The 144,179-nt window shown below is 32.6% G+C and overlaps 1 protein-coding gene across 1 annotated transcript; it reads left to right on the forward strand.

Moving 5' to 3' along the window:
- Positions 1-562: 562 nt before the first annotated feature.
- Positions 563-117,019, forward strand: LOC118199428 (uncharacterized). The gene is made up of 5 exons (XM_085808593.1): positions 563-803; positions 58,059-58,307; positions 76,428-76,638; positions 108,258-108,655; positions 112,513-117,019. Exons 1-5 carry the CDS (start codon positions 621-623, stop codon positions 113,284-113,286), a joined length of 1,815 nt encoding a protein of 604 aa, XP_085664719.1. The 5' UTR covers positions 563-620; the 3' UTR covers positions 113,287-117,019.
- The last annotated feature ends 27,160 nt before the right edge of the window (positions 117,020-144,179 follow it).

The following is a 144,179-nucleotide window of genomic DNA, read 5'->3' on the forward strand; positions in this document are numbered from 1 at the left end:
TGAGATTAGTAATTTAAACTGAAAATCACGATCATATATTTCTCATGGAATGTCAAAGTTCATTTGTATTAAAAAAAGTGCATGAGCAATGAAAATAAATAGAATAATACTTTTTGATTATGTTTTTGCCATGGTCTTAGCAGTTATGCCATCATGCGTTCTGTTCAACAAGATTTATTTAGTGCAAACAATACTACGAAAATATATTGAAAAATACCTTGTTTTACAATATTTATTTCCCTTAATTAACTTAAATAACGTTTTTCATTTTCTAATGCTTTCCTTTACGAAAAGAATTTAATGTTTACAATTATTTTCAGCATTCGTACGAATTCTGTGCATAAAATAAACATTTTCTTTAACAAAATACTTAATCGGAAAGTATTAACCCGGTATTTCCGGTGTATCTACCACATATAAAATGATCACTTTGCTTTAGTTTACATTTTTTCCATTACCAAAATCATGTAGCAGACGCGTCGGCCGATGCGTCTTGTCTCCCGGGTGACGTCACTACCAGCAACCAATGGCACGCTTTTTCCGTTCCTGGCCTAACCTTAGTATATTAAAGAACCTTGGATGGTGAGGAAGTCGATCTATCTGACAAGTTGACGGTCGAAATGGAGAGTAAAACAATGGACGCTGACGTCGTTTGCAACACCATCTGCGTTTCTAAGGATGAAAAAGTTGAAGCTGCCGAGGATGACAGTGAGGAAATAAATCACTTTGACAAGTTACCAAACGAAGTGATTGAGAACATATTTTCATTTATAACATATCATGAAGTCAGTGTATGCAGAGAAGTAAGTTTTTTGTTTTTTTTGTTTTTTCAAAAAATTTGATTAAGAAATGTTTAAAAGCTTCGTATAATCGTTAATATATATACTATATTGTATTGAATTATCAAGTAAAATCTCATTTTATGAAAAAAGTTTAGTAATGTATTTAAATGAAGTTAAGTAAAAAAATTTTAGATATTAAAAAAAAATTTGGCATACTTGATTTTGTATGATCTATTTTTAAAAATATTCCGTTTGTAGAAAAGAGACCCAGAGTGATATTTAATACCTTGTAAATGCGTAATCATGAAAACTTATGCAGATTTGGAAATGTACAACATCAGAAATATCATAAATAGTATTTAAATGAAATTAAGTAAAAAAATTTTAGATATTAAAAAAAAATTCGGCATACTTGATTTTGTATGATCTGTTTTTTAAAAATATTCCGTTTGTAGAAAAGGGATCCAGAGTGATATTTAATACCTTGTAAATGCGTAATCATGAAAACTTATGCAGATTTGGAAATGTACAACATCAGAAATATCATAAATAGTATTTGTAAATTATATTCACAAAGTTAATATTTCACTGTAGAGTAAGGCTGCAAATCCATTTCTAATGTTCTGCATTAAGCATTACTGTTTTATCTTTAGAAGTTTATGTAAGCAGAGTTTTTTGTACAAAAAATACTGCCGCTGAAATTTTGTATTGTACATTTTCTCTCTATTTCAGTTTGCATATTTAGTGCACTAATATAATAATATATATTGTAAAAATTGCATCAAAATATTTTCTGTTTTAAATATAGTGTGGGAAAATCTCGTCTACTTTTTTTAAAGATTAACTTCCCAACCACGTATTATTTAACAAATTTAATTTTTCATGTATGTTCATTAAAAATTTCTTTGAAGCATTCTTTCAATTCAGCAGTGGATTTTAACACATTAAAGTCTGAATTGTGAGCATGCATTATAAAATGTTAAATGAAGCCTAAATGGATTCATTTAACATTTTATAATGCTATAGTTATGCATGTGCTTAACTCGCACATTTAACATGTGTGCTTTAACTACAGTATAATACCTATACTGCAATTAAAGCACATATGTTCATTCCTATTCTATATACAGAACACCTTTATATGTCTATAGTAGACATACAAAAGTGTCTTTTATTTGTGTTTAATTATAGTATGCATTAAGTGTTATTGATTCATTAAGCATGTTTTAACATAAAACTGTTCTTGCAAAACAGTCAAAGTTTAGAAAAGAGTGAATACCTTAGAAACAAATGCAGACTTCTGTCATTAATGGGGAATGTGATCTATCCTTATTTAAATACAGGCATTACAGCGTTATTCTGTATTATTGATAAGTTTGTTAGAGGAAGTATGTTCCACTTCTTAATCAGTATAGTCATCAAGGCATTCATATACCTAACTGTAGAATTTCTTTACTCAGCAGCAAATCCTCTAGAGGTGTTCCGTAAGTTCTCAATGAAATCGTGAAATCTGGTTGGCCAGATTATTTCTTTATATATCATTTTAAGAAATTCATCAAACAAGTTTCATTATAGACACATCTTATCATTCATAAATAAATAAATAAAAATAACAAAGAGGAAAAAGTTGTCTCTTATCTTCGTTAGAATTTCTGGTACAACTCTGATATACGCCCTAATTTCACCAAATGTCGCGATATGTGTTCTGAGCTGGTTTTCGGCGCGATTGTGTGTTGTATGGCAACCCTGTTGATGCTGAAAAATCTTTCGCTGGAGTTCGTTGGTTCACGTCATGGTCTGTGTCTGAGAAGATGGGGGGGGGGCAGATAAAATGGTGGAAGTTGTTTAAGTTCAGCAAAAGGAAATATCGTGGCCAATCCTGTTGAGAGGCAGTGGGTATTTGGAGGTGTAGAAAGAGGGTCTGGGAGATTATTTTTTAGTGGTTGTGCATGATAGAAGTAGGAATTTGTGATTTTATTTATTTGTGAACCATAGTACGAATTTTCTACCTGTCATATAAATACGATAGTGATTACTACGTGGCGGCATGTTAAAGGCGGTATGAAATTGGTATTCCTGCTGTTCGAAAAAGCATTAATTCATGGTAAGTGCATTTTATTTTATTCTTGTTCTTATTTTATAGAATGTTATGTTCTCGTAGATGTTTTTTAAAGTTGAAACAGAATGCTGTGTACATGGTATTCTTTGAAATTTATTGTTGTTATGTTAATTTATTAAAGCGAGGTGTGTTAGTTCGTAGGTTCGTTTGTTGCCTAGATTCTGCCCTTCGTAGATGTTTTTTAAGTTAAAACATATCACTGTGTACTTGGATTCTTGTCAAATATTTTTGGTTAGAAACTTTACGTTTTTGCTATCTAAATTTTTTGTTTTTGTTTCGGATTTTTAGCTTAAATTCTGTGTTCAAAACATGGTTTTTGCATGTGCGAAAACCGCATTTTTGGAGACATTTTAGGCTTAAAGATTGAAATGTAGACAAAAAATTTAAATAGTAATATGGCAGTGTGTTTGGCGAGAAATTTGGCAACATGAGGGCACGTATCAGAGTAGTTCCAAATTTCTTTTATAGGAATGAAGATTTATAGGCAGAAACATATCCTTTGTCAAGTGGGAGAATATATGCCAGTCATTATTTCTTTCCATCCTGTCATGTATGCATTGAATTGTATGATTGACAAATGATGGATACATGACTGGATATTACATGTATGATGGAGTCAGTATAAATAAAGTCATTTTTAGCTGGTGGAAAGACTTGGATTAAAATTATGAAAGTAATTCATGTTCCTGGCACCTCCAGATATAAACTGTTTTATATCAGGTGGAAAACTGAACTTCAACTAGTCGCTGCAGAGGACAAAGGCCCACATTTGTTGACTGCAACTCTGTTGCTCCCTGCATTGATTCAGGAAGGCCCATGAAAAATCTTGGTTGATCTTTACATTATGGTAACTTGGCGAATTTTTGGCAAAAATTTGGCGACCAACTCTCCTACAGCAACCCTCTATTTTGTTTTTCCCACCGCCATTTTGTCTTCACGAAGTAAAGACATGTTTCTTTTCTTTTTATCTACTGAACACTTCTTCCAACAATCTACTAGCCGAATTACACTTATGCTAGAAATTTTATCTAACAAAACTGCTTAATCATGACAAATATTCACTGCAAAATTGGGAAAAAGTGCACAATACCATACTCCTAACGCGTTTTTCAAAATAACACATACACATAAACCATGTACACGCCGACTTATTTTTACTTAAACATCCCAGAATTACACAAAAATGGCATTGCGCACACTCTTCACTATATCCATGTACACTGCTTTTTTCTCATAAATTAGAAAAATTTCACGAAAATACATGACAATTTTCTGAATCTTTAAACCCGGTAAAAAGAACATATATGAAATTACCTGATCGGGAAAAAGTTTATACCCTTTCCAAATATTAACATTTCCACATATAAAATAAATAAAATATCCAAAAACTTTTACCTCTAAATCATCTATTATATTATACAGGTCACCAACGAATTCATACCGCAAGCATTACAAATACTTAGTGTCAAATATTTAAATTATTTCCATGCACGTTTACTTCAACTTAAACGTATACCAAATTCCTACAAACATAAAATTCACAAAATAACTATCATTTAATTAAAATATCACTAAACCATGTACACGTCGACTTATTTTTACTTAAAAAAACATCCCAGAATTGCACAAAAATGGCATTGCGCACACTCTTCACTATATCCATGTACACTGCTTTTTTTCTCATAAATTAGAAAAATTTCACGAAAATGCATAACAATTTTCTGAATCTTTAAACCCGGTAAAAAGAACATATATGAAATTACCTGATCGCGAAAAAGTACATACCCTTTCCAAATATGAACATTTCCCCGTATAAAATAAATAAAATATCCAAAAACTTTTACCTCTACATTATCTATTATATTACAAACGTCACTAACTAATTCATACCTTTACTTCATTACAAATGCTTACAAATACTTAGTGTCAAATATTTAAATTATTTCCATGCACGTTTACGCAAATTACTTTACTTCCACCTTACATTTAGAACAATGCATAAAAATAATATCCTCAAATAATTAAAAATACTAACTTACCTATTCTTCTTCAGAACCTTCATTACGTGTCCAATAAACTTTTCTTATTTCTTTTTCAGGATCTTTAAAATCATACTTATAGTTCACACCAAGGTACCAGGTAAAATAAATAATTTAATAAAACATCTTTACTTCTATCTTGCACAACCTTAAAGAAACACTTATTACTACGCCTTTCAATCCCACTAAATACCCATTTCGAATTCACTTTAGTTAGGGCCATGGGATCCAAAAATTAACGAACACTGTTTCACACAACACAGAATAAAGGCAAATACAAAATTTCCAGATTTTTTCCCGATTTTCCCCCTTTCCCGATTAAAGAACCGTAATTCGTCCATTAATATCACATGCCATATCCCATGATCTCTCATTTCCCTCACATAAAATAATGCGTAATCGGAACTGAGTACTGCTCACATTATTACCAAAGTCCCAGGTAGTAACCTTTATCGCCTCCAAAATGTCGCCAAACTACCAGTTACCATATTGTAAAGATCAGCCAAAATCTTTTGACAGTTTATATCCAATTCTTGTTGCATTTTTGGATGATATGCCATTATTTTCACTTCAGAAATGACTATATTGGATTACATTATGATAAGGAGGTTTGCTTTTTACTCATTCTATGCATCAAATTGATTGGTTGTTTTATGAAATACAATTATGTTTGTGTATATTTCATACCTGCCAACTTTTACGAATTTTTCGTAATTTTTACGAAAATGCGTTTGTCTTTACGATTTTACGATCGTAATCCATTTTTTACGATTTTTTTCCTTTTTCAAGTGTTTTTAGTGATTTTTGTTGAAATTTTATAATTTTTCGCCAATTCAGCAATTTTTGCCAATTGCATTGTGTTTTACCGCCAACTACCGACTACTTCGAATCCAGTAACCTGCGGTTTCTCCCAACTCGCCGCTTAACCAGCCAATCCAATGCGCTGAACTTGTTTCTCCCACTCTTTTCTTTGTGAGCGCCAGATTATTTTTTCTGCGTTCGCTTCAGCAGCAAGGGAATTACTCAGCTCGGACTCAGCGAGCGTGGTTATCCTTAAACAGAGCGCTAGGAAAATTTATTGAACAGTGGGATGCATTGTTAAAATATTTCCACGAAGAGACCAAAACGAAACCACAGATCCCATCAAATTTGTCGGCATATAAGATTCCGAAAACCAACTTTGCTTCTAATCAAAATGCTTTAAAAGGGAAAAGCCAACACACAGAATCAAACCCTTTAAAAAGAAAATGCTTAGAAGACTCCTCAAAGGTCAACTTTGTTAAAGAAGTTGAAGGGAAGAAGAAACAGTCTTCTATTAGCCGGGAGGAAAGGATTTTTATCTTCTTTCTTCAGATTTGAACAAAGCATATTGTAGTTTTGTGTTAAGTACCATTAAGATTTTTGAAAGTGTAAATACCCTTCTACAATCAGCTTCGCCAAAATCTCCCCTGCTTATCCAAATTCTTAATGATCTTTTGAAAGAACTTTATACTAAGTTTGTAAAACCGTCTGTTGTGAAAAACAGTGTTGCCTATAATAGTTTGGCAAATCGAAAGGATGACAATGATCTTATACAGTCAAAAGTCGTTAATCCGGACTCGTTGGTACTTCGGCGATTCCGGATTATAGATCATCAGTTTAAATCTGGTAAGATGGCATGCAGAAATTATAAAATTAAAAATATGAAACCGTAATTTATGAAGTAAAGAACAATTATGATCTAAAGAGTATCAAAATTTACAAAAAAAAAGCTTAATATTTATTTGTTTACTTTATTAAACATTTTTTTCAATGTAAGATGTTTAGGCTGCTTCGTTTTTTATGTGATAATACTTTCTCTTTAATTCTATAAACAGACATAATTTATTGTTCGGTTGCAAAGTTCCATTGTTCAAGTCCTATAATTGCTGTGTCGAGAATACCGACTAATTTGTCAATCGAAATTTTTTCGTTTTCAATAACCTCTGTGTCACTTTCTTCGCTATCGGAAGCGAATTATAATGACGAGGAATTTGATTTAAATCATATCAAAGACGGAGTACATCGAGATGAAATACTACATTTAGTAAAGTATTATAAGCCAAGTAAAATGAAAACATCTGCCCTGAAGATAAGGATGGTGCTGACAGATCAACGTCCAATTCATTGCGCGCCGTGGTGTCCCCCCCCCACCGCAAAGCAGCGTGAAATTGATAAAAAGATTTCGGAATGGTTAGAGAAACAAAGGATATGCCTATATCCATTTTTTGCAGCAATTCCACTTTTTGTTTAATGGACTTCGAAACATACTTTTGCTTTGTAGATCCTTTACATATTAGTAAATATGTATCAGAAATTCTATTTGACATAATCGAAAGTTCAAGCTTACTTTTATAAAATTGCTCTAACAGTGTGCAAAAAATAATAAGCCGGATCCAATTCGAAGATTAAGGAACAACGCAATCTGCAACATTAACTGAATTAGATAATTTTTGCTTAGCTTACTCCGTCCGTTATACATTAAACACGTATTCGTAAACGTATTTTGTGCATGCGCAGAAAGTTTGTAGCTTTGAGGTCCGGATTATGGGTGTCCGAATTAACGACTTTTGACTGTAATTGGAAATCAAACCAGGGAACTTGTAAATTCTTTGAAAGATCATGAGAAAAAAGAATTTTTTTTTTTTAATGTGTTAGAAAGTACTTTTCCTCAGCCTGTGTTACATTGTAAGGAAGTTTCCTTTGCAAAATGAAATGTTAAAGTGGCAAATTTGAAACAAATTGAAAATTTATCTTTTGTTTGAAAAGATTCGTTTTTTTTTTATTAATAAATTTCCATTTTTGTTAACAATTAAAGAAAATGAATGCCATAATGATGCTTTAGATGAACTACAGAACCAATTTTCTGCTGCACAGTTTGAAGACTTTCCCAGTTCTGGAGAAGATAGACTTGATGTCCTCGTTGGTACCTTAAAAAGAATAAAAAGAGCTGATGGAACATCAAAATATGATAGACTAGCAAGAGTTTTATGTGCTATTCTCGTAATTCCACACAATAATGCTGAGTGCGAGAGAGTCTTCAGTGTTGTGAAGAAAAACAAAACTATGTTTCGTTCTTCAATTTCACCAAAAACTCTAGAAAATATTTTAATTGCTATGTAAATGTTATGTCGAAACTAATTGTTATGACAGGAAATTTTCCAAAGAATTTTTGGCTAAAGCCAAAAAATGCACTCAAAATTCATTGCAATAATTTTTTTTGTGTAACATTAAGTTCTTGTTTTATGTTTCCTAATAAATTTTTTAGTTACTACTTAATTGCGATTTACTAATTTAAGTACAGTTTTCTTTTTCTATTTGTATAAATTGTTATTTTTTTAATATCAAAGCATGATATTAATTCTTCGTGTTCTTCTGAATTTTTATCTTTAGAGGTTGGCAGGTATGATATTTACTTTTTTGTGATTTAGTAAAATTCCTAAACTATGCTTTAAGAATTTTCAAGGAATTGTAAATTTTTCAGAACCATTTTAAAACTATATGTTGTTAAAATTGCAGTCATAAGCAGCTCTAATTCTTATTTAAATTATTATCTTATCTTAATTTAAAACTATTTTTTACAGTTTTAGAAATATAAGATAAATCAGGTGTACACGTGATGCCTGATTGATTACTTATTTAATTATTTTAATATATGTTCAGGCAGAAATTCTAAGATATAAGTAAATTTTAAGTGAAGTATATTCTATATCTGGCCTATAACATACCACTCACAAACTACAGTGTGGTCATCGAACTTTCCCATCACAGTATGGCCATTGAAGAAGCCCACCTAATGCTGCGTGGACAAAAAGAAAAAAAAAAAAATTCAGAGAGCCAAGAGTATATTTAATATATGCTTGATATAAAATCAAACAAATATCCCCCAAAATTGAAAGCAGTTAAGGACCTCACAGTAACCATAAGGTTTCTTTCTAACCAGTAAGGGGTCAGCTATTTACTGAAGTCATATAGAGTTCCAATTTCAGAACAGTGCCCGAAGCCTTCCATTAGGAATTTGGGTATTTATGTATTTTCCCATCTACAATTTATGATGAACAAAATGTGTTGCTAAACCGTGCGATATATAGCCAGTAATGGATAAGTTTGGTGTCACGACACAATCGTAAGAACATCTTGGTTTATGTAATCCTGATTAGTCCTTGACAAACCAGTTTACTGTTTGTAAAGAATAATACAAGTTTACTGCTGTACATTATCAGTATGCATCTATGGTTAAATAAATAGAAACTACTCTTATATATGCCCTCGCTTGGCGACAAATTTCTCCATGGTGCCATATTACTATCAAAATTTTTTGTCTACATTTCAAACTTTAAGCCTAAAATGTCTCCAAAAATGCGGTTTTCACATTACATTTTTGCTATCTAAATTTTTTGTTTCAGATTTTTAGCTTAAATTGTGTTCAAAACGTGGTTTTCGTGTAAGCAAAAACCACGTTTTGATTTCAATTTAAGCTAAAAATCCGAAACAAAAACAAAAAATTTAGATAGCAAAGACGTGAATTTTCTAACCAAAAATATTTGACAAGAACCCATGTACACAGTGATATGTTTTAACTTAAAAAAAAATCTACGAATTGCACATCTAGGCAGCAAAAGAATCTACGAACTATGCACACCTCGCTTTAATAAATTAACATAACAATAAGTTTCGAAGAATACCATGTACACAGCATTCTGTTTAAACTTTAAAAAAATCATCTACTAATTGCATAATCCAAGCATTGTGCACAAATCAACAAAATAAACTAAAATAAATTACAAATAATTCAAAAAAAAAAACAATAACAACAGAAATTCATAGAAAAAAAAATGAACATACCATTGTACAAAATAAAAACAATAAAATAAAATGCACTTACCATAATGGATGCTTCTTCGGACAGCAGAACGTAGCTTTAACATGCCACCACATACTCTCTGTGGTATTTATTTGACAGCCAGACTCGCTATCCAGAAAATTCATACTATGGTTCACAAATAAATGTTCAAAACCTTCTTTTCCTAAATCCTTGTAAGATTTCCAGCCATCCGAAAAAATAGTTGTACAAGGCTCAATCCACTCTTTAATGCACTGCATCAGCGTTTTCTTACTTCTATCATCCACAGCCACTAAAAATAATCACCCAAGCCCTCTTGCAACCATGTCTCTCATTGCAACATAGGCCATTTCAAAACACAAACCAACGAACAATTAAACCACTCCAGCAAAAGAGTTTTCAACGTCAAAATGGTTGCCATACAACACGCAATCGTGCCAAAAGCCAGCACAGAAAACATATCGCCACATTTGGTGGCGATATGTTTTCTGTGCTGATATGATTTCCTCATCTTAGGGTGCATATAAGAGTAAGAGCCAATAAATATTTTTGCACCTACCAAATAAAAGCACAAACAGTGTTCTTGCAATGTAAACCTTTTTATTATACATAGTTTTAGAAATCTTCTTAGTATAATTCTCTTTTAAAGTTTTTATCACTTGCAGCTAAGCTCAAAAGAAAAAAAAGAATACTTTAGCTTTTTCTTGTTTAAACATGGAAATTAGAAAATGTTGCAGAGATAATATAATTTTTCACATAACTATTTTTGCACATTTTTTAAAGTATTATTGTAATGTTTTGTTTCAAATGTATTTAACAGTATAAAATAAAATTAAAAAAAAGCCTGCTTAAATATTACTTTAAACCGTACATTAAACATTCTTTAAAATAGTAAAATGACTCTAACACAGTGCTTCATCCACAGCAGTAAAACATCTAAATTTCTTGTTAGAAGTGGGAAAAAAATACGTTAAAGAAGTTATTTTTTAAGGAGAGAAAATTTACATATTATTGACTTTTGCTTTCACCAAGATAAGCCATGATTTCTAAAAGTGTTCCAGAAAAAAATTTTCAACCTGGTCAGGATATAAATACCACAAAATGACCCTTATATTAAGCTGTTTTTTTCTGACTTGGTGTCATCACAAAGCATTTTTTTTTTTAGCTTCCAAGGTTTAGTTAATTTGGAGCAATATTTTGTAATGTAAAAATTCCAAAATAGCAAATACAGTTATTTTTTGAGGGAAAATATTAATTAATCCAAAAGGATTTAAAACCATAGTGGGTCAGAGGCATATAGAAATCATTGCTACATAATAGAAAGGCACTGACAATGGCTAGATTAAAGTAGACAAGTGTGTCTTCAAAAGGATACCGACGTTCTGAGAGAGTTGAAAATAAGTGTATAGTCATATTTTATGTGCTATATACTAATAAGTACAACTTTTCTTTATTTTAGTTACCTCACAAACAAATTGAATTTTTAAAATTTACTGGCATTTTTTCTTACTTGAAGTTTGCAGAACTTCAGCATTTTTTCAAATTGATCAAAGTTTCAATTTATCCAATTATGAATAAGTGAGATTTCATGACATCTTCTAGTGTTTGTGGACAAGAGTATAAATTTAGCTGGAGCTCAGTAGGATCAGACTGTGATGCTTTCAGAATTTGAGTAAATTAGTACACCTATCCCTTAATTTCGGTTTTACATGGTTTAAAAATTAATAGATTTCAAAAACTTGTTAAAAATGTATATTGAATTGCATATATGCAAATACATATATTTTAAGTCATTTTTTGAATCTCATTCCTTTGGTAACACTGGTGGCAACAACAAGGATGGGGATTCCCTGTATTCTAAAAGGGGAATCCCCACAGTATGTATGTGTATTTCACAACAGTTAAAGCTATTTGGTTCATGTGAACTAGTGCATTATCAGTATTTTAGCAGCAAACCTTACATCATTTTTATCAACATATTTGAATGTTTACTGGTAAGTTTTCAACATTTATATTTTGTGGCATTTTTATAAATACTTTTTTTACAATTTTATAATGCCAAAAAATTTGAAAAAAAAAATGAAATAAAAAGAAAAGTTATTTCTTTTGAAACAAAAATTAAAATATTAGATTGTCTACATAATACAGAAAGAGTAACACATAAATTTTACTCCATGAATAAAGCTACAATAAGGACAATTAGAAAAAAATGAAGACTATTAGAAAAAGTGTAGCAGCTGGAACTTGCGTCAGTAAGAGCACAATTTCATATGTAAGAGTACATATGAAATTGTATGTATGTACACTGCTAAAAAAAAATGGGACAGTTCTATATCTCCCGTTCTACTGGGCCGATTGACAAAATTCAAATTGCGTTCTTCATGTCTCGAAAGCGCGACTTAGGATATATATTAGATTTATACATAGCACTATTCTAACATAGGTATTTTGACACAAAATCGAACTTTTTATGAAATAACATACCAATTTTTTTACATATTTCGATTCTACGACTCAAATTACGCCTAAATATGAAATTTTGTAAAATTTGGAGCGAAATTTACGGAGAAATGCACAAATTTATGTTGGCACTTTTTTTTCAGTTTGCACCAAGAATAGTTCACTTGGCAAACTTCTTAATATATGGCAACATACTTTCCTGTGAGAGGAAAAAAAGTCACGGTTGTTTCTTTTTTCCAAATAATATTCTTTATATCATATTTTTAATTATAACTGTTATTATTTTAAGTAATTTTTTCTTTTTCAAATTTCATTTTAATTGCTTAAGTTGCATGGTTTTTTTCGAATAACTGTTTTAAAAATTTCTATTTACCTATTCAAACTGCATAAATAAAGGTGCAGCGTTTATTTTTTTTCAAATAGTTTTCTTTATATATATTTTTGGTCACAGTTATTATTTTAAGTAATTTTTATACTTTTATGTTAATTGTTTACGTTGCATTGTCTCTTCAGATAATTGCTTTAAAATTTTCTATTTATTCCTTTGAACTGAGCATTTTGAATATATTTATTAATATAAATTTTCCAGAATTTGATTTTATTTATTTGAATTGCGTTTCTTTCGGAAGAATACTTTGTAACCCAGACTACCATGCGTTTGAAAACTGCATATATTAAAAGAGAAAATACTGTAAAGCACAGTTAACACGCCTTTGAATGTTCCCTTCAGAAAAGACATATATAAATAAGAGAGATGTATAGCCGACATTTTAACTTAGGATGACTTGCATACACTGCATTAAACAGTTTTATCATTGTGCCCATTGCTTTACACAATTTTATCCTACATTTAGTTTCTTAAAATGTTATTCACATTTTAGTCAAATATTTTATTTATGAAATTGCAGGAATCAAATATCATAAGATTAAAAAGTTTTAAATTAAAAAAAATACAAATACTAAATTTTATGCAAAAAATTATTTTTTCTTCTCTTTTCCTTCAGGCATTGTGCTCCATTTTTGCTCTTTTTCTTTAGGCATTCTGCAAGTATATTAAAAAGTATCCAACTTTTCGAAATATCTTGGTATTTTTGACAAACATTTTAAATAAAGTTATCGCCTTCCATTTCATAAAAGCCCACAAACTGCCGAGCGGTAAAGTCGCTGAACACTGGTAGTTCACTCCGGGCTTCGAATCCCAATAAACAGGCTGGTTGCATGGGCAATTTTGTGGATTTTCCCATGTGTACCGTGTATGCTAGCTGGTTTCCCTTAGAAATTTCTTCACGAAGGCATCCTTCCTTTTAGGCAGATAGCCCTGCTTTGCCGTAATTTAATAATCCAATTCAATCCATTGCATCAGTATTTGGTCAGAGCCTTTATCAGTCTTTAGAGACTAAACATTTTGAAGGTATGAGATGAAAGGAAAGACTGGTTTCATCAAGAGGTTTTGGTTTATTTAATTATGACAAAGCACACTAGGGATATCTGCCTAAGGGATGCCTTCATGGAGGACTTTCTAAGGGAAACTGGCTCGCATACACGTTACACATGGCGAAAACCACGAAAAGGCCCATGCAGCCAGCCCGTTCGCGGAATTCGAACCTCGGACCGAACTACCAGTGTTCAGTGACGGAAAAAAAAAAAATAAGAACACTAGATAAACATCACTAGATAAACTCCTGAATCTTCAAATAATTCGACTGAGAAAATCATGGGATTCTCCATTTATGATACGATATGATGTTCTATAACGTAATTTAAATTTATACAAGCATATAGTCTTAAACCAGTCGCTCTTTAATCTGCAATGATATCGTTTTTGTCTTTTCTGTTAACACAAGCTTAATTGATGGCATTTGCTGGTGTACATGTCCAAGTGTTTTCTCTTTAAACACCTAAATTCTTTGAAGTATCCTGAAAGTATATTCAAATGCGTCCGACTTTTTTAAACATCTTGGTATATCTGACTGCCAAATTCCCTGCAAATTTTTGCTTACTTTTCTCCTTAATTTTCCTCTTTCCTTCTACAGTTATTTTCAGTGCTCACACGAGAAATTAAGATTTTTCGATGGCTAGCCTTCCATAAATTTTGCATTCTTGTCAATTTTTTAAAATATCAATTACATGAATTGCGTTTCAGCTGAAGACGCTTTTCATTTTCTAGTCATTTTAACCATAAATAAAGTTTAAAGCAAAATCTAAAGGATAAATATTTTAATTAAAAGATTTTTGCTAAATGACAAAGAAATAAAACAATCCAGCAGGGTTTATTCTGTACCACTGAGTAACCCGATTCTTATACACCGGCTGAAACAATCTAAATCATATTAAAGATGATGTCTTTTTATACAATCTGTAACGCGAGAGAAAAATTAGCTTCCTAAAACATTCTTTCTAAGAAGATTAATATAAAAGATTATACAGTCAAAAGTCGGACACCCATAATCCGGAATGATCTATAATCCGAACCTCAAAGCTAAAAACTTTCTGCGCATGCGCCGCGTCGGCACATGCGCACAGGCATTTTACGCGTGCGCGTAAGACCTTGACTACTGCGCATATGCGTGTGCGCAAGTGCAGAATACGTTTTTGCCTGCGCGTTTAATGTATAACGGACGGTGTAAGCTAAAATTATCTAATTATCTATTTCAGTTAATGTTAATGATTGCGTTGTTCCTTAATCTTCGAAATGGATCCCGCTTATTATTTTTTGCAGACTGTAAGAGCAATTTTATAAAAGTAAACTTGAACTTTCGATTATGTCAAATAGAATTTCCGATGCTGGAACTTCCAAAGGATCTACAAAACGAAAGTATGTTTCGATGTCCAACAAACAAAAAGTGAAATTGCTGCAAAACATGGATAAAGAAATGACGAAAAAATTTCGATTGACAAATTAGTCGGTATTCTCGGCACAGCAATTAACGGGACTTGAACAGCGGAACTTTGTAACTGAACAAGAAATTATGTCTTTTTATAGAATTAAAGAGAAAGTATTATCACATAAAATGAAGCAACTTAAACAACTTACATTGAGAGAAATGTTTAATAAAGTAAACAAATAAATATTAAGGTTTTTTTTTTTTTTTTTTTTTTTTTTTTTTTTTTTTTTTTTGTAAATTTTGATACTTTTTAGATCATAATTGTTCTTTATTTCATAAATTACGGTTTCATATTTTTAATTTTAGAATTTCTGCATGCCATCTTACGAGATTTAAACTGATGATCTATAATCCGGAATCGCCGAAGTCCCGACGAGTCCGGATTAACGACTTTTGACTGTATATATATTTTTAAAACTGGGACTTGAATCAAACTATCAAACTTTTAAAGTTTTAATTCACATGGTGGTTATAAGTAAAGTTACACTTCAAAATGGTCATAAAAGGAAAACTACCGGACCAAATGTTATCAAACTTGGGAATTGTGTAAAGGAGGTTTTGGGAATTTATTTTCCGCGGGAAAAAAAAAAAAAAAAAAAAAAAAAAGAGTTCAAAAACTCACCACCAGGGGAAAAATGGTGCTGTATGCAGTATTGTTAAATGAAATAAGACATGAAAACATCTGTTTAAAATGTGTTTAATAGTTTCCGAAGCGTGTTACAAAGCATGTTCAGTGTAGCGTCCAGCATTTTCCGAAAGCAAGTTAAATCCTGTTGCTGCATTCTCAACAGCAGCTCTTAGCATATCAGGAGGAATGTTACGGACATGTCAGTGTATCACATTTTTCATTTCTGCCAAATTGTTTAGATTATCACCATAAACAGTGCTTTTGAGATAACCCCATAGCCAAAAGTCACAGAGGTTGAGGTCTGCTGGGAAGAGGGGAAGTGTTGGCCTATAAGACGTTCATTCGTGAAATGTTGCCTAAGTAACTGTGCGACAGACGTGAGGTGGGGCGCAGTGCTGCATAAAAATGGTAGTATCTAAAATGCCATGTTACTGCAGTTCATGTATCACGAAACATTTTAACATTGACTTTAAGTGAGCTGCAATCACAGTGGTCCAGCTGTCGACTGCTCTTCACAGAAAATGGTTCAGTTATAAAACTAGCTGTCATTCGACACCAGACGGTGTGGAACGACTGCTATGCAATTGAATGCAGTGGAACTAGATAGATAACATGAGGGATTTCTTTGGCGCAAATCGATTAAAAGCGTTTTGAATCAATATCTTCATGTTTTAGGGCCGAATTGTAAGAAAACGATTTCCAGATTGTACGCACTTGTGCGAGTGATTTGCGATCTCCCATTTTCTAATCGCTAATTCATGGTTTTTCACTGACGAATTTCTTCCTTACACGGATGGCGCACTCGACTTTTATCGAATTTAACGCCTTTAAATGGTAATTTGCTTATTTCAAAGTTTCTTAATGGTATACAACATATTAAGCCCATGTAACAAAAGTTTAACTTAGATTCTGACCCATATTTCGTTTAACAATATTGCATACATCACCATTTTCCCCCTTGTGGTGAGGTTTCGAACTTCCTTTTTTTCACAGAAAATAAATTCCCATGACCTCCTTTACACGATTACCAAGTTTGATAACAGTTGATCCAGTAGTTTCCTTTTATGATGGTTTCAAAGTGGAACTTTAATTATAACCACTCTGTATATTATTAAATTTTAATTTGAAGCTATGCATTATATGTATACCATGCGTAAAATTTTCGCTTTTACGAAAAAATAAACAATCGAAGCAAATATACTTAGGATAATGGACCAAAACTGAAAAAATTTCCCCTCCCTCCGAAAATAAAATATTGAAACTTCGACCTTGAATTTATTGGGTTATAGAATTATTTAATTTGATTTATCTTCTAAGTCCTAGTTCCGACGACAATTCCGTCAAAAATTCCGAATTACTTAAGCTGAAGTAAAAGATTTAGTAAATATTCACTGTATGTTAATAAAGTAATCAGAGTGTAATAAAAATAGATTATAGAATTTACGCTGATGCAACTTTTTGTTTGAATGCACAACATGTAATGGAAGAGATGGCTTGTAGAGATCTGTTTTTGACATGCCTCTAAAAGTAGATGTCATACTCCTTTTGTCTCTTCAATGTCAAAAAACTTTCCTTTGAAAGGCAACTTTAGTTTTTGGGAAAGGAAAAAAAAATCACAAGAAGACAACTTTGAAGAACATGCAGGACGATTTGAGTACACATACTTATTTTCGGAACACAAGCGGTTCTCCGACTGGTTATTGAATAATGAAAAGATGCATTGTCATGATATACAAAACATTTGTAATACGTTTTTTCTGACTGAAAACGTAAGATTGAAAGTCATCTGCTTAATTCACAGCCATTTATAAGTCAGCTACTGGGGCAATTGCAGAATCGTTTTTATCCTGAGCTTGTAAGACAAACCTAATATCACTGGATTTAAACACTTCTTTAATCTTCCGAGAACTTTCCTTCTTTAGCTCATATGCAAGAATATTATGTGAATACAATTATTGCAAAAAAAAATTGAATATTCATTTGCACTACGGCTTAGTAGTTTACTAACGAATTAACAAAACTTAAATTCTGCTTGTGTCTAAGAATACAACAATATTTTAAATATTTACAAATAAAATATTAAATTAGAGATTTAATTGGAGCCTCACCAGTTGCCTAGCATTTGAAGATTGTTAAATACTAATTGTTTGTTGCGAACTCTAACCCAGGCTGCATAGTTGGTTTTCATAGTTTTCTAGGTTCTCTATGAAAGCATCTTAATCAAATAGCTCCCATGTTCTTTCTACGTTCAAATAACCAACTAACCTAGTTTAAGCGCGATTTCCAAGTGAAGTTACTAGCAAAACCCAAATACTCATTAAAAATCATGTAGCTTGCTAATCAGGAGTAACATGAAAGATACGGCGCCAATAATTGAATTGCTGTTACGGTATGCTGTTTCTAAACTTAGATGGGTTGTAACTTCTACTAGAGCTGACGGTAAGAATTGAAGTGTAAATAAATAATATCATGTGCAATTTTGATTAATATAAATTAAAAATATTTGCATTCAGACAGGCCCACCAGCGGCCGAGCGGTAAAGCCGCTGAACACCGGTAGTTCGGTCTGAAGTTCGAATCCGTTCGAACGGGCTGGCTGCATGGGCGTTTTCGTGGTTTTCCCCATGTGTAACGTGTATACGAGCCAGTTTCCCTTATAAAGTCCTCCACGAAAGGCATCCCTCCCCTTAGGCAGATAGCCCTAGTGTGCTTTGCCATAATTAAATACACCAACACCACCATTCAGACAGAAAGTTTTTTGAAGTATCTGCAATTACTTTATAAGAAGGATTTATTAATAACCGTAATAATTACTTATTATATTACTGATGATTAGGATTCAGTTCTTGACAATTACATTCTAAATTAGAATTTTAAGGATATAATGAAAATACGCTATGCACAAAAATACATTTTAGGATAAAAAATTAGTTGATATTTTATGTTTTAAATATTTACAAATAAAATATTAAATTAGAGATTTAATTGGAGCCTCACCAGTTGCCTAGCATTTGAAGATTGTTAAATACTAATTGTTTGTTGCGAACTCTAACCCAGGCTGCATAGTTGGTTTTCATAGTTTTCTAGGTTCTCTATGAAAGCATCTTAATCAAATAGCTCCCATGTTCTTTCTACGTTCAAATAACCAACTAACCTAGTTTAAGCGCGATTTCCAAGTGAAGTTACTAGCAAAACCCAAATACTCATTAAAAATCATGTAGCTTGCTAATCAGGAGTAACATGAAAGATACGGCGCCAATAATTGAATTGCTGTTACGGTATGCTGTTTCTAAACTTAGATGGGTTGTAACTTCTACTAGAGCTGACGGTAAGAATTGAAGTGTAAATAAATAATATCATGTGCAATTTTGATTAATATAAATTAAAAATATTTGCATTCAGACAGGCCCACCAGCGGCCGAGCGGTAAAGCCGCTGAACACCGGTAGTTCGGTCTGAAGTTCGAATCCGTTCGAACGGGCTGGCTGCATGGGCGTTTTCGTGGTTTTCCCCATGTGTAACGTGTATACGAGCCAGTTTCCCTTATAAAGTCCTCCACGAAAGGCATCCCTCCCCTTAGGCAGATAGCCCTAGTGTGCTTTGCCATAATTAAATACACCAACACCACCATTCAGACAGAAAGTTTTTTGAAGTATCTGCAATTACTTTATAAGAAGGATTTATTAATAACCGTAATAATTACTTATTATATTACTGATGATTAGGATTCAGTTCTTGACAATTACATTCTAAATTAGAATTTTAAGGATATAATGAAAATACGCTATGCACAAAAATACATTTTAGGATAAAAAATTAGTTGATATTTTATGTTTTAAAACTTCTTAAATTCATTTAATAAACATTGTATCCTCGTTGTTAATTGAATCCAGAATGTTGGGTGTCGTTTAAATAATTATTCCTACTTGTCCACAGAACCTGCTGACTTATCTAGCCATTAAGTAGCTGCAGATCATTTCTACGTAACCATTGAACTTCCATTAATTCAGTCTCTAGAGGGTTGTATCTTTATATCATAATTTGACTGTTATAAAAATGATTAATCTAAATCTTATGGTTCTATAAAAATATACTGTGCTTTAAAAATATGGATGATAGTATCAGCCGCTCTTTCAGCCACTTCATAAGCAACAGTTTGTTTAGAAATAAATTATGCAGTTAATGTCATAAAATATTTCCATAAAATTCAAATAAACATCAAACGAAAATTCTCAGTTTTAGACAATTCAATTTAAACGAAGTAAAGTAGCAGACGATAAAACGCCAAAGGTAAATATTTACTTTTACAAAAATTTACTCTTATTTTTTTAAAAAAAGGAAGAAAGAGAGAAATTAAAAAAAAAAAAAAAAAAAAAAAAGTTAAAAATTTGAATAATATCATCTATAATTTTAAAAAAATAGCTTTTCATATAGTATTAATAAATATTTATTACACATCATTGAGGGAAAAAATTTCATTTAATTAATTCTCCATAAAATATTACTTGAAATTTAAGGTTAAAAATAGCTGTGGCAATTCACTGTAATAAAAATCCATAAACCACATTTGGCATTATTATCGCCCAAAAAAAAGATGCCAAATTTCAAAACACTAAAATATGTAAATTTTTGTGTATCTTAGAAAATTTTGAATAAAAAGTCTAATTTTTTGCAGATATGCTTAAAAATACACCTACTTTAAGATGATGGTAAAAATTTTATAGGTTATAATTCAAAATTTATAAAAATTATTTAAAAATAGAAATTTAAAAAATAAAACACAAAAAATGGGTAAATTTTATTTGGAATGAACCTAAATTTTGAAATGTGAAAAGAAAAATAATAAAATTTTAATAAAAAAAAGAGATATTAATAAATATTTACCAAATTCAATCAACATTGAGAAGCTAAAATTTTGAGAGCTAATATTTTAAAAACTACTCGTACGATTTTTACAAAACTGGGTATTCTGGCATAATTTTAGTCGTAGAATCGAAATATGGAAAAAAATTGGTATGTTATTTCAGAAAAAGTCCGTTTTTGTGTCAAAATACCTATGTTAGAATAGTGCTATATATAAATCTAATATATATTCTAAGTCGTGCCTTCGAGACATGAAAAACCCAGTTTGAATTTTGTCAATCGGCCCAGTAGAACAGGAGATATAGCACTATCCCATTTTTTTTTAGCACTGTACAATGGAAAATATGGAAAAGGCATTAGTGATATGGGTAGAAGACAAAAATCAAAAAACGAATTCCAATTGATACTAATGCTATGACAAATAAGGCTTTAAAGATTTATAAAGCACTTAAGAATCAGTCACCGCCGATTTCGTCAGATAAAAAAAAAGGTATCACTTTCCACAAGTTATGATTAGTTTGAGAGATTCAAACAAATTCATTCTTACATAATCTAAGATTGAAAATGCATCTGCTGATTTGGATGCAGCACAACAATATTCAGTAAAATTTGCTGAAATCATTGTTGCCAACTCCTACATTTTTTTATCAGATCTTTAATGCTGATGAGTCCGAGTTGTTCTGGAAAAAAATGTCTGAAAGAATCTATTTGGCTAAAGCTTGCTAATCAACTAGTGGTCATAAGGTAGTGAAAAGTCGTATAACAATCCTTTTCTGTTACAATGCTTCAGGAGATTATATTATGAAACCATTGGTTATTAACAAGTCAAAAAACACCATGCTTATGCATAGGAATAAACATAAATAACCTTCCCATTTATTGGATAGCTAATAAGAAAGCATTGGTCACTGCCATATCTTTCAATGAATGATTTTATAACATGTTCGTCCCAGATGTCAAAAATTATTTAAGGAAAAAGGGGATTGCCTTTTAAGGCTCTTCTATTAATTGATAGTGCACCTGGTCATCCTCAAGATTTGTAACACGAAAATGTAGAGGTTGTCATTTTATCAAAGGATACAACTTCCTTATTACAGCCATTAGATCAAGGAATAATTTTGACATTTAAGGCATTGTATATCAAACAAACCTTCAGGTATACTTTAGAACAAATGGAGAATGATGAATCTTTTACTCTTGTGAATGCTTGGAAGAAACTTACAATCTTAGATTGTGTTAAGCATGTTGGACTGTCATGTACTCGGATTAAACAATCAATGTTCAGTGCATGCTGGAAAGCAATATGGCCAGTTGCTGCTAAAGTTGAGAATGATAGATTACTGCTAGCATAAATATTCTCAGATCACTAAATTGGCCCAAACTATAGGAGGAGAAAGTTTTGAGGATTTAATTTAGGAAGCTATTGAAGAAATAACGGCTGATGAAGACCTAAATGAGGATGAGTGAGTTAACGTGATTCATGAAACAAATAAACATGATGATGATTCTGATGAAGAGCAATCTGAACCAGTTGCATTCACAGCACGAGTCATCAGCATAAGACTTGACTTGGGAAGAAAATTAGGTAACCATTTTTTATAATGTAACACGAATGTTGAACAAGCTCTCAGATTCCAATGGGAGCTTATTAGTAAGTGCTTAAATCCAATATACAAAGTTTACAAAGGTTTAGGGAATAAAAACCTAGGCAATTGTTAATTACGAATTTCACTAAAAAGTCTTTTCTATCTGAATCTTCCCTAATTCGTCAACCATTGAAGTAGAGTCTTATCAAGAATGCTCAAGTGATGAAAGTGACATCATACCAATCAAGAAGAAACGAATGAAAATGATGATAGTGATTAAACTTGCAATAATTTTTTTAATGATCTTATATTTTCCTAATGTAAAACAAATTAAATATGTACTTCTATAACCTACATATATTTGTTATTTTATGAACGAAGTATAACTTTATTTATTTTAAGATATCTTACTTTTGTTTTATGTAAGTAAACAACTAAATTATGCACATTTAGTGTGTTTTTGTTTTACACAGCAAAATCTAAGATTTCAATTTACACGGTTTTGTGAACCTATCTTCCGTGTAAATAGAGGGATAGCTACAGTTTTAGCCAGCGTGTGTTGGTGCCCCATGTAAGGAGATGTCCAGTATTTTGTTGTGCTACAGAACCACGTCCAGTATTTTGTTGTGCTACAGAACCACAGTATTAATGCTACAGTTTATTTACATTTAACTAAGCTGATGTTGATAGTTCATCTGAGAAGAGCAAAATTTTATGGAAACACTTCAGCAGCTGAGGATAAAAACCCCATCTAATCACATTCAACTTCAGGAACAGAAATTACATGTTCAGGAAGGCTAAGCCAAAATAAATGTGCAGTTTTATTTGACTGTGAGGAATGATATTTAAAATATTTACATTTCTTTTATCCTCAGTATGTTATCTAGTTATCATTAACTATAATAAAATAAGTAAATTATTTTTATTATTTCATTAATTTTTATGGTACTATATTTCATTAGGTAAGTCAATTTCAATCCTACAGAACATGCGAGTTGCTCTTAATTTACTCACTTTTTATTTTGATGTTTTAAATTATTATTTAACTACTTATGATTAGTTTCACTGATTAATTAATATTTTTATGTTTTTATACTGTATATAATTATATTATTTGTAGTTTTGTTTATCATAGTTTTATATATTAACTGTATTCATCACTCTTATGCCCACTACAAGGCTCCAGCTCTTTGATTTCAGAAATTCAGCCCTGCCTTGTGAACTTTGAAGAAAATAAGTACAGAAGTACTTCATTCTGTGAAATGTAAAGCATACAAACAAAAGGAAGGTGTAATTCTTTTGATATGCAAAGTTGGAAAACTACATTAAGAGCATGATGTAGCAGGTCATCAGAAAGAATAGAACAATAAAAAGTATGTCTACCCTGCACAACCATAAAAGATTCACAAGAAATCTTTGTCATTGACAAGATTGTTGAGAAATATCTTTTGTGGTATATTTTACTTTTTCACAAGATCAGAGCTTAGCACTTGGAGGAGACTGATATTGTGAAAAAACAGTGCCTAGAAACTAGTTTCATTGCTGTAATTTCGGACCAAGGTTTCTTAAGAGATGTGCTGAAACTAATTTCATGGTGCAGCAGACAACAGATAGGCAGCCCTCTCTTGGCCACATTACTGCTTGCAAAATGATGGAAGTAAAGTAAATTGTGTTTAATGTCTGATGACCAGCAATGTGTATCAGTTTCTTCTCTGTTTCAAAGTGTTGTATACATCTGTCAAGGGTACATTAAAAGTGTTCAGGTTTTTTATGAGTTAAGGTGCAGTATAGAAAATGACTCTCCGAGGGGGAATAGGAATTGAGGAGATTAGGAAATAAAGCTAAACAAACAAAAACAAAAGTAAGCTCTGTCACTGATGTAGTATGGTAATGTTAGGCAGTACATCTGGATGGGCTGCTAGCTACTTCCTAACTTTTAGGAAGTGTCCAAATAAAAGCATTTTAGGAGGCAGTTCTACTAAATCCATGCAAACCGTCTTTTAAAGGATTCAAAAATAACTATGAATTTAATATGGAAAAACACTTTAATTGCAGATATTTACAAAATTTAGAAGCAGTTATTCTTACGAACAACGTAGAGCTTAATTTAAAACATAAAACTTAAACAGAATTGAGTTGTAGCTGGTATTACTCAAACACCATCATAATCCCATTATTGGTAAACATCCTTGCTACTTATTTAACTTGTTTTCTAAGATGGCATTGGATCCGAGTTCATTTTCATGGATGGCAACATTACAACATATTTCTTTTAACTGGTTCATAATTTCTTCTCTTCATGTAATGGCTAGCTAGATCACTAGATTTCATTCCTACATAACATTTAAGTTGTTCTTAGGAAAAACAGTTGGCTGGGGTGGAGTGCAGTGGTAAATAATGCCCCCAAAACTCAACAAGGCTATAGGGCCACTATAAAAGAAATGTACCCAATTTTATGTTGTATGCTGCTGCATAGTGACATAAATTTCTGACCAGAACTCCAAAAGTTAATGCTTGTTGTCAAGTTTCAGCATGAAGGTTTTACATCATATACTGAAAGCATTAACAAGAATATTTTTCTGATGTTCCCCAGCCATCTGATTCCATATTTGTGAGATTATTTTTAATGACCATCTCAATTTACTACCCTAATAGTCAAACTTCTTTCTTTGAGAACATGTCAAATCCAAACTGTATAACACCAGACCCTGCTACATTCAAAAGCTTATATATCATATTGTGAGAGAAATTTACCAAACTGCTATAACACTACAAAGTCCAAAATCTGGACATCTAATATTCAGAATGATCTATTATGTGGACCATCAGTCAATAAATAAATAAAATAATCCAAAAGATTCCTCCTTTCGTGAAATTTAGGAATGAAGAATATAATAGCAGAAAGAAGCAAATGTGCCACAAATGCAGTCTCTTCGCTGTCTAACTGATATGCCTGCATATTACTTTCAAACACCTGTTGGTTAGGAAGTCTCACTGTAGCCAATAACAATGTATTCATTCAGATAGTCTTTGATGTTGTCCATGATCACACTTTGCCTTTGAGTTGTTATGGGAAGGGGCAGGGCTGGCAGTATGCTTTTTGCTGCCAGTGTGACCTTTGCAGGGCCTTAATTCTACTTTTTGGTCCCTCCCTAAATTCTAAAAATTTTCCTTTCCTACATTATGCCAATGCCTTTCCTAAATTCTAAAAATTTGCCATTCCGATTTTGCTCCTTGCTATTCCTCTCAATTCTAAAATTTTCATCATGTACCAGCCCTGTTAGGGGGTTAGCATCCTTTTAGCTGATCTAAGCAAAAAGCGAAGCTCCAGTGTTGCCACGTCTACATGTCATTAACATTAATCTAAAATTACAATGATGTAACATTGAAATGTTTACCAGAATTCTGTACGGAACTGTAACTTCAAAATAGTAGCCGTAAATTTTGTAATTTGTGCAATTAGGGAAAAACATGCTTAGTTCATCACAACCATTGTAGTTTCTGTGTAATGTAAGAATAACGAACAATGTTTAAAGAACATGTATATTTTTGTACACTAGCTACAATTAACATGTAAAATATAAATATTATTATTGGCCACCATAAATCACTGGAAAACAACTAGTTATTGATAATAACTACATACATACCTTATCCATGAAATAACATTCAGAAATATTGTAATATATACCACAAGATAGAGCACTGAATAATAAAGAGCTCATAGACACTAATAGTGTTATTTTAATTGTTTTCATTATTTTAAAAAATAGTCTAAATTCATTACAGTTAATGTAAATAAATTTAACTTAAGTTACTAAGTTGTATAAAAATGACAGATCTACGTTAAAAGAGTTCATATAATATTACATATGTCTTAATCCAAAGAAATACATATTGTTGCGTGCGTACGGGTTCGTTATGAATTGAATGCACAAGTCTGATGAAAAAGGCATAAGATTTATTATTATCTTAAATAAATAAAACAAAATGCTTAAATTTTCTCAGATATTCGTACAGTATTACAGTATCTCATAGTAGTTATATTTTAACTAATCAAACGTTCAACAGAACTTAATTCAAAACAGCTAAAGAAAGCTAATCCGCGAATACGCTACAGTCAAGAGCAGTTTTCTAAACAAATTCTTAAAACAACAACTAACTAAATAACTAACAAATTGAGAGGTTTTCATGCCACTTATATAAGCTTTTTAAATGCACAAGAATTTTCTGGTATTTTCTCGAAATCCAAAAGAGATATTTATTTATTAAACATTAAATGCATGTGCTCTTGTATTTTTAATTTTCCGGCTTAGCATTCTTTTAATATTCGTCACGCGCTGCACTGCACAGGGAATAAAACAATTTTATTTATAATTATACTAACATTAACTAATTAAATACCAAATCCGTAACACTGCCCCCTTCCCCAAGGACTGCACATCCCGGGCGTATATAAGTATTCTATGCCAAGCCACGCTCATAGAGAAAAATCCGTGGTTATGACTGGACATACTTTCCTATGATATCATTTTCTCTTGACGTATTGAGATTTAGGAGGGATTCTTACGGTTTTGTTTTTGTTGAATGTCGCACATGAGTGACACGGAAATGCTAAAATTATCGTTTGTTTTCTTTTAACAATATTGCCAGATGAAAAGATTTATTTGCAGCGTTCTGCAGATGGCTTCCTGTTTTATGGAAAAATAAAATTATAAAATCCATTAAAGATGCAGTTAACAGCAGACACAAACTTAAGCACTTAGAATATATAAGTATCAAGTTCTAGAATTTAGTACAAAAACCAAACAGAAAATATTTCCTTTGCAAATACATATGTTATTTCGATGTTAGTATCCATGTCTTTCCCATTTGTAATATTCTATTGCCTTAAATGAAAGAAAAAAGTGCATTCAGTATTGTTGCTGAATTTAATACACATGTATAAGGAAAGGAACTTCCTTTTCTGATAAACATTATTTTTACAGAAATGTACAAAAGATGTTACACATTAAAAATAGGCAATATTCATAAAGTAATATTATTCAGTAATAAATTTCGCTTATCCTGACTAACTACAAGTATAGTGAATTTAATGTGTAGTTTTAACTCGCAACATTTTTGCCATCTCACAACATTTTTGCGAAAACTGACTTGTTTCATAGTTTCAGAGATTACATCTGCAGGGAATGGATATATAATGAACACAAAATAACGAATTAATAATCACCACACCTTTACTATGAATAGTTTTAAATTAAGAATACATTAATTAAAAAAACTCTGCACCGAATATTAATATACATTTATGGATTTAGCACACTGAAAGAAATAACTTTTTCTCTCTAGGGGAAAAATTCGCTATAATTTTTTAATTTAATTCACTACACTACAATGCCGTAAGAAGTGTAATCACATGGCACCAAAAATACAGCGCACATCATTAACCGTAATAATGTTTTTCATACTGCTATCAAAATATAAACAATTGGTATGGAGGTGTACTCTTGTGCCTAAGCAAAGGCTTCCTTAACCCCTTCGCGCCGACTGTCACGTATACGTGCCAACAACGAACACACTTACCTACCGGCCGACACGCAGGCGTGCCAGAGGATTGTTCCGTTCTCTACCGACTGTCACGTATTTGTGCCAGTACTTTGGAACGTTTTTCAAACTATAATATCTGCCACAAGATGGCACTGTATGTGTATATGGTTTCAGATACATGTACATTAGACCTTCTACTCGAAATGAGAGAAGCATGACTCACATACACGTGTTTTTGATTATATAAACAAACGGGGAAATAAATGTTTCCGAATGGCGTGATTTATGACGTCTCTTTAAATCGCACTTTATTCGCACGTGGTAGTTGTTTACTGTAAGTAGAGAAGTTTTATTTGCTCTAAAGCGTTGGGTATTTCGGTTTGCAGTTCAGTTTTTAGAAAATAATTAGATCTTGTTAGACGTGAATTCTTTGTTTTTACCGTTGCAATGTCGAAGCGTCGAAAATGTTTAACAGAGCATGAAATAGCAGAAATGATGCAAAATATTTCAGGTATTGATTCTGAAATTCTGATATTCTGATATTGATTCTGAAAGATTAACTGAAAGACATTTTCCAAAACTTTGTTCAGAAGAGACTGATAAGAAAATGAGACGACGATGCTTCGTTTGTTCACATTCCCGGAAAAATCCTCCAAAAGGGCAAATGAGTTATTACGAGTACAAGGAATGTAACGTAGGACTGTGTGTAGATCCCTGTTTTCAAATTTTTCATACGAAAAGAGAATTTTAAGTAATATATTTAGTTTTCAAATGTATAATGTTAAAATTCATAAAATGGTGAGTAATTAAAATAAAATGTGTAAAATATGCATTTAAACAAGAAATAAGGTAATTAAAGTATATATATGAAAATATCTATAAAGCATAAGCCGTTTAAATACTCTATAGAGCATTATTAAACAATGTGTTGATACTTCGAAAATTTCATGGATTTAGGCTTAGTAGCAAAAAAGCCCCCGGCCCTGGAGAGATGCTTGCGTAAGACACTGCCGTCCTCAGCGATAAGCGCGCATTTTCGCTACCCGGCTCGAAGGAGTTAAGCTTACAGAAAATGATCTCATCGGAAGCTATACCCAATCCCGAGAATGTATTTTCCCTATGTGCGTGGTGCGGTATAGAATGCTTATATGCGTCCCGAGCAGTACAATCCCTGAACAGGAAGTCAAACTTACAAGTAAGGCATAAATGCAATAATAAACATTACATTACAATAACAAACAACATGAACAATAAATGCAATAACTAACTTAAACATATCAAATACACATTTAGAAACAAAAAGGACCATGGTCTTACACTGTTTACAATTATTTACATTACGTATTATGGCCATAATAATGAGCTTACCAGTCATAACAAACAACTTTAGGTTTAGAGTTCGATGACTTACGGGTCTGAACCATGACGTCATTCAGCCTGTTTAGGACTGTGTACGGACCATCCCAAGGTGAGCATAATTTAGGACTGAGTCCTTTTCTTCGAATCAGGGTTCCACAACCACACCTTGTCTCCTTCGTTGAATCTGTGTCCAGTAGCTCTCATGTCGTATCTGGTATTCACTTTCTCTGTCACCAAGTTGACTTGCTTTTGTGTAGAACAGTGCATCACTTCAAACTGGGCCTGGACATCTTGAGTATATTCCTCAGGTGATGAAGCTTGACCAAACAGGCGGTTACAGGGCAGAGGAAGGTCTCGACCGAAAGAGCATCTGGGATGAAGAATAGCCGATAGTTAGGTGTTTCTCTCCGACCCTAGTATGATTTCGGCAGCTTTTCTGAATAGGGTCTTTCACATGAGACGTTGGCGTTTCCAGGCAAGGATCCCTTTTGAGGATGGATAGTAATGATGCATAAGCAAAATTTAAAGTTATAAAAACATTTAGTAGAAATAGCAATAGAAGCTCCCTAAGGTTATATACTATGCAGACATAGAAGACAAAACATTTAAACTTAACCAATTTATTAACATATATAAAAATAAAAATACAATAAATAAATTTAATCAATATCAGAAACTTAAAGAATGTAACATAATCATTGTCAAATTACACTTAGTTAACTATTCATTAACCCCAAGGGTTTTTCCTTTAAAGAATATTACACTATTAATGATACAGATCTATGAATACTGGCACTCAGTTCCTGAAAAACATATCGCAGAACAAAACTGTGTGATTAATTTGAATTTCACTTCACTATAAATTGGTCTATGGTTTTGGCCAAGAAGGCACCTGAAAAATTAAATTAAACCTTGAATGCTCTTGAATTGCCAAAAGCCGCTCGCTGCAGTTGCTCACGGAAAATCACAGCTTGGAAAAACATCGCTGCTAGACCTGGAAAAACACTTGTATTAAAGATGCCGTCTTCATGAAACAGGATGCCGCACTCGGCAGTTGCTCACCGGAAATTACAGCTTGGAATTTGACGTCACTTAACTTTGGAAACAAGATGCCACCCATGGCAGTTGCTCACCGGAAATCGCAGCTTGGAATTTGATGTCGCTTAACTTTGGAAACAGGAACCCATCCATGGCAGTTGACCACTGGGAACCACAACCTGAGATCTATCGGCGCTGAACCATAGAAACAGGATGCTGCCCACAGCAGTTGCTCACATCGTCACCGCTGTGCAGAATCCAGGAAAAATCATCATGGACCGGAACCACGGTACTTATCGCTGGACGGCACGCATCGCAATAACGTCTTCCAATGAGTGCTGGAATGGCACACTAAGGAGCAATGAATCAGGAACAAGAAGGACTAAGCCAATAATACCAATAATGAATTATTGCTGGCGCGCGATGTTACCAGCTCTGCTGAAATAATGCCATGAGAGTGGCAATTAAGATTGTAATCTATGTGAAGGGTATTGTGTCCATGGGACGGTGACTTGAGTCTGGGAGAAGAAGGGGGTGTCGATGTTACACCATGAGGTGACAATCAGCACGCCTACACCTGTCGTTGCTCAAGAGAAACTGAAGCTCTGGCAAAGAACATCTAACAAATACTAAGACAGTTGAGAATGATTACAAATAAATGATAGAATGAAAAACTATGTACATTACATATAGATACGTATATATAAAATATCCAGCAGGCCTTAATTTATGTGACAAAGTGATGCTAAAGCAAGGTTTAAAGTTTAAAGAAATTAAACATTTAGCAGTAGTAGCAATAAAAGCTCCCTGAGATATGTTGTGCAGACATTGAAGACAAGAAAAGATTTTGAACTTAACCAATTTATTAACTATATAATAAAGAATAAAAACACAGAAAATAAATGTCAATAATATTAGAGTCTTAGGAAAAATATTATATAACCATCATTCATCAAATATTTTTACCTGGTCTCCAAAACACTGGCATTCTATACAAACAAAAAGTCCTAAACAGTAATTATGCGACCTAAAATTGAAGCTGGCTACACATTTAATAAGTCCATAATCAATGGTCAAGAAAAACACCTGAAAATTTAAATGAAGTTCTTGAAAGCACTTAAAACAGGCCTAACCCCGTTTGCACAAGGAGTCGCCGCTCACGTATTTTTAATTGCCGCCTTTGTTGAAGAACATGGATGCCGCCCACGGCAGTCACTCATATGGTAGCCTCTGGAACAATCATCCTGCAAACCGAAACCAAGGCACTTTAATCACCGGACTGCATGCATCCTTCTGAAGGGAATGGAAACCGCTCACTCAAGTGCCGGGAAAGCAGGAACTAGAAGCGTTGAGCCAGAGCGACGCGAGATACTTATAGCAGAAGTAGGAATGACGTCATCTCACGGCAAACAATCAGCTATCGGCGCGAATCGGCTTTTCAGATGACGTAACATCATGTTTCGTTTTCGCATCTCAATTAGGTTGAAACAGTCCGTTCTCAATGCAAAACAGTGGCAGCAAGAAAAAGAAGTAGAAGTAACTACTATATTACATTAAAAATAAGGACTAAACTAAATAAACATTTCAAGGAGGAGAGATGATGCAGTAAAAGGTTTAAAAATAAGCTATATTTTCCAACACAAAGTTTTCATTTGCCGATAAATGGGCGGCGAAAGGTCAAAGTAATTTGTCGTTGTCAAGAATCTCATAACCGAATATTTCTGAATAGTTGACAGTCTGGCAATTTATAGCCTTGGTGAAAAATCTGTCATTCAGATCATTAAGTAGTGTATGCATTCTCGGGATCTTAAGATCTCGGTGCAGAATGTCAGTGCTTACTACAAAATGTGCGTTTGTGATTATTCTTAACACTCTATTTTGAAGGTTCTGCAGGATTTTTTCATTGGCTGGTGTGTGGGCAGCCCATGCTGGTGATGCATAAGTAATAACCGGTCTAATAGCCGAGACGTAACTATGACGTTTGCATTTCAGACTTAGGGTTGAATTTCTACTAAGCAGGGGATATAAACTGTGGATTATGTTATTCACTTTCCTTCTTATATTCTGAATATGATCCGTCCATGTTAGCTTTTAATTTAGGATAATTCCAAGATAGTTGACTGTTTTTACCCTTGGCACAGTTTCATTGAAGAGTTTGATGTCACATTCTAGTTGTTTTTTAATTTTATGTCTTTGAATGATGATAAGTTGGGATTTTGCAGCATTTATACTAATTCTCTATTGCGTGCCCCAGAACTCAATATCACGGATCTTGTTTTGAAGCTTGTTAAGTGCAAATTTGACATTTGCAGACTTTATAGCAATTGCGGTATCATCCATGTAGCATGCGAGGAATGAGTTATTATCTGCTCCTGGTTTGGGGAAGTCGTAAGCATAGTACAGATAAAGAATCGGGCCAAGGATCGAACCCTGGGGAATACCTGCTCTGATTGGTCGAGGAGATGAAAAGTCTTTATCTTGTTTGACTATGAAAGTTCTTTGACTTAGGAAAGAGTAAATAAGTTTGACAAATTCTTTCGCAAAGTTCAGCTTAATTAGTTTATATAAAAGTCCATAATGCCAAACTCAGTCGAAAGCTTTAGAAACATCTTATAGTAGAAGTGCAATACATTGTTTCTTGTGAATTTCTTCTCCGGCAAATTCTGTTATCCGTAATAGTTGTTTTACCATACATAAGTTGCAGCGAAAACCAAATTGTTCATCAGGTAGCAAATTGAAATATTGCTGCATTCTACTGTAGATAATTCTTTTGTATATTTTGCTTAGTCCAGATAGCAGGCTTATTGGTCTGTAACTTTCAGGTTTTGTATAATTCGTTTATGGTTTTTGAAGTAAAATGACAATAGCCGTTTTCCATGGGGTGGGAAAGTAGTATTTTGAAATGCTGTCATTGATCACACTCGTAGTTTTTGTGATGCAGTTCATTGGTAGGTTTCTTAACATGAGGTTGGTAATTTTACCAATTCCAGGAGATTTTTTAACTTTGAGATTTTTGATTACTTGAGATATTTCTTTAGGGTTGGTGATCTTTAAGTGGGTATCCGTGGAGTAGTTGCTCAGCCATGAGTCGACGGAAAAATTAATTTCATCAATAAAAGTGGAATCACTGGGTATTTCATTCGGCAAAAATTGGTTATATAGATGGTTTGCGAAAACGTCTGCTTTTCCAGCATTCGAGTATGCAAGTTTGTTATCTGCTTCTATAGGTCTGTTATCTGTGGATTTCTGCTTGAGATTGCGGATAAACCTCCAAAAAGTGCCGTCCATGGTTTCAAGTGACTTGATTTTTGATTCACAGGAGTCTTTTCTATGCTCTGCAATTAATTTCCTAATGAGCTTGTTAAGTTTATTAATTTCTTTTTTCATATAGGGATTCCATGTAATCTGCCATTGGTATTTATGGTATTGAAGCGGAATGATGCGCTGCTGTGATGCAGTAGTAATGTTACTAACCGCTTCATCAATCATTTCTGGAGAAGACAAGAGCTGGGTGCTTGGTGGGTTGGTAATTAGTAAGTTATAAAATAATTTCCAGTCCGTAACAATTTTTGGAGAGTTTTTTGGCAGCTTGCGGAATTCCAAGAGATACCATCACAGGAATGTAGTCAGAGGATAGTTCAATTTTGGTTTCTAATGCCATCGGTATTGAGGTGCTGGATAAAATTAAGTCTAAGATATCCGGCCTTTGGCAAAGATTGTTAGGACGGTAAATAGGCTCTTGTGTTGCGTGAAGTGCAATGGGATGATTTTGAAGAAAGTCGTAAAGAATCTTCCCGTTGTTGTTCGTGCTTCGGCATCCCCATTCCGTGTGTTTGCATTGAGGTAGCTGGCGAGAATAATGTTTGAATTATCCAGAATCAGCCCTGTTAATAGATTTTCTGAGAGTCTATTATCTGGAGGGTTATAGATTGTACTGAAAAAGATATTTCCATAGTAAGGGAGAATCACAGACACATTCACTATTTCTAGTCCTCGTGAGTTATCTGCAGAAATGAGATTTGACTGAAATGCGCATTTTACATAAATTGCTACTCCTCCTCCTCTATGTCGGATTCTGTCACATCTGTATATACTATAGTTCATTATTTTCAGGCTTTGTGAGGGATTAGCAAAAGTCTCTGAAATTAAAGCAATGTCAACATCGTAGTCCAGGAGAAATTGATGAAAATCATCGAGCTTATTAGTGATGCAGTAGGCTTTCCACACCATCATCCTGATTGGACGTGTGTTCCAAGGTTGTTTATCCATGATTGCTTGGCGATCGGTTGACTGGATTTGGAGTAGAAACTCCTTGCATTTTAATGAGCTGAGCAGCCAGTTCTAGGATGCCAGAGTTTTTAAGACTGGAAACTAAAGTTTGCAGTTCGTGATATATTTTCTTGGCTTCTGTAACCTCATTAAACTGAGTTTTTGAGTTACACATTGAGGCTAATGCTACAGCATAGGATTTATTAACCACAAATCTTTCTTGATAAGATTTAACTGGGTCATTTGCCACTTTTTTCTCAGCAGTGGGAAATTTCACACAACCTTGAAAGTTCGAGGTATGTTGCCCGGAGCAGTTGGCACAAGTCGGTTCCGCTTCTTTCGGTTTTTCACATTTATATGAGAAATGTTCACCACCACATTTAACACATCGTGGATCGTGATTAGTGTGCCTGGGAATGAGAAAATTCCCTGGCACTTGTAGCATTGAATTGGTCCACGGCGTCCTCTATAATCTTCCACGGAGATTTTTAAATTTTGTAAAATTTCCAGTTTGCGGATGTTTTTAGCTTTATCCATTTTGTCAAGTGTGACTAAGAATAGGGGTAATGGGATTTTGACCCCATTTCTCCTTCTGATTAGTTGTTTTACGTGGTTGACTGGGAATCCCAGTTTTATCAAGTCATGCATAATTTCCTTCTGGAACGGTTGCGGCTGCAAGGCTTCTGATAACTAATTTAAGCTTCCCCTCTTCAGAAAGAGGAAAGCAGTGGAATTTAATGTGCTTGCTTTTTAGCATAGTGATGAGTTTTTCGTAGATTCTGGGGTCGTCTATGTTTATAATGTAGTGGTCTTTTGTGAGCATTTTTCCACGCCACTCATTTTTGTAGATTTTTTCCTCGTATATCAATTTTGTGATATCTTTCCAGCTGAATTTGGTGTCCTGGATTGTGATTGGTGGAACACGGGCAGCTTGTTTCAGAAACTGGAATCCATTTTGGATTTCACCTGTCTCAGCTTCCGCAGCGTTTGAGGAAGCGTTTTCAGGCGTTGTAGCTTACGCAGCATTTGAGGGAACATTTTCAGACCTTGTAGCCAGATTAGCTGGAGTTTCCTTTTGTCCGGGGTTCTCAGATTTCTTGTTTTGGCTAGAAATGTCTTTTTTGAGGCGTTTGAGGTGATGTCAAACCGTTTTGTCACCTCTTGGTTCTCCGTCAGAGTCAGAGCTTTCATCTAAGGGTTTGTAACAGGCGCTGTCTTCAGATAAATTATCCGGGCTGCAAGGTCGCTGGATTTTAGCAGAATCGTCGTCCATGGGTTGTTGGATGTCATTTAGCTGGTTTCCTGATGAGCAAGCGGTATCAGAAGTTGCAGGATTGGTTGCACATGCACGTTTATGTGTGCATTCACTGTGCACAATTCGTTGCAGTTTCATGAAAAAATTCAGATCTCATTCCTCTTCTGGGGAGAGATATCCATTGCTTTCTCGGATTACCTCAAGATTTGTAATTTCTGAGGCAATGTAATTGATAAAGCGATCCATAATCAGGCAAGGATCAGAAAATCCAGTAGATAACTCCGGGCACGTACAGCACTAAGCTATGAACCGAAGTCTGGGCTCAGAGTCCATAATAAGTACCAAACAGTAATTCGACAGAAATATGCACTATAAGCAGCAATAAGAGACGTAAGCAGAGCGAGGGGATTAAAACTGGACTAAGCCAGAGTGATGCGAGATACCTATACATGAAGTAGACATGACGTAATCTCACGGCAGCCAATCAGCTATCGGCACGACTGAGCTTTCCAGATGACGTAATATCAAGATACGTTTTTGCATCTTGATTAGGCTGGAACAGTCCGTTCTTAATACAAACAGGTCGCCGCTTTTTCAGATGGCCCAGAGTTTCCTTTTACTATCGATAGGCAGACTTTTGTCATCGATAATGAAATGGCCATTGTTTATCGATTGCGAAGGTTTTAATGTTTTGGATTTGTGTATGAACTTTGTCAGAAGGAAAATGAATATTGTGAAACCTTGCAATTTAAAGGAATACTTTGCAGACACGAAGTAGAAACTGTTAAAAAAATTTGCTTACTACTATAGAAAATCGTAATCATTTGATGATAAGAGTATGTTATGAATGATACGAGTTATGAAAGTAAATGTAAAGATAATGTATGTATGTACGTGAAGTAAATAAAATCCTGTAGAACGCAAATGCTTTATTTGGTTATCTAGTTGAAAGTTTGGCCATTTTGTTCTATTTGTTCTTAAGTACTTATCAACATAAATTTTTATTAATTTTATTGCCTAAGATGTAGTTGATGTTTCAAGATCCGGTCCAAGTTAAAAAAAAAAAAAATGTTTATAGACGTTCAATATTCATTAATTTTGTTGCATAACGTGTAATAGAGTTCTGTTTTGATTTTTATTTGGTTTCATTTTCAGCTATTGCATAGTTTTTTTTTTTTTTTTTTTTTTTTTTTTTTGTATAGCTGACGCTTTACAAAACCTTCCATACTATATTAAACAGGGTATACTGTGTTAGATTTGAAAATTTTTATTGTTTCATCAGAAACTCAACAATTGCCTCAATGGCTACTGTATTTTTCATCTTGTCTTATTGTATAATTGCAACCTGTTGATTTGAAATATAATAATTTAACAGTCAATGTGTAAAGAAAATTCATTTTTTAGTTTTATCACGAACAATGTTTTTCAAAATAATCTTATAATTAAACACAACCAATTCAAAAAAATATTCTGTTTTAAGTTAATAGTTCACCATAAAATTACATGCATTGAAATATCAGGAAGTTATAATAAGGAAGATATTGACACTTTTGGAAAACAGGAAAGTTTTCTGAAGTGTATTTATTTCTTTAGTGATGTATAAGTCAATGCTACTTAGCTTGCATAATATTACATTACTGTCTATTTTGACTGGCACCAGTAGACTAGCAGATAAGATAGCTGAACACTGGATGTTTGATCGAGGTACAAATACTGGTGAATGGGATAGCTGCATGGGAATTTTCCTGTTTCTCCTCATGTATTATGTGAATACAAGTCAATTTCTCATAGAAATACCTTCTCAAAGGCATCCCTTTACCTAAGATACATAGCTCTAACTGTACGTTACCTTGCTTTGTGTAACTTAGCATAGCCATCAACACCTTAATAATTTTAATACAAAATGACAAAAAAATTTTTTTTGCTACCATATTACCACAACAAATTTCGCAAGATGCACCAAACTGTGTCAACCATGTGTATGTGCATATAACAATTCTTCAGTTTTTAATAAGCAGCATCACCATTTTTGTATGTTTTTTTCCCCTTTTTTTGTGTGTATTTGTCTAAGTTACAATGATTTTTATAACTCATTTTTATTTTTATAACAAATCATTTATGAACAAATCATACTTTTTTAAATGTGAAATTAATTTTAAAATATGCACTTGTGGAATTTGTCTGCAATGTATGAAATAGTAGTATGAATAAAAATCTGAAAAAATAAAGCTGTATCAAATTATAAAGTTACAGAAGAATGGAATTTGCTATGTTAGTTGAATTTAAATTACCCGGAATCTTTCTCCCTTCGCTGTTGCTATACCACCAAAAGAAAACCAATTATGAACAGCATCCTGCAAACAAAAACTTGCTTGTAACAAGGTTTATTGATTGATTGGTACAGACTTTAATGGCATATTTGTTACCAAATGAATCTAAAGCAAATCATTATGAAGGGTAGTTTTACAGGTAAACTTGTTTTCAAATTAGCAACTCTGTAAAAGGTATCATCTAGCTGTACAGACACTGCATGTTCTTTCTCATATCTAGTTATTAGGTTGTAACAGGCAATTAAGATAAAAAACACTTTTAACACTGCTTAATTTTTATGTATGGTAGCCTAGTTACATGACTACAACATTTTTCCACTACTTATTTTACACTGTCAACTTGGTTTAGAAAGTTAGTTACCAAGATTTTGAGATGTTGTACAGTTAAAAGTCGTTAATCCGGACTCGTCGGGACTTCGGCGATTCCGGATTATAGATCATCAGTTTAAATCTGATAAGATGGCATGCAGAAATTATAAAATTAAAAATATGAAACCGTAATTTATGAAATAAAGAACAATTATGATCTAAAGGGTATCAAAATTTACAAAAAAAAAAAAATCTTATATTTATTTTTTTTTACTTTATTAAACATTTCTTTCAATGTATGTTGTTTAAGTTGCTTCATTTTTTATGTGATAATACATTCTGTTTAATTCCATAAACAGACATAATTTCTTGTTCAATTACAAAGTTCCGCTGTTCAAGTCCTATAATTGCTGTGTTGAGAATACCGACTAATTTGTAAATCGAAATTTTTTCATTTTCAATAACCTCTGTCACTTTCTTTACTATCGGAAGCGAATTATAATGATGAGGAACTTGATTTTAATCATATCAAAGACGGAGTACATCGAGATGAAATACTACATTTAGTAAGGAATTATAAGCCAAATAAAATAAAAACATCTGCCCTGAAGATAAGGATAGTGCTGACAAATCAACTTCCAATTCATTGCGCGCCGCGGCGTGAAAGATAAACAAAGCTTAGATAAACAAACGTTAAAGTTTAGATAAACAAAGGATATGCCTTTATCCATTTTTTGCAGCAATTCCACTTTTTGTTTAATGGACTTTGTAGATCCTTTTTACATATTAGTAAATATATATCAGAAATTCTGTTTGACATAATCGAAAGTTCAAGCTTACTTTTATAAAATTGCTCTAACAGTCTGCAAAAAATAATAAGCCGAATCCAATTCGAAGATTAAGGAACAATGCAATCTGCAACATTAACTGAATTAGATAATTTTAGCTTAGCTTATACAGTCCGTTATTCATTAAACGCGCATTCGTAAACGTATTTTGCACACGCACAGACGCATATTCGCAGCCGTAAAGGTCTTACGCGCGTGCGTCAAATCGACGCATGCGCAGAAAGTTTGTAGCTTTGAGGTCCGAATTAACGACTTTTGACTGTATAGAAATATTATATGGAACAACTACAGTCGAATGTATTGTTTCAGAAGAGAGTATATCCTCTTACTGAAATTTTTCTTGCACTTATTGTTTGATTTAATATTTCCAGTATAGTGGAATGACCATCACGAAAACATAGCGTCCTGTAGCTCTTTCTATATAATTCCATTCAGATATTCACACTTTTATTTTTGTAAGTTAATGCAGAAGATAATACATATTTACATCTATTTCTGATACTTCCAATTTTAAGGAATAATCATGGAGTCTATACTGTTACATAGAAGATGCTAAAAAAGTACTTAACAGGGATTTTAACATTATTCATACAACAATGGAGCTGAGGTTTATTGCACTTTTAACAATATGTTAAAACTCATACAAGCACTTATTTCTTTTATTATAGATGTAAATCAATGACCAGTTCCTAAAGTATTGAAAGATAAAAAGTCGAGGAAAAAATTCTCAGTTCATAGTGCCAAAGTATTTTGTTAATAATGATAAAATTCAATTTAAAAAGATGTTATTATGTAGAATTGATGCTAAAATTCTATATTAGAAACAAGTATTAATTGATTGTGTTAGGTAGAATTAAAGAATAAACAGTCGGGCAGAAATTTATTAAATGCATAAAACATAACAAAAGCCAGTGCTGTATTTATTCATCCATTTCAAAAATTGTGGCTTTTCTATCCAACTGTCTTCAAATCTGTGAAATCAGAAAAAACTCTAAAATTGTAATTTTTTTCCAGAGAAGCATTTCCATCCTCAGAAAAATAAATGTTAAAAAAGAATTGAAATACAAAAAGTGAAAAGAAAATCATTATTTCATTATAATTTTAATCATAAAAACAGATCTGCTTAATATTATTTTTGTAACAATAACAATAGAATAAAAAATATTTCTTTAAGTATGTCCAGTGATATTAAAAATAGTATTAAATTTTGATTTTGACTTGCAGATGCCCCAGAGGAGCTGCATGAGATCTAAAATTTCTCTGAAACATAGTTTGAAAACCTTCAAACTACTTGCAAACTTCAAATTATGTGAAAAAAAGAAATGTAGATGTAAACTGCAGTGATTAAAAAGTTTTAATCACCAAAATATTTTCATTCCATCAGATTGTTTGTTTAATTTTGAAGAAGACACTGTAGAGACATTAGGATTTTTTTTTTGGAAGCTGAGAGACATGAAAAACGAGCAATGCCTTTCCCGCGACACGAACCATGGACCTCTCGAATATGTGCCGAGTGTGCTGATCACGAAGGCAAGAGAAATACCTTATAACACAATCCCATAATAAGATCACAAATAGAAGATAGAAATTTTTTCTTCTGGAAAATTTAAAACAAATATTCATATTGCATATATACAAGCCTATACCATAAATTGTATCATATATAAAATTCTTGGATTATCTAATGGAAAAAAAAGTAATAAATGTAAATATTTCAATAAATGAATGGATAAAAAATGGCCTTAAACAACCAATAGAGAAATTAATGCCAACAAAAACATTATTAATGAAACAAATGTAAATAAACACAAATTGCCTAATGTATTTAATTTGAATATCTGTTTTGGAACGAAAGGTGAAAACAGCCTTAATGTGCTTAATAACTCAGATTTGTAATGCATATATTTTTATTTCCAATGGTAGACAAAAATATATACACATACACAAAAATATATCACACACTAAATAACAAACAGAGAATAATAAGGAAGCCTGTTTAGGGCTTGAACATACTATTTAGTGCCTTCTAGTAACAGCCACAGTGATCCTGTACAAAGAGAGCTATGTATTTCACAGGTGGTAGAGGCTGTATCTTGGGCCTTTATTACAAACGATGATCATAGAATTTTATAATAGAAAGGTTTCGCTGAATAACGACCGGGTAAAAGATAAGTTATTATGATGGAATTAGCCTTTGGGTATTGGAAATGGACATGTACTTGAAGAATGAAAGCTTGCTTTAAATTACAGATATTTCTAATATATTAATTTAATATATTTTAATAATATAATACTTTTCTAATATATTTATTTTATTATCCAAATTTATTTTTTAATTAACAGAAAGGTACGGCATAAGTTTCAGTGATCAATTGTCAGAAAGGCTTCTTCTGGCTTAATAATAATACAAGGAAATAAGCTTATTTTACACATGCCTTATGGCATAAGAAAAAGAACTTCTGAAGTATATTAAGAACTAAAAAGATGTACATATACCATAGAAATTATTTTTAACTCTAAACAAAATTACTGGTTATCATTTCGGAAACAAAATTTAATACTTGCCCATAGTAAGACCAACTTGTCAAAGATTTTTTGCCAAACTGCAAATCATTGTGTAAGGAGGTAAATTTCCAAAAGCCATTTTGAAATGTTTAATAATATGACTAATAATCATAAGATACTACTTTTTGATCAGTAACATGGGTTGTTTGAACTAAGAAAAAAACTTTAAATTGCATCAGTATTAAAACGAGCTAATTAATTTTAAATCATAAAATACAGTGAACCGTCTGTAAGACAGCCAGGCACAGCTGCTATAAATTTTTTTCTATGGAAGTGATTGTCTTAGGGAGAGGATAATTGATGCCAATGTTATTTATGTTGTTAAATTACCACTTTTGTCGTCCTAGTACTGTTCTCTGTCTATACATTTTGAATCTGAAATATGGCATTCAGCATGGCATGCACACTGGGTGTAAGGAAAGAGAAGCAACAGAAGAAACTGAGAGTTTGGTTAAATGATAAAAACCAAATCCTTAATACCACTATTGACAGAGAGAGACCAAAATGCAAATAAAAAGCAAATTTCTTTAAAAGCTAACAATGTAGAGGGATTAAAATTAGACTTAATGGTTAAAACCATGGGATTTTTATTGATATAAAACATCAAATGTCAAATGAAATGGTGTCTCCCCCCTCCCAGTATAATTTTCCGATGTGGAGAAATAGAAAGCATGATTTTTTTAACTAGCAATCGTGGGCAATGCAGAATTTATGAATTTCTTTTCTTTGAACATAATTTTGTGTTTTTCAGTACAAAATTTAGGACATGCATCTCTGCTGTTTGGAGGAAACTTAAAATAGAACTCTGTGAACATAATTTAAAAAAATACAGATCACTAAAATAAATAAAAATTTAGATTCTTTTCTTGTGTTCTAACATACGTAATTATTACTTCAGTAGATTCTAATATTTATTTTATAATCATGCATTATTACTACTTAGGCAACAATACAGACATCTATAAACTTTCACTAATTTTTACTGTTTTGGTGGTCGTGTGTGCTTAATGCATGATATAATTAAAGAAAATAAGAGTAGACAATCTCCTATAACAAAAGAATATATTAAGTACTAAATTACAATTTAAATTACATTGCAGTGATCAGCACAGAGCTCGGAACACAGTTCATGCTACCGTCGCGTACAGTTGTTTTGCGAGAAGTCCGAGTGAGTAATGACGTCGCTTTGCTGCTCCGATTAAGAACTGGATTTTACACGTGGCGCCATCTCATGAATAGAAGTTGAAGTATCTGTCGGAACGCCACAGTACTCCCCCCCAAGTACCATCGGTACGTTACAAGTACTTTGGGTGAAATGTTTCGGTGTTCGTTTGACAACTTTGAATGGACCATCATATGAAGGTGTTAAAGTTGGCTTAATTGCATCGTTGTGCACGAATACGTGCGAAGATGTCTCAAGCGCAGGATGTACAAAATAGCTTGGCTGGTTATGCGAAGATGCTGGGGTTGGCGAGTTATTGCTCGTGGTCTCACGTAAACGTTGAAGGAATGTTGGAGGGCCGATAACTGGAGTAGATTCTGGGTGAAAGAATTCACCTGGCAGATGGAGGGTTGCACCATATAACATTTCAGCACAAGTGCTACCAATGTCTTCTTTGAATGCTGTGCGAAGACCAAGCAAGACTAGGGGTAAGGCTTCTGTCCAGTGTGTGCTACTGTGGCACTTCAGACCTTGTTTGAGAGATCGGTGAAAGCGTTCCACCATCCCATTTCCAGATGGATGGTATGGTGTTGTGCGAATATGGTGAATGCCAAGAAGAGAGGTGAGGGATGCGAACAAGTGACATTGAAATTGTCGGCCTTGGTCAGTAGTGATGGTGATAGGCATGCCAAATCTTGAAAGCCACTGGGAGATGAATGCTCGAGCTACAGTTTCAGCGGATATATTTTCAATAGGAATGGCTTCAGGCCATCTTGTGTACCGACCAATACAAGTGAGGAGGTAAGTGTAACCATTTGAAGGAGGCAATGGGCCAACCAAGTCTAAGTGCACATGATCAAAGCGTCTTGCTGGAAAGTTAAATTGTTGAATGGGGCTGTGAGTGTGACGGGATACTTTACACCGTTGACATCTAATACATGAACGAGTCCATTCTGTGATGTCTTGATTCATTGCTGGCCAGACGAATCTGTCTGCGATCAGCTTTTTGGTGGCACGGATTCCAGGATGTGCCAAATTGTGCAAGGCATTAAACACTTCACTTCTAAAATTGACAGGAATATAGGGACGTATTCTATTGTTCTCTATGTCACAGTAAATTTTAAGCGTTGGATCAATGTGCAGCGGTTGTAACTGAAGGGAGGTTTGTGGATTTGAGATTAGGTTCTTGAGTTCCTCATCATGCAATTGAGCTTTTGCAATTTCAGAGAAATCTGGGGTAGTGAGGTTGATATTGTTTACCCGAGACAAGGCATCAGCGACACAATTATCAGTACCAGAGACATATCTGATATCTGTACTAAACTGGGCGATGAAATCCAGATGTCGAAGCTGACGAGGAGAACATGAGTCAGAGTTTTTTCTAAAAGCGAAGGTTAATGGTCGATGATCGGTGAAAATGATGAAGTCGTGTCCTTCCAAGGTGTGCCGGAAGTATTTAACAGCACAGTACACAGCAGGTAGCTCCCTGTCATATGTGCTGTATTTCCTTTCTGCTGTAGTAAGTTTTCTGGAGAAGAATGCCATTGGGGAAAGTCCTTTAGTGGTATGGGCTTGAAGCACTGCTCCTATGGCCGTGTCGGATACATCTACCATTATAGAGAGCTGATCACTAGGTGAGTGATAAGAAAGTGTGGCTGCATTTGCCAGATCGTGTTTGCATTGCACGAATGCTGCAGATGCAGATTCAGTCCAAGGGACAGCTCGTTGATCGTTTTTTTTTTTTTTTTTTTTTTTTTTTTTTTTTTTTTTTTTGCTATTCTTCAGCAACTCATGTAGGCAGGCTTGTGTTTTTGCGGCATTTGGCAGAAAGCGTCGGTAGAAATTTAACATTGCTAGAAAACGCTTCAGTTCAGAGATGGTTTGGGGCTGAGGTAGGTCGTTAATTGCTTTGACTCTTTCCGGTAAAGGTTTGACTCCATTCTGGGTGATAAGACATCCAAGAAAGGAAACTGAGGGTTGACCAAGTACACATTTGGATGGATTTAGTTTTTTAGGTCTTTTAGGCGAATATGGTGAATGCCACGATCTTTAAGGCGAGTGAAAATCTGACGCAGATGTTGAAAATGTTCTTCCGCATCTGTAGATGCAACCAGGATATCATCAAAATATGGGATGCAGAAATCGAGGCCAGACAGTACTTGGTGTATGAAACGCTGAAATGTTTGGCCAGCATTGCGAAGGCCAAATGGCATATATAAGTACTCAAAGAGACCAAATGGTGTAGTCACTGCAGTCTTGGGCACATCTTCAGCATGCACTGGGATCTGATGATATGCTCTGGCAAGATCGAGGGTAGAAAATATGTTTGTTCCATGAAAAAGATGGGTACAGTCTTGGATATGTGGGACTGGATATCTGTCAGTTACTGTGACGGCATTAAGTCGACGATAATCTCCACAAGGCCGCCAGTCACCATTAGACTTTTAACCATGTGAAGTGGACTGGCCCATGGACTTTTAGATGGGCGAATAGTTCCCTGTGCTAGCATGAATTCAAATTCTTTGCGAGCAGCTTTTAGCATCTCTGGAGAAAGACGACGAGGCTTGGAAAATACAGGTGGGCCATGTGTTTCAATGTGATGATACACTTCTGGCTGATGAGTATGCTGCCCTGATTTGGATGGGTTTAAAATGTCAGGGAATTCTGCTAATAACTGATGAAACCGTGTGCTGCCCGATACAGCACTTATGTTGGTAGGTACGTTTGATATATGTGAGAAGCTTGGCCCTGTGATGTCAGCTGAGTTGTAGCATCAATTAAGCAATTATTCTTGACATCCACTAGAACGTGGAAATGTGTCAAGAAGTCGACACCAATAATTGCTTGAGTTACATCCACAATAATAAATGGCCAGTTGAAAGTCCGGCGCAAGTTTAAATCAAGTGTCAATAGTTTGGTGCCGTAGGTTGCAATTTGGGTACCATTGGCTGCATACAGTACAAGTTTATTAAGTTGGTGAGCATTTGTTTTAGTTCTCGGGAGCACTGATATGTCAGCTCCAGTATCTACTAGAAAACATAACTGAGTTGAACGATCAGCCAGTACTATTCTGTCGATGTGGTGGATATTCTGTTCGCCAGCAGAAGACCGCCCATTTAGTTTCCCGCTTGTACAAAAGTGCATGGAGGGGCACACTTGCGAGCATGAGAGCCAAAATTCATATGATAAAAACATATGCCACTTGTGGGTTCTTTGTACTGCGTTCGAGTATTGTGACGAGATTGACTCCTGCTTCGGGCACGAAATTTATTGCGTGGGCCCTGATTTGATCGATTGTATCTCCGTGAAGCATGAAGACTTGTAGAGAGTTCAGATACTTTTTTGGTCAATTCAGCCACTTGTTGTTCGAGGGATGAACTGGAAGGTGCAGCATTAGCAGCACTGGCATAAGCTGGAGTAACAAGTTCATTAATTTTGTCAGCCATTGCTGCTAAACGGGTTAGATCTTCATTGGAAGCAGCAAGAATTATTTGTATGTTCTTAGGGAGACGCGAAAGCCATAGTGACTTCAACAAGTCGTCACTAAAATGGCTTCCTGCCAGATCACGCATTCGTGACAGCAAGTATGAAGGTCGCTGATCTCCAAGTTCAAGTCCTTGTAGTAAAGTACTTATTTTTGAAGATTCACTATCTAAATAGATTTCAATGAGCCACTGTTTCAGTTTGGAGTATTTATCACAATCAGGTGGTTTGAGAATTAAGTCATGCACTGAATTCAGAATATCAGACTCAATTGCTGCAACTACATGGTTGAATTTTGTAGAATCCTCACTAATGCGAGCGATAGAAAATTGTGCTTCGATCTGAGTGAACCACAATGAAGGATTATTTTTCCAGAAAGGCGGTGGCTTCACCGCAACGCGTGTGATTTGTGGCTCTGGTGGAATATCGTCGGGCATACTGATAGATAATTTTCACTTTAATTAATAAACACTTAACAGCACAAATATTGTAGCATGAGGATACACTATTGATATTTTACCATGATAACAATAAATATTTTAACCATGCAGAAAATTTTACGTAACGATACACACACAAATAAGACAGGGTCATCAATTACACACACAAATAATATTTTACCGAAATGCATTTGAAAAGAAACCCTTATTTGAGAAAAAAAATGCTGCGTTCATTTTGTATTGCGCACACACAAAATCACCACTTCACACTGCTAAGGCACTTTCGAAGGAAAATGGAAATCACTCCTGTAGCACATGGGGAAAAAATTCACTACTTTCGAACACTGAGGGAAGAATTTTGCCGTAGCACGTTGCAGAAAAATTACTGATGTAGCACATTTAGCGAAAATCACTGTTGTATCACATTTGTCACAAAAGTTGAATGATCGAAGAATTATTGCACGACTGGCGAAGTCAGCGGAACGGAACAGATCACATTGATGATTTGCTGAAGCTCCTTGCGATGATATGCACGACTTTGAAAAAAACACAAGCAATATATATCAATACTTCTAGAAATAATTGAAGGGGTACATTGTAGCATACGTTTAATGTCCATATTCGTTGTTATTTTTAGTCATTTCTTCAGAATGCCTTGGATGCACGTGGCTTAGGGTCGTTGAAAATCCATTCTCAGTAGCGTGCTCAATCAAAATGTCACCACTTTTGGTGGTTGTGTGTGCTTAATGCATGATATAATTAAAGAAAATAAGAATAGACAATCTCCTATAACAAAATATATTGAGTACTAAATTACAATTTAAATTACATTGCAGAGATCAACACAGAGCTCGGAACACAGTTTATGCTACCGTCGCGTACAGTTGTTTTGCGAGAAGTCCAAGTGAGTAATGACGTTGCTTTGCTGCTCCGGTTAAGAACTGGATTTTACACGTGGCGCCATCTCATGAATAGAAGTTGAAGTATCTGTCGGAACGCAACACTGTCATTACATTCGCAATTGCTGTTTTTTTATTAACAAGAGAACTGAACATAGCATATCAATACTTTTGTATCAGCAATATGAGTAAGTTTCTGTTTATTAAGACTTTCAAAGTTCTCACGATGAATTAATTCGAATAATGGAAATAATTGACTGTAGCATAGAGATTTATTGGTATTGCGTCCACTCTCGTATACAGCAAAAAAAAAATTATGAAGAGCAACCCTTATCTGCAAGATTTTCCACATATAACCTTACCATAATTCCGCATAAAACGTAAACAAAGTATCGAGACTTCGTAATCGATTACAAAGTGCAAAGCTATCAGCTATTCGTCATTGATGGGGAAAGGAAAGTCTGGGCCATCTGAAAAAGCGGCGACCATACAAACAGTGGCAGTGAAAAACGAAGTAGAAGTGATTGCCATATCCCTTTAAAAAATAAGAACTAAACCTTATGTAAAAGTTAGAATTGTTTCAAGGAGGAGAGATGAGGGAAAAAAAAAAAAATGGGTTACAATAGGTCATATTTTCAACAGATAGTCATGTCCTCAGATGCTGAAAGTAGTTTGCTGTTTTTGAAATCAGGAAAAATCGTATTTCCTTAAAACGTAAAATCCGAGTATGCTTGGATCTGTAATATCCGCCACATGTGCTGTGTGATGGTAGGTGGCACTTCCGAAAGTGATATTCATGTTCTCTTCCCAGCTATGTCAATTTTATCACCAGACACAGTCTGAAGGGTGACACAGGATGGCATCCAAATAAGCTTATCCTTAAATCGTTGAGATAAGTTTTTCTGAATGATGGTAACATTAGCTCCTGTGTCAATGATCATATTGCAAGGAACTCCATCGATATTCCCATTGATGGACAGTCCGTTACTGTTGTCATTCACTGTAGAAATTTTAAGCACTTTAAAACAGTTTTTCATTATCTGACATCCTCCGCTATCTGATCCATTATCTGATCCTATGATCATTAATTTGTTTCCCGCATCATTGCTGGGAAATGATCTTATTTCTCGTACCCTGTGATGTTCTGCAATTCCTTTGTGCGTGGCCTCCGGCTCCACAGTTCCAGTACTTTGGTTTCTTGTCACTCCTTTTTTGTCCGATGGCATTTAATTTGCTGTTCCACTCGTCTGTCTTATTTTCTGCTCTGAGGTGTTCTGCAGTTTCTTCATATGTGGCTTGCAACACCGCAGTTCCAGCACTTTAGAATCGGTTTCTCTTCACTCCTGTTCCATCTCAAGCCACTGATGTGTCTGTTAAAAATCATCTGTTTTATTTCCCGTACCCTGGGGTGTTCTGCAAATCCGTCGGCAACCACAGATTTGCCAACTCTCCCGATTTAGGCGGGAGACTTTCGACTGGTCTCTCGCCAACCCGATTTACGATATATTTCTCCCGACTTTTTCTTTTTCTTAAAATTTCTCACGGTTTTTATGGAACTTGGCTTAATACTTGTTATATGAACAAAAAAAAAAAAAAAAAAAAAAAATTTGGACGTCTAAAAGCAATTGAATTTTATATAGATTATATCTAAAACAAAATCTTGCGAATCAGATGAGAAATTTTTCTGCTTTGTGAGTGAGAGCATACGTATTCAGAAACGTCCTTCTCCAGTTTTCCAATGGGCACCGAGCTCCACTGCATATCATCTGGCATATATCAGCCAATGAGCACAAAGTAAGCTCAAGGCTGTTATTTGTATGTTCTTTAGTTAATTCGTTCATCTTCTCCTGAGTTGTGTGAGTACACGTGCCTTCGGGAAATAGTTTTAGAAATTATCATCTTTTGTTATCTCTGTGAGAAAGGTGAAATACTCGTGTACGTTTCAAAAATCGTACACAGTTGACTTTTCTTCCATTATTTCCTCAAGGAAATGTAATAAATTTGCGATGTGTACCATCTGACGTTGCAATTTTTCGATTTCGCAGGGTGGAAGGGTGGATGTTCTCAAACATGTGCATACACAAAAACACAAGGGCAACATGAGTTGTTTTAAAAAAGACGAAAAATTTTATTTTTCTTTGCAAAAAAAGGACCAAAAAGTTATTAATGCAGAATGTCTGTTCTCTGCCTTTTTACTGGAGCACAATATGTCCTTCACATCTGCCATTTGCAGAGCTTTCTGTATTTCAGTATCCTGGATGCCGTCGATGAAGTATTGCAGGGATAGGATTTCCCTTGTTTCTGTCAGGCACTCCGAAAGCCTTTCTACATCCATAGTGAGCTCCTGAAGGGTTTCGGTGGGCTTCTGTTGACTTGGTTTTAATTGAAGTCTGCTGTAGTCTTTTAAACGCTTCTCCCCAAACAGTCTGCAGGATATCCGCTGTGTCTGCTCAAAGTAGCAGTGAGATGACAGCCTAGGGATCCCATCCATTTGCTTCTGCCACTATAGAAAACTGTGTCTTATATACTTGCCAAGAGGCCTTCCCATCATATGTCGATAGCTTCAGAGAGGGACAAGCAGGCATGGGTAGAAATTTTAAACCATCCGAATTGCACCCTGCTGTCGCTACAAATTTCTTTAAATTATCAACTTCTCTGGCAACTGCAGAAACCCTGTCATCAATTTCTTGTTCGATATGGTCTTGGCCGACAGATACTGTTTAACGAATTCTTCCATCGTTTCCTGCCTAGAATACATCTCCTCTTTAACAGAATGTTTCAGCTCTTCTGTAAATTATGCTTGGCCAGCTTCCATCTTTTCTTGAAATGCAGCAAAAGCAGTAATGAGCTGCCTCAATTGTTCCTCAATCACTCTATGAATTGGCATTTAAATCCCACTTCTGACACCAAAAATTGTTGCATGTGTACGGGTTTGTTATGAATTGAATGCACAAGTCCGATGAAAAATGAATAAGATCTATTAGTATCTTAAATAAATAAAACAAAATACTTAAATTTTCTCAGATATTCGTGCAGTATTACAATATCTCGCAGTAGTTATCTTTTAACTACTCAAACGTTCAACAGAACTTAATTCAAAAAAGCTGACGAATTGAGAGGTTTTTCATGCCGCTTGTATTAGCTTTTTAAATGCGCAAGATTTTTCTGGTATTTTCTTGAAATCCAAAAGAGATATTTATTTATTAAATATTAAATGCACTTGCTCATGTATTTTTAATTTTCTGTCTTAGCTTTTTTTTAATATTCGTCACATGCTGCACTGCACGGGGAATAAAACAATTTTATTTATGATTTCACCAACATTAATTAAATACTAAATCCGTAATAATATAGAAGATGGCATTGCTATTAAGAACGCCAAACTGTAACACTGTAAGGTATTTCAAAAGTAGACTAGTTCATCAAAACTTTAATGTATTTGAAAACGTGAATAACTATACTAAGATATCTTATAATTTTGCAAAATCTGCACAACCAAGAAATATGGTACCAATAAATGTTAGGAAAAGGATTTGTAAACTGTTATGTATTTTACAAACAGAAAAATTTGTATGGTACAAAGGCTGTGAAGACATCAAGAATGAGGCAAGGCTAGGTTAAGGATGACCGTCCACCTCCTATGTTGAAGACAACATTGAACGTGTGTGGTCTCTTGTTCTTTCCGATTATCTGTTAACTGTTCTAATAATTGCTGATAAACTGAATTCAGGAAAATCGTTTGTGCACATAATTTTAAGAAAACATTTGGAGTTGAGAAAATTTTGTGAAAAAACTGTCCCAAAGTTGCTACCATCTGCCCAAACCCTGAGAAGGACCAAATGCTGCACTGTCTGGAAAATCTCCATTTAAACTTCCAGTTTCCTTGAAAAGATCATCACTGGTGGTCAGTAGTTATGTGGGGTGGCAGTGGTACAACGAGGAGACGATAAAACGTGAAATGACAAGGTCCCTGAACAGCCTGACTTCTGAAGACTTTCAGGGATGCCTTCAACAATGGAATGAAGAATGGAGAGAGAACAAGTCTGTTGCTATGAATGGGGAGTATTTGGAAGGGAATATGATTGATATACCCTAATTTTGTAAACTACAGTTATGACATCACGTCACATGTATAGTGAACAGGCTATGTAGCTACAACCCAACAGATCCTAGGATAGAACATTTGTCAAGCTCATTGAACAACATTCCTCTCTGTAAAACTTTCATGTCTCTTCTAGTATCATTCCGTATGTGCGGAATATGTGTATGTGACTCAGCACACGCTCAGCTGATAAATGTTGAGTAACCTACAGCTTCTTTCAGAAATTGTATTGAACTGTGATCAAACTTTTGTCTTCCGTATACAGTTGCTTAGTATTGTTTACATGTCTCAAGTAAAGTGTTTTATATTTATTTTATGATTTATGTTTTATATGAGTTAACATATATTTTATATGTATTTTATTTATATTTATAGTTATTTATTTTTATGTTCTCGGTTTTATATTCTGGAACTGCAATGTTTCTTGTATCCTCTGTCTCCAAAAAAGTAACCACTGTATGGCCATGTAACTTATCTAAATTTGTAAATTCTTCAATAAACACTGGATAGTGGTGGATGAAAGGCATGCTTACCTTTGGTAAACACCAGGTGCCCGCGTCCATCATCACCTGCCAACCCATAGATAAAATGCATATTGATGAGCTCTGTATTCACTCTACAATGCGTATTGTTTAAAATTTTCTTAGGAAATGATGATTTATGCCGGTAAAACACTGTTATCTACCATTCAAAAGAGTCTTGTACCACCTCATTGTGCCATTCTTTTACATATTCCATTACAAAATCTCATTATTTCAGTTCCCTTTATTTGTCCTTACATATTTTCTAGATAACTAGTAACATGTAGAAAGTGCAAGTAATGTGCTCTTTCAGTATATTCCATGTGCCTAATAGGAGTCTGCATGGTTTTTCATGTATATAAATGTTTTGAGAAATCTTTAATAATTTTTTCCTCACTCTAAATTGCACAAGTTGTAATTACCATATTTACTCACATATTCCCACTTTTTTCATCATATATAAATGCACATAAAGATAAATCATACTACAATAAAGATTAAGTAGTTAATCTAACTTGCAAGCCTAGGAAATTGTATGTATTTTCCTGATGCCATTGTGGGCTTATGGTGATGGCGATAAGGAGCGCGCCTTGCGCCCTCCGATAAGTGTGGCAACCCTAGAGGAGAAGTTTCTTACGAGTAGCGAGCAGAGCGAAACAGGCAGGCTGTCGGGCAGTGTGCGCGAAGTTCCTAAATAAAGTTTAATTTTTATTGTGCACTATGTCTTGTTAATATTTATATTAATGCAGTAAGAACATAATCTGTGATATGGAATTCGAGGATTGGTGGTAAAAACATAACAGGAAATTTCCATAATGGTAACCCGGACTGTGTTAAATCGTATGAACAGTTCTCAAGCACTTTCAGTTTTGACTACAAGCCATCACTCAAGATCTCCAAACCAGAAGTAATGGATTACATCGGTTTTCGTCCTCCGGATCACAGATGAGTAGTAATTATAGATCATTTTATAATTCTGTTTTCTACTTATCATTTAATTTCATTTTCTTTAGTTAAATTTTTGCTTTTATTTTGGCTTAAAAACCTTGCACAATGTCTGATGTTCATGCCGTCCAAATTCCGGTTTATAACCGATCAGACCCATCTTTATGGTTTATTATGTGTGAAAGTACCTTTGCTCTTGCCACCCCCAAACCTATCACAGAATCCATTACTAAATATAATTATGTAGTTGCTCATCTTCCTCCAGATATTGCATCAATAGTACGGGATTTACTTATGAAACCAGACCCTATTGATCCATATGCGAAGCTTAAAACTGAGTTAATAAATCGTTCAGGAGAATCTTCTCAGCAAGAAATTCGCCAATTATTATCTGGAGAAGAATTAGGTTCTCGAAAACCTTCCGATTTCCTTAGAAATATGAAACGTCGAGCAGAATCTTTAAATGTTCCTGATAACTTAATGTTAGAATTATTCCTTCAACGTTTGCCTTCGACTGTTCAGTCTATTTTGGCAGCAGTTCAGTCTATCATAGACGTTTTGGGAAAAAGTGTAGAGATGACAAATGTACAAAACCTTGTTCATGGCAGGGAAACGAAACCAGCAAAGAATAGAGGCGACTTATTCTTTGCCTCAAGTTTCACGTCGCCTGTTCGTTCGTGACCGTAGAACAAACCTTTCATTCTTGGTCGATACCGGCTCTGACGTGTCCTTACTTCCAGCAAATAATTCTCAAAAACGGAATTCGTCCCAACAAACACTTTTTGCTGCTAATTCTTCTACTATTCATGTTTATGGTCAAAAAACACTTTCTTTGGATTTCAAATTAAGACGACAGTTTACATGGACTTTTCTTATAGCAAATGTTAGTACACCCATTCTTGGAGCAGATTTTCTCCATTTCTTTGAATTGGTGCCTGATCTCAGAAACAAATGTCTCAAAGATTTAAAAACGCATTTTAAAACCGTCGGTTGCGTGAAAAATGCAAGCATTTATTCAGTAAAAACTGTATTTAGTGATACACCATATCACAAAATTTTAAAAGAATTTCCTTCAGTTACTAGATTACCAGATCCTAACCAACCTGTTAAACATAACACCGTTCATTATATCATAACTAAAGGTCCACCTGTGGTTGCAAAACCTCGTCGGTTAGCTCCAGATCGCTTAAAAATAGCAAAACAAGAATTTCAAACTATGATGCAATTGGGGCATTTGAGACCTTCGAGCAGCAATTATGCATCCCCACTTCACATGGTTCCAAAAAAGGGAAGTCTGGAATGGAGACCTGTAGGAGATTATCGAGCATTGAATGCTCAAACAATAAAAGACAAATACCCTATTCCATGTTTAGCCGATTTTACTGCTGCATTGCACGGTACTAAAATTTTTAGTCATGTCGACCTGATTAAGGCATACCATCAAATACCAATTAACCCAGCCGACATCCAGAAAACCGCCATATGCACACCATTCGGTTTATTCGAAAGTATCCGTATGCAATTCGGCTTATGCAATGCATCTGCGACTTTTCAACGTTTTATAGATGAAGTCACGCGGGATTTAGAAGGCGTTTACGCTTTTGTCGATGACTTGCTCATAGCCTCTAAAGATTCTGAGTAACATTGCAGGCATTTGAAAGCTTTATTTTCCAAACTTCAGGAATATGGACTTTGCATAAATGTTTCAAAATGCACCTTTGGTCAAACGTCTATTGATTTCTTAGGTTTTCACCTTAGTGAAAACGGAATTGAACCTCTTCCTGACAAAGTCAAATGTATTTTAGATTTTCCTCAACCTACCACTCTCACTCAGCTTCGCCGATTTTTAGGCATGTTTAACTTTTATAGATGTTTCATACTTAAAGCAGCACACATTCTTTCTCCTTTAATAAAATTGTTAGAAGACTATATTAATAAAAAGAAATCTCGTTCTCTTGTTCAGGATTCATCCCCACAATTAAATTGGAACGAGATTGCTGAACAAGCCTTTATTGCTGCCAAAAATGCCATTGCTCAGGCTACCCTTCTGAGACACCCTATTCCCGGAGCCCAGCTAAGCATCTGGGTAGATGCCTCAGACGTCACAATAGGTGGCACACTTATGCAGTTGTCTCAACAAACATGGGAACCTATAGCATTTTTCTCTATGAAACTCAATAAAAGTCAACAGAAATGGTCCGCGTACGATAGGGAATTATTTTCTATTTATTCTGCAATTAAGAAATTCCGAGACATGTTAGAGGGCAGAAATTTTATAATTTATACGGATCAAAAACCGTTAATATACGCTTTTAAACAGAACCCTCATAAATGTTCACCTCGACAGTTGCGCCATTTAGATTTTATTTCTCAGTACTCTACTGATATTAGGCATGTGCAAGGTTCAAAAAACATCGTTGCTGACGCTCTTTCAAGAATCGAAATTGATTCCATAACAAAATCTCCATTTTTGGATTTTAAAAAATTTCGGAAGCTCAACGGCATGATCCGGAGGTAGAAGACCTTCTCAAAAACAACACATCATCTTTGAAACTGGAATTTAAACCGTGCCAATATTCTGATGGTAATATTCTTTGTGACATATCAACAGACATTCCTCGTCCATTTGTTCCGAATTCCTTTCGCAGACTCATCTTTAATCATCTGCATAATCTGTCACATCCAGGAATTGCAGCTACTACGAAGCTTATTTGTTCTCGTTATGTATGGCCCGATATGAAACGTCATATCAAAAATTGGGTGAAATCCTGTGAATCTTGCCAAAAATCGAAAATTACTAGGCATACTAAAGCACCACTGGGCACATTCTCTCTTCCTGATGCACGTTTTTCAGAAATCCATATGGATATCGTTGGACCGTTACCTCCATCAGAAGGCAACGTGTATGTACCTTTTGACTCTAATAGATAGATTCTCCAGATGGCCTGAAGCCATTCCCATCCCGGATATGAAAACGGAAACCATTTGCAGAGCCATCTTCAACTGTTGGATATCTCGTTTTGGCTGCCCATCGATCATAACAACAGACCAAGGTTCTCAAATGAGATCCGCACTTTTTGCAGAATTTACGCGCATTTTAGGTACGAACAGAATCACAACAACAGCCTATCATCCAATGTCCAACGGCATTGTTGAACGATTTCATCGACATTTAAAATCTTCTCTCAAGGCTCACGAGACCAATAACTGGACTGAAACATTACCAGTTGTTATGCTTGGTATTCGGACAGCCATAAAGGAGGATCTACAGTCATCTTGTGCTGAACTGGTGTACGGCACAACTCTCAAGCTGCCTAGTGATATGATAACGTCATCTAAGATATCTCCGTATGACACACAATTTATCACAAATCTTAGGCATAGAATGCAACAATTGAATCCAATAGCAACATCTGCACATTGCCAAGAAAAATGTTACGTAAGTGCTACCTTAAAGTCGTGTACGCATGTATACTTACGTGTCGATCGAGTAAAGCCACCTCTGTGCCAACCATACACAGGTCCGCATAAAGTCCTTTCTAGAACGAACAAAACTTTCACAATTGATGTTAACGGTCTGAAATCTACTGTGTCTATAGACCGTGTGAAACCAGCCTATTTGCTTTCGGACTCAAATTTGCCTGAACTGAAAACAAATAAAGACTTAAAGACAGTTCAGCAGAATAAATCTGCAAACGAACTCTTTAAGACACAAACTGTCACCAGATCGGGAAGACATGTTCACTTCCCTAAGAAACTTGCTTCTTACATAACAATTTAAAACACTTTTTTAAAATTCATATCTTAACATATTTCTTGTTATTTCATGTTTATTATATGTGTCAATACCTTGTTATATATTGAATTGCATTTTGATCTTTTCTAATTTTATATTCTAATTTTGTAATCATAAAAAAAATACCCGACAGCACGGATACTCTGAGATAATTTCATAACCTATGTCGTTCCTTTGAATAGCCATTAAAGGAACTGGGGGGAAACTCTGTGGTGATGGCGATAAGGAGCGCGCCTTGCGCCCTCCGATAAGTGTGGCAACCCTAGAGGAGAAGTTTCTTACGAGTAGCAAGCAGAGCGAAACAGGCAGGCTGTCGGGCAGTGTGCGCGAAGTTCCTAAATAAAGTTTAATTTTTATTGTGCACTATGTCTTGTTAATATTTATATTAATGCAGTAAGAACATAATCTGTGATATGGAATTCGAGGATTGGTGGTAAAAACATAACAGGAAAACACCATAGGCTCTTTTGGGGGGGGAACATGTTCCTCTTTTTAATCAAACTGGAATAAGGAAGTGTTATTAAAAATATAACTACCAATTAAAGTATTTCTGTAAGTCGACTGTTTTATATATTTTACTGATTAAAAAAAGAAAATTTATTGTATAAAATATTTGTTTTAAACATTCAAAAACCCTGCTCTTTAGTGTTACATTTCCAATACCTGATAATTAACGTATGTTACAATTACAGGAATTCTGGTTAAAGAAAAAGAAAAATCCAGTGTAGTTTAAAGTATGAATTATGTTATACAAGTGGAAATATTTTTTGCAAGGTTTTCTGATGCTGTAATTGCTAAAAAATAAATAAAAAGATATTATAATCTTAAAAGTTAGACAAATATAGGTTTATACATTTATTTGTTGTAAAGTTTAGTTTGCTCATTTACTGATTTTTAAATATGTATTTAATAACTAGACTTGTACGTAACTATCACAAATTATGGTGCATTTGTTTTTCATATTTGCAGGTATGTAGAAGATTTAATAACTTGGCCAAAGGAGTTCTCAATCGTGGTTACTTTAAAGCGAGAACCTATATTATTAAGTGCATGGAAGAAATTAAAGATCAGTTGCCACGGCGAGAATCACAGAGAAGTAAACATAGGTTATATAAAAAGCACAATATTTTGAGTGGTATTGAACCACGTTTCAATCATCTTGGAATGACATACTTAAAATTTATTGAAGGGAATTATACTTGCTTCATTCCAGGGAAGGTGAGTTTTAACATCCATTCTTATTAATAAAATAATCTTTGCAAATAACAAAATTATAACTTACTTATACAATTTTATAACTTTTTTATTTAGCTTACAAGGGTTTAAAAATTCACATGAAGCCTGCCTTCATTATTTCTTAATTTCTGAGTGAAGTTGAAATTCCAACCAGATATCCAAATATTAGGAGATCCAACATTTGAACACTTTATTGACCCATCGCCTATTAATCGGCTTTTTTATCACCAATGCTTACCGATCGGCTATTTTCGCCAATGCCTACTGACCGATAGCCTATTAATCACTTTTTTCTTGGGGCTACCTAAAAATAGCCTTTCGATCGGTAGCCATGGCGATAAACAATTGCCATTTGTGTATCATCTGCATTTTATTATTAGTATTGAGGTACAGTGCGCAAAGAAAAAAAAGGGGGGACAGTTATATATCTCTCGTACTACTAAGCCGGTTGACAAAATTCAAATTGCGTTTTTCATGTCTCGAAAGTGCGACTTAGGATATATATTAGATTTATATATAGAACTATTCTAACATAGGTATTTTGACACAAAATCAAACTTTTTCTGAAATAACATACCAATTTTTTTACATATTTTGATTCTACAGCTCAAATAATGCCAGACTGCCAAGTTTTTGTAAAAGTCGTACGAGTCGTTCTTAAAAATTTAGCTCTCAACATTTTAGCTCCTCAATGTTCATTGAATTAGGCATATATTTATTAATATCTCTTTTTTTATTCTTCCTTTCACGTTTCGAAACTTAGGTTCATTCCAAATAAAATTCAGCCTTTTTTTTTTTTTTTTTTTTTTTTTTTTTTTTTTTTTTTGCATTTATTTTTTTTAGTTCCTATTTTTAAGTAATTTTTATAATTTAAAAAAAAAATTTGAATTATAACCTATAAAATTTTTACCATCATCTTAAAAAAGGTGTAGTTATAAGCATACCTGCAAAAAATTAGAGAGTTTTATTCAAAGTTTTCTAAGATATAGATGAATTTACATATTTTCGCATATTGAAATTTGGCATCTTTTTTTGAGCGATAATAACACCAGATGTGGTTTATGGATTTTTGTTACAGTGAATTGCCACAGCTATTTTTAACCTTAAATTTCAAATTTTTACGGATAATTAATTATATGAAATTTTTCCCTCAGTGATGCGTAATAAATATTTATTAATACTATATGAAAGGCTATTTTTTTTAATTATAGATGATATTATTCAAATTTTTAACTTTTTTAAAATTTCTTTCTCTCTTCCTTTTTTTTTAAAAAAATATTTGTGAGGGCAAATTTTTACCTGCGCCGCATTATCGTCTGCTACTTTACTTTGCATTTAAATTGAATTGTCTAAAACTGAGAAAGTTCGTATGTTGTTTATTTTCACAATGTTTTTAAGCAAACAGGAGGTTGAAAGTATGGGTCATGTCCCAGCATTAAAAAAATATGTATAAATATAAATTTTTACATAACGCCTCTTAAAAAATGTTTTAAGTAGTAATATTCTCTCGTGTTGTAGATTATATAAAAAACATATTCTTTAATATAGAAATTATTAGGCTTAAAGACTCTAAATAATATGATTTAGATTGTTTCCACCCGATATAAAAATCGGCCCATTTCGTGGTACAGGATAAGCGCTGCTGGAGTGGTTTATTTCTTTCTCGTTTAAAAACAATCTTTTAATTCAAACATTAATCGTTTGGACTTTGCTTTAAAACTTTATTTATAGTTAAAATGTCTAGAAAATGAAAAGCTAGTATCTTCAGCTGAAACACATTTGATGCAACGAATATTTTTAAAAAATTGACAAGAATGCAAATTTTATGGAAGTGTAACAATTGAAAAATATAAATTTTCTTCTGTCAGCACTGAAATGAAATGTAGAAGTAAAGAAGAAAATTAGGAGGGAAAAAAGCATAAATTTAAAGCGAATCTACTTCAAGGAAGTTGGGTGTTCAAGGAGAAAACACTTGGATGTGCACACCAGAAAACAGCAGCAATTGAGTTAAAGAACCACATCATTGCAGTTTAAATTGAAGAGCGACTGTTTTTCGACTATATGGTTGTATAAATTTAAGTTACGTCATAGAGCATCATATCGTATCATAAACGGAACATCCCATGATTTCTCAGTCGAATTATTTGAAGATTCAGGAATTAATATTTTAGGAATATGTGCTAAAGAAGGAATGTTCTCGGAAGATTAAAGAAGTGTTTAAATCCACTGATATTAGGTTTGTCTTATAAGCTCAGGTATCAAAACGATTCTGCAATTGCCCGAGTAGTTGACTTGTAAATGGCCGTGAATAAAGCAGATGACTTTTAATCTTACGTTATTCTGTCAGAAAACGTATTCCAAATGTTTTGTATTGCATGACAATGCATCTTTTCATTATTCAATAACCAATTGGAGAACCGCTTCTGTTTCGAAAATAAGTATTTGTATTCAATCGTCCTGCATGTTCTTCAAATCTGTCTTCTTGTGATTTTTTTCTTTTCCAAAAACTAAAGTTGCCAAAATTTTTTGACATGGAAGAGACAAAAGGAGTATGACATCTACTTTTAGAGGCATGTCATAAACAGATCTCTACAAGCCTTCTCTTCCATTACATGTTGTCCATTCAGACAGAAAGTTGCATCAGCGTAAATTCTATAATCTATTTTTATTACACTCTGATTACTTTATTAACATACAGTGAATATTTACTAAATCTTTTACTTCAGTGTAAGTAATTCGGAATTTTTGACGGAATTGTCGTCGGAACTAGGACTTAGAAGATAAGTCAAATTAAATAATTCTATAACCTAATAAATTCAAGGTCGAAGTTTCAATATTTTATTTTCGGAGGGAGGGGAAATTTCTTCACTTTTGGTACATTATCCTAAGTATATTTGCTTCGATTGTTTATTTTTTCATAAAAGCGAAAATTTTATGCATGGTATACATATAACGCATAGCTTCAAATTAAAATTTAATAATATTCAGGGTGGTTATATATAGTTTTTCTTTTATGACCGTTTCAAAAAGGAAAACTACTGGACCAAATATTATCAAACTTGGTAATCGTGTAAAAAAGTAATAACTGTGACAAAAAAATTATAAAGAAAACTATTTGAAAAAAAAAATAAACGATGCACCTTATATTTAAACTACACGGTTCGAATGGGTAAATAGAAATTTTTAAAACACTTATTCGAAAGAAACCATGCAACTTAAACAATTAAAATGAAATTTAAAAAAGAAAAAAATACTTAAAATAATAACATAAAAATATACTATAAAGAACATTATTTGAAAGAAAGTTGTGATTTTTTCCCTCTCATGGAAAAGGAAAATAGGTTGCCATATATTAAAAAGTTTGCCAAGTGAACTCTTCTTGGTGCAAATTGAAAAAAAGGGCCAACATAAATTTGACCGAATTTTTCAAAATTTCATATTGGGCATAATTTGAGTCGTAGAATCAAAATATTGTAAAAAAATTGGCATGTTATTTCAGAAAAAGTCTGATTTTGTGTTAAAATACCTATGTTAGAATAGTGCTGTATATAAATATAATATATATTCCAAGTCGCGCTTTTGAGACATAAAGAACGCAATTTGAATTTCGTCAATCGGCCCAGTAGAACGGGAGATACAGAACTGTCCTTTTTTTTTTTTTTTTTGTGCATTGTACATTGCTCCACTTGTGTTAAGTGCATTGCTTTGTAAACTCCTACATTTTCACGCCATTTTTAAAAAATTTACCTTTCATGATGAGCGAAAAAAATGGTACTGGAGAGTTTTATTTAGACAATTTATCAGATTGTTCTGACAGTTATTCAGGAAGTGATAGTGGTGACGAAAGTGATGACAGCAAGAATGTATGGCTGAGCGGCCGGTCAGACATGCGTATATTGTTGAACCGCTAGCAGTCAGTAAAGTGTTAATTATTAGAGGAGTTAAAGCAACAAGAACCATTATAATATTCATACATTTGCAAGACTAGTTTCAAAGGTTACATGTAAAACCTTCTTAAGCTACAAAAGTGCAAATGATGAAAGAGAAGCTAGTGATAATAAGAGTGAGAGGAAGGTAGTCAAGCTACTAGATCTATCTATTTATGAAAAATGAAAATAATTATGAAATAATTTGTGTAAAAGCTGAGGGTAAAGACAGAATGGAATTGGGGCTGTTAACTAGAACTCAAAGATTTTTACTAATGTGAAACAATAGAAAAACTAATTCACCGCGAAAGATTTTTTTTGGGGGGGGATAATTTTGGCTGCAGGAAAATGGAAAATGTGGTGTTTTTTGACTAACAGTGTTGAACGCCAGAAGATTTATGCGTTTCTTTTTTCCTTAGCACAAAATTTGAAGGCTGTCTTAGTTTGACTCATAAAGGTAAGAAAGGAAGGAGGGGCCAAACTCGCATCACGAGTGAAGCACTGCTCTGAAGCTGCGGTCTCCGGATGGGATGTTTTTTCTTTACATTCAGAAGCTTCCTTAACAGCATTTTGATAGTATTTTGACACACGACAGTTCCATACAAATCAAAAAACGGAACACTTCTGCATAAAAGAAACATTCATTGTGTGTTGGATAATAGCAATTTGAATAGTTTAGTGACATTTAAGCAAAAATCACATCTTGGTTATTTTTTGATAACTAACATCAGTGATTTTGATTATGAATTTGTTTTATAAGATTCTAAGCTGTTGAACTACAAAAATGCAGATTTTAGCAAAAATGTTATGTTTAAAGAATGAAAAACACCTTACGGTACCTTTAAAATTGTATACGTCTTTCGATACCCTTGATAGAGTATTCGCTACTTTTATTTATTGTTCTAAACGCAAAAATGTTTTAAATAAAGTGAATTTTTTTGTCATCCATATATTTTCATAACATGTACTTTTTAAAAACTTTTAGAGGAGAGGTTTTATAATTGTTCAATTTAAACTTAGCATTTTATTTTTATATAACTGAAAAATAATCACTCTGAGTTTATACTTTTTACTTATTTGGTTAATTAAAATAATAAAATTACCACCAAATGTTGCAATCCTTCTCAAAATTAATAAATATATACACACAGATATGCCAATAAGTTAACTTTTCCTTGATTTGTAACCACACATTTGTGTAAAATTATGTACAGTTTTACACAAATGTGTAGAACAGAAGACGGATACATTTGCAAATTTGGTGGAAGTACCATGTGCGGTCAAGATGATGTGAATATGCCACATCATCAAGATAGCATTATTAAGAATTTGAAAATAGGATAAGCAACGGAACATTTAAACTTATAATAATTATAAATATTAAATATACATAATAACTTATTCAGAAGTCAAATAACAAAAATCAGTGTTATATTTTCAAATTTTCGCGGGACTAGTTTCGATGGTTTTACTGAACCACCATTCTCAGCTGCAAAAACGCAAATGAACGAGATAGGATATAATGATCAGATAAGATAAGAAAGCCTGAATAGAAAATAAGCTAGTGTCACCATCTGTTGATGAAACCAGAACTAAAACATAATTTCTTTAAAGGCCGAAGGCAAAGATGGATTGGAATTAGGATTGTTAACTAGAACAGAAAGATTTTTTTGAATGTGAAATACAGCAAATCCTATTCTCCAATGGAAAATTTTTTTTGAATAATTTTGGAAGCAGAAAAACTTAAAGTGTGATTTTCAGATCAACAATGTTGGGCAACAGAAGACTTCTGTGTTACCTTTTTTCTAACATATGCCTCATGTTCCTTGACATGAAATTTTAAGACTCTCTTAGTTTGGCCAATGTAAATCCACACTGGCAAGGAATCCTATAAATACCCCAGGAATTCGTATCCAGAATGTAGTCCTTGAATGGGGATATGATACGAAAACACCCATGCATAGGGTTCGTACGGTCCTTAAGGCTGCATTCAGATGGTGGTGAAAAGGGCATAGAGACGTAGTCATAAGGACATAAAATACGGGAATTCCATTCACACTTGCGAGAACGGGGTATGAGCCGTGGCCAATGAGAGAAGCTAAATTTGTGCATGCGTGGATGTGTCTACAACTTTCCTGCACTGTTCTCCTGCTTGATTGATTTCCCGCTTTCGCTCTGCTTGTTTTGTGACAGCGAAATCTTCTGTAGAACATCGCTTCATTTTAGCTTCGCTCTGATCGGTCGACGCTTATCCCAAACTCGGCATAAAGTTGAAAACTTTGAACCCTATGCCACGAGCCCTAAACCAGATGTAGCAGAGACTGGTTACCTTGGCAACGGAGCTCGGCTTTAACCACTTATGCCCTTTACGTCCCTGTCTGAACAAAGCTTAACAGTCCTTAGATTTTTTGGAATTGATTTTTGGTCCTTAAAAGTCCTTATTTTGTCCAAAATCAGCAGAGGGTCCTTAATTTTAATCATCTCAAATTTCTGTCTGTTTTTACGACTGCCATTTTGAGTGTGAATTAGCATTTTGGAGGAATATTTTTGGCAATTCACTGACATTTATGGTTATCTTTTGAATGGGTTATAACTTATTTCTATTTCTAATATAAATGATGGGATATTCAACTTTCTAAGCAAGAAATGAAACACAAGCATTTTGAAATTCATTTTTTCTAATGAAGAGGTCTTAAACAACTTTTCGCTTTTGGGGATCTGAATTCTTTTATTAAAGGGTTCTAAATTTGGCGACTTTTCAACATTTTGTCGATTTTAAGATCCGTTTCTATAGAAACTTTTTAATTCCGAGATCTCAGAATTTTTCCACAATTTTTTTAAAACATTGTAACATTGATAAACTTCATTAAAATAATGGTAATATATTGAAATTATATTTAAAAAATAAAATTAAAACATTTTTATTTTTTGCTGTCGTATTATAAAGTTTCATTTTGGCAACTCATTATACAATATTATGAATTTGAAAAATAAACAACGTATAATGCTATAAAGCACAATTAACGAAACAGCTCATAGCAAAAGCAAAATTAGCTATGTAATTAATTTAAAATGTCCTTCTCTTTTAATTTTTTTCATGGTAAGAATTTTTCCCATGTAATTGTCTCAGAATATGCGTCAGTTTTCTCTATAACATTAATTTTACACTTTCCCCCCTCCCCCCTTTTTTTTCCCAAAATATTTCTGGCTTTTTGCTGTTACAGAATTGGTAGGGATAATTTTTCTTTAGTACTTTAGACATTGCAGCTTGGAAAGTTTAGAAGGATTTGAAGGCAAGATTTATAAACCCACGATTCTAGAAGATTCGAGAAATATGTGGCAAAATGAAAAAAGTCTCTATGGTATCAGCACGTAATCGTACTTTTTGGAGAACGTCTGGAAGAACAATGAAAACATAATATTTGAATGTTTTACTCCTGATACTAGAATCTTTTTCTTAACATGTTTATTTTCTCTACTTTTCACTAGACACAAGCATGGATACATAAAGAAAATTATTCTTCAAAGATATGTGCCGTTATTATTATGTAAATTACCCAATTGTTTTTGATTTCAGCCGTTACTATAATTTCCCATTTCTATTTCCTCATATGATAGAATTACTGAGCCAGATTAAATTAAAATTAAATCTTATAATCTTTGACTACTAGTCCACATTTTTAATTTTAATTTGACTGTTCTTGTTTAATTACGTCACAGTGAGCTGTAATGGATTTTGTTAGCATCAAAACATGCCTTATGTTCTAAGTTATGCTTAAATAATATTCTTATTTAAACCTTTGTCTGATATTGTAGTTACTTTCAGACATGCAATAATTTGCTTCACGTCTGTCGGGGGTTTTGGACTATTTAATTTTTCCCAGATCAAGTAACCCTCATAGGTACATTGTGGAGAGGTTGACAAGTTAAGAAATAAAGCTCACAGAAACTAGCGAGAGCATTGGTTTGCAAAATCTCTAATTGTTAGAAAGGATGCTTAAAGTGAAGGAAAATGTTATAAACTAGCCAAAATGTTTGGGAAGGCTTCAAATTAAAATGACGGATAAATATTTTGTTGAGTGTTGTTGTTACAAAACATAAGCGTTTTGTAGCTTTTAATGTGTAATTATCCTAATATCATTTAAGAATCAATGTCATAAATTACATGTATTTTTAAACTTTGAAATTTTATTAGATTTTGATTTTATAGGGCTCCTTTTAACAAATATTGTTAAAAAATAAAATTTAATAGTGGCCATGTAAATCCATAATGACTAAGGTTAATTACCTAATTTAATTATTTATAACTGCGTACCCTTAAAAATTATCTCTACATATTAAAGTGAGTTATTGCCTTTCATTAATACTCACTGTGGTCACCAGATGAAACACAAAAATATAAAAATTCAAATAAACCTTATTCTTTGCATTTAGTGAAACTTAAAATGATACAAAACAACTTATCACCTCTGGTGCTTTAATGGCTTATTGGAACCTTAAAGTATATTAGCTGGGTTACAACCCCTGGAACTCTATACAAAGTTATGACAATGCATCAAACAGAGCCTGACTAACATTCAACACCTGCCAACCGTGCCTACATCAGGCCTTTCAGGTATGTTCTAATCAGCAGGTTTCTCTCTAGACGTAGCAGCGGTGACAACATTCAATCTTTTATTATGAATCATGCTGATTATGACCTTACTTCTCATTTTAACCGATGGCATTTGACCTAAAATCTACCTGCTATTTACTAAACACTCTAGACGGACGAAGTATGTGGCAAAATAAGACATTAAAAAAATCAAAGTAAAGCTAACTGTTAGTAAAATGTAAACGTCACTTATCTTCTTTCAAATATGTCCAACTATTATAAGTGTAAAATATTTAATGATAATTGATAAATTGCATAAAGTTTGTTTTATTCTCAAACTTATTAATAATTATGTTGATTAATCCATGTTTAGTAATAATGCATACTACTTAGGGAGCTATTTTCTTTTTAGGATATTATTACAAAAGTGAAATTCAGGGGTAGATAATGTTTTTTTTTTTTTTTTTTTTTTCTTCTGCTTCTGACACCAGTTGTTACGTTATTTTCTTCCTTCACGTTCGTGCGGGATTCGTAGATTTGGAGTGAAAAACGACGACACTACTTGATGGAGTATCGAAACACACTTTATTGGCCGGTATTAATCAGGACAGCCTCCAATAACACTTTTTACAATCGTCGAAGGTCTACTATTAACACGCTGGAACAATCAGCGACACAGCCTTCACACTGTCAGGCAATAGCGGTGGAGACAGCTTCCTGCAAAGCACCCGACTCTGCATTCCGGCAACTCTGCTTGGTCGTTCTCGGAACTTCACGCACTCTTGAGACGCTCCACGCTGCAACTTGCGATGCACTCGATGACACAAGACCTCCTGACTCTTTGGTTCAGTCATTCCAGGAGCTCAACACGCTCTCTTGACGATGCACTAACCACGCTACACTAACAGACTCCTTCAGTGCACTCGACAACCCACTTGGCACTCGCTGCCCGACTGTCAACTCGATCAACTCCGCAGGGATTGACTCGCTAGACAAAACACACTCTCGATGAGAGACATACACTCACACACTGACTGCAGACCAGCAGGGTTTATATAGCTGTCGGCTTGTGTTCGAGAACATTCTGGGCTAAACTGGTAAGAATTCGTTCCAGAAGATTCTCAATCCGTCCATGGAATATCGCCAATTTTGTCACCAAAAATTTTGCAACCCTGCCCTTCTTGCTATTTTACGGCAACCCTAAAACTGCTTTGCGGGGAAGCTATCTTACTGCGCCTGGTCATTTCGTAACAATATTTTTAATTGAATTTATCCAGTTCCCATTTGCTCATAGGTCCTTAATTTTTTCATTAATGGTTCTTAAAAGTACTTAAATTCTGTTTACAGAAATGTGTACGAACCCTGCATGCAGTCAGCCCGTTCGTTGAGATTCGAAAGTTGGATCGAACTACCAGTGTTCAGCAATTTGACCTGGTCTGCACCCGCTTTATTCACATACGCATCCACAAGATACTGCATACACGTTACATGGAAAATCATGAAAACACCCATGCAGCCAGTTATGGTGCATTTATAAATGATACAAAATAATACAAATTGATACTAATTAACATATTCAAACTGCATTGAGAATTAAATTAAGTTCAACCCAATATTAATTAGATAGTAATTAACACAGTAAATAAATGCTTAATGAATGATACTATTTCACATACTCATTCAATGACACCAATTGCTTAATTGATAATAAAATTGATACTAATTGATGCATTTAAATAGCATTAAGTATCTAATAATAGTCAGCACTATAGTAGTAATAACACAGTAATTGCTTAAACAACGATACTAACAAAAGCAGTGAATGATTACTTAGCTGAGTATCACAAATAAGCACGCTGATTTACGCTATTAGAATTATTAATTTGGAGTACTCAGTAGCTTAGTTAATCAGATCTAAAAATCACAAATGTATGCAAGTCCAAAAAATGCACTATAAATTCGTATTTCGGGAACCAATCATCCAATTGGCTCCAAATTAGAAACTTACAGCTCCTAGATGTTCAAATGAGAGATGCCCTTGGTTCCAGGTGGATTGGCAAATTAGATGATTAATTAGCATACTAAAACTGCTCCACTGCGTTAATTTCATCCCTGAGGAATGGCCTTCATGATTCGAACGGTCGGATACCACACCCCTCGCTTTCAAATCCCAGCTTGTCAACAAAGAATTCGCAAGGGAAAAAAAAGAAGTATTAGAGCATTTTAATGACCCTGCTAATTAGGCTCCTAATTCACAAAAGAGTGTGGAATCAACGGCATCCCTCTTTTGGACATATATAAGGCGCAAGTTTCAAAATTTGAAAGAAATCGGCTAATTAGTTCCCAAGTAACATATTTTTTATGCATTTTTTGGGCTCAATTTGTCTAATTAAGAAAAATGCACCAAAAATTTGTAACTTGGGAACTAATTAGACTATCTTCAAATTTTGAAATTTTCACCTCCTGAATGTTCAGATGAGGGGCAGCTGTGGTGCCCGGCGGATCGGTAAATTTAATACTTAATTAGCGGCAGGACTAAAAATGCTTCAGTACCTTAATTTTGTCAATTGGCGGTGTAATGTATTTTGCAGTAATTGAGAAAGGCAGTCTTTTTATAAGAACATAAATTTTATTTCTAGTTCACGGTTCTTCATAGACAAATTTTAGACAATTCTTAAGTGGCAAAATTTTAATACTGCTCCTAGCTGGTAAAATCTTCAGAATTGTAATCTTTTTAAAACAATATCTCACGTTGCCGAGTAACGGTTTAATACAAATATGGAGTTGCCACTTCAACAATAATTATATTTATTTATTAAATAACAAGATATTACAGCGGGTAGCCAAATACCTTTAATGGGGGGAAAACCCAACAAAGGAAGCAAAAAACGTAGGAAAAAGCAGTTTTTAATTAATATCTCAGCTAATTAACATTGTATGAAGACGCAAATGGTCAAAATGGCATCCCACGGACGTTCGGAATCCAACGATATGCTTCACTAAGCGCAGGAGCAAGCTGTTCATGAGAAGATAGGGTTACAAACAGGCAGAGGCATACAGATTTTAATGCATAGTAGAAGAAGATTTAACTATTTGTCATTAATTTGACATAATTCATTAATTTTTACATTCTTAAATTTTAGTTAATGTTAATAAATATTATTTAATTATTTTAGCTATTTATTTATGTTCATCATTACTGATACCCTTCTGCAAAACTCTGGCACATCTAATTTTTAAAAACAGCCCTGCAGCTTACTAGCAGAGCTAAAGGGGAGCAATCAGGCCTGCACATCGTTTTTCATAATACAGTTCTTTCTTGGACATTTTTAAAATTTTTGTTAATCAGTAATTAGTTTTTAACAACTGTACCTACAGCTGGAGGAGATAAAAATTTAAATTTATCAAAGTGTGACAGAAAACAATGAATGATGTCATTGAAAGAAAAGATAAAACCACTGTGAATAACTGATAATGATCGGAGCCAGTGGGGCCACACTAAGTGGCAGAATTATAAGAGCAAACAGATTTTTAGAATTTAGGGAGATACTGGGCAGCAAAATTTAGTAAGTACAGATACTGCACTAGTTTGCAAAAAGCCTGTTGTCAGCATTGGCAATAATTGGTCTACATACTGTTGTTCAAAGAAAACATCAGGAAACTTAATGGAAAAACAGATTTATGACATGTATAAATCACTGGGTTGAATTTAATGAGTATATGTGTAAGTAAATTTCATGAATATATATAAAGTTTGAGTTCAAATGGAATAAAATTCCTGATCATCCTATCTGATGTAAAAGGTGTAGGGAAAAGATTATAGGTCTTAATAGTGAAAGTGAAAAAATCTTGAGTTAGGTATTTTGTACAGGAAGGTAAAACTGGTTATAACAGTGGTGAAATAATTAAAATTAACATAATAGAAGCAGTGAAAAAAATAATAAAAGAAGCAGTGCAAAAACTAAAATGATAAAAATTGATAAAACAATATATTAATCACCCCATTTAATGTTTCAAACAGACCTTGTCAAGGAGTAAGTATTTGAAACACCAGACTGGGTCAATTAATGAATGCCAAACATCATGTTTCGTTCGTCTCGACAATGTAAGACATTAAAACTGTTTTAAATAAATTTCCTTTTTTGGAAAATAATATCTCAGGTAGTCTCAAAATGGGCACTGAGCTTCCTGACATGCCATTCGTACTCTGAGAATAATATACATAAAAATAAAAGTAGAAAATTTATCCCCTTTAAAATATATTGCTTTAAATGAACCAGTTCAGCAAGTTTTCTGATAAGTTTATTTATTTTTCCTAGTTTCAAATTAAAAGTTGTTTAAAGAATTTCTAATGACACATTTTCTTGAAGCAGCTGTCGTAATAAAATACTGAAATAACAAAAAGGTCTGAGAAAGCATTGTAGAAAAATGCAGGGAAATAAGTTTTTAGTTGCCCATTGCTTTTATAAAATACATATTATACTTATTGTGGGCAATATAGTTTACATTCTGGATGATAAGTTCAGTTTACTGTAATATGATTTTCTTTCTCAAGGCATAAAGTGTTAATTTTTAAACTTGCTATTTTAATTTAATATGCAATTGCATACAAAGAAAATGTCAATGCAATGAAAAATGTGTTGGAGAGGGGAGAGGAATGTTTCTGAGTAAGTGGTATATAAAAATGCATTGAGGAATTTTATGAAATAATTATATGTCCATTTAAGACACTATTTCAGAATAGTTCTTAAACAAAATAAATAAATACTGTTTTCAAAATCTGCAGCAGTAAGGGTATCTCTAAATTAAATTCCTGTGCTGTCATTACATTGTACATATGTTTCTAATACATATGCTACATTGTAATATGTGTTTCTAATATAGCATATCTTTGTATCCTGGGAGAGATTAAAATATCTTGCAAAAGGGAAATCTTTCCAAAAGCTTAATTGTAGAACTACACTGGCAAGACATGCTATAAATTCCATTTGTCACACATTAACCAAACTAAAACAGCTTTAAAATTTCATATTAAAGTTGGTTCTGTAAACATTATCCATAAAGGTTTTTTCATTTGGTGAATTGGATTTCTTTGAGCTTTTCACATTTCCAAAAATTTATTTTCTTAGTTAACAGCAATTATTTTAATCCAGTCCTTAGTTAAATTTTCAGAAACGTGATATCTTACTTTTTCACATTTAATTAATATTTTACTCTATAGACAGTGCTACATTAATGCTCACTTTGCTCCATCCATTACTTTCAATATAAAAACAGTTGTTACTCTTCCCATTTTGCCAATTACGTATTTTTTCTCTGATCACCCTTCAATAGAGGTTTGTTCATAATCTGTGCCAAGGTAAGGTTGATATTTTGCATAATTTAAGATTTTACATTGGCATTCCCCAAATTCAAAAGTAATCTTTTATGGGTCAACTGTAATTTTCTCAGTGATAATTGTTATAATTGCAGCAATTTTAATGTATATGATGACATTAAGAAATAAGTTATTAAGGTGTACTTGCAATAAATTACTAATTGCTGTGGGAAAAATTTTTTTTTTGTTTCATGAATCAAATAATACAAATTTGAGAGTATTTCTGTTGCTGAATTCAAATTCTGGATCAGAATTTTTCTGTTATGCAACATCTTTTGTGAAATTTAGTCAAAGTTCATCTGCATATATATAAATCTGTATGTGCATTGAGGAAATAGAACATCTAAAAGATGCAAATGTATGATTTTCTGTTGTATTTGACTTGAGGAACCTTTAAAAAAAGGACAGCCAAAGTCCGCAAGCATATTGCAACTTGATAAGATTGTTAGAGTTGTGAGTGAGAATATAAAAAGTAAAGTTTAAAACTTGCTGAATACCATGGGCTTACTATATGGACTGTAAAGTAATCATCTACCATTTTGTAACAACTATCTGCCCTACATTTTCCCACGAAAATTTTTGCATTCTTGAAAGACTATCAACCGACTGACTTTTTCTTTTAACCCATTAAAGCCCAAATTATTTTAAATGAGAAATTTTGAAAAATATTTTAAAATTACATTTCATATATCATAAATAAAGTAATTATGAAGTTTTATTCAATTACCATAATTAGCAGTTCAGATAATAGGTGATCTATAAATGGATCGCAGGTTGCTTCTGGTAATAAAAGAACAAGTAACTGTGCTCTGATCTTATGTTTAAAAAATTACGAATTTAGTTTAAAAGATTTGAATTTTTTACAAAATTTAAACCAATTTCAAAGAAAATTATCTTATTTTACTGACCTAAACTTCCTTAGTTATATTTTTATTGAGCAAATTTGCAATATTTAAGTGTAATGTAGCGGAAAACATTTCACACAAAGTGTTACATCGCATTGTGTACAAAACATAACAGGACTTCCCTTACGGTTTTTAAATTGGCATCTTCTTTGTTTTCGTCTTTTACCTATAACATGGTCTTTCTAAACGTACCAGAGCCAAACACTTTGGTTTCGATGACATCACCAAATGTCTTCCAATACTTTTCTTCGAATTTGTTTCCTATTTTGAGGTATGCAACCACAATATGCCTTCGGATGTCTTTTATATGTTTTTTCACCACTCTTGTTCCAAGCGGTTCATTTGAAATTTCAGGAGTATTGTGAAAATTCTCTGCACCACAGTGTAAGTCAAAATTATAACAGTAGCCCTTTACTCCATACATGGCCCATGATTCATAGTAAAACCATATAGGTTTCCCTTTAAGATATTGTTTGAAAAAGTGATGACAGTAATATCTAATCATTGTTTCATCAACAGACAGCTTTTTATTGAAAATACCAAATTTTTTTTAAAGTGTGATTTATGTGCGTGATTAATTTTCTTATTTTGAATGTGTGGTCTGATTTTTGCATTGCTGCGTAATTATTGTTAGCAAAATGGATTACAGATTCTAAATATCTATTTAAAGACATTACATTTTTTACTATCGGTACCATGAAATCTTCCTATGACCAGTAATCACCTTCATTACGTAAAGTATAATAGCCAGAGAAAATCAAAAAACCAATAAAACTTTTCAACTCATCAATTGTAACTGAAAACTCTGGCCTATTTTCCCACATTTTTGCATATCTTTCTGTTTCATTTATTACACATTCGTAAAATTTGGGCGTTAAAAATTCATCACAAATTTCAGTTGGATTAATATTTTCAAAAATATTCGACATACTCTCAAGATTTTCACCAGACAAATTACTTGCTTTGTTAAAAGCATAAGTAGGGTCCTTTTTTTGTCCAATTTGCTTTTGGCTACATTTTTTTGATAATTTCGAACTAACTCTTTTTTTTATTTTCATTTTCATTACTGATGCTAGATGTAGATGGCAGTTGCTCTGTAATGGTTAGGGTCCAAAATCATTTATGTTTTTACTGATGGAGTGATAATTTCACCATCATCAAAGCACTCTTCATCAGTTAACTCGTCCACCTCAGGCAGTAAAGGAATTATATCTGAATCTCCCTAGAAAACACATATTCTAATGCTTCTTCAGCAGTGTGAGACACTTTACGCCTGAACGTTTCGGAAAAAATGAAAATGGAAAAAAAACAGTATTAGTAACCACTAACGCCCAGCGATCTGTTTATAGATCAGCATGTTTAAGATAAAAATTTAATTATAAGAACAGTTATTTCTCTAAATACTGCAGAACAATTAAAGAGGTATTGAAAATGTAGAATACATAAGAAAAGTACAACTTACTTTAACTTTTTTTTTCCTTTGAATACAAAATCGAAAGCTGTACTGTGAGGCTTCACCTGGCTAACTTCAGAGGTTATCTGCTAGATTGATCTGGAAAAGAATGATTCAAAACGCTTTTGGGTATGTGGCCACATGTGTAAGGAAATCAACCAATGACAAGATGAAATGTTTAAAATATATTCTTCTTTGTGGGCATTTTAAAAGTAGGTCTATATAGTCCACCCAGTAATCTATTTATAGATCACTGGGTGGTAACGGATTAACTTCAGCTGTTGAAAATTTCACTTAATTCAACAGTTGATTAATTTGAAAAAACTTTTCTGATTTGCCATTCCATAAAAATGCATTATTAGATTTTATCTTAATACTTGAGTCCAGCCATTTGTGTGTGCATTAATTACTAGTGCCAATTGAATTGTATAGTACTAGTGATTATGCTAAAGCTTTGTTCAGACGGGGGCGTAAAGGGCATAAGTGGTTAAAGCAGAGCTCCGTTGCCAAGGCAAGCAGTCTGTGCTACGTCACAAAATCTGGTTTAGGGCTCGTGGCATAGGGTTCAAAGTTTTCAACTTTACGCCAAGTTTGGGATAAGCATTGACCAATTAGAGAGAAGCTAAGACGAAGCGGCGTTCTACGGATTTCGCTGTCACAAAACAAGCAGAGCGAACGTGGGAAATCAATCGAGCAAAAGAACAACAGTGTGAAAAAATTGTAGACTATTCCACCCATGTGCAAATTTAGCTTCTGTCATTGGCCACGGCTTACATCCCGTTCTCGCAAGTGTGAACGGAATTCCCATATTTTATGCCCTTATGTCTACGCTTCTATGCCCTTTGCGCCGCTGTCTGAACACAGCCTAATGGCCCATTAAGTGCTACCACTGTATGCCAATCAGTTTCATTACTAGGAATTAAAACTCATGTATCCATTAGAAAAAAAGGGAGAAAAACAAAAATTTTAAAAATCTGGTTTAATTATGTAATATTTTCAGAATTTGTAAATGTGTTTATTCAATAACATATAAATTTTGTAAATAAATTGTACTATTATAAATAAAAGTTGAATTATTTATGTCTAATTAAAATTAGAATCAGTTGATAATATCTGTTTTCGACACTGATTTGTAAAACAATAATGAAAAAAAAGTATAAGGCTGACCTTCTGAATGTATCCTTTGTGATTTGGTCACCCTCAGCCAGTTTTAACCAGTTAAGATATTTCATATATATATTTTTAATTTTTTTAGACCATTTAAAAGAAAATTGACAATTTTCCATGACTATGCAAGGTAATTGTGCTAACTTTTAATAATATTGAGAGCAATGGCTTGGTTATGCATGTTTAGAAGATGGAAATTTAATGTATAAAAAGCTTGCAAATAGAAAAAAAGTTTTCTTAAACTCCATCATCTCCCTGTGGAATGTTTGGTGCCTGGTTCAATATCTGCTGCCCATTATCTCCCAAAACATTGTCACCTCTAAAATCTGTTCCAACCATACTAGCTCTAAGACCAGCTCTATACCTACACCATATACTAATTAAAATTTGAATATAGTGTCACATTTTTTGGAGGAATTTCTATACCACCAAGTGTAAGTAATGGAACTAATGTCACTTAAATTTGGTAGTCATAGTGTTTAGATAGTCATCACTTAATTTATAGGTAATAACAAAAATCTGAGTGCATGTATAAAATTAGCATACATAAAATATTGAAAACACTTCTTATTTGTTCTGTGATAGAATTTTTATTGATCATTGTTATTATTGAATTAATTGTTACATGCTTGGTTAATATGATTACTTTCAATTAGAATGATTAAAAAATTTGTTTTTAGGTCTTAGATGAGCTTTTTAAAGTGATTCGTCATGTTATGAATGAACCTTATATTGTTGATTGTAGTCAACTGACACAAGAACTCCGAGATTTGATAATAATGGCCATCGAAGACTTTGATGAAAACATATATCCGTATCTTAAATATAAATATGATCCTGCTCATACACAAGCCAATGACTTCTTTTCTGATGGAACACATAGATCTCGAGGTAATATCTCTTATTTCTTTTGAGATTTGTATCATTCCTTTACCAAGTATTGCAGATGTGAGAAAGAACTAGCTATATAAAAATAATCAGTATGCATAATAATTCTATTAGTGTTATATCCATTGTCTTTTGTGTTTTTTTATATCTAATTTCCACCGCTAAAGTGATATCCAGATGAAATTTTGCTTAGTTGCTATTTATGTTCCATAGGAAAATATAGCCTAAAAATCTGCAAGTGCTATTTCTGAATGCATAATTGTGTGTAAATTTCAGATTATTAAAACATTGCCTTTAAATTAAAAACGTAGAAAAAATGCATGATAGTAAAGTAAAAGAAAAAAATTATTTTTTATGCCAATTAATGTGTGATGCGTAACTCAGCTTAGAAATGTATACAGTTGTCTTTTTAGAAAGAGATAATAGTTATTCAAATTTTTAGTTTCAATAATAGTCAAAGGAGACATTGTCTCTCAAAACTGTGATTTCTGCTTTCAAAGTATCACTCTAAAAGATAGGAGGACCTGCTATGAAATGGTATTTTACCTTACGTAGCAGAAGGTAAGTATTGGATTTCTCGCATTGATACAGGAAGGAGAATTGCTCCATGTTGGTTCTATGATAAAAAATTTATATTCTCATCTTCTGGAGAGAATCAAGTGGTAAGCCATCACATTTTAGTATGTATCCAGAACTGTAGACTTAGAACACTAATTTTTGTCTATTGGAGCTACCTCAAGTCTGTAGGTATATCTAGGTCATTTACTACCAGTTTGATGCCTGGGTATTTCATTACCTGCAGCAAAAAAAAAAAATCTGCAACCATATGTTGAATGCAGAATTAAATATTTATATGCTATTTTTTATGTAATAGGATTTAAAATGAATGTATGTGTAATGGTTTATATTTAGAAAAATGTGGGTGAAACAGTCTCTATCTGGAAGCTTCAAATTGAAATCTAAAACCTGTATAAAGACTTTATCATTAAAATTAAAATGGGTATAAATTAAAAGTTAAAAAATAGACTATGATCTTCAAATTAGGTTCAAATTTAATACCTGAAATAGTTTTTAACAGTTGCAATAGGCCTTTAGGTAGTACGGTCTTTATTTCATCATAAATTAATGCCACTTGAAAGTTTTTTAGTTATTTAGTTGATTTGACATTTCCTGTAATTTTATATAATTATACAAAATATAGTTGTGCAGTTTTTCTAACTGGAATCCTTGTGCACGAGATTTTAATAGACATTTCTGATAAGGGAAGTAGGGACTGTTCTTTTTGCCAGGACATCACATTTGCTCAGTGAAAACCCTACCTTCTATGTGGTGTTAACCCTTTCATGGCAACGCACCTTTGTTTAAGATGCTTGTGCGGGATGGAAGGGAATTGAAGGCAGTCACTGTACAGGACAGAGGTTAAGCTAAGCCTAATTTTATTTTTAAAAAAATCAGAAAAAAAAAGTTTCACTTCTAGCGTCGTAATTTTTGGTATCATTTTAGATTATTACTTGAGCTCTTATATATCTTAAAATTAGCACTTAATAACATTTTTTTCTTTTTTTTTTTTACATGAAAATATACTTAAATCCAAAGTTTTAATTGATAAAATCCATCAATAAGGTTTAAAATTAATAAAACAACACAATAAAGACTATTTACAGTAAGTAGTAACAAAATTTAAAATGAAGACTGAGCATGGTAAATCTTGAAGCACGGAGAAGTATCACTTTCTAACTCTTTAGAAAATGAATCATCACTCTCATCTGTGTTAGTTAAATGGTTCATTAACCATATGAGGGTATTCTTCCTCTGATAAATAGCACCTTCCCGCCATAATAGACTGGAGGTGAGGCTTTCTGAGATAAAAAGAGAAGAAACGGAAATATATCTGAAGGCAATGCAAAACGCAACAGAACTCCACATAGTAACCCTAAAAGGCCATACATAGTAGAGGGAAAAAATAGAATAAAAAAAAAGGAATTTGGGTATGAATCAGACATGCGAATGTTTATATTAACATGCAGCGATTTAAAGAGCTCACCACTGTTTATGCTTTCCCTCCCCCTTTACCCTCGCTACAGTTGATGAGTAAAATACCAAAGGTCAAACAGATTATATCAAATTCAAGTTCAGGAACCTAAAACTGTGTTCATTTCAAAAGTAATGGACATAGGATGCTATCTAGTGGCCTTCAGAAAAATGTTCCAGCTAAAAATGCGTATATGTGTCACCCGTCCTCTGAATGCAATCTCTAGTGATGGGTGGATGGGATGCCCGGCTGTAAGAGATGTTCTTAGGGAATCCGTATACGGGACGCCCATCCTGAAAGGGTTAAAAAAGTGCGTATGATTTAAATAAATTGTTGTTTTAAGTAACAGAGTCAAGCATCTATGAATAAATTAGAATGAAATAATCAGGTTTCTTTATAATTTAGGCTTTTAATGAGGCAAAATTAATAGTTTTCTCGAAGCTTAGTTATTTCAATTTGTATTCAAGAGATAGTATAGAATGGTTTGGTAATTTTTGTTGCCAAAAGCACCTCATAATTTTTCACAGTGGCCTAGAATTGTTCATTCCTTCAATATGTTTGTATTTCTAGTCCATTATAATGTAAAATTTATGTAAATATAGAAAATTTAGTAAACAAAAAGAGATCATATGTCTTGTCCATTACTAAATATTAAAAAGCTCAAAATTTTCAAAACACTTGTTACAAATTGTGTTCAAAATGGCCACTATCAGCAGGAACGCAATGTAAAATTTATGTAATATGGAACACAATGTAAATAATGTAAAATTTATGTAAATATAGAAAATTTAGTAAACAAAAAGAGATCATATGTCTTGTCCATTACTAAATATTAAAAAGCTCAAAATTTTCAAAACACTTGTTACAAATTGTGTTCAAAATGGCCACTATCAGCAGGAACGCATATATTTAAATTCAGAAGGGGAGAAATTTCTTGTTCATGAAATAGTAATATCTAGGGCACACCTCTGTGATTTTCTGGGTCTTGCAATCTTGTTTACTGTCGGAAAAACCTTTGGATTGGCCTTTCTTGTTCTGCTTCAGTGGGCTGTTATGGACAGCAGCAATTGTGGTTTTCTGTTGTTTCATTTAGATGACTGTGACTTGATCTTCCACAAACACTCCCAAAAGTGTGCAATTACTTTCAAAGTCAGAAAATTTCACTTTGAGAGTTATCAAGAAAATTTGTTACTTGCCTTTGTAATTTATCTAAGTGTTCAGCAAACCACTGATTCTTGTAAAATCATAGCATAGAAACTTGTTCTACAAAAAGAACCTGTTAAACTAAAATTTTGAAATGAAAACAGCAAAATGCTTTTTTTCAATTGACAGTTATATTTTTGAAATTGCTGAAGCTTTTTTACATAAAAAGAAATCTTCTGATTTTTTGAAACACTAAATTCAATAATTTAGTTCATTAGACTTTAATTAGATTTTTCATATTAAGTGAGCATAAGGTTGTGAAAGCAGGGTGATCCCTGAATATTTTTGTCTGCATAGTTTCTGATATTTGAATGCTTTTGATTTTTAATTGTTAAGATATGATGTTTTTCATCTTCACTTCTCATCTTTATGAGTATTATGATGGCACTCATGATACAGCAAAAACATCTATCAGTACTGATTGTGTTCTAAACGTACATTGTTACTGTCTGTGATAAAGTAATCACTGACAAGAATAATATACACTGTACACTGATGAGGAAAAAAATCCCAATGCCAAGAAATATTATTCTAGAGTAATGGAATTTCAGCAATACATTTGTGTAGGTAGCATATTTAATTGATTGGATTTTTAAAATTACAAGTTAATGCAAGAGTAAGAACAGCCATTTCAAAGGTGAAATGCTGGTACATCAATAACCGGTGTAACCACCAGAATTTTGAATGCAAGCGCGCATGCATTGTGTTGTACAGGTGCTGGATGTCAGTTTGTGTGATGGAGTTCCATGACTGTTGCACTTTATCGGTCAATACAGGGGCAGTTAATGATGCTGGAGTTATTGTCTAATGATGTCCCATGTGTGCTCGATTGGAGAAAGATCTGATGTTCTAGCAGGTCAATTAAACATGTCGACATTCTGTAGAGCATGTTGGGTTACAATAGCGGCATGACTGCAAGCGTTACAGCACGTGTCAAACTGGTGTTGTACAGGTGCTGGATGTCAGTTTGTGTAATGGAGTTCCATGACTGTTGCGCTTGGTCGGTCAATAAAGGGGCAGTTAATGATGGTTGTGGATGATGCTGGAGTTATTGTCTAATGATGTCCCATATGTGCTCGATTGGAGGAAGATCTGGTGTTCTAGCAGGTTAATTAAACATGTCGACATTCTGTAGAGCATGTTGGGTTACAATAGCGGCGTGAGGGCAAGCGTTGTCTTGTTGGAAAATACCCCCTGGAATGGTCTACGCTGCAGACAGGTTTGTTGTAAGCATTCACCGGTTTCCTTCTAACCAATACACGGTAATCACTGGTACCAAAGCAGAACCGACTTTCATCAAAAAGCACGACAGATCTCTACTCCATCCTTTACTAAGCTCTAGCTGACACCACTGATGTTGCAAACGGCAGTGTTTTGGAGTCAGTGGAATGCATGTTACAGGGCGTCTGGTTCGTAAGCTGTCTTTCAATGATTTCTAACAGTTTGTTGTGTCACTGTAGCACCAACTGCAGCTTAAAAATCTGCTGCAGATGCAGCACGATGTGTCAAAAAGAAAAAGACAGTATTCTCTTTCAGTAGTGACATGTGGCCACGCAGATTTTTTTGAGCCAGTGCCTTCTCTAGATCAGTACCTGCCGACAATCATGCACAGTGCATACATTCCTACCAAGTCTTTCTGCAATATCGGGGAAAGAAAATCCACTTTCTAGTACTCCTAGTACACTGTGTCGTTCAAACTGAACTCTTGTAAATGCCATCTTCGTATTCTTAAAGGCATTTTTCGCTAACATCAACTCACTATGTCAAATCTCAAAGATAAACATTCATGAACTTTACAATGCATATTTAAAACAAACTGAATTGCGTGTTCATAGTAGCACCACACGTATGCACCTAGTGCAAAATTTGAATAGACATCATCTTTTTTTTTTTTTTTTTTTTTTCATCAGTTTGATTTTGTCATAATCGTTACTTAGTGTCTGTCAACAGAATAAAAACTGGAATTTTTTACGATTGAATATGTTGTTAAGAATGGTGATCATGTTTTTAAATCAAAATAAGTTGTGTATATACTAGCAAATGAGTTATTTTAATATATGTTTCAGGAAGAGATAGTTTCTTAATAAACAATACATTCTTTGCATAGCTTTCTTTCTTGTCTTATTTTGTGCCAGTGAGCAAATAAAAAAAATTGCTAGTCCATGTATATTTGCCATTTCGTATGGTGTTAATAAAGACGTGCAATTAGAATATCATCGTATATCTTTTTAAAGTATTATACCAATAAGATAGTTTTCATTTGTTGATTATATAGGCTCATAATTATGTTAATTGTAAATAGTGAAGAGTTCAGTTTTCATGCATATTTCTAACCACTTTAACAAGAAACTTCATTCATTGGCAATCTTAAAAGATGCTGTCTGTTGACATGCATTAAATAACCTTATAAAAGTGCTGTTTCTGCTAGCCATACATTTTATTTCATCCTAGGCTGCTCCCAATAAGGATGACTGTCATATTCATTGTTTAGCTTGGTTAATGTTTATCTCTCTGTTCTGTGGCTTAACCATTGAATGTAATTTTAATATTAAGAAAATTTCGCAAGAAATCTTTTAGAAACCTTTAAAATTTTCAATTTTTCATTTTTTGCCATATTTTTGAAGCTTTATAATTTTTGAGTGGGTGCCATTGTTTTTATTATACGTTCATTACTTTGTGAGATATTAAAAATAATGTTAACATTAAAGCAGCTACTGTTCTTCCACCAGCAATGATCGTGTCCGTTGCTGTGGTATTTTTTATAGTTTAAAGGATTTTGTGCTTGAGACGCGTTGAGGATAGCAAAGGGTGCGGAGGTATTTTGGCATTGTTACTCAGTTTGTTTTTCTTAATTTTCTTGTTCGGAAAGTTTGGGGTTTTGTAGTTATTTATTTAATTATTTTAACAGCATTGCTGATCATTATTGCTTTTCATTATTTGTAGATGAAGATAGTTTTTTTGTTTGTCTTTATTCCTTTCCAGAATTTAAATTATACCTTTATGGATATAACCTGAAATCCCATGTTCAAGGTAGGATATTTTCCTTTCCCTTTTTTCATTTATATGTGCTTTTACTGCTCATCATTTGTGATCTTAATACGATTTTTTAACTTTCTGTATGTGTATAGTTCCTTTTTGCATAACGTCTGTACTGATGCTATCAGATTGTTTACATTCCGATATGCCCCCTTCATCTCTAGGGCTTCTTTCATGGTAGAGACAATAGTTCGTTGACCTCAGTATTTGCTGCAAGAGAGTAAAATCGGAAATTTTTGCTCCTTGAAATTAGGAATATGTACAAAGTAGAGTGATTCTTTCTTTTGCTTACTCATTTATTTCTAATATAAATATTTCAGCATTTAGATTTAAAAAATTTGATCCCCTTCACTGGGAAGAGTGTTTGGTCCGTAAAAATTAGTACGATTTCTAAAGCTCATTTGTGATTTGTTGCTAGGATGTTTTATTTTTTTATTATTATTTGTTTCTTTCTGTATGATTATTGAAGTCTTAATGTGGAAGTGTTTAAAATTATTTTTCTTGATCATGTCATGTCAATTGTATTTCTTTACTCTTACTCCTAGGAATCATTGTGGCTTTAAAGATTCCGCTTTTTAGGACTATGTGATCGTTTTGTAATGTTTCACGATTTAGTCCAAACATTTAATGCTTTTATCAGAAGCTTCCCTGTGCTTTCTAGTTTATTGCTATTTACTTTGAACACATTTAAATATGGATATCTCCATCTCTTTTTTTTTTTTTTTTTTTTTTGGACGGATATGGTCTCAGCCTGTGTATGCGTATCTACAGTTGTCTCCTGCTGTGTTCTAAAAAATGTATGAAAATCTACTTTTCTCTCATGCTGTGTTTCTTTGTTGCTGTAGTGTCTCATTGTGGTGGTGTGTAATTTGTGCTAAACAAGATACGCTCTAGGCGTCAAAAGGAATGTCTTATGTGCCCAATAATTGCTGGCCTACACTAAAATAGTACATTGCGTTAATAACCCTAGAAAGAGAAATACATAAAACATTTCACTTACCCTATGACTAATAGTGCCTTTTCAATAAATACGCTCGTAATTGCATCACATTAATTTATTATATCATTCATTAATGAATATGTTATTCTCGGTTAAATACGAAATATAAGAACATTTTTACTCCACATATTGTCCATAACCAAGTCAATATAACATGTAACCAATTCAGTATAATCTGTCCACATCACAGGCTGCCGCTCTTTGCAGAAATTAATATATTCTCACTTGCACTGGTGCAGTCAAGCTGCTCACGATGTTATCACTTATTTTCTGTCAGAAAGATTCTCGATGGAATTCACTTCATTTTTTAAGCTTGCTGCTCGTTAGGCCTTTCTCTGCTACATCACACCTTTCTCAGAATGTGTGTCACGTGTTTCAATCAAGACGAGGGAATGCATAAGAATTGCAGAAACGTAAAACCACGATGTAACACACAAATGTTGAATCATCCCTAAAACTGTTTTATGAACATACAGATTTTTATCCATTTCTCATGCTTTTTCCCTTTTTAGCCTCAACTGCATCTTCCTTGCTTACATTCCAATACAGGAAGAGCGAGGGCGAAAACCCCACTCTTCCGCCTGCTGTCGTCTTCAGAAAGAGAGAGAAAAAGCAGTTCTGCAAGAATTTATTCCCGCATGCAGCTATTCAATGACGATTTAGCTTATGATTGAATGGATGACAGTTAAACCCACCAGTGAGAAAACTGTGCTCTCACACTCATGATAGAAGCAAGCATTTTGCGTTGTATTCCATTGTTTGGACTCCCCTACTTTTTATTTAGCTTAAAGTTAGCTTTCTGGCTAGATTTTAAATTGTTATCAAGTTGGACCCTTATTTTTTTTCCCTTTGGCTTTGCTGGCACTTTTAACTAGCTCAAGCACACTTAACCCTTTAAAGGGCATTGGTATATAATATATACCGATTGTTTGTCAATTTTTTTTACCTCTGAAAAAATGCTAATTTTTCTACACCAAAAGCTATAATCGTAATTGTCTAGTGTTTTCTTTCGATTCTAAATGGCAGCATCACCCTATGAATACTCAATATTTTGCAGTTATGAAATTAATATACCTTGTTCCAAGGTATCATGTTGGAAGATTGATAAATTGGAGGGAAAGAAAAAAATTCAAAATCTGCAAATATATGACATATACATGCTGAATCTTATATATTTACCTCATTTCAGTCAGAAGTAATAATTAACAGAAGATTATTTATACGATTTTAAAACCGGTATATAATATTTTCTGAGCCCACACTGAGGGTACCATGCCAATAGATGGCAGCACCAGTCTTCTCCTTTTTTACTCTGTGACATGACAGAATTTCTTTATTATTATAACAATTTATGATGTAATAACTTTTCATGATTAATTTATAAGTCATTTAGGATTAAATATTATGTTCACAGAGGAATAGGGAGTTTACTGACTCTGCGCTAGGACTGAATACAAGTATATTAGTTTCATTTATTTTTTGTATACTCATCTCAAATTTCATTCGTCTGTGTTTAGCTAAAATTTTTATTTCAGCACTTATTCCTTTCCCAAGAGAAAGACTCATCGATTTCAAAATTGCCGTCTGGGGTCAAAACTTTACACAATTGTGGGAGTTAAATGTGGCATGCTAGCCCCCAAAGGACACCTGTTGCTTCGTGTTTTCCAAAATCCTAGAGTGCAAGAAAAATTAAAAGAGGTGATTGACAACCAATTTGTCATTCAGGAGTCACGCCTTTTCCCATTGTGAGGTGTGATAGATCACCCAATGGAAATGTACTTAAGTTCCATCTCATAGTGTAATTACAAAAACTGCTGGTTTGAAAGCATGCTTTTATTCTTTAGGGAAATTCTTTTCAATTCTTTGTTAATTTCAGATGAAAGACTAGAGAACACAAGATAAATTCGTCCTCTGGTTGATACAAATAGGTTGTTTCCGAAATAAATTTTCATAGTTGGTGAAAGGAAGGGAAATATTTTTAAGGCCCGTTTAAATGCCATGTTTATCCAAAAGTTGAAAAGGAACCCCTAGGAAGCCAAAGGGGTTGAAAATCGGAATAAGAGCTTTGAAGTGTATCAAATAATAGAAATTGCTTAATGGCAATTCTTCCTGAACAAAAAGATATATTACAACCTATATTTACAAAAAATAAAAAAGGGACCCTTACAGTCCTCATTAATCTAAAGTGTGTTTGCGTGGAGGGGGGGCGATTCTTCTTATAATAGTATGAAGCATGGTTTTTTCACATATTATCTAAAGCATAAAATACAACTTCAAAAATGCAACATACTATCTCAGCTGAGTCATAGTGTTTCATTTTTCAGTTTTTTTAATTTTTGGTTGAGTTACATCTGCTTGTAATATTATTCTAGTTCAGTTACAGCATGATACGATTTATGCATGCAGTGTTATATTTGCTGAATTTTTTTATAAAATAATAATATTGAATTTAAATCAACTTGAGAAGCTTTTTACCCATATTTTATTTAAGTATGTTCAGCTGGGTTGCATCCTCAAAGTGCATAAAAACATAAATTTTATTTTTAAAATTTTTAATTTCTACCGAAATTTTAAAATTATTTGTCTTCAGGTGTACATAACTATATTGAAGCACTCATCACCACAGAAGCACACCAAAAGTACAAAAAATTATTTTAAAAAACAGAAATTAGGAGTTGGCAGCTACCTGGAAAAAAATGTCTTAGAGATACCGGCTCTCAAAATTCAGGATTTCGCTCTAGATTTTTTTGAAGTCTCAATTTTGTGTCCTTAGGGTCCATAAGTTATAGTTCATGCAAAATTTTACTACAATTTAAATTATTTTATGTACTGCCCCTCAAAGGGTTAAAGAGTTTCTCAAAGCACTAAATAATTTCTTCAAATTATCTATCTCCGTGAACAAGAAATAAAATTTATGTTCTAATAAGAAGTTTGTCTGTTTTGTCAATTACTGCAAAATACATTACAGTCTTAATTAATTGGATGTTCCACCGAGATACTGGAAATTAGGAGTGCAATTATCAATTTCGATGGTGCTGGTTTCTTAATCCCAGAAATTTGCTGAAATTTTTAGAACAAGTTTGCTAATACCAATTGCCGAGTTTGTTTATTTCAAGGAGAAATGAATGTAAGAAGTCTGCCATTTTAAAGCCAGATTTGAAGTGGATCATTCAAAGGTTATCTTCTGTGCTTCTTTAACTTGCGTCCAAGCAGAAAATTGTCAAAAATAGGATACTGCTGATCTCCAAAGATAAGATTAACTTTTGGTTTTCATAAAAAAAGTATTTATTGAATTTTAGTATTTCATTTCAGAATTATAGTTAAATAGTAAAAGTTTCTGTGTAAAATAACTAATACTAAAATATTAGGAGTAATTTATAATTGATATTTGTGGTAGAAAAGTATTTAAAATTATTATTTAGCCTTTACTGTTATTTGTACTGAATTTTTTTTTGTTGATAATTGATATATGTATGCCATCCCGGCATTTATTAAAAAAAAAGAAAAGAAAAGAAAAAAGAACTGCTAGCTGAGTTTTTGAATTTGTTGCCAAGCAGGCGCGTGGAAAATAAGTAGTAATGTCAAACTGACATAGTGTGATTTGATTGTGCTGCAGAATTGGCAAGTCTTTTTTTTTTTTTTTTTTTTTTTTTTTTTTTTTTTTTTTAGTTCTCGCCATCCAGGCATGTGGTAGATAGTAACGTCATCCCGACGTAATGCAGATTGTATATTCTAAAAGTTGTATTGCCAAACTGGCAAAAATTGTTTTTGTTACCGCCAACCAGGTGTGGAGATAGATAGTAAAATCCTCAAACTGATGTGGGTAAAATTCCATTGTATTGCTTAACTGGCAAAGGTGTTTATATAGTATAGCTAACAAAGCTTGTGAATAGTGAGTTAAAACGTCAACCCGACGTAGTGTTATAGTATTTTGTTCCAACCTGGCAAAGTTGTTTAAATAATTCTCTCCAATTGGTTAGTGTGAATTTTGTATTTGAGAAATTAAGTCTCGCCAGAAATTATACATTTTTAATACAAGTACGATCTTTTAGATTCAATTTCAGAAGGAAGCCTAATAAAGGTAACTTGTGTCAACATGTCATTCTTAGCTAGGATTAAAAAACAGGATTTGAAAGTACTAGCAAAAGAGTTAGGTTTAACCATGAGACCTGAATTTAAGATTGCTCAGTTGCATAAACTGATTACTAAAAGTCCCGGTTATGATGAGGAGTTTACTCGAGAACTAATGGCTGCAATTAGAGAAGAAAGGGAAAGAAAAGAAGAACGCGAAAAAAAAGAGACAAAAAACGCGACAGAGAAGAAAGAGAAAAAGAACACGAAAGAGAAGAAAGAGAAAAGGAACGCGAAAGAGAAGAAAGTGAAAGAAAAGAAGAGCATGAAAGAGAAGAGCGAATTAGAGCCTTTGAGCTACAGAAACTTCAATTGGAAGCAATGGCTGCAGCAGCACAGCCAGTAGAAACTACGCAGTTACCTGAGCAGCCTTTAAAAATCAGAATTCACGATGTCATGCCACGTTTCAACCCTAAAGAAGATGAAATAAGTTTATTTCTGGTGTTATTTGAGCGTCAAGCTAAAATAATGAATATACCTGCTGAAAATCAAGTAACTCAACTTATTTCATTGCTGCCTCCTGACATTGTTCAGCTTATTGCTAGAGAACCAGAAGAGGACGCGGAAAAGTAGGAATATGTAAAAACTTTACTGTTACAACGATTTAAATTGAGTGAGGAAAAATTTCGACAACTATTTAATAAACACCAAAAATCTACTGAAAGTACTTGGTATGATTTCTACTATGAATTAAAGAATTATTTAGAAGGATGGCTTAACGGATTAAACATTAAAACTTTTGAACAGCTAAAAGATCTCATGCTGGTTGATCAAATTAAAAAGCGTACTTCTCCTGATTTCAAAGAACATTTTATGGGTCAATGGACAACCATCATTTGACCTACTGAAATGGTTAAGAAAATTGAAGATGTGAGAAATACAATAAAACTGAAATTTTCTGCCAATCAGACTGCGAAAATTAACAAAGGATCATTTAAACCGTGATATGATTATTTTGTGAAAAAAATAGAGCATCCGCCTCATTTTAAGCATTCTGATAAATGGGATGATTCAAAATACCAGAAAGATCACCGACAAAGAAGTCAATTTCAAAACAAGGACCAAGAAAATTTATATGACAAAAGATATTGACCACGTTGTGTCGAGTGTGGATCATATGAACATTTTAAGCCTCAGTGTCCTCGCTTAAACCCAAATGAAAAAGTAAATTGCATATCTTCAAATGATGATTTTTTAGAGACATATACAATTAACGGTTTAGTTAATGGGTATGAAATGCCTATTCTTCAAGACACAGGAGCCACTGCTCATGTTATTTCTCAGAAAAACATAAATAACGCAAAAATGACTGGAGAACATGTCTGGATACAATATCTTTTAAATGACCATTTACTGTGTGTACCGTTAGCGGAAATTGAAATTAATTTCAAACTTGGTCATATAAAGACAAAAGCAGATGTTGTTACAAATGATCCTGGTAGATATGTATTGGGTAACAAAACTGCCCAATTGTTCAAAAATAAATCATTCTTAAATTTAGGAAAAAATAAATGCAGTTTTGGCATGATCTCAGGTAAAAAGATCTCGTGAAGAAGATCGAAGTAGAGAAACCGAAATGGAGAAACTAGAAGAACTGACGTTTATTGAGACTGACGAAGATATTTTACAGCAAACTGATGAGGAAGACAATGAAATTAAGAAAGTGATTAATGTTAATTCAAAGGAATTAATTGAATCTCAGCATCAAAGCAGAGATCTAGCGTCATTGCTGAACGAAGCTAAAAATGAAAATTCCAGCAAGACAAATGATTTCAAAGTAAAAGAAAACGGATTGTTGGTGAAAAAGAAATTAGATAAAAATGGAAATGAAAGGGAATTAATTGTTATTCCTGAAAAATATAGGGATCATATGCAGAACCAAACAAATAATAGTGCTAAAGCTCAAAGTAATTTGGTAAATACTCACCCTCCTAAGAGTCAAGCCTCTGTCAATGCTTCACAGAAATCAGACAAACAATCTAAGCGTTTATCTCCTGATGAGAAAACTGAAGTTATTGATATAGGAGTTGACTCACCTTATTTACCTACTGATTCATCTTCTGTGGATAGTGTGTATGATTATTCCCCTACAAGTTCCCCGTTTCCTTCTTCTCCAAAAAGCAAAGATGTGTTTGACAGTTTGTTAACAGCAGATCAAAGAACTTCTGATAAAAGAACTCATGAAGGTGCTTCTAAAGCTAAGAAATTAAAAATACGTTCAGAATCTATGCACGCGTCAGAAAACTTAACAAAGAGGCACAAACATGATAAAGGAACTTAAAGTTGTCACATTCAATGAGAGTGCAAGTACCAGATAAGAACAAAAGTTCATCTCGCAAAGAGCAAGAACTATCTGACAAGAAAGAATTGACAAAATTGAATGATTCTCAGTTAAAAGCTCCAAATGAATTGCCAAGTTCTGGAGTTGAGATGCAAGTCAAGGAGAAGTTTTTAAAGAAACTAAACAGACAAGAGTGAGTTGTTGAAGAAGCAAAACTGCCACAAAAGTCTTTGTCACACTCATCTGATTTCAATAAGGAGTTTATTTTGCAACAGGGTTGCCATGCTACCTGGAAAAAAGGAAAATGTCGGGGAATTCGAAAATTGACCAAAAAATTTGGGGGAAAATCAGGAAATTTAAATATTTTAGTCAAAATCTGGAAAAGTCAGGGAATTTCATATGGCGATCCTCCCCCCCCCCCCAAAAAAGCGAGTTTACCACCGACGTTGGAAACAATAACTTTATTGGTGTATTGCGTGAGCGTCGTTCGGGCAGCTGGCATAGAGCCAATTTTCGCAGCTCCAATTAGATTGTCTTTTAGAAAGGCAAAGCAAGTTTCCAGTAACCTCGAGAATCGCATGCGCATGTGCAGTGCATGTTGAACTGAACTAAATACTTATTCTCATATAAAACAAAATCGGTTTAATACTAATATATGGTACCATGGAAGTTAGAATCAAAGAATATGTATTGTTAAGAAGGAAAATTTCTCTACAACAGGAGTGGCTCCGTTCCAACGTAGAGGGAAACAGCTGCGCATGCACGATATATCTGTCATCAAAGCTCGAAGCCAGTGTCGAAGTTCGAAGGTCACGATAAAATAAATATCGTTTAAAATTTCTTTAAACTTTAAAACAAAAGAAAATATTTTTACACGCAAGTAAATTAATTAATGGATTAGTTATTTTGAGAAAAAAACTATGAAAATCCGCGTTTAATATTCCTCAATTTCCTGTACACATCGCGAAGGGAAAAATTCTGGCCACCAGGTTCCGTCGCCAAATCCTTTGGTGAATTTTATTATACGCTTTCTAGCGCCGTATAAGAGCATTACATCTATGGAATCTTTCCTTCTTTACATAGACGTTCTTTGGTCTCCATGTATTCTATTCTAACTTCCATGTACGGTACACACGGGATTTGGTAACATTATGATGCCTTATTTGTCATTTTCCAATAAAATAAAGAAATACTAATCTAGGCTAACCATTAAATATAACTAACTATATTCGCTAAAATATCCTTGATTATTCTAATTCAATTTTTAATTATCTTTATTTTTATATTTTTTCCGTATCATTTAATGTTGCTTCTTCCCTCTAAATTTGTTTATTATTAGTAAATAATACTTTCAAATTTCAGGAAATTTTCTCTGGCATAATCCTGAAATTAATTCTAGCAGTAGTAGCATACCATCATGAAATTTAATGCACATTTTTTTTGCTTATCTATGCTGCTAAATAAATGTAAAATACCTGAATTTATTTAAAAGTACCATTAAATATATTTCTTTCATTAACTGCAAAATGTCTGCAAAAAAGATTTTTTTTTTAATCCAGATTGGGCAGATTCTAATCTCAATCTTCAGTGGAGAAAACAATTCCTATTATAGTTAGAATAATAATCCTTTGGGGATCAATTATATATATACACTGAAGTGACAAAAGTCATGGGATAGCAATATGCAAATATACAGATGGCAGTAGTATCGCGTAGAAAATGTATAAATGCGAAGTGCTTTGGCAGGGCTTTCATTTGTGTTCAAGTTATTCATGTGAAGAGACTTTGATGTGATTATGGCCGCACGACGAGAATTAACAGACTTTGAACACGGAATTGGTAGTTGGAGCTAGACGCATGGGTCATTCCATTTCAGATATCGTTAGGGAATTCAACATTCTGAGATCCACAGTGTCAAGAGTGTGCCGAGAGTATCTAATTTCAGGCATAACATCCCACCGTGGACAGAGCAGTGGCTGACCACCTGCACTTAATGACCGAGACCAGCGACGTCTGCGTAAAGTTGTCAATGTTCACAGACAAGCAACACTGCATCAAATAACCGCAGAAATCAATGTGGGACGTGTCCGATAGGACAGTGCGGCGAAATTTGTCTTCCTTGGGCTATGCCAGCAGAAGACCGACTCGAGTGCCTTTACTGACAGCACGACATCGCCTGCAGCAACTCTCGTGGGCTCGTGAGCATATTGGTTGGTCCCTAAAAGAATGGAAAACCGTGGCTTGGTCAGATGAGTCACGATTTCAGTTGGTAAGAGCTGATAGTAGGGTTCGAGTGTGGTGCAGACCCCACGAAGCCATGGACCCAAGTTGTCAACAAGGCACTTTTCAAGCTGGTGGTGGTTCCATAATGGTCTGGGCTGTTTTTACATGGCATGGACTCAGTCCTCTGGTACAACTGAACTGATCATTGACTGGAAATGGATACCTTCAACTACTTGGAGATCACTTACAGCCATTCATGGACTTTTACTCAAACGTACTCAAACAACGATGGGATTTTTATGGATGACAATGCGCCATGTCACCGGGCCACAATTGTTCGCAATTGGTTAGAAGAACATTCTGGACAATTCCAGCGAATGATCTGGCCACCTAGATCGCCCGACATGAATCCCATCAAACATTTATGGGACATTATCGAGAGGTCAGTTCGTGCCCAAAACCCTGCACCGTCAACACTCACAATTATGGACGTCTATAGAGGCAGCAAGGCTCAATATTCCTGCAGGGGACTTCCAACGACTTGTTGAGTCCATGCCACGTCGAGTTGCTGCACTTAGCTGGGCAAAAGGAGGACCGACAAAATATTAGGAGGTATCCCATGACTTTTGTCACTTCAGTGTAAGTCATATATAATTTATTATGCAAATGTATTAATGCAAATTTTTGTGTTTTCAAGTAATACCATAATTAATTTACCTCGTAGCACAGCCAACATGCATTATGCGGATTGACTGGAATTTTCTTAAAATACACCTGGAAAAGTCAGGGAATTTCATTGTCCTGTTTGAGTGGCAACCCTGTTTCAAATTTATGCTTTAAACTCTGGTATGGGTGTTATTTTAGCTCAAAAAGATGAACGAGACAATGAACATCCAGTATTATACCTCAGTAAGAAGTTTACAGAAACTGAAATAAGTACTCTACCACAGAAAAGGAATGTGCCGCCATAATGTTTGCTGTAAAGAAACTTCAATGTTATCTAGACGGGCATACTAAATTCCTTATCATGACCGATCATAATCCCCTAGTTTGGCTCAAAAATAATGTGAGTCTAAATCCACGACTTATGAGATGGGCACGAGTATTACAAATAAAATAAAATAATAAGAATTTAAATTAGTATTTTAAACTCTTATTTAAATTTGTGTTCTTTGGAGATGATGTATGGAAAGTTTTCTTCTTTTATTTAAGTAGATTTGCAAATTTTGTATTTTTTTTTTTTTTTTTTTTTTTTTTTAAGATATGATGGCATGTAAGTATACATAACAAGTTATATTTTCTTTACTGTGTCATTCCAAAATTCATTACCATATTGGTAAATAGGCATTGTTATATGTATAAAATATACATTTTCAAGAAAGTTCAGAATAGAGTACTTTATTCATAAATTTATACTTTAATTGCATTTACCCCAAGACTTTTTTTTTCAACTTATGCACAGGATATTTCCAAAACTGTTCAAGCAAATCTCTTGTAAATTTGTATTTCATTTAACAACAATTATGTCAGGTCTTGTGTTCCACAGACTTTGGTGTATAATGTAAGTTGAAAATTTTGATGAAGCAAAAAATTATGCAGAATTAATTTTTCTTTGGATATTATGCTACTGAAAAATGAAAATTTTAAAATAAATAATATATGATGGAACAAAATTGGAAACTAAATCTTTTCTTTAATTTAGCATTAAATGTATTGATGCATAGTAAATATAAAATATCTTGCACAATGAATAGTTGAATTTTTAAAAAATGAAAGCAACCTTTTATTTAAGTATATAGATATTAAATTTTCTTTATTATTTTAGTCTCTATTATATTATATAATGAATATACATGCTCTGAAAATTTTATGCATATAACTGAAAAAGTTTTTTTTTTTTTTTTTTTTTTTTTTTTTTTTTGTAAATAAGAAATATTGGTCAAATTTTGAAGATTTTAAGCTTGTTAAAGGTGTACTGTGTGTATCATTTTATGCATTTGTTAGACAAGTGTGTTAGTTGTTCATAGTATCAACTGTAATGTGTAGCTGTTCAGTGACAATTTTATTGGGAAGCTTCTGACTTATGCTGTATAAGTATTACTGCCTTACATGTTGAACCTTGCTAAATTTCTGACTTTGAAAAGGTCACGGCACAAATCTCATGAGGAAGGATTTATGCACAGCAAAATAACATGATGTGATATTCTGACAATATAATGTGGCCCTGTCTCACCATTATAAACAATAAGTTAGACTTCAGAAATATTAAGAAGTCATGAATAGATATTTGTATCATTTAAAGCAGTAATAGCTTTTGAATAAATGTAACTTTTATGTAAACTGACAGTGAATTTATATTTTTTCATAAAATGCCGCTTATGAGCTAAAATAATTATTTTGTTGCTAATTCTTTATGTCAAAAAATGTATTCTTACTGTATATAGCCCTAGCATTATAATTCTACCATTTAACCCTAGCACGTGGTATTTTCAATTTACTTCAAACTATGAGTGTGATCATTTTAACTCCAAATTAGTTAATGGAAAAAAAATCTAGCATGTTTGAATTTTTATAATGAAGTGTGTTATAATATTAGTTCATTAAATTTATTTTTCTTAGAGTTAAAAATCTTACCCTCCCCCCAAAAAATTTTTATATATTTTTTATTTTACAGAATTACATGTCAGCAGCTTCTCCTTTACTATATAAATCATTAATATAGAATAAAATATTTTCTTATTTTTAAAATAAAATATAAGTATTAAAAATTAAATAAATTACTTGCATTATTCATCTTAACAATTTACACAAGTGAATAACATAGTAATTCTCCCTGCATAAGGCTTACATGCATATTTATTGACCTTGTGCAAACATGTACAGTTTTATTTTTCCTGCATTGGTTAATTTGACATTGTTAATCCTTATTTGCTGAAGGAACATATTTTAGACCTCTCATAGGCTTCGTTGAGGAAATGTAATTCTTTCAAAGCTGTTTGGCCACATCTAAAATAAAATTATGGCAATTAAAAGTTTCCCTTGCCAGTAGTCTCCTTATAGATGATCCATACATTTATCTTAGATAAATCAACAATATTAAGAAACAGACGTACTGGCGAATGTTGGCTTAAAGACTTGACAGAATATTTTTTGGCCATTAGGATCCAGAATATATATTCCATATTTGGTTGCATTGAAGATACTCACAGCATCTGGACGCTTATTCTACGATCACTGGATTTCATCTACTATAGTGTGTACAATACTGACTTAAAAAAACAGGTATCATGTACCACTTCCAACTTTATGGAGGAAACCATTCCATGGTCCTTGGTTTGATATGCACCAGGTTCCATTTGACTTCATTGAGAGGGAGCAAGGTCTCAGGCAGCTTTAGACCAATCATAGTACAGAGAAGTGACATTGTTTATTGCTTGCAGCTAAAGTTTAAGAATATTTATTTGAACATGTGTCCCCATAGTTTCGCATTGGACAGGTCAGTGGCATAGCTAGAAATTATTTTTCCACTTGGAGCAGTACCTGAAGTTACTGCCCTTCTTGATACGCAAACAAATAACTAAAAAATTTACATACAGGGAAATAAATTTACATTTATTTTTGAAGAAAAATTTTAATTTCAATATTTTAAAATTATAGCATTATTTTGCTTTTTTTTTTTTTTTTTTTTTCTTTTTGTTCTCAAAACCGTCGATGACATTGTAGAAGTCTACTTGATTGGTCAGCTTTTATAATGTAAGTAGAAAGAAAGATTTCTTAAATGCATAAACATTTATAGCATTTAAGTACTTCTTCATGCAAAATAAGCATTTTTTTGTTCTAAAATACTTTTTAAATGATTTATATTTAGAAAATTCTTCTCACAACCAGCTGCTTACAGTAACTGTGACAAAAGTTCGCCGTAGATTGCAATTTTTGGAACTTATTCTGGAGATTGAATTTTAGAATAAACTGCAACAATTTAAAAGTCCTGCCCTTTAACATAACATGAGAAATTGCTCTGCTAGCAGTAGGCTGACTGACTGGCAGACAAAATTAATTTTCTATGGACTAGTGATGTGATTCACAAGCAAAAAAACCATAAACCACAAAATACCTGAAATTATGACAATTATGTATTGCCTAATGGAACGGTATATAAAATTGGGAATTAGGTTATTGAGATATTAGCAATTAGTATATTAGGATCTAGTATATTTGATGTATTTCTAATCGTACGGGATCTAAGAAATCCAATTAATTTAAGTTCATAATATAAAGAATTGGCTTGTTATACATAATTTACTGCCAGGACATTTTTTTTTACTGCATATTGTTCATGTGATTTTATATATTAATAGTTCCAGGAATTATTGTAGCTCTCTCTGCATGGTATGAGTAGTTATCCCATTCAGTTGGCAACTGGGGGATGTCTTAAGTAGCACAGCAATGTTGTAACAACGTTGCAAACTGGTTGTGGGTCATGTTGCAAAAACGTTGTAATATGTCGTCTTTCAGGTGCCCAGATGTCTGCAAAACTCAACTATATTGCAACCGTTGCAAAGACGTCTTTATTATGTCTTTGCAACTGAGGTTTATGTTGAATAGACGTCATTATTGTGTCTTTCTCAGGTTAAATTTTTGTTGTGAAAGCATTGTATCACGACGTCTTAGCGACACCAAAATATTTGCAGAATTTGACCTTTTTGTAACAGTTGTGAAAATGTCGTTATTATGTCCTTGTGTTACATATTGATTTATGCAGAAAAATAAGCTTAATAATTAATGTATTTTTCTTCTATTTTAAAATTTTGGATTCCTTGTATTTTTCTAAAGTTTAAATATTTAATCATTTCCTGAAAACCAGAAGATAATACAATTTTTTCTCTTTATACTAAATATGCATAATTAATAATAGCTTTAATTATTTTCAGTATTTTAAACTATAATTTTTAAATAACTTAAATTCTAAGTTACGATTATTTAAGATTTCATCATTTTTTTCCTTAATCCTTTAAGTATGTAAGTGAGAGTAATTATGAAAGTGGTTGTTATAAATATATAACAATAATAGTAGGTTTTATGAGAGTAAAACTGAATCAGACATAAATAAAAGTAAAGCTATATATGTGGGTAAAAAAAAAAAGAACGTTTCTGATTATAACAGCATTATCACATTTGTTTCTATTAAATCTCAGAGACATTGAAAATTGCTCCTGTCGTGATAAATTAGGAAGTGGTTTTTAAGGTAACATGATCAGTATTTTAACTGAACTCAAGTATAAATTTATTGCGTTCATAGTAAAAAATGTAATCATTAACTTCTATATCTCCAAGGTATGCAAATGAAGGACAGTATAAAGTAGTTAATAAATGTGATCAAAAATATACCTAAGTCTAATAACTTCCCATATTCATATCTAAAATTAAATAACCTAACAAACAACATACATGACAGTACTATTTCAAAAAAAAAATGAACTAGTAGTGTTTGAAGGTATAAATAGCAGAAGGAAGGTAACGGAACTAAAATTTCCAACTAATAAAAAATTACTTGTGATTTTTAAATAGTAAGCAATTAAAAGTGCAATAATTATGGATTGCAGTATTTACTAGTAATGCTGATGTTTCTTAACATCATTTCTTTCAATATGTATTTACTTATTTTTAGTTTCTACATTTTAGAAAAGTGGTAGATTACAATGATCATTTCATGCACTTTTTATAATCAATAACTTTCCTTTTGATACTGTGCAGAAATCATTTAAATAATATAGTATACGATAGCAAGCTAAGTACACCAAAGTAAGCTCTTTGTTATCACAAGCACATAAAAAGTAAGTGAAGAAAATAGAATATACTTAATAAAGAATAAGACCTAATTTCCAGCATTCATTTATTGAGATAATCTAATAGACATACATAATGGCAATATTTTAAAAAAACACACAGTGTTTGGAAGAATAGATACCAAACGAAAAGTAATAAAACTGCAATTTGCAATCACAAATAAATATCACATAATTATAGATTACAATATTTCATAGTAATGCTAATGTTTCCTTATCACTATTAGTTTCGATCATATACAGATGTCTGTCCACATTTTTTATACTTATGTGTGAGCACCAACCTTTCACTACGATGATATATGATATAGCACTTAGGATGTTATATCCGAAGCACAGCACTAATCTGTGTATCCAAATATTGCACCACTGAAGATTGGAGAACACCACCATATATTTTTAATCACCGGAAACACATAAAACACCAAAACAGAACACAATGTCTCTCTATGGACAATTGTAGTGCATTGCATCAGATATTTTGTAAACGATGTATTCAAAATTTTGGTGTCGTCTTGCAGAGCAGATATTCACAAACAAAATAAGCACAAATTCGGCACTCGAGCGATGATTTTTCCTCAATTCAAAATAAACTGGCCTCTAGTATTTAATAGTGGGAGCTCTCTAGTATTTAATTCCAACAGTGAATTAGAAAACCGTGAAGAAAAAATTCACGAAAATAAAATGGAGTCAACGAAATTGCGCAGATAGTAATATGTTCGAATTTGGCAACTAACCAAAGCACGGAAACATCGGACATCACAGGTGGTTCTTGAGGCATCAACCGCTAGAAGTTCTGATGTATAGTTGGCATTGTGCTCTGTGGCCTTTGGCTGAAAATAGAAGAATAAATACTTTGGCACGACTTGGATTAGTACCTAAGTAAAACAAACATGAAAATATTTTTTGCTATATGGAAACTACATAATCTAATCATCTATGTTCATTAAGTTGAAACTTAATGAACATAGATGAAGTAAATTATAAATCAAGAAATTGTATTCTTGCAATGACTTGAAAATTATTTGCCAAGTTTAAATGAAAGCACGCAAACCTTGAGATGTTCGTTTATATAAGCATCGGTCGAACAGCAATGCAGTGTAACATTCCGTGATTTATGCAATTGCATTGAACCTTTCGATGGTGTTGATAATTTAATAGAATCTTTCTTAAATGGCCTAGAAGAATTATTTCAATTGAAGAGAATTACGAACAACCACAAGATTATATTTGCAAAAAAATATTTATCGGGCTTGCTAAAACATTTGTAATGTCAATGTAGTCAAATCTCGAATGTACAGTATACTAGGATTAAACCAAGCATTTTGGAATGCATGGAGATGGACAAAAACGTAAAAACACAACAAACAGTTCATCCGAATTTTTATAGGTAATGAATTTCATATTTTTATTCACAGTTTCTCTAATTTTGATGTCAACATTTATTAGTAATTTATCAAAGCCATTAAGTTTGTCAAATTCCTTTAAAAGTGTTAATATTTCTTTCTCCTTTATCATTTTAATTTTTCCGTTTCTGCTTCTCCTGATCATTGGCGAGTTTTCCGTCATATATATTGGACAGCCGTTAAATATGCATCGTCTTTTAACATTGGACGTTTTCTCGGAATTCTTAAAATCGACCCAGTTTTGTCCGTGAATACATCTTCACGCACAATCATATCTTCATGAAAATTGTAAATTTTTGCACTGTATGCGGCAAAATGTTTCATATTATGTTGGCATATTTATTCAAATAAATTCATTCGTACTTCAAAAATAAAGTCTTATTTCAGCAATGAAATAATTGCTAACATGTGATTTGCATTGATTTCTGAAATATGATTTTTTAAAATATATAAAATGCATAAATTAATTACTTTATAAATTAGTTTCATTTTTAAATATTTTGCTATAATATTTATAAAAAATATTTTAAGTATTAATTATTTTAACAAAATTTTAAACAATAATTTAGCATATAATTTTAGTACTAATTAAATTTAATAATTCAAGCATTTATATATAAATTTATATTTCATTAAATGAATCTACCTATATATTTAGATGAAATAAAGTAATGAAACATTGTAAAATAAATCTTACGCGGACTTCAGATTCTTGAAAGGGCAGATTTAGTCTCTTTTCATTCTAAAAGTAACGCTGATGAACTATGAAAAAGATGTTAAAACAACCACGTCTAAAAGGGGGTCATATCATGACATTTCAGCGACGTCGACAAATTGCCAAGATGCAACAGCAAATATTTTTACTTCACTACGTTGTAAAGATGTCGTAAAAGTTACCAAGACCACTTTGCAACCTCTCGGACCAGTTTGCAACATATTTGCTACATCATGTGCTACTTGGAATGTGGTTTTTGTTCCAACATAAGCCCATTGATTTCTCGCGTTATGGATATGAAAAGAAATTTGATGATAGCACCTGAACTAAAATATGAGTTAAATTTGGTTAATTTGGGAAAATGTAAAGAATTATCAAATTCTCCATGCATACTCTCCTTTTGTAAATGGTTAGCATATTCAACTGGCAACTGGAAAATCTGTGGTTCTGACAAGGGAACAGTTTCCAATTCTCCAGTTCCCCAACTGAATTATTTATTATCAGATAAATGTATTTATTAAAACAATAATTTTTCTAATTATTCATTTACGTGGCCACTTATGTTTTTGACTAATCTCTATGAAATTATGACTTGGAGAAAAACTAAGCCACTTTATTTTCAAAGCAAAAATATTAGCTAACCAATAAATAATTGCAGAATTCTACTAAATTTTTCTCTAGCTATGCAAATGAATAGGACACCAATGTATAAATTCACATTATTTGTGCATATGGATTGTCAAATCATATTACAAAGTATGGGGTAATCAGTGCTTTTGTAAAAGAGGATAAACGCGCAACTAGCATTTTATCATTCTCACATATTAAAATGTCATATGTATGTGGTATACATCTTACCATAAAACAGAAAATTGTAATAAGAAACAGCATTTCTTTTGCAATATAAAATTGATAAATTGTGCTATAAACTGTTAATTCTTATCTATTTTTAAAGTTCACTGATAAGCAATTATTATTTTTTAATTTTAATGGATTAAAAAATGCTGTTACACTTTAATATAATAACAGTCATGGTAACTTAGTATCATCGTGCTAAAACATCTGGGTACCTAAAAATAAATTATACAGTTATGAATTATGTATAATCTGATCAGCCTTAGTCAGTTCATGTGGCACTCAGCGATTGAACTTGTTCACCAAGTTTATGTGATGCGTAACACCACTAATGGACATGGCACTAATGTCTAAATCCTTAGCAAACTCTCGAGTGATTGCATACTGATCTTCTTCCACAAGTTCTCACAGGCGCGCCTCATCAACATCAGTAGGTCGGCCAGAATGCTCTGCTTCTTGAATGTCATAGTCCTTGTTTTTGAACTTTGGGTATTAAACCTTCACTGTGTCATATGATACAACATTAGTACCTAAGCTGAATACATGATTTGGTGATATTCTGTAGCTTACTTTTTGCAGCAGAACTGGAAGTAAATGATGTTCTGAAATCTGGTAGTGTGATAGTTCCATTTCAGACACCTTGTACATAATCATAACAAGGTGTTTTTTTTTTTTTTTTTTTTTTTTTTTTTTTTTTACAAATTTCACAACACAGTGTTCTAAAGCAAGTCTCTTCCTTTCAAATGCCAAAAATCATTTGACAAAGTATCATTAAACATGCCAACATGAACTGTTTGCACAGGTGATATTTGCAGTGGTGGGAAACGTTTGTTAAAACCCGATAGAAATGATAAAAGAATATCTTGTTCTTCAGAACCAGGGGGTGAAATGTTGTGACATTGTCCTTTGAAAGGAACAATAGAACCATCATTCGATGAATCAAATTCATTTGTTTAGTTGGAATAATCCATTCATGAAAAGTAAATTTCTGTACTAGATTCTTCATGAGAACTAATTCCTAAAGAACTGTTATTGGATAATTTTTGTAACTTTTACCATTTCTTCTTCTGCCAGATTTTTTTTTTTTTTTTTTTTTCAGTGGGTCTGCACAATTAGTTAACAAGAATCAGCATAATATATACAGATTTGCAGGACTAGTTTTGAAGGTTTAAATTCAGAACTTTCAAATGACAAAAAGAAAGCTTGTGCTAAGGCAATATGAATGAGAGGAAGGAACTCAAACTGCTGGCACAATCTATTGAGGAAAAACTAAAATAACTATGAAGTAATTTCTTAAAAGTTAAGGATAAAGACGGAAAATTAGAAAATGTGATTTCTGGCCAAACTTTCTGCCCTTGTCTGAAGTTTAGGACAAGAGAAAATATATGTATTCCGTTTTTCATAATGTATGCCTCATGTTTCTTAGGGTAGAATTTTAATGTTTTCTTAGCTTGATCCAACGTAAATTAAACCCCATAATGCCTCAGGAGTTCATATCTGGAATGGGGTCTTTAAGTATGAAACTGTGATTTTTATTGGCAGAAGAAAAATAACCTGAAAGTTGAATTTCTGTAAAATATGTGCAGTTTTACTGCTAATTGATAAAAAGAAAGGAATGACAACAGAATTCTTGTTAATCTTCTAATACGAGAGAGGACTTCTAATGTGCTGAGATGAGAATTTTTTTAACTTCTTGCATAATTATGTGAGGTGAAAAGCCTCTGTCAATAGCAACTGCTTTTAAGTAATTTAGTTCTTGATCGAGAACCAATTTAGAGGTTCAAAGTTGAAGTGCTCGGTATTTGAAGCTAACTTCTCTTAGTCGAATAACATGATTTGAAGTACAGTGTTGAAGGAACTTGATTATCTACACAGATTATCTGAATGCAGTAATGTCATTAATAGATCATACTAATAGCTTGCATTCCATAATTACTGGCATTTGAAGCTCACTCAAAATGTCAGGGATATCAGATTAGCTAGTTCTGGATCCCTGTATATGTGGGTATAAAAGGGAATGAACTAACAGATATTACAGCTAAGTCTACTACTACAGTGGCCAAACATTAGGTCCCTCTTGTAGATAACAGGGCATTGATCAAGTGAAAAATTCTCAATAAATGGCAGAGGCATTGAGAACATCAAGCAAAAAATAAGCTAAGAAGTGTTAAACTCGTATAGAGTGCTGATCATCAGTGCTAAATGGAAGAGAAATAGTTCTCTTAACACGATTGAGAATCTGTCTCTGTCGACTGACTCGTGAGCATCTTCTGAAAGGTGAAAGCAATCCATTTTGTGAAAATTTCACTAGCATCCTGATGATCTACCATATTTTAATGGATTGGCAGTCTTTTAAATATTTTCACCTTTTAGCTTTTTCATTTGTTTTTCTAACCTGTGCATTTTTTTAGTTGCTCATATCTTTCATGGTTTTACCTTACCATTGGTGTTTTTTTGTTTTCCACAGTTCTGTCAATATTTCTGTTTTACTTTTGTAATCTATGATGTAGTCTTTACACCAGGTATTGCAGCACAAACATGATTGGAAGTGTGGTGGATGGCAAACAGATTAAGGTTTAGACAGTAGTACTGAAGTTGGATATGTTGCTCGTGACCAATATGTCAAAGAGCAGAAGGGAATTTGATGGCTCATATTCAAAAGTTAATTGAATAACAGGACCAATAGAATTTATTATTGAAAGAAATTTAATTAAATCAGCATTATTGCTGTCATAAAGTAATAGCATTGTCAGCGGAAAACTAGGAAGCTTACAGGGAAGATTAGTGTGAGCATTGTACAAAGAGAAAAACCACAGAAGAAATCACCATCTGCCTAGAAGCCTGTATGTGTCAGTATTAAAGTTTTTGTCAGCCTAGGATTCTATAATGCAATTTTAAGCAACCGCATTAACAAGCTTCAATGCCTACAGAACTTCAGCATTTTTACTAAGAACTTCCATCATTATATAAATGCCACGTTCCTGTATACCAATGTTGGTATTTGTGTGCCGGCCATTAACCCTTTGAAGGGCACCGTGTCAATTTTTTAACCTCCGAAAAAATGCTAATTTTTCTACACCAAAAGCTATAATCTTAAGTGTCTAGTGTTTCCTTTCAATTCTAAATGGTAGCATCACCCTATGAATGTTCAATATTTTGCAGTTATGAAATTAATATACCTCTTTGCAAGGTATCGTGTTGGAAGATTGATAAATTCTATTGGAGGGAAAGAAAAAATTCAAAATCTGCAAATATATGACGTACACATGCTGAATCTTATATATTTACTTCATTTTTGTCAGAAATGATAATTAACAGAAGATTATTTATACGATTTTAAAACCGGTATATACTATATACCGGCGCCCACACTGAGGGTACCACGCCAATAGATGGCAGCACCAGTCTTCTCCTTTTATACTCTGTGACATGACAGAATTTCTTTATTATTATAACAGTTTATGATATAATAATTTTTCATGATTAATTTAGAAATTGTTTAGGATTCAATATTATGTTCATGGAGGAATGAGGAGTTTATTGACTCTGCTCTAGGACTGAATACAAGTATATTAGTTTTATTTATTCTTTGTGTACTCAGCTCGAGTTTCATTCGTCTGTGTTTAGCTAAAATTTTTATTTCAGCACTTACCTCTTTCCCAAGAGAAAGACTCATCGATTACAATATTGCCATCTGGGTCAAAACTTTACACAATTGTATGGGTTAAATGTGGCATGTTAGCCTCCAAAAGACACCCGTTGCTTCGTGATTTCCAAAATTCTAGAATGCAAGGAAAATGAAAGAGGTGATTGACAACTAATTTGTCATTCGGGAGTCGCGCCTTCTTCCTTTGTGAGGTGTGATAAGATCACACAAAGGCAAAGCTCACTTAAAATGGAAATTTACTTAAGGTCTATCTCATAGCATAATCACAAAAACTGCTGGTTTGAAAGCATGCTTTTATTCTTTAGGGAAATTCTTTGTTAATTTCAGATGAAAGACTAGAGAACACGAGAGAAATCTGCGCTCTGGTTGATACAAATAGGTTGTTTCTGAAATAAATTTTGACAGTTGGTGAAAGGAGGAAAAATATTTCTAAGGCCTGTTTTTAGATGCAAACTAAAATTTATCCAAAAGTTGAAAAGGAGCCCCTATGAAGCCAAAGGGGTTGAAAATCAGAATAAGAGCTTTGAGGTGTATCAAAAAATAGAATTGTTTAACAGCGTTTCTTTCTGAACAAAAAGATACATTACAAGCTATATTTACAAAAAATAAAAAAAGGGACCCTTGCGGTCCTTGATGATCTTAAGTGTGTGTGCGTCGAGGGGGGGGGCGATTCTTCATATCATAATATGAAGCATGGTTGTTTTTTCACATATTATCTAAAGTATGAAATACAACTTCAAAAATGCAACATACTTTCTCAGCTGAGTCGGCCGTAGTGCTTCATTTTTCAATTTTTTTAATTTTCGGCTGAGTTACATCTGCTTGTAATATTATACTAGTTCAGTTACAGCATGATACGATTTACACTGCAGTGTTATATTTGCTAATTTTTTTATAAAATAATATTTATTGAATTTATATCAAGTTGAAAAGCATTTTACCCATATTTTACATAAGTATGTTCAACTGGGTTGCGTCATCAAAGTGCATAAAAAGACATAAATTTTATTTTTGAAATTCTAAATTTCTGCCAAAATATTTTTAAAAAAATTGTCTTTAGACTTACATAACTATATTCAAGCACTCACCACTACAGACGCACATTAAAAGTACCCAAAATTAATTTTAAAAACAAAGATTAACAGTTGGCAGCTACCTGGAAAAAAGTGTCCTAGAGGGGTGCCGGTATAAAATATATACCGGCTCTCAAAATTCGGGATTTCGCTCTAAATTTTTTTTAAATCTCAATTTTGTGTCCTTAGGGTCCATAAGTTATAGTTCATGCAAAATTTTACCATAGTTTAAATTGTTTTATATACCGCCCCTCAAAGGGTTAAAACCATGGAGGTAGGAAGTAAGATGGAGTAGCCCTAAACAGGTTTCTCCCGTACCCTGCTCTGAAGCACCGGCGATCCTTACATGGTGACCAGAACATTGGGTCATTTACCATTAAGTTCAATGGGTTTTGATGCGATCGGATGTAAATATTTTGTAATTATGTCGTAAATATGCATATAAATGTACATATTTTCTTTTTTTACAACACTTCAGAGTTCTAAGTATATGAAAACCACATATTTTTAAACGTTTCATTCTGAATGGAATTAAATGCTATACTTTTCACAGAACAGTTTTCTCAGAATGGTTTAATTTGAATGAAATATTTTCACAAGTTTTCGTTAATTACATTAGAAAAAAAAATCTAAGGTAATTCATTTTTATTCGGTTAAGGTACAAAAATTAAGATCAAAGTTTATTGTATTATTAACATTAAAATTATGCATTATTTCTTTTCTATTTATAGAGCTTCTTCCTAAAATACTTTCTTAAATATGACATGATTTTTTGGCTTCTGAGGCATCTTTTAAATCGAAAAATGTAAGTCAATTTATAATTAATGCTCTATTCGGTTCATTTTAAATTAGAGAATTATAAGAAATTAGTGAAATACTTTAAATAGTACTTAACTTCCTCTGAACATTTCTGAAAGGGAATAAAATAAGGATTTTATTTTTAATCAACCCAAATAAGTAAAACGTGTAAGCCCAAAGTGATTATTTTTCAGATATATAAAATTAAAACGATGAGTTTAAAATGAGCAGCAGTAAAGCCTCTCCTCTAAAAAATTTTAAAAGGTACATTTTACAATAATATATGGATGTGAAAAAAAATTATTTTATTTAAATTATTCTGGCATTTGAAACATAAAATAAAAGTAGCGAATACTCTATCAAGGGTATCGAAAGACGTATACAATTTTAAAGGTACCGTAAGGTATTTTTCATTCTTTAAGCATAACATTTTTGTTAAAATCTTTATTTTTGTAGTTCAACAGCTTAGAATTTTATAAAACAAATTCATAATCAAAATCGATGTTGTTAGTTATCGAAAAATAACCAAGATGTGATTTTCACGTAAATGTCACTAAACTATACAAATCCATCACACTATGAATGTTTCTTTCATGCGAAAGTGTCCCTTTTTCGATTTGTATGGAACTGTTGTGTGTTGAAATACTATCAGAATACTGTCAAGCGAGCTTCTGAATGTAAACAAAGAACACCCCATCTGGTGACCGAAGCTTCCAAGCAGTGCTTCACTTCTAGTGCCGGTTGGCCACTCCTTCCTTTCTGACCTCCATGATTCAAACTTGCCAGAGTTGGACAGCTTTAGGAAAAAATAAATTACCATTATAGGTTTAATTTTTATGTTTTTCTAATAATATGCTGGATGTGTGAAAAATTTAGCAAAATGAGAGGACCATTATTGTTCGCTCTGCTCTGCATGTTTCTCTTGGATTGAAGTGAAGTTGGTCTATTTTGCACTTCAACTGCTAATAGATTCATATTCTATCATATTCTCATTCATATCCAGTTATATTCTCTTCAAGACATAGTTTTTCTCATTTAGCGTATTAAGCAGCCCACACACACAAGGAACCACATAAGCAAAATCATAATGTATCGACACATTTCTCAAAAACTATTTTGCTCCTGAATGACCTATGTACGATTCCCCTCTGAGCCAATAAAGTTTTCTTCCAAACCTGTGCCAAAATAAGGTTACTTTTTGCCTAATTTTTTACTTTCATTTATTAATATAAATTTGTTTAAATAGAATACAGGGAATGATATATATTTGACTTAAAAGAATATGAGCTGTGAATTTTTTATTTTAGTAAGTCTAGTATACTATTCTGTGTAATGTGATTTCATATTATTTTTCAGATCCTCTTTTGAAAAAATCGCCTGAAGGCTGGATTAAGCTAGTGGATGACGACAGTTTGAAGCTCCTAGAAAATAAAATCGCAGCAAGCGAAAGTAAATTGGAGGAGCTTATGAATAAAGTCAGAGAGAGTGAAAATAAATTGGAGCAGCTTACAAATAAAGTCAAAGCGAGTGAAAAAAAACTTGAGCAATTAGAAAGCCTTGCAAGCAGAATCCTAGAAAATGAAATAAAAATTGAGGTGTTAGAAAGTCTTGCAAATAATGACAAAGCAAGTGAAAAAAAAATTAAGCAGTTAGAAACCCTTTCATATAAAGTGGCAGCCAGCGAGAGCAAACTCTCATATTTGGAAAAGTTTCTAAAAAGTCTGAGGGAGGATCATAATGCTTCAGTTCAAAAGGTGAGATCTTTATGTATATAGGTATTCTTTTATTATTCATTGAATAATAATTTTAATTTCAGTGATGGGAAATGAATCTTAATAGATGCAAGGAGAAAGGATTAAAAAGTTTTAAGAGCATCATTTCATTCTTTGAATGAGTGCAATAAACATAGGAATAAAAATCCTAGCTAATAGTATATTCTATCAACTGAAAATTTTTTTATTAAAAGGTTTTGTCATGTTTTAATATGGAGGGAACCAAATGTTTAAAATCGTTTTGTTGAGGTAATGTGGTTCCAGGTTGCATCATAACACACTAGAAAGCAGTATCAAGATAATTATTAGAGGCTTGCTAAAACTTCAGAGGAGAATTTTGCTGTGCTTTTTATGCAGGCAGTGACAGACTACTAGGAGGGAGTTTTTTTGAAAGCAAGGCCATCTAAAGAAAACTTGACTGCAAAATTTTGAAGATTTAAATTTGACACTGAATTTTTAAGAAATTCTGAGGAAGTGTCACAAATTTTCAGCCTCATGCAGGAATCCTTAAAAGCTGCTGTAGTGTACAACTAGAACTCATTTCCTAAGGTTTAATTAATAATTTAATTTTTAACAGGGTCGTTATATTGCCACTCTTAAGATTAGTAATATTTACTAATTATTTAGTTTTTGAATTCATTAAATTAAAAAATTTTAAGTTTTTAAATGTTTGCTTTTTACATGCTTCTCACTCCTTTTCTAAATATTTAACTATAAATTTTATATTTAATTTTTGCATGGATATGTAACTCATTCTTGATTATGATATCATAAAGTAAAGAGATATTTATTGGCTTGCCCAAATGTTATTCAATTTTATTGAATAGTTTTTGAACAAATCGTAGTGTGAATTCTTGTGGATATCACCTTATGTTGCGGATAGAGTGGCACGAGAATATATAGCATTATTTCACATTTTTTTCCTATAACTTTTACAGTTATGTGAAACAAGACGTACGACTTTTAGACACAGATAATTTAAAGTTTTTAATACAGTGTTCGATCTGTGGAGTACATGTTTGTTAATTTTTGCTTCCTTAGCAACTTTCAAATTTTTAGCAGCTATGCTAGAAATCCTTTGGAGAGTGAGGTTTAACATTGTACAAATATGTGGAAGGACGGAATAGGAAAAATATTGTGGTTGTAGATTTGGAAGTTTTAAAACTTATTTTCCATAAATTTTACAAAAGTCAGTAGTGGAAAATATTCTTTTGGAAACCATAAGCATGCTTTATGTAACATCACTTCATTTCATAAATTTATTAAGATATGAAAACATTGAATGTTTATTTATTGTTTGTCTTCATCATTTTTAATTAAGATTTTTGTTCCACATCTCTGCCCACTAATGACTGAATTGATTGCTGAATGTAGTAATTCGACTGGGATTCAAATCCCAGTAAACGGGCAGGCTACATAGGAGTTTTCATGGTTTTTCCATGTGTAGGCTGACTTTAAGGCATTTTGCCTCACAATGTTCTCCTTGGAGGCACTCTTAGGCAGATATCCTTCATGTGCTTTGCCTTAATTAGTTAACCTAACCTTATTCTGCCCTGCATTTTCTATCTGGTAATTGATTCTAATTTATCATGTTTGATTTATTTTACTGAGAGTAGTGATGTACGCAAGGGTATCTGCCAGGTAGGAGGGATACTTTCATGGATGAGTTTTGAAGGCAAACTTGCTCATAGCTATGTTATACTTGAACAAGTATACCAAGACTCCCATGCAGCCTGTCCATTCACCAGGATTTGAATCCTAGTCAAACAACCAGAGCTCAGTGACCTTTACTTTTACTGTTGCTGATGGCTGAATAAAGTGCTTGACTGTTGATTTCTGTTCTGAGTAAAGTAATAAACTACTTAATAAAATATGAATTGTAATTAAGTTTTGTTTCCAACTTGAATGCATTTTAAAATAAGAGAAAATTAAAGTGTTTTATAATCTGTTTTGGTTGGTAAGTCATTGTGTTTTAAATTTATAAAATTGCTTATTCATCATAATGATTCTAAGTGTTAATGCATGCTTAATCTGCCAAGGTGGAATCTGAGTAAATTTTATCATTAATGTCCAATGAGAATCTAAAAATTGTAATTGAGGTTCTGCATTATAAAATGATATTTATCAGTTGTTAAAAAATATCTAAGACACTGAATTGCAGAAAGCTAAATTAGAAGCATTTAATTATGTGAACTGTAAGATTAAATGGGATCATAATAAGTATTTAATATTGATTAGTTTCTGTGTACTGATGAAATAGTTACAGATTTAAATATCTTTCAATATTTTGTTACACTGCTAGGGTTTTTATCATCCATGATCATAATAAATATTTAGCATTGATTAGTTTTCATGTACTGATGAAATAGTTACAGATTTAAATATCTTTCGATATTTCGTTATACTGCTAGATTTATCATTCATGCAGAATGGCAAATTGCTTGTTCTCAGAAGTGTTGTCATGTGGGATTCTGTGAGATCTGTATCTTTCAAATTAAGAGCACTATGCTAAATTAACTGAGTTATTTAAAGTCAGTGGGAATACTTCAGAATAATGTATAACTTTATAATAAATTGCTTAATTTATGTAATTTATAATAAATCTAATTCATGTTATTTATGAATGATTTGTGATACATTTAACTGTAATAATTTTTGTGAACATTTGCAGTATTATTATAATTAATTTAAGATCTGTCGTAAATTAATTAAAGCAGTGTATCTTGGAATACTGAGCAGATGACTGCATTTTCTAGTGTGAAACAAATGTTCTTGGCTGTATGCTTCCTCACATTCACTCCACCAACGACTGAGTAATTAAATTCCTGAACACTGAAAATCATCCCACTGAATGGGTTGACTGCATAGGAGGTTTCCCCCCCCATGAGCAATATGAATAATTTCCCTTAAAAGTCCACCACAAAAGCATCTCCCTTCTTAGGAAATTGTTCTCATGTGTTTTGCTATATTCAGATAACTTACCTAATCTAACCTCAGCATTCATTTATTAGTATTTAGTTTCCATAGCTGGTGGGTGTTAACTTACATGTAGAAAGTCTTTCGTCTTTCACTCTTGAACTCTGTTTTCTAAAAAATATAAGTGTGTTCATGTATGAATGCATAGTAGTCTCCATAAAGATTCACTCTTAATTGAAAATTTTCTCCTATACTTGATGTATTAAAATATTTTTCAGATTTGGTAAATTTTGATACTTCTGCTTTCTCTTTAGAAGCAAATATATTCAAGAGTATGTTGCAGTAGAACTTTGTTTAATCAAAACCTGGCTAAACTGAAACAGAGAAATAACAAATATTTTAGTACAAAGCATATTTCACGTTTTATGCTAAAAAATTTTCCAGTGTTTAGTGCCTTAAAAATAAACACACATTTAGTAATAACAACAAGTGACCTTGAGATGCAGAATTTAAAAACAATAAATTGAGAAATCTGTCTCTGAGATGTTGCACAGTCTTTACTGATGAAGTGGTGATGCAATGTAGCATCTGGTAATGTTTGTGGAATACACTCAGAATAAAACTGTTATGAATTATTTTTAATATAGATGCATCATAAACGTATTTAATTTTATAATAAAAATGCTGAAAAATAGATCCCATCAGTTATTTCATATGTTATTTGAAATGTATCTTCTATCTTTAAATGAATGGAACTCAGCTGAAATTTATTTGTACTTAAAATATGTAGAGCTTTAGCATAGGTAACCAGTATAAGACTTGTTTTAGGATTATTAATAATTCCTTTATTCAGCATTTGATTAGGAGTCCTATTTAAGATTGGTGGTAATGTGAATAATTGACAGTTTCTTATTTAATTTCAGATGCAAAAATTAAACAGAACATTTTCTGTGCTGGAAAAGGAGCAAAATAAGCAGAAAAATGCAACAGAAACAAAAGTGGTGCAGGAAAACTATAATGGATTTACCGTCATAATAGACCCTCATTTGACAAAAGATATTCGCGATACAAGAAATAACTGTCCAGATCTGAAGAGAATTCAAAATAGTTGTCCAGATCTGAAGAGAATTCAAAATAGTTGTCCAGATCTGAAGAGAATTCAAAATAGTTGTCCAGATCTGAAGAGAATTCAAAATAGTTGTCCAGATCTGAAGAGAATTCAAAATAGTTGTCCAGATCTGAAGAGAATTCAAAATAGTTGTCCAGATAAAAGTGATGACAGCAGTGATAGTAGTGATATTTATGATATCTTCAAAACACAATTGAATGAACCTAAAATAAACTGCAAACTTCCAATAAAAAATGATAAGGGTGATGATGATTTTGATTTGGATAAGTTTACAAAACAACTAAACGAATATACACTAATAGTACATAATCATATAATAAACTGGAATTTAACCAACCCAACGCGTAAAATCGGTGGCGATAATGTTGGCCTGATTGATGATAATGTTTACAGGATTGATGATAATGTTTACACGATTGATGATAATGTTTACACAGTTAATGATAATGCTTCCACCATTGATGATTATGGTTCAGGTGATTCTTGCAATATGTTTAACCAACGAATATCTAAACGTAAAATTAACTGGAATTGGAAACCCATAGAAAAAAAAGTAAAATATAACTGATATAAAATTCATTCATTGTTTTATTATCAATTTTGATAGGGTCATGTAACATAAAACCTTCAGATATTCTATTTAATGAAAGAAGGATTCTGTTGCTCGCTTGCTAATGGCAGAAGAAGCAAAAATATATCTTTCTTTTTTCCCCTCAAAATTAATAGGAAATAAACCAGTGTTAGCGTAAGGTTAGATTTTTGCTTAGTTTTAACTCCGGTATAGATATATAAAAATTTTGAGGTATCTGTTATATTATCAAATCTCAGTAATCTGTGTTAAAATTGTTCTTTATAAAAATGAAAGCAAATATTTAACTTAATTAATTGTCAAATGTAATTTTTTCAAATTTTAAAAAAGAGTAATTTGTAAAATGTTTTAGGAAGGAATATTTGTTTAAAATTATTTTTGTCATACTTTTTTTCTGGATTTACAAGTTTTACAGTGGTAGTGTTTCTACCTTATTCAGTGTAGTGTATTTGTGGGTAACAGATGTCATTAATGTGGTAACATCTTAAAATGCATGCAATGTTTTCTTATTACTATCTCCATCAAAAACGTCACTCTGATTTTTCAACTAATATTTGAATTATTCCTTGTGAGAAATTTGTTTTTCTGTAATTTTTTTCAAAAATGAATATTTTAAACTATTCATGTTGTTGTTAATTGTAAACTAAGATGAGAAATGCTAATATATTTTAAGCTGTGAAAATGCCTATTTAACATTTTGTCTATGCTTTCGTTGTGCTTTTAATAATTTATAAGATAATTTTAATCCTCTTGCAATTTTCGTTTCTCAAAATGAGTAAGTTGACTATATTAAGCTGTAATTAAAATTTTGCATTATTGAAATTTATTCAGCTTTGCAAATCTGCAGCCATTTATTGCAGCAGATTCAGCAATTTATTTACAAAGCAAATCTTTAATAATATATTACATTAATCAACTTGGTTGATATTTTTAAATATAAAATTAAATGTAATTTGAAAATTAGTATCAAAATATACATTAAAAATATTTAAAAGAGCTGTGTTAGCTGTCACATTGCAAAATAGTTGCAAAGAAATCTGACTTTTGGGTGAAGTTGTTGATGCAATAATAAATTTAAAAATTTAGTGCAACATTAAAATTATGAAAAATTCAGATCTTAGATAGGTATTAAGAGAAATACTTTATGTGTTTTTTGTAAATGTATTCCATATCTCTCTTTGTTATGTCTTGGAATACCTTGCAATGTTATGACAAATTTAATCTCTCGAATTTATTATAATGTGCATTATCAATTGAAAGAGGGTAAAGACAATAAAAGGGAGCAAAAAATTATATCATAGAGGCTTACCAATTTGAAGAAATGTGATTAGAATTAAAATCATTATTTCAATTTGAGACTGGAAGTAAATTTAATGTTCCAAATGAAGAACATTTTTGATTAATTTTATCATAAGAATTTTGATAGACTCAGGTAATACAAGTCCTTCAAGTAGTCTGCTTCTCGAAGGAAGAATTATGTTGCTTGCTAATGACAGAATATTTTACTTCTTCACAGAGACCTTTCTTTTTCTGACTCCCTCAAAATTGATAGAAAATATACCCAATGCTAATATAAAGTCAGATTTTTGCCTTTTATTTTTTATTTTGGTATATGATTAATATATATATATATATATATATATAAACTCTTCTACTTGAAGATATATTTGTGGTGATTTAATTGAATCTTGATAACTTTTGTTAAAATTGTTCTTTATAAAAAGTATTCATTCAACTTAAGAAATTGCAAAATGTAATTTTTTCCAATAAAAAAAGGTAATGTGTAAACAGTTTAGAAAAGAAAGTCTGTTTTAATTATTTTCATCTGATATATTCTTTTTGTTTACAAATGTTTCGATGGTAGTATTTCTAGCCTGCTGATTGCTGTGAATTTTGGATTGTAGATGTCATTAGTGTGGTATCTTAAAATGTGCAAAATTTTGTTTTTGTAACCCTTTCCGTCACCGCCCCTTCCCCTAAAAAATGCTGTTTTAATTTTTCTAAGATTTTATATTATTCATTTAGAAAAGTTTATGGGCTTTACTTTGTTAATTTAAAAAAAAAAAAAAAAAAACAGTATTTGCTGTTACTCATATTGCTGTTGATTATAAACTATGATAAAAAAATCCTAATATATTTTAAGATATGCAGTATGTACATTTAACATTTTTCATGTTTTTTGTTGTGCTTTGAGTAAACTAATTTTAATCCTCTTGCAGTTTTTTTTTTTTTTTTTTTTTTTTTTTTTTTTTTTTTTTTTTTTTTAGTAAATAATTGGTTATATTCAGATGTACTTTAAAGTTTGGGCTTATTAAAAGTATTCAGGTTTTAGAAATATGTTATCATTCATTGCAGCAAATGCTGTAATTTATTTGTGAGGTGAATTTGTGAATATTGGGAATGCTGAATAATAATATTTTTATCCATATATTTGTAACTATAAATATAAATATAGTTTAAAAATTATTATAAAAGTATATGTTAAAAAGGTTGAAGAGAGTTGTGCCAGCTCTCTCAATGGAGACGAGGAAATTGACTTCTGAGTGAAGGTAAGGTAACATGTTGATGCAGTTATGAATTTTAAAAGTATTTTGCATAATATGAACATTAAAATTTTGTAAAATTCAGATCTTATATAGGTGTTAAAATATTTGGTACATTTTTTTCAAATGTAATATGTACCTCTTTTTTTTTTTTTTTTTTTTTTTGAAGGTGCAAAATAATGCTAAATTCCATGTCTTAAATTTTAAACAAAAATGTGCTAATGTATTATCTTTTGAATTGAAGCAATAAAAAGAAACAAAATTCTATGTATTAAAGCTTCAACATTTTGAAGGAATTGGACTAAAATTAAATTGAAGTACTTCAAATTGAAAAGAAAAATTAAGTACTTCAAATTGAAATTTGGAAGTAAATTTATATGCTCCAAAATGTTTGGTTTGTTTCATTATTGGCAAAGCATGTGAGAGCTATCTATCTGAAATACTCCAAATGAAGAAGCTTATTGGAAAATTTCAATGGATCAGGTAACACAAGTCCTTCAAGTATTCTTTTTGTTTCTGCTAAAGGCTGAATAATTTTGGTTTTTGACAAAGACGGACTATTCTTTCTCTGTTTTCCTAAAAATTCAGAGAGAGAGTATCAGTATAAACTAAAGTGAAATTGTTGCTTAATTTTAACTTTGGTATGTATATCCATGCCATTTAATATTTTTTACAAATTTGTAATGATTTAATCAAATCTCAGTAATTATTGTTAAAACTGTTCTTTCTAAAAATTAAAGTAAACATTTCACTGAAGTAGCTCTGAAATATAATTTGTGAAATGTTTTCAGGAAGAATGTGCTTAAAATTATTTTTCTTATGTTTTTTTGGATTTACAATGGTAATGTTTCTGGTTGTCATTGTAGTGTATTTTTGGATAGTAGATGTCATTATGTGGTATCTTAAAATGTGTCAAATATTGCTCATGTAACCATTTCCGTCAAAACTGCCTTTCTGATTTTTCTGTCAAGATTTTGCATTATTCATTGTGAAATGTTTTTGGGTTTTTTTTCTGTTGTTATTTTTTTTTTAAAAAAAGAGTTTTTTACTGTATTCATATTGCTGTTGATTATAAACTAAGATAAAAAATGCTAGTGTATTTGACAATGTTCAGAATGCATTTTGTATGTTCTTTTGTTGCATTTTAAATAAATTGATGTTTATCGTCTTGCAGTTTTCTTTTTTCTGAGTAATTAATTGGTTATATTAAGATGCAATTTTTAAATTTCACCTTATTGAAATTTATTCAACTTTTGTAAATCTGTAGTTATTTATTGCAGCAGATGCTGTAATTTATTTGTAAAGCAACTGCTGAATAGTCTTATTTTAAAAACAACTTAAATAGATATTTTTAAATATAAAAATAAATATAATTTTAAAATCAGTGTAAAAACTAGGGTTGCCAACTATTTTGAGTTGTAGTAAAGGACACTGCAAAATATATTTATAGCAATTCTTGTTTTTATTATTTTTGTAAATTATTGAAATACAGTTGTAGAATTGCATGCTCATGTGAATGAACAATTTTTTAAAACTTTGGAAACAATCGAAAAAAATTTTACTTTAGTAATTTTGGTAATAATATGTCGGCTCATTAAACACTAAAGAAAGCGACAGAGTAATTATTAAAATTCGGTTAAAAATTTTTAAGTAAAAAATGTAGGAAATTTTTTTAAAACTAAACTTAATTTTTTAAATTATATTTGCTCTGATTTCGAGCAGATTTAAGAAGATATGCATTATTTGTCCAAGGAATCTTTACTCCTGAGGAACTATGGTTTTCGTTTTGTGATTTTGTGCTGAATCACTCTGAATATCTGTATCACTTTTCAAACTATTGCCACCAAATATTATCGCCCTGTATTATTTGAAGAAATTGAATAATGAAGAATCTGCATAAATGTATGTAGATTTCTCGTATTGTGATAAAACAGCGGTACCTAGAGCCATCAAATTTTGAATGACATAATCTTACTGTGAATATGTGCATCTGGAAGCCCACATTTGAAGTTTGGAATTTGTTTTATTGTCGATTTCGTATTTTGTAAAATTTTAACAAATTATTTCTTAACAAACTCAACGATTTACAAGCGAGTAATGGCGGGGGGGGTGATAAACCTTTTTTATCTCCATCAGAAATTCTTAAGATATGCTCATTTTAAAATTATTTTGCGACATTGCTGTTGAACTGAATTTTAGGTTTAAGTGATATTTAATAAATAAAGATAGCACAAAATCTTTAAAAAATGCCACTTTGGACGATATTTAAAATCTGAAACCTTTCAGATTTTTTTTAATAGTTTTTCGGCAAATTCTGAGCAACTTTCTTTCAAATTAAAATATATATATTTCATTTTTTATAAGCTCAACCAAACACCTTTATTATTCATTTCTCCATTTAGTTTACATGATGCTGGAAATTCTCCCACATTATGCTGATGTTGAGGAACTAAAAGCACAAATTTAAAAATATTCATGCATTTGTAGTCAGCACTTTTTAAAATCATGCAGTTGGCTATTGGATGTGGTAAATGCTCAGAACTTTAAAGTGTTTTTCAATTAGTATTGCTTCATAAAAAAGATCATAAATATATGAATTCAGCTATTCTTTTAACTCTAATAACTTCAAAAAAATTTTTAGTGTATTGAAAGTGAATTATTTAACACTTAGAATTGACAATTTGCTAAATATAGAATTTTTCATTCAAGTGTTCTTCTAAATATATAATTGCTGAAGAAGGAAATAATTTAAAATCATCGATAATTTCTCAAGATTCTGCATTATTTAATGTTCTTCAGATGTTGATAAACTTAAAAGCCACACAATTCCTTGTTATATTGAGATTTAATCTTAATTCTTCAGTTCCTCAAAACATTATCTGCACCAGAAGTTTTTTGCACTTTTGTAGTTCATCAGTAGCTAAAATGTCGAATTTAAAATTTTCCAAGAACAACAAATATTATTTCAGTAATCAGTGTAATTTGTATACGATAACCATCCATTAAAAGCAGAATAATTGTTTAGAACAGTTGGTTTGTTTAAGAAGTAAGAACTTAAAGTTCCCTGACATTAAAATTATTTTAGTCAATGTTTCAAAGAAAACACCATAGTAGCCACATGTCTGAAAATTTCATAGAATTCTGTTCTACAAATAAAAGAAACGCCAGTAGATAGAAAATGGGAGTTCTGATGCAGGAGGATCAGGGGGCGTGGCCAATGACGTCACACAGAGGGCAGGGGGCCAAAGGCAACGTCATCACACTAGGAGGTGTGGTCACGAGTTGAGTTGAGTTGTAGATCTCCGACTTTTCATTTAAAGTTAGTTTTTTTTTAATTGGCAACGGCGTACAATTGCTCATGGCATCCTCTAGGGATGAAAAAAGAAAATAATATATTTTTAAAATGCTCATGACGTCCTCTACGTACGAAAAAAGAAAATGATCTATTTTAGAAGTTTCTTTTTTTTTAAAAAAATGTTCTATTATTCAAAATATAGAATTGAACCCTGAAACAAAATATCTCACCAGCTCAGTAGTTTGAAGGATATAACCACTGCGCTGATGTGATACATTCAGATTCAGGTAAAAAAGCCTATATAAGAAAATGGAATTTGAATCGACTCATCAATTGATTCTGATACTATTATCCTTTTTAGTTTTCCATGAAACTTTAACTTATTTCTCAGGTTTTCTGTTCATAATAACATATTAATTTACTGTCATATTTTTTAATACTTAATGTTTCTTATTTATTTGTAATATTTTATTTAATTTCCACATACTATTTTTTTTCATACTTTCCATAAATTTCAGCATAACCTGATTTTTAACTTATATGTTATATTTCACAAATGTTCCCGCACATGCTGTTTATTTCTTACATTACTTAATTTTAGATGCAATTTCACACTTTTTTTAACGTTATAATGTTCAATATATTCTGAATTTTAACTTCATTTACTTTTTTTAAAACATTCTAGTATTCTATACACACTTAGTGGTTTGAAATTCTATTTAAACAGAAACGTTTATTTTTCGTGATCTTAGTTCTTTTACTAAATTTTCTACAGAATTTCTGATTTCTTTCACGTGTTCAACAATATCTTCCTTCCGAAAATTTTTCCCGTTCAACAATATCTTTCCTACCGAATATTTTTTTAAAAGCTTAACTCTATGACTGTTAATTGCTTTTCTTACGTTCTAATTTAACTTATTTATTATAATGTTTTTATTTCTGTCTCATCACTCCTAATTCAAACATTTTATCCCATTTTATTCATTTTAACGATATGGGTTGTTTCCATTTACTCCATATTCAAATATTTCCTTACAATTTTTAAAATACTTGTTTTATTCTCATGTCATAATAGATCATCTACAGGTTTTACTCAGAAATTTCCATTCAAAACTTTACAGTTTAATACCATTTATATCTAAATGTATTTCTTTCTCATATAGTTTTATGGTCTTCAAAGTTTCTAACATCATCTTTAGTTTTAAATCCCAATGACCTTTAAGTGTGTTGATAATTTTCATTTCTAATTTTACAACCACGTTCAGTGTTTCATCCACACATAACAAAATATTTCTTACATCTTCTGATATTTAGCCTATGTCATATTACAGTACTTCAAATGAATTTATATTGCTCACACTATTATTTTTTCATGTTTTAGAGACACTGACTATAATAATTTTACTATTTTTCCTGCACTAATTGCATCTATGTCAGCACTCATGATAAACTAGCAATTGTTTTGCATCACATGCATAAAGAAATTCTTAAAACCAACTTTTTCAGTATCGTACTCAAATTACTGTTTTCCAAATGAGAATTACCAGTATTCTTTGGTTTTACTCTGTTACATCTTTTTAAATTTTAAAATCTTACTTTTAATTCTAACATACATCTTTTGAACACTTCTTTCTTTTAATGATAGCCTTACCTTATTTGTTCAAATTAATTCTTTAATTCACCTTCTTTACTACCTTTCAGTAACTTCATAATTCACTATGCAAACACAATGTCTTTCACTGACATTCTGTTTGATAATACTACAGGTTTCCTTAATTGACAAAAAGCGAATTGTAGTTCTATTTTGAAATCAGAAATTATATTTTTGCACAAACATTACCTTCATCCATTCAAGACGCCCCTTAACCTGTAACTGACGTAGCGATAGGAAAGGAGACTCTTATCATATTCTCTTTCAACATTTGAGGTTTTTAGAACTTCTTTGTCAAGTATATCAATACCAACAGAAAATATACTTAACATTTTTACCCAGTTTAAAGCAACATACTATTATGGTTTTAGTTAAATTTATAAGACAAATAAACACATTTTGTGCTAAATAGGCATAAACATTTAGATTCAGGATATTTCTTTTTAATCCGATGTAAGACTTGAATTTCATTCATGATACGGATTCTCTCTTGATTTTTTTTGTTTACCTTACACTAATAGAAAATTTTTATTTTACATGTTTAGCTTTTAACGAAATAGAAATAAAAACTATGATACACCTGCTGTTTTTAAAAAAAGGAACTTTGATATATTTCTGGAAATGTAAATGCTTTTAGAGTTTTCTTTCAATAACGCTGATTTTCATTACTTTACTAATTTCAATCATTCTCTTATTAGCTAAAGAAAGATTGTCAAAAATGTGACACAGTATAACTCTTACGAACATACGTACCTTTACCAGCATACAGATATTAACGATTGAAATGAAGAAAGACACAGATATTTTACTCCAATCTACATTAAATTTTAAAAAAAAATATTTAAACTTTCATACATTCCAAAAACCAACGAAAACTCAATAGATATTGTCATGTTTGTATATATGAGATAAAGGTTTTATGAATGGTATTTAAAGTAATGCTTAGAACTTCATAAAAGTGAACATTCACTATGTTAATACACATATCATCAGTTATTTACATTAATCAATGTAATATTAATCATTACATGTACTATATACATATATATTTAAAGTTTAATTGCCTTACAATTGAATAATTAACTATTGAGAGAAAGAGGTTCATATCTTGCACTATTTAATTCACATGGAAGAAATTTTCCCATCAACATCATTGAACCACGTTTATTAAATTGGCCAAAGCTCTTTTATTTCTGCATTTTCACACTCACGACACATTTTAAATGTAACTATTGATTACCATTTCAAACACCGATATCATAACTCAGTGTAACACTACACCATAACTCATTTTTTTCCCTACTAACTACAATTTTATATGTTCAAGAAGTACATCTAAGACATGATCATTTTCTATGTTCTAGAAAATTGATTCAATTGCGAACATACTATTAAGACTTGCGATTTTAGAAGACTTGCATGTATTAACGATGTCAACGTTTCTTCATTTTTGCAAGATTCGCATCAAACCATGTCGCATTCAAATGTGGTGTAAGAGACACATTTTCTTTTAAACACTTGTAAACAATGTACGCAATTTATAAGAAGAGAAGTATCATGCTGTTTCAAAACATCATCATCAGCATATTTCTGTTTCTTTTGACACCGGCAACATTTAAAAAAAAGTTTCGTGAGATTTTCTTCAAATTCAGTTTTACTTGAAAAAATATCCGAACATTCAATACGATGTAAATTTTCATATTGTTTTAAATTCTCATGCTCACTAAATATTTTTTATCATGATTTACTCTTAAAAGTAACTTTATAATTTTCATATCCTTTTTACATAAAAAGAACTTGTGATTATTCACTACAAAATTCCAAGACGAGAAGCTTCGCGACTTTTCAAACTATAAACTTAAATTTCTCAGGAAATACACTACATCTGATGTTTCTTTCATGATATTTCAAATATCTCTTCAAATTACTCGTATTCAAGAAACCTCGCAAATATATCACATAAGAAAAACTTCAGCGAATAAATCGCTTCATGAACTCTTAAATTTTCAACGCGAGTGAATCACTTGAAGCATATACTGCATTGTAAACATATAATAAAATTGTTATAAAAAAATAAAAATACATTCATTTCACCAAGAAGCTTTTCTATTTAAATACATTTATTTATTTAAATAATTTATTAAGAACAAGTTTCTGTATTATACATAAAATATACTTAGAATTTTTTTTCATTAGTTAATATCAAATTAACAGCAATATCCATTTACTGACATTTGATATACATGTTTGCTATAAAATTAAAACTAAAATTTCAATATATTTCTATTAAAAAAAACATAAGGAAAAAAAATAGTCATAACATCAACCAAACACAGAAATTTAAATAGAATAGCTGTATTTATATTAACGCATTTTTATAATCTTCATAACATTTCGATTCAAAAAAACCTATCACAAAATAAATGAAAATTTTTTTTCTGCCTTAAAGAATCTCTTATATTTTTTTAATTAATACATAAAAATATATCTTTACCAATATATTTAATTCTGTCATCAACACTTATTATAATGCAATCATGTCTTGTTTGTGAAGGATGATTTATAATGCAACCTTCGCATTTAAATAGTTTTTTTAACCACTGAATTTAATTCAGTTTTGATAGAGTTTATGAGTTCTTTAAAAAGTTCATCATCATCACTTGCCACATCCGAACAATTGTTTTCACATTGGATTTGCAACGGTAAAATAATTTCAAAAATACTTTTATATAAAGTATTAGATACATCAGGAATAATTTTTTTCAATTTTTTTAAAATATCACAGTTTACTTTTAGGTATGTAGGTTTTACTAATTCAGAAGTCAAACAACAAAAATCAGCGTTATACCTACAAAATTTTCACAGGACTAGTTTCGATGGTTTTACCGATGGATTTTTGTTGTTTGACTTCTGAATTAGTATTTATTCGGCGTGTTATTGTGTCTTAATGTAGGTTTTAGTTTAAAAGAATTTTCATCTTCTTTAAAAACGTGTTGAAAAATACTCTCACCTTCTTTGTTGAAAACTACCAACTCATTATTTCAAACGATGCTGACACTCGTATAGACAAGATTAAATTCATATATTTTTGAGGAAAATTCTTGCCATGTTGCAGCAGTTATAACAACACCGCGTGTAGTAGGGTATAAAATTTTATTTTGTTCCACACATTCACGTAGATGTTCATTCTGTTTTCAAACTGATTTATGGACACAAAATATCCCCAACCAAGAGTCCACTGTGCAATCAACTTCGAACTTTCTTTTTTTCTGTTCTCGATTATTCGGCATGAAGATATTTTCAGGAACAGATTTCATATAGTGGACAAACCAGTCATCCTCTGGAAGTTCAGCCTCATTATCTTCCAAGCGTCGTTTTTTAATTTTCGAAGTTTTTATGTTGCGGAATGTGACACTAATTCTAGGATCTTTAACGTCAGGTTGAGAGGGTAATTCGTGCATCCAAAATTGATTCTTTGGTGGTTTCATTACAAGGAGAGATCCATGAGTTAAGTCCACGCTTCGAGATGTGAAATTTCGCCTGGTAAATACCATTTGACGTTTTGCTCTTAAACTGATAATAGGTATAGCACTTTCAGGTTCGAGACAAGTTTCATTGTCTTTATGCATTGAAATTTTAGCAACTCCGTCAGGATAATAGTTCAATAAAGCAAGATTATATTTTTTGCCAGTTATCGTTTCAACATAATCTTTTACATTTAAAATTTCCGAAATTTTCCTTTTAAGATTTATCCGTTTACCTAATATGTACGTGTGTAAGTAATGTCAAACTTAAGAATAACAACTCTTTCAAATAGGTTTTTCAGTGATTATCAGAGTTTTCCATTAACCTATCTTACCATGATAACGCAATATGCACTTTTCCGATGCAGCGCTTAGTCTTTTCATGGTAACAGAAGATTATTTTTACACATATGACGCCCGATAGACTGGCTTCGCAAACAAGACATGAAGGCTATTGTATCAGAGTGAAGAAATCATTTAGCTAATGTATTTTTTAGATAATTTTTGCTATTTAAGAATGATACGTATTTCTGTATCATTCAGAATTGTCGTTAGATTCAAAAGCGAATATGAGGAATATATGTGATGCAGAGTTAAATTTGGAATTATACGAAGAATTTTATTCACGAAATAAAGCTGATGTTTTGCTAGATGAAGTATCAAATTATGATTTTAAAAATATTAGTATTGAAATTAATGGGAGTCAGTATATTCCACGAAGAAAAGTACTAGGTTTTGGTGATGAAGGACTTAGTTACGAATTCTCTGGAACGAGCATTTGTGCAGAGCCTTGGACTCAAACTCTTCTAAATGTAAAAGATTATATTGAAACGATAACTGGCAAAAAATATAATTTTGCTTTATTGAACTATTATCCTGACGGAGTTGCTAAAATTTCAATGCATAAAGACAATGAAACTTGTCTCGAACCTGAAAGTGATATACCTATCATCAGTTTAAGTGCAAAACGTCAAATGGTATTTACCAGGCGAAATTTCACATCTCGAAGCGTGGACTTAACTCATGGATCTCTCCTTGTAATGAAACCACCAAAGAATCAATTTTGGATGCACGAATTACCCTCTCAACCTGACGTTAAAGATCCTAGAATTAGTGTCACATTCCGCAACATAAAAATTTCGAAAATTAAAAAACGACGCTTGGAAGATAATGAGGATGAACTTCCAGAGGATGACTGGTTTGTCCACTATATGAAATCTGTTCCTGAAAATATCTTCATGCCGAATAATCGAGAACATAAAAAACAAAGTTCGAAGTTGATTGCACAGTGGACTCTTGGTTTGGGATATTTTGTGTCCATAAATCAGTTTGAAAACAGAATGAATATTCATCTACGTGAGTGTGTGGAACAAAATAAAATATTATACCCTACTACACGCGGTGTTGTTATAACTCCTGGAACATGGCAAGAATTTTCCTCAAAAATATATGAATTTAATCTTGTCTATACGACTGCCAGCATCATTTGAAATAATGAGTTCGTAGTTTTCAACAAAGAAGGTGAGTGTATTTTTCAACACGTTTTTAAAGAAGATGAAAATTCTTTTAAACTAAAACCTACATACCTAAAAGTAAACTGTGATATTTTAAAAAAAATTGAAAGAAATTATTCCTGATGTATCTAATACTTTATATAAAAGTATTTTTGAAATTATTTTACCGTTGCAAATCAAATGTAAAAACAATTGTTCGGATGTGGCAAGTGATGATGATGAACTTTTTAAACAACTCATAAACTCTATCAAAACTGAATTAAATTCAGTGGTTAAAAACTATTTAAATGCGAAGGTTGTATTGTAAATCATCCTTCACAAACAAGACATGATTGCATTATAATAAGTGTTGATGACAGAATTAAATATATTGGTAAAGATATATTTTTATGTATTAATTTTAAAAATATAAGAGATTGTTTAAGGTAGAAAAAAATTGTTCATTTATTTTGTGATAGGTTTTTTGAATCGAAATGTTATGAAGATTATAAAAATGCATTAATATAAGTACAGCTATTCTATTTAAATTTCTGTGTTTGTTTGATGTTATGACTATTTTTTCCTTATGTTTTTTTAATAGAAATATATTGAAATTTTAGTTTTAATTTTATAGCAAACATGTATATCAAATGTCAGTAAATGGATATTGCTGTTAATTTGATATTAACTAATGAAAGAAAATTCTAAGTATATTTTATGTATAATACAGAAACTTATTCTTTGGAAATAAATAAATGTATTTAAATAGAAAAGCTTCTTGGTGAAATGAATGTATTTTTATTTTTTATAACAATTTTTTTAAGTATTATATGTTTACAATGCAGTATGTGCTTCAAGTGATACACTCGTGTTGAAAATTTAAGATTTTATGAAGCGATTATTCGCTGAAGTTTTACTTATGTGATATATTTGCGACGTTTCTTGAATAGGAGTAATCTGAAGAGATATTTGAAATCTCATGAAAGAAACACCAGATGTAGTGTATGTCCTAAGAAATGTAAGTTTATAGTTTGAAAAGTCGCGAAGCTTCTCGTCTTAGAATTTTGTAGTGAATAATCACAAGTTCTTTTCATGTAAAAAGGATATGAAAACTTATAAAGTTACTTTTAAGAGTAAATCATGATAAAAAATATTTAGTGAGCATGAGAATTTAAAACAATATGAAAATTTACATCGTATTGAATGTTCGGATATTTTTTCAAATAAAACAGAATTTGAAGAAAATCTCACAATTTTTTTTTTTTTTTTTTTAATGTTGCCGGTGTCAAATGAAACAGAAATATGCTGATGATGATGCTTTGAAACAGCATGATACTTCTCTACTTATAAATTTCATCCATTGTTTACAAGTGTTTAAAAGAAAAAGTGATCTCTTACACCACATTCGAATGCGACATGGTTTGATGCGAATCTTACAAAAACGAAGAAACGTTGACATCGTTAATACATGCAAGTCTTCTAAAATCGCAAATCTTAATAGTATGTTCGCAATTGAATCGATTTTCTAGAACATAGAAAATGATCATGTCTTAGATGTACTTCTTGAACATATAAAATTGTAGTTAGTAGGGAAAAAAATGAGTTATGGTGTAGTGTTACACTGAGTTATGATATCGGTGTTTGAAATGGTAATCAATAGTTACATTTAAAATGTGTCGTGAGTGTGAAAATGCAGAAATAAAAGAGCTTTGGCGACTTTAATAAACGTGGTTCAATGATGTTGATGGGAAAATTTGTTCCATGTGAATTAAATAGTGCAAGATATGAGCCTCTTTCTCTCAATAGTTAATTATTCAATTGTAAGGCAATTAAACTTTAAATATATATGTATATAGTATATGTAATGATTAATATTACATTGATTAATGTAAATAACTGATGATATGTGTATTAACATAGTGAATGTTCGCTTGTATGAAGTTCTAAGCATTACTTTAAATACCATTCATAAAACTTTTATCTCATATATACAAACATGACAATATCTATTGAGTTTTCGTTTGTTCTTTGGTATGTATGAAAGTTTAAATATTTTTTTTTTTTTAATTTAATGTAGATTGGAGTAAAATATCTGTGTCTTTCTTCATTTCAATCGTTAATATCTGTATGCTGGTAAAGGTACATATGTTCGTAAGAGTTGTACTGCGTCACATTTTTGATAATCTTTCATTCATATTAGCTAATAAGAGAATGATTAAAATTAGTAAAGTAATGAAAATCAGCGTTATTGAAAGAAAACTTTAAAAGCATTTACATTTCCAGAAATATATCAAAGTTCCTTTTTTTAAAAACAGCAGGTGTATCGTAGTTTTTATTTCTATTTCGTTAAAAGCTGAACATGTAAAATAAAAATTTTCTATTAGTGTAAGGTAAACAAAAAAAAATCAAGAGAGAATCCGTATCATGAATGAAATTCAAGTCTTACATCGGATTAAAAAGAAATATTCTGAATCTAAATGTTTATGCCTATTTAGCACAAAATGTGTTTATTTGTCTTATGAATTTAACTAAAACCATAACAGTATGTTGCCTTTAAACTGGGTAAAAATGTTAAGTATATTTTCTGTTGGTATTGATATACTTGACAAAGAAGTTCTAAAAACCTCAAATGTTGAAAGAGAATATGATAAGAGTCTCCTTTCCTATCGCTACGTCAGTTACAGGTTAAGGGGCGTCTTGAATGGATGAATGTAATGTTTGTGCAAAAATATAGTAGTTCTACTTTGAAATGAGAAATAATTCGCTTTTTGTCAATTAAGGAAACCTGTAGTATTATCAAACAGAATGTCAGTGAAAGACATTGCGTTTGCGTAGTGAATTATGAAGGTACTGAAAGGTAGTAAAGAAGGTGAATTAAAGAATTAATTTGAACAAATAACGTAAGGCTATCATTAAAAGAAAAAACTTGTAGGGTTTATATTTATTTTAACTATTATTTATTTTAAACTATCTTTCTGTCAAGCCTTTACTTTTCCCTAGAATTGCCAATGCCAGAGTATGTAAATTGTAGTAGAGCGCGCAGTATATTCAAATTTAGCAGAAGTAAGTTGAGTTTAAATAGAAGGGAAACGAGATTGTATGTGTGCTTCTTGAATCGCGAACGTGAAGGTTGCTAGGTAGAAATTTAAGAACTGCGCGTTTCGGCCTGTGTGCCTATCTCGGCAGTTCGCTGAATCTTCCAACTGCTTAATCAGTAAGCTCGCTGAATCTCAGCTGTATTTTAGAATCCGGTTAGGTTAGTTACGATTTCAGGGCCTCGTAGTTAGTGATCTAGTTGTTTATTCATCCTGTCATTAATTTTTAGTTTCACATTTCTGTTTTTGTTAAACCGCCGGGTAGGCGTAGTTTGTAAGCTTCAAGTGAACGCAGCTGTTATTTCTAAAGTGGAATAAAAAGGACTTTAAACCCTTCTTACGTGTTTGTGTAAATTTACAGTTCATAGCAGTCACTACCACAGTTGCTGACAAGTTGGGGCCACACAATACTACATTGCGCCCGAACATTTTACGAACTCAGATGGCCGATAACTGGATGGAAGCTCTTGTACAACTCCAACAGCAAGAAATGGCGAATCAGTTAGAAGGGTTTGGATACCTGGTCCAAACGATGAGAGCATCTATCAAGCCAAACGTCAATTTCGACGGAAAAAGTTCGGTGGCGATATTCTTAGAAGGTCTCGAAAATCACTTCCAGTTATACCCTGTGCCTGAAAGACAAAAAGTTGCCATTGCCACGTCTGCACTAAGAGGACAGGCCTCACTATGGTGGAAGAGTATAGGAAAATTTTTATTAGGAGAATTCGGAGGCCAAACATATACCTTTGAAAATTTTAAAATATCATTATTAAAGGCCTTCCCCATAGTGAAAGACCGAGCAAAGCTAGAAGCCGAACTGTATAGTTTTTATCAACGTAATATGGAAGATTTGACGGACTTTATTCTGCGAGAAGTTAAGCTGACAGACATGCTGTATGGAAAGAAGCCCGACACGGAGATAATTAAAATAATCTTACCAAGATTACTACCTGCTGTCCAAGATTACTTGGAAATCCGAAATCCAAGCACCTTGCAGGAACTCTTCGAGTTGGCGGTCAAGTTCCAAAACCGAAGAAAGTGGAAAAATCTAGAGGGGCATCGTATTCTCAAGGTCCCCGAAGGCAATTCTCAAATCAACAGACCGGAAACACAAATCGCTCTTATGGGGGAAAGAGATATCAAGCCAACTCATCGAAGCTCGAAGGTCAAGGCGCAAAAAGGAAATTTAAAAAAAACCGTCCGCGTACCCAAAAGACTGAAGTTGAAAAGAAAGATTTAGCGATTAGAGGGGCCTGTAAAAGCGAAGGTACAGACCCCGGAAGTTTCGAAAAAACCCTCAAGAAGATACCTAAACACGGTCATGGTAAAAAATTCAGAATTACCAATTATACAAGTCCTGGTTGGCGATGTACCAGCGGAAGCCCTCATTGATACAGGGGCAGAAGGTAATTTTATGAGTGATAAATTTTTCAATAAGAATTTTAATAGATTACGGTTATTTAAAAATAAAAACACAGAAATTATAGCGGCCCAAAAAAAAATCTGTCAATGTATAGGGAAATTATCATTAAAAACACAGATAAAAGATGAGAGCCTTAAAGTATTAGTTTTTGTGGTGAAAAATTTACAGAATCCAGTCATCTTAGGCATGGAGTTCTTAAAAGCCGCGAAAGCCAAGCTAAATTTTCAGGAGAATTCGATTATGCTGGAAATGGATCGGAGGGTGTTGGAGCCAGTGAAACAACCGCAGATAGACTTGAGCCATTTGAGTGTCCATGAAAGCCAAGCCATCCAGCAAGTGGTGAGTACTTTTTCAAACTTGTTTTCAGAACGGCCTGGTAACTGTCAAATTGTAACACATGATGTTATATATGTAACTGTAACTGTATCTATTATTATCTTTAACCATAACTGTAGAATAGTAGATGAGCAATGTAGAAAAACGATGTTTGTGTACATCTTGTAATCATCACTGAGCACGTACCCAACACATATAAAATACAACACATGGCGCAGCCCGTCGTTGATTAAAAAAGAAAATCTTTTTTGAAAAACCATGCAGCCTCGGTAAAGATGTTCTAAACTAAAACATCATGGGAAGTTGTTTACTGTGAAATCGAAACTTATATCGCTGGTAAGTGAGTTGTTTATTTTTTTGGAAGTGGCTAAAAATACGTATATATAAACTATTTAAAGTCCTAAATTATATATGGATGGATTAAAGCCACCAAGTAATCTAAGTTTCGAAGGAAATTTAAGCGAAAATTGGAAGAAATGGAAACAAAAATTCCAAATTTATATGTTAGCGTCTGGTGGTATTACTAAATCACCTGAAATTAAAGTAGCTATTTTATTGCATATAATTGGTGAAGAAGCACTTGAAAAATTTAATACTTTTAATTTAAGTGAAGAAGATAAGAAGGATGTTGACAAAGTAATTGAAGCTTTCGAAAATTTTTGCATACCGAAAGCAAACGAAAGTGTTGATAGACATATATTTTTCTGTCGAACACAACATGTAGGTGAATCGTTTGATGATTTCTTAACCGATTTAAAGAAATTAAGTAGCAACTGTGGATTTGCAGAATTAAAAGATAGTTTAATAAGGGATAGAATAGTAAGTGGAATTCTAAATAAAAATCTCAAAGATAGATTATTAAGGAAGATCAGTTAACATTGGAGAAATGTATTAAAATGTGTAAAGCTTCTGAATTAGCAGAACTTCAGCTGAAAACTTTAACTGAAGAAAATAAAATAGAAGCTATCAAACGTAATAAATTTCGACCTTCAGAGGAAAAAAGTCAGCCTTGTAAGAAAGACTTTCATGTAAAACAAAAGCAACAAAGTACTAACTCTTCTTCAAACTATCAAGGAAATAAGTACAATAATCCCAAACCATGTAGAAAATGTGGAACTTTTCATAAGTTATACAACTGTCCTGCTTATAATAAGATTTGCTTGTACTGTAAAAAGAAAAATCACTTTTCTAAAATGTGCACTTATAAAAATGTTAATGTTGTACAGAATAATTTAGAGCATGAGTTACATAATAATGGTAATGAATATATTTTAGGGTCAGTAGAAGATACAAATCCATTTTCTAAAAATAAAACCGAATGGTTTGAAAAACTAAAAGTAAACATATCTAAATATTTATTTGTTAAGTTGGATACTGGAGCTCAGTGTAATGTGCTACCATTGCCTAAATTTAAACAATTAAATTTAAGAGAGAAATGTTTGACTAAATCAAAAGTCACTTTAAATAATTACAATGGTACTACAATTGATGTAGTTGGAAAATGTAAATTATTATGTGAAACATCGAAAGGGGGCAAGGATGAAGTAGAATTTCAAGTCGTAGCATGTGATAAAACTGTTCCAGCTATTTTAGGTTTACCTACATTGCAAAAATTAAACCTAATACAAAGGATTTGTACAGTAAATCCTGATTCTAATGAAAAGTTACCAGAACTTTTAAAAGGATATCAAGATTTGTTTAAAGGAACTGGGAATTTAACTGGATATACATATCATATTAAATTAAAACCAGGAGCTGTTGGTAAAATAGAACCCTGTAGGAAAATTCCACTTAGCTTATTAAATCCATTAAAAAAGGAATTAGCAAGAATGGAAAAAGATGGTATTATAAAGAAAGTTAACCAACCAACAGAATTCGTGAATTCATTAGTGGTAGTAAGGAAAAAGGATGGAAATTTAAGAGTGTGTTTAGATCCTCAGCACCTTAACCAAAATATACTGAGAGAACATTATCACATACCAACCTTTGAAGAAATTTCATCTCAAATGACAAATGCAAAGGTCTTTAGTATTTTAGATGCAAACAAAGCATTTTGGCAAATTAAACTGTCAGATTCAAGTTGTGAATTTACTACATTTAACACTCCGTTTGGTAGATATTGTTTTTTGAGGTTGCCATATGGAATGAGTTCATCACCAGAAGTTTTCCACAGAAGTTTTTCTGAAATTTTTAGTGATTTAGAAGGAGTTCAAATATATATAGATGACTTATTAGTTTGGGGTAAAGATAAAAAAGAACATGATTCAAGATTAAAGAAGTTGTTGGACAGAGCCAGAGAAAAGAATGTTAAATTTAATTTAAATAAATGTAAATTTGGGCTGAATGAAGTGTATATGGGACATATATTTTCTAAAGATGGTTTAAAACCAGATGAAGACAAAATTAAGGCTATTCTAGATATAAAACCACCAAAAAATGTGAAAGAATTAGAAACTTTCCTAGGAATGATTACATATGTTTCTAGATTTATACCTAATGTATCAGAATTGACATCATGTTTAAGAGATTTGTTGAAAAAACAAGTTATCTGGAACTGGAATGCAACACATGAAAAAGCATTTAGAAGACTAAAAGATGTCTTGGTAAATAAACCAGTTTTACAGTATTATGATATAAACATGCCAGTAGTTTTATCTGTAGATGCATCTCAAGAAGGACTAGGAGCAGTCTTACTGCAGAATAATTTACCAGTGGCATATGCATCTAAGGCATTAACAGATACACAGAAGAATTATGCTCAAATTGAAAAGGAAACTTTAGCTATTGTATTTGCGTGTGAGAAATTTCACCAGTATATATTTGGAAAAAATATTACTGTGGAAAGTGATCATAAACCACTGGAATCAATTTTTAAAAAGCCATTAAATAAATGCCCTGTAAGACTACAAAGAATGCGTATAAGATTACAGCCATATCAGTTTGAGATAAAATATAAACCAGGAAAGAACTTTTTATAGTGGATGCATTATCAAGATCATTCACTGATAAAGGATCTGATTTCTTTGAAGGAGATATAGAAGCTCATGTGGCACTGGTTGTAGAATGTATACCAATGTCTAATGGTAAAATGGAAGTTTTTCAACTGGAAACAGAAAAAGATGAAGAACTACAAGTTTTCAGAAAATTAATTAAAACTGGATGGCCAGATGAAAAATGTATGGTTCCAGAACTGGCAAAACCATATTTTAACTTCAGAGAAGAACTATCAGAAGCAAATGGATTAATATTTAAAAATTCCTGTGTTGTTGTACCAAGAAGTTTATGAAAAGATATATTAAGCAGAATTCATTATGGTCATTTAGAAGTAGTAAAATGCAAGATCAAAGCAAGAGAAATATTATATTGGCCAGGAATGTCCAATGTTGATTTTTCCACTAAATCTTATGTGATATATCTGACATCGAATCTAAAATTTTCTGAAGAACACAAAAACCTTGTCTAAAACTTAAAGGTTTATTTAACTGGAACTTCAACACTGACGAAAACTTAACATCATAAACGAAAACTTAACATCTTGGGTGGAAAACATTCAAAGTGCTTTAAAGTAACAGCTATGCCGGCGCGGTGAAGAACACTTTTCTTTAAAAGACAGAATCCATCTAGCCCTTTCGGCGTATATCTCCATTCGCTGGATTCAGACATGCGCTCCTACGTGTTTTGGACTTAAACGGCCAGGCTGGAACTGGAATAGGACTGGATCAGGACCGGAACAGGACTGGAACAAGACGGGAACCGGAACAGGGCGGGAACCGGAATCTCTCATCCCCTGGCTTCTCCCCGGGCAGGTCTATTCTGGCTCGAACTAAAAGGAACTGCGGTGCCACTAAGGAAAGCACCTCCTTTTATTGCCGGCGGTTGCCGTTACTACAGGCGATTATGCAAATATTTAACATCCTTCCACCTAAGGAAAAAAAAGTGAACTTTCACATCAAAGTAAAACAATGCTCCATTATCACTGTACACAGTTGTGGGTTTACCTCTTCGCGACACGAACCAATGAAAAGCCTGAAGAAACACTTCTGTAGATAGAGAAGTCAGCAACTCCAAATGGACCGCTCTATAAACGGCGCATGTAAAAACACAAATCCACGCCTTTTCTTTGTTTCTCAACAATAAAGGACCACAAAGGTATATACCCGGGACTTGAAATACTGCTGAATCATTTACTCGCTCTATTGGCGGTGGGGCTGATATGTGGTCAACAGGTACAGCAGAATATCTCTTGCAAGTAATGCATTTACTCAAAACAGAACGCACCGTTCTTCTGCCAGATAACAACCAGAACCTCTCCCTTAAGGTATTCAGTATATATTGTACACCTGCATGTCCTTTCTTTTTATGTTCTTCCATAATTAAATTCCTAAGTAATGGATGTTCTCCTGGTAATATTATAGGTGTTCTAAACTCTAACGTGTCATCTCTTCGAAACGCACCAGTTTTAATTCTTAGAATTCCCGCATCATAAAATGGACTAAGAGTTCGTAAGCGTGCGTCTTCTATATCCTGAAACGATTCCGATTGAATCAAGCGAATAACAACCTTTTCTGCAAAATCAATTTCATCAACAGTGAGTTCACCTTTCCTTTTTTTCTTATTTCTGCAATTAAAGAAAAATCGTTGAATCCAACCAACAACTCTAACTGTTTTTCGATAGCTAGAAAATCGCTCACTCAAACTAAACCTTTCAGTAGACACTAGAGATGAAACCACTGCCTTTTTTTTCTCGCTGGCTATTTCCGCTTCATCAGTTATAAATTCGGCACTCGGCCAATTTTCTTGGGATTTTAAAAGCCAGCTCGGACCCTCCCACCATTTTGACCGGGAGAGTTGGCGAACTGAACACCCTCTACTTGGAAGATCTGCAGGGTTAAGGTGACCAGGTATATGCCTCCAATCCTCCACACGTGTCAAAAGCCTTATTTCCTGTACTCTATTTTCTACAAATGTCCCCCATTGTTCTTCCCTTTTTATCCATGCAAGGACAGTAGTTGAATCTGTCCAGAAAAATATACTTCTGGCCTCAAAGTCTTTTAGAACGTCTGCAGCAAGACGAGATGCAATAGTTGCTGCTAACAATTCTAATCTTACAATAGTAGTTTCCTTTTTACCACAAGGGGAAACTCTAGACCTAGCCTGAAGCAACTGGACTTTAACTGATTCAGGTTCTTCTACACGAATAAAAACTACTGCCGCATACGCTACTTGATTGGCGTCACAAAAAACATGGATTGAACACTGTTTTGGCTGATATCGTATCCACCTTGGAATTTTAATGTTTTTCAAAAGAAAAATGTCTTTTACCCATTTCAAAAATTTACTTTTAATTTCGGTGTTAACTTCTTCGTCCCATCTTACTTTTGTTTCCCATGTACGCTGTAATAACATCTTAGGTAATATAAGGACTGGACATGTTATACCGATGGGATCAAATACTTTATGGGCTATTGCCAAAATACTTTTTTTCGTAATTTTCTCGAAACAAAGATTTTGTAAATTAGCAACATTTATTTGAAGAGTATCGCCTTGTCTTTCCCATAACAAACCTAATACATTCGCAATAGTTTCTGTTTCTAAACTACAGTCGGTATGTTCCCAACCCCGCAATTCAAATTTTCGTTCTGCCATAACATCTGAAGATACTTTCATGAAGCGCTGTAATTCATCTTCACTTCCGACACTTGTTACACAGTTATCAACACAGAAACTATTCATTAATTTAACAATATTGTTGGAAGGATATTTTACATCTGCATCATTTTTCTCCAAAATTGAATTTAAATGATATTGAATAACAGCTCCAAGTAAAAATGGACTACTGGTTACACCAAATACGACTCGACAATGACGAAAATGCTTCAAGCCATCTTCACCCTTTATCCAAAGAAATCGGAGAAAGTTTCTGTCACTAGAATTCAGGCCAATTTGTAGAAAGGCCTTACGAATATTAGAAATCACCCCTATTTTTTCTTGGCGAAATCTATTTAAGATTGTAGGAATAAATGCAATAATGTTTAATCCCTTTTCAAGACAATCGTTGAGACTCGGAGAACCCTTTGCTTTAGACCAAGCGTCAAATACTGGCCGTAACTTCGTAGTACTATGTTCCTTATCAACATGTCTATGTGGCAAATAATGATGGGGTAAATCCAATTCATTTACGGGTACTTCCTTTATTATGCCCTCTTTGAGCCATTCTTGGAATATATTTTCATACTCTTGGCGAAGATTATCCACTTCAAGTTGCTTAACCGTACCGTGCAACCTTTTAAGCGATAACTCAAGATTATCCGACAGGGGAGGGTGCCCTTCCAACCAAGGCAAAGACACTACAAAGCGGTCATCTTCTACTTTTACAGTATCGAGAAAATGTTGCCTGGTAGCCTCATACAATTCCAATTTACTCTTTTGTTTGGATGGGTCCGTAATATCAAGCGAGTCGAGGGCCCATAAATCAGAAATACAAGCCGCTTTATTAAACATTGAAGTAATTAAAAATGTTGAACCTTCACTATTCAACTCCCCGGTTTTTCCCATAACCGTCCATCCTAACTTTGTCTCAATAGCTACAAGACCGTTTTAAATTTGTTTACGATTTCCCGATAATAATCGTCCTGCAACATCGGCTCCTATTAAAATTTCTATAGGTCCTTCTAAACGATCTGTTAAACTTATTCCACAGTCAGCAAGCTCTTTAAGCCATATTCCTTGTCCAATAGAAGGTATATTATTACAAATAACAGGCTGACTTAACGCATCAAAATTACAACTGTAAGAGCCAGACATATTAGATAAATGAATTTTGTAAACTTTATGTTCACACAAACTGGTCATCGTACCGCCAAATAATGCGTGGCTAAGGTATTCCTTTACCGTATACCTGTAACCCATATCTTGAGCTGCGCTTTGCAGAATATATGACCTTTGAGAACCAGTATCAATTATAGCTCGAGCCGAACGAGATTTTTTATCTCCTTTAATTATTACTCTTATTGTTTGCAGCAAAACTTTAGGAGACCTTGAAGAAATGTTGGCGAGTGTTTCAGCCTGATTTGGAGGCTGTTCCGTTGCCCTTGTCTCACTCATTTGTGAATGGCCCTTACATAGAAAAATATGATGCCTTTTGCCGCATGTAAAACAAACTGTTTTTAATCTACACCTCTTGACAGAATGTCCAGATTTCAGACACAGATAACAAGAGCGTGTCCTTTGGACCAAAACTTCTCTTTCTGACAACGATAAGTTACGCGCCTGAAAACATTCCGCAGAACCATGATTTATACTGGAACAAAATATGCAGCCTTTTCTAGCTTCATTAGAAGAAGTAAACAGTTCAGCTGCTGTAGGTTTTAAGTGAGGTTCTCTTATCTTTAAACCCAAATTCCCTTTCTTATTACCGTGAGCCAATCGATCGAAAACATTGAAAGATTTAGCTGCTAAAGAAATTCTTTCCTCACTTTCAACTTCACCGCGCAAGAAGCATAAAAGGCGCTCAAGGTCAAATTCTCTTTCTCTTAACTCGGCGTTTTCACCGGTTAAACTTTCTGATCCTTTACGCGAAAACCTAAGTCTCTCCCAGGTTTTTAAGACTTCATTCGGCAATGCTGATTCTACCAATGGATATAATATCGCGCAATATTTACCTCTATTTATTCCCAATATCTCCAAGGCTCTTAGATTAGATTCGAGTTCATCGTATAGTTTCCGCAAAGAGTGTGTACCTTGTTTTTGAATAACAAGGGTTAGCAAATCACGAATATAAATCTCCGTTAGTAATTCTTTGTTACCAAAACGCGTCTGCAATGCTTCGATTGCTCTCTTGTAACTATCGCCAGTTGGCGGAAAGCTTTTAACTATTTCCTCTGCAGGAGAATTCTTCTCCATAGCCTGTGCTAAATAAGCAAATTTATCATTATTATCTAATGTAGGATCTTTATCAATCTTTGGGAATTGCCCCCAAAATCCTAGCCATTTCTTCACGTTGCCGTCAAACATAGGCAATTTAATCTTCGGATAATGTAACATTTTATTCTGAATAAAGGACTGATCAATTAAAGTTACATTCGGGGTTCCAGAAGTGAGATCTTTTACTTTACTTTCCAGAAGTCTCCACCTATCAAAATATAATTCAGATTCATCTATTTCTTTAATAAGTAAAGTCTCATCTGTAATTTCTTTAAACATTAATTCTCGTATTTTCATTTCAGTATCAAACAAAACTTTAGCTTTCTCGGCAATAACTTTTATTTTAATTAATTTTTCTTCCTGATTAAATTTAGTTTCTTCATTGTCAAATTCATTACAAGCTTTACTGAATAGTCTTCTATATTGAGTTCGTGCTAATTTTAAAGCTTCCATGATTCAAAAATAAAAAAGTCGCTTACCTTGCAGACAATATCCTGTCGCTTGGCGCCAAGTGTTGATTTTTCCACTAAATCTTATGTGATATATCTGACTTCGAATCTAAAATTTTCTGAAGAACACAAAAACCTTGTCTAAAACTTAAAGGTTTATTTAACTGGAACTTCAACACTGATGAAAACTTAACATCATAAACGAAAACTTAACATCTTGGGTGGAAAACATTCAAAGTGCTTTAAAGTAACAGCTATGCCGGCACGGTGAAGAACACTTTCCTTTAAAAGACAGAATCCATCTAGCCCTTTCGGCGTATATCTCCATTCGCTGGATTCAGACATGCGCTCCTACGTGTTTTGGACTTAAACGGCCAGGCTGGAACTGGAATAGGACTGGATCAGGACCGGAACAGGACTGGAACAAGACGGGAACCGGAACAGGGCGGGAACCGGAATGTCTCATCCCCTGGCTTCTCCCCGGCCAGGTCTATTCTGGCTCGAACTAAAAGGAACTGCGGTGCCACTAAGGAAAGCACCTCCTTTTATTGCCGGCGGTTGCCGTTACTACAGGCGATTATGCAAATATTTAACACCAAAGAAATTGAAGATTTGGTACTGAATTGTCAAACATGTTTAAGTTTACAAAAAGCTAATACTAAAGAACCAATGATATCTAAAGAAATACCTAATGGTCCATGGGAAGTATTAGGAACAGACCTCTTTTACTTTCAAGGAAGGGATTATCTAATAGTTATAGATTATTATAGCAAATATGTTGAAATTGGACATTTGGAAGATTTGTCAAGTGTAGCAGTGATAAAGCAATTGAAATCAATTTTTGCAAGACATGGTATTCCGAAAATAGTATATTCGGATAATGGTCCACAATATAATTGCAGGAAATATAAAGATTTTGCAAGAAGATGGAATTTTGAAACCAGAACTGCAAGTCCAAAATACCCGCAGTCTTATGGAATGGTTGAAAGACATATTCAAACTGTCAAGCGAATGTTAGGAAAAGCTGTAGTTGACAACAAGGATCCATATTTAGTTTTACTGGAATATCGTAACTCTCCTATTTCAGATGAAATTAAGTCACCTTCAGAATTGATGTTTGGAAGAAAAGTAAATGGATTGATGCCTATAAAAGAGAATTTTGTTCAAGCTAAACGATATGAAGACCATAAACAACATTTACTGAAGAGACAAACCTTACAAAAAAGTTATTATGATAGGAATGCAAGACCATTAAAACCACTGAATACAGGAGATCATGTTTACATAAAAGAGAAAGGGAAAAAACTAAATGAAAGAGGGAAAATTATAGAAGAAGCAGAAAGACCACGTTCATATAGGATTATAAGAACAGATGGAAGAATTGTAGAAAGGAACAGAAGAGACCTTCTTAAAGGAACTAATCAGGAAGAGTTTGCAATACAAAACAACTATGAGAATGAAGTTATAGATGAACCCGAGATACATGAAAATAGTAGGAGCACTACAAATTTAGATGTGCCTGTAAGTCCTTCAAAATCTAACAGAAGTGTAGTATCACCAAATAGTGAAAGAGGTATAGTATCATCAAATTTTTCAAATGGACATAACTACGTCACTCGATCTGGTAGGACTGTTAAGAAACCTTATTATTTAAAAGAATATGTTTAATTTTACTACTATTATTATTTTTTATAAAAAAGGGAGATGTTATATATGTAACTGTAACTGTATCTATTATTGTTTGTGTACAGGCGCCTGTGTGATCACCGAGGCAAGCGGCAGCACGATCGCTGCGCTCCGTAAAAAAGTGAAAATTTTTCCTTTCCTCTTGGTGATTATCAATTAAATTTCTTTGAAAAATGTTTATTTTTCCCCTACAAAACCTATATCATTCCAATGAATTTCGGCTCCGATGTTGACGAGAATAAAACAGCGGACAATGTAAGGATATACTCCAAAAGCCTGGAATTTTAAGATAAGTACTTTTCTTTCATCTAAACTAAATCAAATTTCTATAAATAAGTGCCTTTAAATCAATAAATCTTAATTTTTCATCAGTTTAAAGCATTAAAAAATACTTGAAATTGCCATTGCTTGTGGCTTCCTTTGTGTATCAACTCGAAACAGACGCCAGCGTTATCAGTTCACGTCTGTCAACACTTACAAAGCCCTTAAGGAATCTCGAGAGAGGGAAAATTTAGGGATGAGAGGGATAATTTGGGCATCGCGCTATTTCCCTCTCGGATCTTCTGGATTCTCTTTTCTTTCTAGATCGCTTGAATATAGTTTCGCCTTTAAATAATATTATACCTCACCGATTTTTTCTCATACTGTTCTTTGCTATCTGTTAAATGTCCATATGTAAGGGATGGTTTATTCTTCACCGCCTTAAATGAATTTTTAGAACTATGAGCTTATATAAATAACAGTGTGCCTCATTGTGTTATATTAACATTATTTAACTAGTAATAAATTATGATAGTAAAATAATTAATCTTGTAATAAATTATGATAGTTAAATTAATAAATACTGTTTAATTTGTGTTTTTAATACATATACTCAGTAATTTACACACATAAATATATATATATATATATATATATATATATATATATATATATATATATATATATATATATATATATATATATATATATATAATAATTTATTTCCTAAACAGTATTGATTAATTGATTATATTATCTCCTAAGTTTAATTAAAGTAGAATTATTTTAAAAGTGTGCATCCATACTGGTAAGTTATATTTTGAAAGATGTTTTGAAGTAATTTGAAAGCAAAATGTTAATAATGTTTTAACGGGGACTGGAGTTAAATCATCACGAAGAATAATATTACAATTGTAAAAGTAAAAATTAAAACATGTAATTATTGTCATTGATCGGAAATTAGTTGACTTTTCAAGGGGAACAAACCAACTCCCGTTCAATGATCAATAATTGATAAAAATACGTAAATATGAAAGTGTTTCGTCTTTACTCGAGTTATAAGTTAAAGGCCAAACCGGCAATTCTAGTCAGGCCAAATATTTCCGCGAATAGTTGTTACTCAAAGAACTTATTCTCATGAAGCATTTTAGTCAATTCAATTTGGAGTAAAAATCAATTACTGTAGAGAAATCCTGTAAAACTCGAGTAACCGTCCCCGACACTATCATCTTTATGTATTTGAGTACTATATTATTTGTAGAAATTAAACATTGGAAATTGTCATTATGAAATCGAAATCAAAGTAAAGTTGTAAATAATGCAAACTTTGTAAAAACAAATCAAAGAGAACATAAAAATAATATAAAAATAATATAAAAATAAAATAGAAAATAATATAAATAAGATCAGTGAATGTACATGAAGATATAAAGGCCAGAAAGGTATTAAGTAACTTACATTCTTTCTAGTGGGGGAGTTGGCAATGTGTTCTCTTCGTGTCTGACTCAGAAGTGTAGGGTGTCCGAAAATTCTTAGCGGCAGTAGGGGCTTTGAATTATATCAGTCGGTAAGACTTGGGTGAAGAAATTTATGGTAGTGGGTGGGACTTGGAATTCTTGAGGGATGTATTTTGTGGAGTTCTTATCTGAGAGAGACCGTCTGTTAAGATTTTTTTTAAAAATACTAGTGAATGGAAATTAATTAATTTCTGGCTAATTGTCGTGTCGCAATGATTAAGAATTTAAGAAAGGAAAAAGGCATTTTCGCTGTCCAAGAGCTAGTAGACAGTCTAAAGGCAGGAAATAGGCCCATTTTTTTAGTAACAGTATAGTAACAGTATATGTCTGAAGACAATTAGCTTTTTACAATATATACAATTGAGTAATTACACTATATACAAATCTTTCAACTGACAGTCATCCAACTTATACCGCCTTCTCAGGTTTAGGAATAAATTATCATATCCCTATCAGTTAAATGATTTAGAGTGAGTATTTAACGCCTGCTCTTTTAAGGCAATGGTTGATAAATTGAAAGGGAATTAGATTATTTTTGAGAATTTTGATAAGGATCAAAATTTCGCGTTGTAAATCTATTGTATCTGTGCATATAGTTTTAATTCGTTGTATTTGATTAATTATAGTATTGTTAATTACTTTTTTGGATATGTTGGAGTTCCAATTTATTAATTTGTTAGTATTGAAATTGAAGTTTCTTGTTTTGTCAAAAAGTAAAATTTTTTTGTAGTTAATGATTTGAAGATCTAGAAAGTCTATGCTATTTTGTAAATTATTAGTTTTATTAAGTTTAAGACAATTCGGATAAATGTCGGAGTTTTCAATTTTACCAAAATTATTAATTGTAATAACGTCATCAATAAATCTGTAGGTGTGTTTGTAGTAACTCTTGTGGTTGTAGATTTTTTTGGAAGTTAAATTCTTTGACAAATAAAAAGATATTACAGATCGAGGTGCTGGAATGTAAGCCCATTGGCAATCCTCTGACTTGTTTAAAAAGTTGATTTTGAAACTTGATGTAGTTATGAAAAAGTGTGCATTTTAGGTAGGTTTTCCATTTGTCAAGAGTCATGATATTGAGTATATTAGGGAAAAGTTTTGGTAGATCAAGTAGACTGGTCAAGTCTACTTGATCTACCAACTTAGCTTTTTTTTTTAACTTAGCTAAAGTTTGCTTCTTAAAGACATGAATTTTTGCAGATGAACTCCTTAACTACACTCATGGACACAATCGTATTTAGGGTATTTTCTACTTCTTTTCCTTTTCTTTCTATAGGTCCTTTTTTTTTCCCTCTATTATTTTTGGGCCATTTAATTTAAATTTTATTTTGTCCCATCTTTTCTTTCTGGCCTTTTGAACTCGTACAAAATGTACGAAGTTCCTTTTTACTCAAATACGAAATTGCCCCTCTTTCTATATACCTTTCCTTCGCACCTATGCTTGATTTTTCGCCCATCGGTGCAGAAAGACTTAGCGGGTGCAAAACAAGACATCTGTCTACTTTGTCTGTCTGTCTGTCTTGTACTGAGCACGTACCCAACACATATAAAATACAACACACATGATATACAACTAACTGCCGATAAACCCTGTAGGACTAAACCCTACCGGTATGATCAACAGAAAGAACAAAATTGTTGAGGAGTCGAGTGTGGTCGAGTGATGAGTACAACTG

Source organism: Stegodyphus dumicola, chromosome X1, assembly GCF_044657685.1.
Source record: "Stegodyphus dumicola isolate Sdum_Otavi_A_Nest chromosome X1, ASM4465768v1".
NCBI classification, from domain to species: Eukaryota; Metazoa; Arthropoda; class Arachnida; order Araneae; family Eresidae; genus Stegodyphus; species Stegodyphus dumicola.

Coding starts and splice junctions, on each gene's coding strand:
- LOC118199428 (XM_085808593.1), top strand. CDS start 621: ATGGAGAGTAAAACAATGGACGCTGACGTCGTTTGCAACACCATCTGC. Junction 76,639..108,257: donor TGGAACACATAGATCTCGAG/GTAATATCTCTT, acceptor ATTATTTTTCAG/ATCCTCTTTTGAAAAAATCG. Junction 108,656..112,512: donor ATAATGCTTCAGTTCAAAAG/GTGAGATCTTTA, acceptor ATTTAATTTCAG/ATGCAAAAATTAAACAGAAC.